This window comes from Trichogramma pretiosum, unplaced genomic scaffold (genome assembly GCF_000599845.2).
Source record: "Trichogramma pretiosum strain Unisexual culture from Peru unplaced genomic scaffold, Tpre_2.0 scaffold21, whole genome shotgun sequence".
In the NCBI taxonomy this organism is placed as follows: domain Eukaryota; kingdom Metazoa; phylum Arthropoda; class Insecta; order Hymenoptera; family Trichogrammatidae; genus Trichogramma; species Trichogramma pretiosum.
Genome location: NW_019640940.1, coordinates 1924080 through 2047842, shown reverse-complemented (window position 1 = coordinate 2047842; position 123763 = coordinate 1924080). Strand labels below are relative to the sequence as shown.

Genomic DNA, 123763 nt, shown 5'->3' with positions numbered 1-123763 from the left:
CGAGGACGGCAAGCCACTGCTGCGTCGCACCACGCCAGTACATCAGATAGATCAATGCGATGACAAGTACTGCACTTCGAGATATGCAGCGTTGCAACGTCTTTTCAACATTTACGACAAATTTGACGTAAATTATATCGACGAGTCGGGCTACTCTCATTTCCACGTGGCCTGTAAATACGGCCTCGAAGACGCGGTGAAGAAATTCCTCGAGGTCGGTCGAGTTGATCCGAATCTCCTCGTGCCGAAAACGGGTGACTCACCGCTACACTTGGCTTTGAAGATAGTGAACATGAAGCTTGCTAAATTGTTGCTGAGAAGTGGCGCCGATCCGAACATTGCCGACAGGTTCGGATCGACTGCTTTGCACGCCATTAGTAACCTAAACTCCGATCGTTGTCACTACGGCGTGAGGGACAGTGAAAAAAAGTGCGCAGATCTATTAGAGATCTGCGACGAAAAATGCATGCCAGTAAATATCGACGCGCGGGACAATATGGGCAACACACCGTTGCACCTGGCTCTGTCGTATGGCAGCAGCGGACTGCTGTTAGCTGAGTTGCTGCTGGAATGTGGCGCCGATCCGAACTCGGTCAACGATAAAGGAGAGACTCCTCTGCACATCATTGCCAAGCAAGGCCTCGGAGTGGAGCGATTTTTCAGTGCAATCGAGGACACGCAGCAGACGGTGCGGATCGACACCCGAGACAATTTGGGCCGAACAGCGCTTGAATGGGCCGTGGCGAGTTGCAGTCCGCCGGTCGTCAAGAGTCTTCTGGAACATGGCGCCGACGTGTCCGGATTCGTTTTTCCGACCGCGGCAGACTTTGACCACTGGTGGAAACATGTACAGCACGATTATTTAAGATCTTTCCCTGTCCAGGGTTGTTCTGTAATTAGACTAGCCGTGGCGACTGGTCTGCTGGCCAACGTCGAACTGCTCGAGACAAAAGTAGGTCAGGAACTGGATCTCGGCGACGCCCTGAAGGTCATGGTATTTTTCGACAAGTACAAATTGTATGAACGTGCGAATGTTTCGACCACTAAGTATGTCGACAGTTTAGCCGATCCAATACTCGAACAGATGGCGGAAAAATCCACGTATATGGATTACTTTAAGTTCGCGAGGTCTTATACGGGAAGCATCGACTACAGTTCTAGGAATGCTTGTGCTCTCCGTTTGTGCGAGAAAGTAACGAGGAAATTTTTTCGCGAATGGGCCCTGGATTGCTTTATGGCATTGATACACTATCGGCTGCCAATTCTCTGTTGTGACATGATTATAGACCAGTTAACGAACGAAGATTTGTATTATATTTGCTTGGCGGCTAAAGGTCAAACTGATGAGCAAGATAAAATAAATGTTACAGAAAATGTATTAAAACGTAATAACGAAAGACCCGTTGGAGATGGAAACGCTCCAAAAAGGCTAAAAATTGAATGTTGATATGATAATATAAAATGTAAAAGGAGTGAAAAAGATGATCGGGCATTAGCTTGGTGACTGCGGGTTAAAACTCGTGATGATGACAATAATTATAATTGGAATAATTTTATTTATGTATGTAAAGAAATCGATATTTCTGTGGTGCGTGAGTGTGCGAGCTTGAAGTGTTGCGTGTATGGAAAGAGAAGAGTGATGTCGGTACTTACTGTTAAACTTAGAAGCGACCTTTTGAACACCTGGACAGAGAGTAAATAGAAGTTTGAGGCATTTGAACTGAATTGTCGTTTCTTTGTTTAACAGGTAATTTTGTAGATATCGTATAATTATTTTAGTTGTAATAATAAATAATCTTTGTTTAACAGAGAAAAATATACGGCATCACACTAATTTGATCGAATCTTCTTATATGTATACGGTGTAATTGCTTCAATGAATTAATAAATACATTTAATAAAACGAGTTTCCGTTTGTCCATTGATAAGCACAAGATCATTATCCTCTTCAAAACGATAAGAATACATATAACACAATTATCGATTGCAGTGCGCCGTGATCATGCGGCGAGAAAAAATATAGAATAGGGAATTAAAGGAAAAGTACGGTAGGTGCACCTATTACTGTGCTTGTCCGTATTGTTGGATTCGAACATGTAATCAAATATTCAGTAATAGGGTCATTAAAGGTTATGTCTTGGGCACAGTAATAGGTGTTTTACCCTATATGATAAATTGTATTTTTTGTTGAAAAATGAAATTTTTTCATGGTAAAAGTCTGAAATTTCATAAGCTTGTGTAGAGTGGATTTTTGGCATTCATACTAAAATTCCATCATTATGGATTAAAAATTCTAGATTTCTTATAAAAAATTAACATTAATACAATAATACAATTAGCTATCAAGGACAACCATCAGAAGTGAAACTTCAATAAATTAAATTCAAACATCAATATATAGAAAATCGTACGAAAAAGAGAAAAAAATCGAAAACTTTAGTAAAGTAAAAAAGTAAAGTAAGTAAATCCAAAAGTAAAAAAAAATTGAAGTTTAATTGAAATAGGTAATTCCCAAAAAAAATCGAAAGAAATCAAATGAATAAAAAAAATTAAAGTTCAAATAAGTCTCAATGTAATTGAAAAAAACAAATATTCAAAATCGAGTTAAATTTAAGAAAATTCAAAAATGAAAATTCAACCGAAGAAAAGGACTCTGAAGTTTCACTAATGGTGCTAATGCATATACAAAGCATTCTAGAGAATCTAACCACCATAAGTGAAACTTCAGAGTCATTTTCTTCGGTTGAATTTTCATTTTTGAATTTTCTTCAATTTAACTCGATTGTGAATATTTCTTTTTTTCAATTACATTGAGACTTATTTGAAGTTTTCGATTTTTTTCTCTTTTTTGTATGATTTTCTATATATCGATGTTTGAATTTAATTTATTGAAGTTTCACTTCTGATGGTTGTCCTTAGACAGCTGATTGTATTATTGTATTAATGTTAATTTTTCCTTTTTTCTCTATTTACACTTTCAAAAGTAAAAAGTAATAAAAGTATTTCTCGAAAAAAATGTTATAGGATTTATTGCTGTAAGCAGATGAGCATTGTACAAATAGGGAACCGGTACAAATGTATATCATCAAAAATAAAAAAATCCAATCGTAGAAGTCCGAGCGCTGTGTATGCTATACTCGTGTAAGAGTACATCGACTGTATTCGGCATAAGATTCCCCACAGCTAATTGCAGTGGGGTCCGAACCAACTTACCCCGGGCGTCGACCTCAACCGTCCGCCAAATTCGGATTGGCGCCACTTTTCAGTAGTGATTAGATCACCTAATCGTGTCCGCCCTATAGAGCCAAGTTTAGCGGCGAATGGCCTTGCCGAGTGTGACGATCGGAATCTTGCCCTAATTCAACATAGCTTACAACTAAGTCCGCGAGTGCGAGAGAGAAAGTATTCAACACTCACTTGGCTGAAGCTAATACAAGTATACTTCCTCGAAGCTCAGCCTCAGCCTCATCATGTGATATATAAAATATCACATGCGCAGTCGTTCGAGCGAGCAGTACTCACGAACACGCACAGAACGACGCAAGAGCGTGTGCGAGAGAGACAGTTACAAGTCGCTGCGTAGACATTACGTAGAGTTGAGCGCCAAGCGCGTAGCAGTATAGATGCGCGCCTAAAACTCGGCAACCGCAGCGGATAGCCAGCAGCTGCTAGCGCGGACGTCGTAGAAGCACCCTGTCTGTATACAGTCTTTTCAGTATACGCGCCCGTTTGAGGCTTATTACGCGCTGGGCATGCTGTGTCGGTAATATACTCGGTTACGGTCGAGCAGCGCCTCGTACTGAAATCATGCCTACTCGACCTGTAATCATGATTATAGGTCGAGGACACGTAGCGCGCTCTGCCGGCGCTCAGACGTTGCGATCGCTGCCTACAACAGCTACGGCCAAAGTTCTATAACCTGTACCAACTATCGTTTGAGACGAACAGACCCAAAACAAGATGAATTTTAATTCGATGTTTGCTGTTTCCACCAGCAATCAAAAAGAAAGCGACAACGAAAGCGACAGTGACAGTGATGAAATACAAAGTGAAGCTGCCCAGGAAATCCAAAGACTAATAGAAAAAGCAAAATCTAATGTCATACCTGAACAATCCAGACCTCTGTATGAAAAGCAGTACATGATCAATAAATTTTTGAGATAATAAAAATATTTTAAATATACATTTTATCACTCCTCCATAAGTGCATTTATGCATAAATTCTTTATTATAGAACTTTTCACAGCTCGCCTTCGGCTCGCGAAAAAATACTTAAAATTAATCACAGCTCGCCTTCGGCTCGCGAAAAAATACTCAAAACTAATCACAGCTCGCCTTCGGCTCGCAAAACCCTCTTCGCATCAAATCTGTATCATTTGCACTGGGCATTATTTTATAGCTCCTCAAAACGTGCGCTTATGCAGAAAAATTTTTTAGACATCAATGGCTGGTGTAGCGGTGTGATTAGGTCTCGTCGTGTTTGCAGCGTTGGGGACGCCGTAGTGCCTCGGCCGCACGCGGCCTCGGCGCCTACAGCGCCCCAAAGCTGCAAACACAACTCGACCGTAATCACACCACTACCAGCCCTTGATGTGTAAATAACTAATATTCCTAAACGATTATCGTGCTGGTATCCGCTCGCCCGTACGTACGCTCGGTTTTTACAGGTTTGTCGTGCCTAACGCGACTAAAGAAGTTTCACTTCAAAAATTCAATAAAAAGGAGTTGCATTTTATGTTTTATAAGTAAAAAACTAATGATATGCCGATGCAATAAAATTATTCTTCTGATATTAATTAATAAAATTGTAATAAAAATGTGAAAAAATTGTTTCTCTACTTTTAATAAAAGTTTTCAATCGATTCATAAATGTTATTCAGTTTTTATCATCATACTCTATTATTCCTTGATAGTTTTCTGCATGCGCGACATGCGACAATAATGTTTTCCAAAAAATTTCCACAAGAAATAGAATAAATAAATTATCAAAAAATGGCTAAGTCCATGAAATATGTTATTTAAAAGCTCCTGTTAAAATTTAAGCTCAATCCACTTAATAGTTCGTCGGCGTCGGAAATGCTGCCCTAATGCTCTTTCATCGTGCGAGCATCAAATTAAAGTTTGTTCGGGGGATGGCACATTATTAATCTTCAATCTCTATCGCTTATCGCTTATTATATGGCGCTGATCATGCAAACTTCGTTTTTCTTACCGCGAGTCAGCTCGACGAGATATTATGGAACCCGCATATATCTAATTGATAAAAGGATCGGTTGAAAATTGAGACGAGTATCTGACTTGATAGTCGTCGAGCGTCTCGAAAAAAGAAAGATTTGAATTGAATGGAGGTATCGCTGTGGTGCTCGTAAAATTTTTTGCTAAGCGCGAATTGACCGAGAAGACGGTGAATATTGATATATGGTTACTCATTGACCCGAGTATTGGAAGAAAGTATACTAATTAGTAGTAGGTGAAATCTGAAAACACCATATTGAAGTTGAACGCAGGTGGAATATGATATTTGATATTAGATAGGACTCAATCATTTTGTATTGTCAATAAGCATCTATATAATATTTACAATTGTCAGTCATCATTTCTTCTTACATTCATCGCGAGCAAAATCTTTCCGATCTTCGCATACACTGTGCTTTGATGTACGAGCGAATTCGATTCTTCTTCGCAATTTTACTCATGCATAATATTTCTAACCTTTGTGGATTGTCTTCAGATGGGCGAGCAAATTCCAATTATGCCCAAATTTCTTCTTGCATTTATCACATTCGTAATCTTTTCGACCCTCGTGGACTGCTTTTCGATGTTTTCTCAAATTGCTTTGATCCCCAAATTTTTTCCCACAAATGTCGCATGCAAAATCTTTGCGGCATTCGTGTACTATCTTTTGATGATAGAGCAAATGTGGTTTTTGTCCGAATTTCTTTTCGCACTTGTCGCATGGATAATCTTTGCGACCTTCGTGTACTATTTTTTGGTGGATAAGCAAAGTCTGCTTGTGTACAAATTTCTTCTCGCACTTGTGGCATGCAAAATCTTTGCGACTTTCGTGCACTGTTTTTTGGTGTTTAATCAAATTACTTTGAATCCCAAATTTTTTCTCGCACTTGTCGCATGGGTAATCTTTGCGACCGTCGTGGACTGCTGTTATGTGCATGAGCAAATTCCATTTATTTCCAAATTTCTTCTTGCATTTATCACAAGCGTAATCTTTTCGACCCTCGTGGACTGTTTTTTGATGTTGTCTCAAATGGCTTTGATCTCCAAATTTCTTCTCACAAAGGTCGCATGCAAAATCTTTGCGACCGTCGTGTACTGTCTTTATGTGAAAGAGCAAATATCGTTTATTTCCAAATCTCTTGGCGCACTTTTCACATAAGTAATCTTTTAAGATATCGTGGAATATTTTTTTATGCTTTAGTAAAGTTGATTTATTTTCAAATTTTTTCTCGCACTTGTTGCATGCGTAGTCTTTGCCACTTTTATGTGTTTTTTGATGCGTAACCAAACTCGATTTTTTCACAAATTTTTTCTTGCACTGGTCGCATGCAAAATCTTTGCGGCTTTTGTGTTCTGATAATTGGTGTCTTCTCAAATGACTTCGAAACTCAAATTTTTTCTCGCACTTGTCGCACGCGTAATTTTTCCGATCATTGTGGGTTGTGTCTCGGTGTGTTATCACGTTTGATTCTAGTGTAAATGCCTCCTGACAAATGTCACCAACGTTTTGTTTGTCGTCTGAAACAACAATGTCGTGTTTGCTCGAATTATTTTCCGAGACAACTTCTTTGATTTTCTCCTCGCTTTTATTCATGTTGGTATCTAAATTAAACGATGTATCTTTCTATACAGTGTTAAGAAAATTTAAATGAGTAAAATATATCTTCTGGTATTATGGCTTGTTTCATTGAGGTATACCAAATTCAAACTAATTTCGTTTCACTTTAAACATGATCAGTGTTTCGAGGAATAATGTAAAAATTGTTTGTAATCATAATGTTTACAATTAAGTTACCGATTTATTTGTTCATTCATTATCTTCGCAACATTTGAAACAATTTAAAGATCAAGCTTAACGAAAATGTTTTTCGAAGAATTTTTAGACCTTCTAAAAACTACGTACTTCTAAAAAATTCCCTCGTGACATGGAGCAACGTTATAAAAAATGTTAAAATTCATTCCGTAATTTGCTGCCTCCCACGGCATGTCGATATTTGCGTGCTGCTTAAACCTTCACCGCGTCTGCGGCGTTGTTAAATGAGGTAGATTTTCCTCGACATTCAAACCAATAAATTCACCGTGTACGTCACCGTGTAGCGATTGCCGAACTTGTTTAGATAAAAAAAAAGAAATCATTTACGAACTCCTATCCCGAAAAACGCTCGCCACGATCGCGAACTTTCAATTTTTGTATACGTATATAATAGCGGCGCATCCCGATCGTTAATTGTTGCAGATCGACAGCGACGCAACTTGCTCTACTGCATTTTGCATTCGGCTCACGCCAGGTGTCTGCTATCTCGTGTATATCGTGCGCGTATTACGTCGCACGAGCTCGAGCTCATAATCATAAAGTTCCTTGAAATTTGCGATATATATGTATTTATTTATTATACGATCGTTGATTCATCGACACGCGCGCGACTATACGTATACGACGACGACGACGACGACGATATTGTAAGACAAATGAGCTGTCACAACAACATATTCTAAAATCGATTCATTTTTCTCTTCGTTTTAGTCGTTAATTCGAAATCGACGCGTCATATACGACACTCAAATTCAATATATCAAAGTCTTTTGCACCAGCTCAAAATTATCAACAAAAAAAAAATACGCACCTCGCGTCTCGCACGCATTACACACGCGTAGCAGCGCGTCGTTGCTTCGAAGCATGTGTCGAGCGCTTCAACTGCCAAAGTAAGGAAACGGAGGGGAGAGGGGGGGTAGAGACGCGCTACTCGCTACACAAGGTGTAGATAAATGTATCAGCTGACTCGTAGCGCCGCGACTAGTCGACTCTGCGCAACGCGACTGCGCGCGGCCTCGCTCTCTGCTCCGTACTCCACACAGTCCAGCGTTGTGGAAAGGTTGCTGCAACATGTCCGCCGCTGGCAGCGTCGTCTGCCACACGGGGGCGCGTTGTAATTTCTTTATCGACCAACTCGCTGCTGCCAACTTATGAGCTACGCGGCAATTCAATTTGATGCCGGGATGTGTAAAAACTGCCTGCTTTCGCTGACAACACAGCGGAAAGAAGAAAATAAAATAATTAAAAATAATTAACAGTGTATTCATTTATTTTCTCATAGAACAACAAAACATAAGCATCTATAGCTATAAATGTAATAAATTCTTCAAAGTCTATGACTTTGAAGACATCGTCTTTAATATGATATCATACCTCTTTTGTTTTACATGGGCTGCATTTACATTTCCCCGTATAAAATACCAATATTTCAAAAAAGTTTTCTGATGAGTATGTGTTTAAAAACCATACGATCTGGCTGACGTGCAAAGTTGTACGGCAGCCCATATATATTTTTCTTAATTTCTCTTGTTCGGACCTGTAACAAAGAACACCGGACCGAGTTTGATTTTGCAAAAGCGAGAAACGTAAACATAGCGAATCATGGTCTCTGCATATGCTAGCGTGTTGGTATTTTTTTTATGACCACCTATGTTATACACACAAGCAGCCCTCATTGCGCTTTGTTAACGTTTTTTCGCTCTTGCAGAATTGAACTCGAAGCAACGAGCTATTTTACGCGCGATTTTTTTATTGCTCATTTGTTTCCTACCAGCCCATAACGAGTAGTGTTTGCGTAGTAGTGAAATTAATACACTGTTATTTATTTTTAGTTACTTAATTTTCCTCTTTCCCACTTTGTTGTCAGCGTAGGAACATGTTTTTACACGTCCCGGCATCAAATTGAATTGTCGCGTAGCTCATAAGTTGGCAGCAGCGAGTTGGTCGATAAAGAAATTACAACGCGCCCCCGTGTGGCAGACGACGCTGCCAGCGGCGGACATGTTGCAGCAACCTTTCCACAACGCTGACACAGTCAGTCTCCCTCTGGACGCGAACGGAGTCGTATACATATACGGTGAAACGTGCATCGGTGTGTATTTCGTCGCTTTTTTGTTTTCGTCGACGCTGCAGTGTGTTGTTGTTGTTGTTGCTGTATAAGTGTGTGTTCTCGCGCGCCGCTGTGTCTTTTGAAGCACTCGTCGTCGTCGTCGTCGTCGTCGTCTTCTCGCGCCCGACGCCGGTAAATAAGTTTTTGTCATAGTAGTAGTAAGTAGTAGTACGTCTTGTGTGCTGCGCGTATTATCATCGTATACATAAACAACGGTGTGAATGAACCGGAGCTTTTGAAGTCTCGTCGTCGTGCTCGGGCGCATACCTTTAGTCGCACTTACATATATAGTGTACGTCATAACAACAGCGCGAGGGTGGCCGAGAGGGAGCAGCGTATATATACGTACAATACGGAAAAGACGACGCTGTGCAAGTGCGAAAGAATAATAATAATAATAATAATAAAAACAAGTGGCTTTGAAATCATCGCGCGCTCCCTTCTCCGCGTCTTTTCCTCGACTCTTACCGCTGCTGGCTGCTACTGCATCTTTGCAGAAGGTATGCAAATATTTCTGCATCTTTGTTGTTGTTGTTTTTTTTTCTTTATCATTCTCTCGCTCGTTCGAGCGAGCTGAATTCGCGGAGAATGAAATTGAAAAAAAAAAAATTGCGTTAACGAGCGGGGACGGACGTTGCAGTACACAAACGATACATGTATATAACATGTATCGCATACCATCGCTCGTGCATGTAAAAATACGATTATATTATGTTGGTGTATATGTGTATTATATATAGATCGAGGGAACCTTGCACGCAGCAGAAAACGCGATGCCGGCAGTTGTACACACACACACACACACGCTCATTTAATACATTTACATAGATGTATACTCGCGCAACGCAGGGCACGAGTACGCGTGTATGTATAGCAGGATGTGGTTCGATGTACTATACACACACACACACACACACACACACATGGATAAGTATATACCGAGGCACGTAGTACGCGTGCTACGCAGCGATTCATCCGTCGCGCGCTTATGATGTATCACATTCAAAGCAGCGTGTATGTAATATAAACAGTGCAGTAATGTGCGCGCGGCTGAGATTTTCACGAAAAGCAGAGTGCGATAATGCGACGACGATAAAAATGATAAGGGATGACCATAGAGCGTAATTTCTTTGCCCGCGCTTCCGCAATAACCGATGTATCTTATATATGAATTTGAACAATTTCGTTATTTACTCGCGTTGCGATTTTGGCATATTTTTCCCCGTTGCGATTTGTGTATGTATCATCGAAGCGGCGATAATTATGCGAAATTTAGCGTCGCACTGAAACACACACACACATACTTTGATATCGATAAGCCGCCTGTTATTTTACTTAACTTATGTTTCTTTTTCCTTCGAAACTTTTATCAAACTTTTTTTTTTAACGGTTACTCCCGAATTTATTACCGGCGCGCGCGTGTGCGTGCTTTGTCGTCGTGCAGGCAACGAACGGTGCCTGTTTCTTTTTTTTTGCTTTTCAACTCCCTTGATTACAACGAACGCCTTATTTATGCGAGTCGTTTCGGAACGACGTACAAGAAAAAAAAATAATGATAAAAGTATTAAGATCGTGAAAGAAAAGAAAAGCTATGTGTCGTTGCCGCTGTTGCTGCTGCTGCTGTTGACGTTTGACGCGTACGTTCACAAAAAAAAGTGCTATCACTTATCGTCGCCGGGAAGCTTAATTGTATATTTATAAAGCCTTTATTGACTCGAGCTCGAGCTGTCCGCATGTGTATGTGTGTTTCTTTTCACTCCATCAATGAAGAGAGACGCGTGTTATACTTTTGCATACACAATTCGTGTATACGATATACGTACTCTTTCTCGCATTGTTTTCTGCTTATGTACGGTGTACGTTTGTGCGCGTGGGTGTCAGGAAACGAGATAATTCATATTATATTTTTTACCTATTACGTTACGTCGGATGCACGTCGCGGAGTTATCTCCGAGAATCGATCGGATCCGAGTCGTCTCTTATCGATACCGGCCCGAGTCAATTTTCGTGAATATTATATATTGTACAGCGACAATATTGACATTTCCTCGTGTCGTCGCCGCCAAGCGTTTTTACGAACGGGAACGTCATTCGGCACGAAATTCGTATATAATGTATAATACTTTAGTACACATAATCCGTTGTGCGCATATATTAGAGTGAATATAGACGCTTTGCTTTGACTTTTTTTCTCTCTCTCTCTCTCTCTCGCTTACAGCGCATTATTTATCGCCCGAAGAGTTTTAAAAACTCGATTCTTTCGAGATCTGTGTGTGTAGTATTGCCGCGAAGCAGTCGTTCTTTTTTTTTCTCGACGATTATACACGATAATGTACAAGTAGTTTTTCAAGGATCATACTTGAGGCATTAGTAAGTCTCGACCGCGCGAAATATGCGAAGCACAATATACGTACATACACACACACACACACACAACGAGAGTTAGTTTAACTGTTATATAGATACTACTCATTGTCGTATTACACACATATAGCGCGCGCTCGTTCCACATTATAGCCGCGGCGTTGAATCATCTCAAACTCGGATTATCGTAGCATATATATTTTGCAGCGGAGCTCGTGTATACATACGATATACAAATATCGTTATTATTATTGTTGTTATTATTACTCGCTAATCGCGAGGAAAAAAAACGAGGAAAAAACGTGCTCGCGCGCGTTATTTCGCCATTTCTGTAATGATTGTTCGAATTAATTTCGACGGAAAAATTGCCTCGGATGCAGCGCGGCATAGACGCGTGTTTTTGTTGTTGTTGCTGTTTCAGTTTTTTTTTTCTTATTCTCCGACAATTGGTGCGTTGAAAAATCTAGTTTACGCGTGATAACGATATGTAGGAGCAACAACAACAACAACAACAAACAATTACATTTAATTTCGTTTCGTTTACAACGGCGTGCACACACGCGGTATGCGTGCGCGCGTTACATTATTATATACCCATGATACACGTATATATACGAAAAATTAGTAGACTGAGAAGATGAAAGGTGTATCATAGACAATATAGCGCACGCAGCAGTGGCGTATTTCCAACAATTAACGGCGCGTCGTTTCTTATTATAAGTTTCTCGGGCGCGAGCGAGCGAGCGATTATAAATTAAAAACATTTATGTAGTTGGGAAAATTAAGCCATGTGCATTATATGTATTACGAAGATTTGAAACGAGCGGTGCGCGCGAGGGTGGTGGGAGGGAAAGCGCGGCCTCCTCTGCACACATGCACGCGCGCAGACACTCAGAAGTGCACTCGTAAATGTAATTCGCGATAAAAGTATAATTTTTCCTCGCGAGAATTAAAACTTTCGTAAATATATAATAAGTATATATGTGATGATCATACGTCTGGCCTGGAGAGCTGTGTACATGTGTGTGTATATGCGTTCCAAGCCGATGCTCGTTGCACGGCGATTTCCTTGTAAAACAGCTCGTGAGCGCGCGCGCGTGATTCACGGTATTAGACTTTTCTGCGTGCCGAACGCATCTTCTGTACTTTATCGAACGACCTCGCGAATTTTCGTTTTGTGAATTCGTAATATTATTAATATATTATATGTACGACTGTTGTAATAAAGCCACGAGAGATAGAGAGAACTCTCCGGTCTGTCCGAAAAACGAGTTTTTCAAGATTTGGGTGAAAAACGTCGCTCGAGAGAGTAACTCTTCTTGCGTGTTCGCCTTCTTCTTCTCCTTTTTTTTTTTTTTTTTGAATGCAAGTGTGTGTGTGTCGGTTAAAAAGTCCCTCTCGCTGTCATCGGCAAAAAACCGCAAACTTGACGCCCAAAAGCGAAGCAAAGCAAAAAAAAAACACGGCGCTTACGTATCATCGTCGGCGCAGCTCGGCCTTATAAATGTTCGCAGTGTATATAAGCGTCAGTAATCGGATGCTGCTGCGCAGAGGGATAGTTTTCTGACCGTGACACAATTGACGGAGTAAAGAGGAAAAATAAACTGCACACACTGACGAAAAAAAAAAGGGAACGCGTGCGTCCGTGTGTACTCGAGAAAATTGTGGGTTTCGGTGACACTGCGCGACACACACACATGGACACACGACTATTAAGGCGATCTTTTGGGTTCACAGTACACATGTGTGTGTAAATGGCATACATAACGCATCGGACAATTTCGTGCATGGATAGAGTAGTAGTAGTAGTTTGACACGCGTCAATTGTTTCGCTAATTAAAATTCACCTCGGTCACATTTTAATGTACACACACGCGTGTCGACTGGTGCTCGTTAAAAGGTCCAAGTTCGATGATTCTTTTTTTTTCGTCTTCTGTAACCAGTTCAACGACCTTAATTTCTATTTCTCGTAGTTAAATGGTGAAATTTAGAAGGATGTTACCATTGCCAAATCTTATACGATGTATAATGTATGTGTATATCTCTAACACATAATTAATAGGTAAATTAAATTAAAATACTCAACGATCAAAGCCGCTGCACTCGTGGCTGCAGCGATTACGTACATCATCGACCTCTCACCAAGATACATAGAGGGCTGAATTATTTTTACGCATTGCGAGTGCGAAAAAAAAAACGAAGCCCACTGCACAGCGGTGAGAAACGAGAAAGACACCCACACGCAGCACACGCTATTGCGATCGCCATATAGGCTCCCCTACTTGTGAGAACAACGTGTCGATGCGTGGGTCCCTGTGTATTAAAACAAAGGCACCACAGCGTATATAAGAGCTTAAAAAGTTAAGGCTCGCACACTGTGTGTTATAGACGCTGATGTACAGACCCACATTATGTAAGCATGTTTTCGATTGTAAGAATAGCTTGACTGGATGTCTCTCTCACTGATTGATTTTCAGTTTTTTTTAATTTTATTATTATAATAAAATTGATTATAAATTTTGTGCATTTCACGGTTTCATCATTGTTTGTTGTTTGTATTTTCTGCGTCTGATCGGTGAAAAATACACAACCACAATCATACACACATACAGTCACTACGCATGTGAAACCGGTACGAAACCGCACGATAACGAGCTCGCTCCTCGCTCTCCAACTCGGGGGAGGCCAAACGTTATAATATTATAGTCTGCATCTCGAGTCAAACTCGCAGCGGCAAACCGAGAGAGCGAAAAAATATATATATCCCGAAGAGATAGAAATATTGAATTCAGAAGCTTCGCCTCTCGTCGTCGTCGTCGTGCCCGAGACATATGCCTCGTATCGGCCTCGGGGCATTTCTCTTCCCCCGATTCTTCTTCCCCGCTGCTTTTGCCACCGACTGCGTTTTTTGGCTTGCATTCGTATTTCGACGCGAAATACAAAATACAAAATATACAAAAAAATTAGAAAAAAAATATCGTAAAAAGTATATACACAGGATATCGCACGCGGTGTTTTATATAGTGCTCGGCCTTTATTTTACGAAATGTCTCGGTCGCGCTATGCACTTTATATACACACACGCACACAGACGGACACAACCGGAAATTCGATGGGATGCGCGCGGTATATACCACGTGTTTCGTTCTTTTCACATTATTATTTCTCTCTCTCTCTCTCTCGCGTTGCATATACATACTCTACACATTGCACATGGTGAATTTGCTACGTGCTCATATACATACGCGTATGATTACGCGCGGCACGGATGATATCGCCCATGTGTGTGTGTGTGTGTGATGTATCCTTATATATACCGCCGCGCACACACACGCAAACGCCAAGGATGTGCATTTTACTATGGGCTCTGCGCTGCAAAAAAAAAGGAGTATCAAGGCGGATGTGTCGTAGCTGCTGCTGTTGCTATATATATACTGCTCGTTGTGTATTATACTTCAACGTTGCAGTATTACTTAGACGCTCGCGATCGATTTTTGTCCCTGGTAGAAACGATCGATATTGGTAATGGCCTACGTCCAAAAAAATACCATTCGAATTCGAATGCTTCAAAATACATAATCATTAATTGGTAAGAACATTTTAAATGTCTCGAAAATGATAATTTAATTGTTTCAAAAAATTTAGACCGGTTTTCAAAACCTCTTCAACTGCGACAATACCGCTTTGAGGCTCCACCACTAGATGGCGAGTATCTTAATTCTGTCAATCTACAAGTGCCAAAGTAAAAATAATTGTATAAGTCCAATCATGGCTCTGAATAATTTTAAATACAAGCCTATGTCATTTTCAACCGTTGACTTTACCAAAAAAATATCAGTTTACACAAGTATAACTACAAGTTGACGAATATTTTACGAATACTTTACGTATACGATTATTTTGGCCAATTACACCGAGTGGCATTATAAATCAATTCGTCTTCGCGGCTCGGCCGCAGCTCTCGAACACAGCGTCACCGATCGTTTCAAAATTCATGCAATATGACATTTTCAGCGTCGACAAACTATATGGTGCGCTGCGGGTATATGTAACGCGGTGCACAGATAAGCTCGATATCTCTGACCAATCCATGCCGTTCGCACTATATATGGCTCGGTGGCGGTCCGAGAGAGGCTATACGCGCACACACAGCACTATATATGTGTGTACGTGCTATCTGCATTTTTACACTTTTCACTTCGTGATTTATCATCGTCCGACTTTGTGCGTGCGTGTGTTTTGTCGCCGCGAGTATTTATATATAAACCCGACGCTCATCGGTGCGCATAAGTACGAAATAGAATGTATTAATTGCCGATATAGAAGTCTAGGAGATGCAACCAAGCACAGGCACGAACCAAACGACAAACGATTCAACCGCAGAAAAGTTTATTCGATAAATAAAGAAGTAATCGGCGCTCGAATATCCGCGCAGATAGCGATTGCGGAATCCCATCCAGTGCTCCACATCATTCACGATTTGTCTCTCTAACGTATTATACAGTGATCTCGCGCGGGGCAGTTGTAATATACAATACGATACATTGAGCCCACAGGACGATCGGGGTCGTCAATAATTTCCCGGTATATAATAACGCTCTCTCTCTATGCGCGCGTGTTCATTATAGGCAACTAGACGATCGTGTCAACATGTCGCGCGTATATAATAATGGCACGAACTATGTGCGATGTGTTGCTTATTATATTTATCGAGAACGAGACATTTTTAGTCAGCCGGTGCTATGATACATAAAATATATATTTCTCATTGCGCCACATGTGCGCGCTCGTATAATCTCGGGCTCATTTGTGAATGGGACGCTTGCATGTGTGTGTAACATGTATACGCGGCCCACGCCCCCTTATATGCAGTAAGTTACACGTATGCGTGTTATTACGCCTTCTTCGAAGTGCATAAATTTTCAACTTTCGTCGTTCGTTCTAATACAGCCCGGGTATGGCGGGACACGTTATAGTCTCGTGTGTAAAATATATAAGCTACACAAGAAATCGGTGTAGGTGCACACACGCACATGAGCACGTGTTACGGGGCACGTTTCACACTCGCGCACCGACCCATGCGGATAATCGATATTTATGCCTGCGTTGCGTGTGCGTCTCATGAGCGAAAGAGAGAAATAGATACCTGTACGTATATAACGACGAATTAGAATGTCGCCGTATACCGTGCCGAGCTCGCGATCGTTTTTATTTCAGGTTCTGTTCGTTCGGTTTTTTCTTTTTTTTTTCTTACCACGCGATGTATTACGCGAACCGATCATACGTGTGTGCAAGCATACGATTATGAAGCTCGTCGCTTTTAATAACGGTTTCAAATGTGGCGTTTCGCGTATAATATATACTCCACATCGAGCTCTGAGATTGGGTAATGCAGATTACATACGCTGGCTCTTTGGCTGTGTGTTGTTTTTTTTTTTTTACTCTCATTACTGCGCTGGCTTTTACCCGGAGCGATAGATAATGTATACGCTACTATATACGCTGTGTGTGTTTTTATTACAAATCGATAACACAACGAGAGAGAGAGAGAGAGAGAGAGAGACTGACATTCCGTTGGCGCATGAACGCGCGATGAGACCTACTTTTTCTTCGTGCAGTGGCACAAACACTAAGTATTATCGTTGTAACCCCGCAACGGATTTGGTTACCAACTTAGATTTCGGTTTTGGAAAAACCGCCGAGAAAGATAACGTATAAGCGACAGGGAGAGGCAGCATGAATTAGAATTAAAAAATAACCGTCGACACCGCGTGGGTACAGCGTGGTATGACGATCTCGCGCAGGCATTTGCATTTTGACAAAGCGCAACTTAGCGTAACGACATTATATTATTATTATTATTGTATATGAAAAGTCGCGTGCCTCGCGCGTTCACCGTGTGGCATTTTATTGTTCGTGTTTAGCGTATCTGTGTATATTTTATTGTATTATATCGAGTTACGCGGGTCGCAGGTACGTCATATATATATGTAGCATAGAGAAACGGTTCTGCGCTATCCGATTACTATCGTGACTTTACGTTCTTTTTGTAATGCGCAGGAGAGAAAGAGAGAGAGAGAGAGAGAGAGAGAGAGAGAGATAGCGGGTGACAGTTAGAAAAATATTAAAAAAACAACAATTGCAGTTCCAGAGAGTAAGACAATTGATGTGTACGTAATGCACATTTTATAACGTGAATTTTTAAAAAAATTTATTTGATTTAAATTGGATTATCGTTTAAATGAAATTTAAGTAACGAGTCGACCGGAAAGTAATTAAAAATTTAGTATATCAACCAATTCGATAGAAACGGCTTGAATTTAATTACAAATAATATAAATTTAATTTAAAAAATATAAGCAACTGTGTAAACATTTATTTAATTTGAATTTATTTAATTTGAATCAACAAATTCAATCGATTCAGGTCTGGTGACTCAATTATCGAGCATCCATAGACTGCAGAAGTGAAATCCTAAAGTTTTTTTTTTGGGTTAACATTTTTTTTTACTTTTTATTCAACTTTTAATTACAATTTATATTATTGTAGAAAAATGTCAGGATTAATGAGGATTAATAACCAGAATTCATTAGGTATTTGTAACTAAAATTTATCGTAATCAAAGGCGTCATATTTCATCACGAGCTTTTTCATTCTGTCAACAGATGGAGCATTGTAAACCCGCAATTGGCAAAAACATTTTTGATTTATATATATATATATTTTTTCTATATGATAGGATAAAGAAGTGCTAATTTTCTTTATCCATATATATTTCTGGCGATATTATGAATTACTTACAATGGGAGGCTTACCCTTCTCTTTTACCTCATCAAGCAATACTACTGCCTACTACTAATATTGTAATAATGTATACATCGAGCTGCGCAAGATTTTATCGTTGACTCTCGGCGTCCCTCATCGATTTTAACTCGCAGCAGCAGCATCTGCATCAGCTCTGCCGAGTAATTCACTGCCGTTTACTATATATACATGTATATTACGAGCTTGGAAGCTCTGGAAGCGCAAAAGTCAACTACCCTCCGGTGTGTCAATGTGTACGTATATGTGTGTGATTGCAATTAGTCTGGCAAATCACTCAGACTCTCATCTCTCTCTCTCTCTCTCTCTCTTGCTCCCCGCCGCTGTCTAGCTGCCGTTGCTCCCTACGTACATATATATACGCAGCACTCGAGAGTTCATATACCTACCTATAAAATAATAGTCGAACACCTCGTGCATGAGTTTATCGCGTATAAGGCATATGTACGCATGCAGCTACTTCTAATACGTCTACGTAGCTGCGAGGCAAATTTCACGCTGCGATGCTCGCTCGATTTTTTTCCTTCTCTCTCTCGAGATACAAATGCAAAAATACACGACTAATACTCGACACTTACTGTACCGACGCTGAAATTCAGCCCGCTAATTGAGCGTGAGCATTTTTTTTTTAACCCCGCACCCTCCTCTTCTCCGTCAGAACAGGGGCTTCTTTGTTTGGGGCGTCGAAGAACATTAACGACTGCTGCTGATGCTGTCACACGCATCGCTAAAAATCGAGGGGGGCGAAGGTGAGATGTATACAGTTAAATACTCTATATATTACGCAGGCCGTTTAAGTAGTGCTTTGTTCCAAGAAATCCTACAGAACAATTTTAAAATATATATGTAGTAAAACTATTGTAAGGTCGCGTGCAGTCACGGCGCAGGACAGCTCGTCGATTGGATTATATACGCGCACAATGCGTACAAATGGGAGACGAGTTCGTGCGCGCCGAGCTTTATGCGTACGGTAATTATATGCATCGTGGGTACTGGATATATACAGTGTTAAGGGGGCCGCCGGGATATATAGGATAAAAAGACTCACGCCGAACGCGGAAGTTGAGCCAAGCGTCGAGGCCCGACGGAGGAAGGAGGGACAATTGACTTTATTTTTCCGCGTTCCATCGGTACGTACACGTATATATATGTAAACACATACAGTACGGTAGAGCATGTATACTGTTTAATGATCAACATAGACGATTGATCGATTTTGCGAGTTTAATACGGATGGCGACCGCGAGATGGCTTGAAGCGTGAACGCGCGATCGAAGTGGTCGAAACATTTCTATTTGAGGTGCACCCAAAAATTATTGAAATGTAAAGAGACATAATTGGCTCGTAGATGGTACATTCTTATCGAAAATTTTATCATCTTTTTCCATTCTCTGCTGTACCTTGGATATAATTCATCAGCATCGCCATTTAGAGTCGACTTTTGACATCACGCAAGTTACATAGATGCTCGCGAGTGACACTCGAGCGACAATCGATCGAAATTAAGCCTGAGCAATTCTTCTCCGTATATTTTGTTTTTGCCTTATTTCGTCTTCGCTCCGTGAGCAACGCGCGGAAGTTGTCGTCGTCGTCGTCGTCCTCTCCTCGGCGCACATGCGTATATACGATACATCGTACACATCGTTTGTATAGTTTAGAGCCTATCGTGCGAAGGTCGTATTAAACGTGCCGCGATGTAGGTCGCTTTATTCTCCCGCGCGCTTTTTCTTTATTAATAGCCGCATTTATGGCTCGCGCGAGAGGGTGTGAAAATTCAAGCCGAAGGCGCAGCGGGTGGCAAAATTTACCGATACTATCTAGGCGCGGGCGCGCACGACAGAAGCACACATAGATACGTAATAATTCATAGTGTCGATCGATGATTGCGTGACTTTATATTTAGATCGCGCTTTATGGACTCGATCGCGATTCGAACAGTTCCCAGCTTCGATATATCATCGAGCGAGCATATGATAAAAAAAAATAATCAAACGCGATTGATTCCTCGTCGTCTTTCGACGAAATAATAATACGTGCTGTATGAAATTATTATCGAGATGCGGGCGCGTGTCGGTTATATGCATACATTAGCATATATGGTATATATCGTCAAGGCGTAATAATTATTGCGCTTCTTCTGAGTCGTCTCAGATGTTGACACATAATCTGCGCACTGCGAGCTTGCGAGAGAGAGAGAAAAAGATCGGCAAACAAAGAGAAAAGAAAGAGAAACATACCACGAGAGACAGGCGATACGCGGGTGGATGTGTGTACACACACACGAACACATATATAATCACAATGCAGCACGTGAACGTATGCGTGTGTGTATATGTGCAATAGACAGTTTATAAGGTCGATTGGATAATGGGTCAACGGAAGCCGTGGGCGCGAATATAATGGCTCGGCCCGAGCCTGCGAGCTGCCTCGGATCTTTTGAGCCGCGTCGACAATTTCGACCAAATCAATTGAGTCAGCTACTACTATACTGCCGTGGCTGCTGCTGCCGTTGGTGATGCCAACTCTTTCCTTTGTGTGTGCACACACACACGTTCGTGTAGCACAGCACCGTACATGGAGCGCGGCCGATTTCGTACCGATCGATTCCTTCTTTTCTTTTCGCTTCGATCGTTATTATCGAGCTTTTTGTATTCCGGGCGCGTGTGCATTGTGTATATAATATATATGACCGCGTTGCGTCCAAAAAAAAAAAAAAATTAAAGTGTGTGGCGTGCGCAACGGTGAACGATAATATAGTGTACGAGAAATTTACATACGTAACGCGCGCACAACTCGATCAATCGTTTCTGTACGTACGTCGCATCGGCTCGATTATCATATGCATTATATATGTATGCAAAGACCTTGAGTGGTCGTTTGCGACCGTGATTGACTCTGCGTGTATGTAGCGACGACGGTGCGAGACCATTACAGGCTGATACGATGCGAGGCTGTTTATGTAAAAAAATTTCAGGCCCATTACCATTGGATAGATTTTGTACCTCGTAAGCGTCAGTACTTACTTCGCGCGTAGCTGCTGGCTATTGATATTTTATAAATTTTAAAAAATTTTATTCACAGTTTTTAAAGAGAAATTCGTTGAAGTTTCACTTCTAACAGCCTATTCTGACCCGAATGTTTATTGGTTTTAAGTAATAAGTTTGTACAAAAGTTTGACTTAAAGACAAAGAAATTTGTTTTGTATCACAATCAAATGTAACTTATATTCTTTAGGAGATTTGTTTTGCCACTTGCGAGTTTACAATGCGCCATCTGTCGCAGGCAATGAAAAAGCTCACAATCGAGTCAAATTCGAACTTCAGACGGCGCATTGTAAACTCGCAAGTGGCAAAGCAAATCTGCTAAAGAATATAAGATGGTTTAGATGATAATTTTCACTAATCTTATTATCTAATCTTTCATCATTATTTTAAGAGAGGACATCCCAATTTCTCGATTATTCATCATCGAGCAGTCCAGAGCTCGTGAAAGAGATGAGATATAATAAAATATGCGCAAGCACAAACTCATCATATAACGTGTGTAACTGGCGGTCGTGTACGCAGCCATACGATACTCTTTACTTCTCGCTATAGCCCTCGCATCACGGGCATTCGCGTGATTGCCGCACATGCCTCGAGGCACGCGCTGATAAGCCATTAAAAGGTCCGTTTCTCTTTCGAGTTAGCCAGAGTCGAATCGAAAGAAATATATAAATATAATAATGAAATAAAAATATTATCGTACTGTATGATAAATGCCATGCGGCGGTCGTCGCGAGATCTTCCACGTGCGACATTTACGCGAGATGGATGACGATAATATACAACGATCGCGGTGCACTTTGCGAAATTGTAATTGGCAATCAACGACGACGACGACGACGCGTGATGCAGTACACGAGATAAAGATATAAATTGAGTCACGAAGCTCGGAAGCGAATTTCGGAAAATTGTATCTAGCTCTGCGTTTGTATATACCGCACGTGTTCTATCTATGTACCTTCCGACACTTCGCATCGAGTGCACACACTTGTGAGCGACGCTGTTTATCGTAATCTACATTCGAAAGAATTATAAAGGCTGTGCTCATCGAGTCTGATTGCGAAGCTTTAAAAAAAAAAATTGTCATAATCCCAATTAGCATGTAGCCGAATTTGCAAAAACATCTCTGCGTCAGGTTGATTTGTTGTTGTCATTGGGTTTTTCGGAATTTAATTTACGCGCGTGTACTTTCTAAATTTGACGTTTACGTCCGGGCGACGCGTCTAAAAGTCACTGCGTTATATCGCAAGAGGATTCCTTCGATTTTTCCCAAATCTTTTTGTCGCTCCGCAGAGAGTCGAGCGCGTAAAGCTCAAGTTCAAAATAAATCGGTATACGCAGCTTTAAGCCAGCAGCAGCAACACGGAATTTCCGCGTGTGCATCGCTTTCGAAATGTCATGCAGTCTCTCTCTCTCTCGGGGCACTGTCAAATAAATAATCCAGTTTCCGTGCATAGTAAATAGGGAACTGCTCTTACGTTTCGGATATACGCATACACGAGTATATAAGTGAAGGAAAAATAGTCGAAGGCACGAGTTATGCGGTTACTTATACTCTCTTGTATTTATATATACTCACGCGCGCGAGCCTCCGCGAGAGTTGAACGAACCCTCTGTAAGCTGGTATAATGCGCCGCGCGTGTATACATAAAAGCTTCGTCTTATGGAGTACGCGTACACATGCACACACACACACGTTTGTACATGTAAAATAGATGAATGCACAGCAGCAGCAGCAGCATCAACGAAGCCGAGAATATTTCGCCTTAATTAGAGCTATACACACGTTTATACACATACGTATGTGTGCGCTGATCTCGCGCTGTAATTTTTTCCTTCCATACCGCATCAATGTACCGACTTAATGAGTGACGATCGACGTACGTATATACGCGCGTGTAATTACGCTCGCGCGCCGAATTGAAAAACCAAACACGAGCGTAAATTAACGCACGCGAACGCCGAGACGTGCGATAAGAAAACACGACGCGAGCTTTTTCTTTTCAAGGGTTATAAAATACACGCAGGAAGCTTTTTGAAGACGATATCGCGTGGATCTTCCTAAACCTCGCAAGCTCGCACAACAGCAGTGGCACGATCTTATCCCGATTCAAAATCTCCCGGGCTTTTCCCTTTCACAATGATAAATAGATATATATCGGCAGCTCTCGGCATGCTGCTGCGCTGCTGTGGAATCGCGCGCGCGCGCGACGTCCTCGTCGTATATACTATATAGTCTTCGCAGGGGGTAGCGCATGTTACCCTCGAGCTATGTATATACGTATTTTTTCGCGCGTTGCCCCGTGTGTCTGCGCGCATTGATTTTCATCCCCACCTTCTCCCTCTGTGTGAGAGAGAGACTCCATGTATATACAGGGGAGCCCGCCATCGGGCGACGCGCGCGCACACGAGAGAGAGCGAGCTTCTCTCTATATACCCTGTCTCACTCTCGCTCGCACTCGACTTTCTCCGCTGCTGCTGCTGCTGCTTGCACACGAATGTAATAATAATAATGATAATACAAGGGGGTAGAGGATAGGATAGGATAGGAAGCAGCAGCTAGAACACGCGCGGACTGCGATCGCATCGGCTGGTGATCTCTCTCTCGCTCTCTGCTTATCATGTGCTGTGTTGGTAGTGGTGGTGCGCGTCGCGGCTGCTCCTCGTTGTTACGCGTTACGTTACATTAGTAGAGTAAAGGCCCGTATGTAATGGTTAGCGTTATCAAGCCGAAGCCGCTTCCTTTGTAATGATATATATATTTCATCGTGGTAGTGATATATAGTATAGTGCGTCGAGTCGAGCGAGAGAAAAATAATAATAGCGATTGTCGTATAGACCGCTGCGAGGATCGAGTGCCTTGACAAAAAACAGAATAACAATAACAGCTCGCAGGAACCCAAAACGTATGTACGTGTTATATTTATATAATATATGTATGATAGCATTGCGAGCTTGACGTAACTCCCAGATAGATGCAGCAGCAGCATCGCCTGTATAAACACACATACGCGCATACACATTCTCCTTGATCGATGACATTTTCCATTTAATTTTCGAGGCTCGATTAATCTTTACGTCACCGAGACTCGCACGATATTCCCAAGCCTCGTGTGCCCAGTAATAATAACGAACGAACGAACATGTAAAAGCGAACGTCGTCGACGCGTCGTCGTTGACTTTTAATAAACTGACCTTGACAATCAGGCCTGATCCATTGTGCGGAGCAGCAGCAGCAGCAGCAGCGCGATATGCGCAAAAGCACACTAGACGTCGACGCATCGCGTGAGGTAATGCGCTGCTGCTGCTGCTTCTACGTATACTGCGCTTTAAGCAGCGCGTCCCATGTTATAATAAACGTGTGTGCGGTACGACGACGCGTGTGTTGTGTATATAATATATTCTATTTGCGAAAGGGCTAGTCTAAATACGAGTGCGACACAACATCGTCGTCGTCTAGAAAATATAACGACCATCGCGTTTAAATCCAAATATTATTATACTGTACTTGTAGTGCGCGTGTGTGTGTAATCGTGGAAAAAGGTGCATTCGCACGTCGACGCACAGCAGCAACAACGACTCGCGTTGACGTGAGTCCCTGTAAGCGTTTTTATATCGCATGCATATGTACGTTTTGGTCTTTACCCAAGTTTTCGTCGTCGTCGTCATCGTCACTCTAACGTTTTAGCTTTTTTTAGTTACTTTTTCATTTTTGATCCCGCAAAAAGCTGCGGAGCACTTATGCGCGCAGCAGCTCGAGCTTGTTTTCACCCCCCTCGACGACGACGACTGTTGCAGCAGCAGCAGCAGCAGCAACGCGTCTCTCATTCGCGCGTTTAGCGCTCTCTCTATTCATCTAGTCCGTGCCTTAAGCACGTATACACGAGCGAGTTTTGCAACGCTACGATGCTCGTACATCATCATACGCGTGCGTTAATGTACATTTCGTAGTAGAAAGAAAAAAAAAGAGTAGAGTAAAGGGGGATTGAAAACGCGAGCGTTTTTTTGTCCGCGGACGCGCGGATGTATAAAGCTCGTTTTCGTCGCTTTATGTCTCCGTGAAATCTCCGAAACAAGCAGCAGCAAGCGAGATTAATCGAGTTCCTCTAACGAATATTCAATTTCCACGTTGCGATTAATTATCGATCCCATCCTAGCGTGTGTCTTATCGCGTATAAATAGCCCCGGACGCGCGCCGTTAGTCCTTTCTGTTTGTACAGTGTATGTAAAGGACCTTCGATGCTTCCGATCTCGCTGTACAACTAGGAGCTTTGCCTGTATACGATATATAGCCAAGCATATCGCGCCTTTCCCCGGCGACTCTCCGCTTAGATATATCTATATGTATAGTATGTATCGAGGAGCATTGTTGTGCACGCTCGCGAGCTTGCGGCGAGCTTTATAACGATGATGCATCGATGCCGCTCTGCAAAGGCGCGAATTAAAATCGAAGGTGATCGTCGATCGAGTCTTGGGAATTAAATTATTTTTGTGTACTCGATTTTGAGAGGATCTTAAGTTTCGATAACTAGCGATTACACTCATGAAACGAGGATTATTATTCAATCTTCTCTCACTCTATTCTACGCTCGAACGAATTCTGATATATTGTATATCGACTTATCGCTTTCTTATCGCACATATATATATCTTTTGTGCCAATGCATCGTTGTACGTCGTTGTGCAACGGAGAAAAATTTCGTAACGTACCCGATATCGCAATGTCCAATTTTTCTTTTTCTCGTGTAAAAGTCATCCAGTATTGCATCGAACGATATCAATGTACAAACATACGTGTACCTATATCGCGGAATCGTTTTCATTTTTCCATTCTAGCAGTAAATGTATATATTGCAATTATAACTCGACGGACTGTGCTGCGTCGCGTTCGATTGCTTCCCGTGTGTCCATACTACTCTATATAGGAAAGTTCGCAAGTACACAGAGGCACGAGTTTATTATATACATCGTATAGTATACAGGCTCGTTTGTCCGTGTCTCCTTTTTATTTTAAAGCCCAGCCGCGTATGACGAGGAAACAGAGAGGAACGAGAGAGAGGACAAAAAGCCCGCGCCAGACGATTGAATTTTTCATCAGGGCTTCGCTCTTTCTTCTCTCTTGTATTACACCGCCTATGGCACTCTATATATACCACTATATTACGGTGTGTGTGTACGGCGATAGAGGGAAAAGCGCGGTGGGAGTGCCATTAAAGACAATTTTATCACAGCGTCGGCATCGGCGTTAAATTTCGTCATGCATCGATCGATCGTTAATTAATTTATTATATATAAACGTCTCTTTTTTTTCTGTCACAGATGACGCAGTATCGCTGAAAAACACACGTATACACGGGAGAGAGGACATCGTCGTCGTCGTTGTCACACGCCGATATATAAGAATCAATCGTCAACACAACACGATCGTAAACAGTATCAAAGTGTGCCGCGCGTACAACGTCGATATATAGTATACCAATTACATATAGTCCACGAGCACGAAAATGGGTAAGCTTCTGAGTCTTCTTGCTCGCGACGAGACGACCTGCTGCACGCCGGCCAAGTACGACGTCTTCTTGGACTTTGAGAGTGAGTTTGATTCTCTTCTGTTTTTTTTTTGTCCGCCTCTATTCTTCAGCACGATCGAAACTCGATTAATCTCTATTTCTCCTTGTTACATATATAGATGCCCAACCATCGGACATCGAGCGCGACACCTTCGAGGCGGTCCAGCGCGTCCTCAAGGACTCCGAGTCCATACTCCAGGAGATACAGTGCTACAAGGGCGCCGGCAAGGAGATACGCGAGGCGATCTCCGCCCCGACCGAAGAGTGCCAACGCCGAGCCTATCTCACCGTGGCGCCGCTCGTCGCCAAGCTCAAACGCTTCTACGAGTTCTCGCTCGAGCTCGAGCGCGTCGTGCCCAAGATACTCGGCCAGCTCTGCTCGGGCAATCTGTCGCCCACCCAGCACTTGGAGACCCAGCAGGCGCTGGTCAAACAGCTGGCCGAGATCCTCGAGTTCGTGCTGAAATTCGACGAGTTCAAGATGAAGACGCCGGCGATACAGAACGATTTTAGCTACTACAGGCGCACCCTGAACCGGGCCTCGCTCATCAGCAGCAATGGCACGAGCAAGGACAACAACGCCGCGTCCGACGAGAAGGATCTCGTGGTGGGCAACGAGCTCGCCAACAGGATGTCGCTGTTCTACGCGCACGCCACGCCGATGCTGCGCGTCTTGAGCAACGCCACCATATCGTTTCTCATGGACGTGAGTTCAGCTCGATTATTATTTTTATTTCGGTTGGATGGTGAATAATATAATTTTGACGTTATCTTTTTTTTCTTTGCGTACAGAATCAAGAGCTTCCACGAGAAAATATCACAGAGACGTTGGGCACGATGGCCAAAGTATGCCTGAGGATGCTCGAAAATCCGTAAGCCAATAAACACAATCCTCGTAAACTAGTTCACCAATGCTATATAGGCTCACTCTTACACGTATATGTATATGTACTTTCGCAGAAATCTTCTGGCGCAGTTCCAGCGCGAGGAGACTCAGCTCTTCGTGCTGAGGGTAATGGTCGGTCTGGTCATACTGTACGATCACGTGCATCCCCAGGGTGCCTTCGTCAAGGGCTCCAACGTCGACGTCAAGGGCTGCGTCAAGCTACTGAAGGATCAGCCGCCGTGCAAGAGCGAGGGTCTGCTCAATGCGCTGCGCTACACGACCAAGCACCTGAACGAGGAGAACACGCCCAAGAACATCAAGAATCTGCTCGCCGCATGATTGCCGAAAGCCCGAGCGGGCTGCTGCATACGCAGCTAAGAGCAGTGATGAGGTCCCTCTCTCGTTTTTTGTGTCTCGCGCGGCGGGTGGAGAATGACGAAAAAAAATCCGTGTATTTTTCTGGGTGTGCGTGCATGTGTGTGTAAAGAATAATAATCGTGTGTGCCAGTGAAAGATCGCGCGAGACCGATGGAGGGACGTTTCGATGTTTTTTTTTCTGTATAAGTGGAGAGATGCTGAAGTAACCATGACAAAACCTAAGTCTTAATTATTGCGTTATATATAAAAATTGTAACGATTACACCCCCTCTCTTTTTCAACGTAGTCAATTTTTAAAAATTAATGATATAATGCACGCTATTATGCATGAACCCCCTCAACCAAGACTTTGCACACGAGTTTATATGTAATATGCGTTGTGTAAAATACCGATTGTACCAATTATAAATTATTCGATATGTCTTTTATCGTTAAAAAAAGAAGAAAAAAAATATGGTATTCTCACGATACGCGAGTAAGTTGCGTGACTCTTGTATTCAATTTTTATATCGTACATTGTAAAATGTTAACTTTAACGATCTTTTTGCAAGTTTCGATGTTAGTGAGCATACGTTTTAAGCGTTTTTTATTGAAAAAAAGATAATGATGAACTTTTCTAAGGACAAGACACACCGTTACGTGCGCATTCCCCTTTTTTAATTTTTTGATTGAAAACCTCAGTGCCGAAAAATTTTTAAAGGTCTACTAATTGGAGCTTTTTCTAAAAAAAAAAAACACTTCGTCGTCTTTAAAAGCACAAATTTGTAATTCAAAATTGTACCGAGTGATTTTTATCCAACTTCGTCGCTTCGACGATTTTTTTAAACCCTTTCAACTGCCTATATATAAAAATATCATAGACTGAAAGTCATAATCAGCATTGTAATTAATTATCATTTGGTCTTCGAGTTTTAAAGCATGTACAGTAGTGATATTTAAGTATAACGTAGATGCGACTCTTAGAGCCGTTTTACATAATCTACCTGTTTTATCATAATACACGTAGTCATATCGAGGAATCGCCGAGTATTACAGTATGAAGTGAATAAAATATTTCTATTATTATTCATCAACGACATCTTGATGTTACTTTTTTTTAATTGTATCTCGAGGTGTCTCGAGAAAAATTGTAATATTTTAAAAGAGTGCAAGGTTTTTAGATACACATTGTTTTTTGTTACTTAGCTCAGTAAGTGATCATATTTAAAATATGTAGTTTTGATAATTATTAACAGTATAGAAAAGAAAATATAACTTCATAAAGTAACACGTCAAATTACATCTTTTGATTTCGTCTAATTAATAGCGTTTAAGTGTAATATTGTGACGTAAAACGACAAAAAATTATAATAATACAACGTACACGATTGCGAGAAAAAAAAATAATGCAGAAAACCAAAGAGCTGCAGTGGGAGAAATTATTTCACAATATATAAATATAATCCTGTACATTTTGTAGAATTCAAAAACAAATTTATCTATAAATTATATTACTGTATCGTGTAATCTAGCTTTAAGGATGTTTTAACGATGATGTATAACTGCATTGTTGCTATACGAATTTGAACAAAAAAATTTTTTTAAACCTTCATACTCGGGTAAAGCACCAGAAATACTCGTATGTTTACATTTTTTAACGTTTGAATAAAATTTTTGTAAGCTTATGAAAGTCGAAGAACGAGAACGTTTTTTATTTCATTTCTCAAATATTAGTTGTTAAAAAAACATAACTTTTCAATCGCAACTTGGTGAATTGTCAGTTAACTGGTGCGTTTACCCCATGTTGTGATACAAAAAAAAAATGAGAAAGATACTGTACAGTGTGAAAAAAGGCATATTTTGAAATCACGAAGGTCTAAGAAGAGATTACCTATTATTACACTTAAAAGTTGCAAAAAAAAGTTCACAAAAACGAAAGAAAGTCTTTCCTGTATGAATTTCAAATGCTCAAAACGATTTCGTATCTATATTGACGTTGATAACTGTAATGTCCATGACACAAATTCTCGTGTTCAATAAAACTAAAGATACTCAAATAAATAGTTCGCAGTAACCGATACACACAAACAAACAAAAAAAAAAGGAAAAGATATTTATGACTTTTAGACTCGTATAGCGAAATGAGAAATATATTATATAAAATCGTTATAACGCGGGAGGAGGACCACATGAGAATCAGACGCGCAATGAAAAAATATTAAAAGAAGTATATTGTAATTGCAATGGTATGAGAAAAATTATTAATACTGTATTAGAGCAAAGTCTGAGATGCAAAACTCATAACAATAATCATTTAATTATTGATAAAAAAAGAATCGTTGTCTGCGTTTTCTTTTCCATTTCCTTAATCCTGGCCTTAATTAATAATAGTAAACCAATGACAGAAAGTGAGTAAGCCTCGGGTGACTCAAATTCTCGGGTACTCGAGAGATTTTCGCGAGAAATATTCGCGATCGCCGATAAGACAGGCAATTCGCGATGATAATGCTGACGTGGGAGTGCTTGTAATTCGCGCAGATGTCGCTCGAGCTCAGTTTGAAAATGTCAAAATAGTGCAGTCGATGCGGTTGTTGCTCCTCACCGTGACGCACCGTAGCCTTTTTACTTAATTAATCGATCGTTGATTGTAATAAAAGAAGATTCAGGATGAATCCTGATCAACAGTTTTTCCAGTTCGAGGACTTCACGAACTCGGGATCGCAGCAACAGCAGCAGCAGCATCAGGCGTCGGCCGTTCACGTCGATCTCGGCACGCCGAACAATCAACAGCAACTGTTCGGCGATCCCAGTCAAATGAATCAGGAGCAAAAAAATGGTAATGTCACCAATGTTGCACGCTTAACTTTGCTCGTTAACGTTCGATCGATCGTCTCGGAATCGATGCTCGTCGTTGCAGAAACTCGATTCAATGCTCGATGAATTTGAGGTTATAACAGCTGATATAATGTTGCTAAATGAAATGTATTACTTTACGTTACAGAAAATCAGCCAAGAAGTTTCTGGACGATAGAGTATTATCAAAAGTTCTTCAATGTAAATACAAATGACGTTTACGAGAGGTTGAAGAGATCAATGATACCTCACGGAGTAGACAACTACTTTGTATCGCATATCAGACCCAAACCAGACTTATACGGACCATTCTGGGTGTGCATTACGCTGATATTCGCTATAGCTATCAGCGGAAACCTTGCCAGTTATTTTGCTTCGGCGAGGAGTGGAAAATATCATTGGAAATATGAATTTCATATCGTTTCTTATGCAGCCACCTGTATATTTTTGTACGCTTTCTTGTTTCCACTCATACTGTGGGGAGCTTTGAAATGGACAAAAGCTCAAACACCAGCTACAGACGATGAGTTGATAGAAGTAAATAAAAAAATTTTCACTCTATAATTCAGACATAGGCACAGTTTTAATTCTAAAATTTTGATTTCAGACGAATACAGATGTTGGTCTTTTGGAACTGGTATGCTTGTACGGTTACTCTCTAACAATATACATTCCTGTAGCATTTTTATGGACCATTCAAATTGCTCTACTGCAATGGACACTTGTGATACTAGCGACAGTTTTGTCTGGTGGTGTTTTATTAAGATCGCTAGCACCAATGATACCAGGTAAATAGCATATGCTTAAAAAGACTTAATAAATAGATGAGACAAACTTTTACACTGATGAACTTCATTAAAACAGGCAAACAAAAGCCAATTTACGTGGCAATCATCTTATTGATGCACTTGGCCATCGCTGCTGGATTCATGCTGTACTTCTTCCACATGCCATCCACCGCTGTTCCTGCCATTAGCACTACAACAGCAGCGACGACCAGTACAACCGTCGCCAGCATCGTGAGCTCGACGAAAGCGGCGTGAAAAATTGAAGACAAAAAAAGAAGAAAAAACAACGTCAATATTCATAAGGAAACAAGTGATTATATTTTGTAAATATGCATTTTTCCAATATTTTCCAGTAAATTTGTTAACTCTTATGTGATCATTATCTACTTCATACATAATAATAATAATAGTAATCATAATGATGATGAATGAAATTCTATATATATTTATAGTTATGGATTTAAGTGACGTGTACGCGTCTTCACGATTTGTAGATAATTTTATTTCCGTTAAAATACAGATATTTGATATATAAAGGCGAAAGTGAAAGAAAGTATTACAAAACGAAAAAAAAGAGTTTTACGAATTTTGTCAAGACCCTTCTCTCCTCTGGTCCACACGGTCCATTTGACGACTATCACTTTCTCACGCAGATACAGCATCGACATCTCCGTATCGAGGAGGAGAAAAAAATCGTGATAACGAGCTATAAGTAGTAATTTTATCGGCGTTCTTACACCCTAAATCCGAGCTCGAGTATCTACATTCGAATCCGGATACTCGCTCGACAGTTTATGAGTCAAAAATCCAAGAAAAAAAGATCTGCTGCTCGCAGAACCCTTCAACACACGACCCGTATTACATTGTTATAGTTTAAACTCGATAGTGTCAAAAGCACAACTAAAGCTACACTTACATCGTGGAAACTGTTTAAAGCTCGGTTGGCCAGAGCTTTAACACAGAGAGAGAGAGACTATAATCTCAAAGCAAAGCAAAGTCGCTCTGCAATTATATATAATACATGTATAATATAGCTCGCGAGGTGTCATTGCCAGGCTCTCGCGGGTACGGAATATGATCGCGCGTGGCAAGCAAGTAAGTAAGCGGCAACTCGCTTAATTAGAACACGCGGGCGTAATTTTATCTTCCATTCGGTGTACGGTACAGCAGCTGCTTTCGCCCTTTATGCCTCGGTGCGCGAATTCGTTGAAGCTCTCCGACCCCCTCCCCCATTTTGCAGTAGAGAATTTCGTGGATCGGATTTAGTTTATCGCACGGTATCGTGTCCAATCGACGGTTCTCTCTCTCTCTCGGTTTTGTGTCGACTTTGTTTTTGTTTCTTTCAACGGTCTTCTAAACTGCAACAGAGCAAGTTGGAGCCTCGCGTTGATTCGGGTGGGCCATGTCAGGCATATAGCGGGGGGTACGATTAAACGAATATAGACGAAAGCTCGCTCGTTGTGTGTATATACCTATCGTATATAGCCCGGCTTCGGCTCTCGAACTCTCGGTCGATGACGCCGAGCGGCGTTGAGCTTTTTGTGTGTGCATTCGACGACGAGAGAACTTTAAACTCTCTCCCGCTGCTGCTGCTGTTGCTGCTGTTGCTACGGGTCGCGCAGAAGTTTATACGCGATTATACGTACAGGTGCAAGAGAAACAAAGCGACGACAAAAAAAAGGGACGAAGCTCGCAGAAAAAAGTACAAAAATCGACATCGGCCTTTGCGTATACACATTGTATCCTCTTTGGCTCGGCGTTCGCGTCCGTATATACTACGCGGGGAGGAATATATAAGCTCGAGTCGTCGTCTCTCTTCGCGGGCACGTGCATGCTTATAATATTATTGTCGCAGCCTCCTCCTCGACTGAGCCACTACGAGACGACTCGAGTTTCTGCGACTTGCGAAATAGCGGTATTAAAAGTTAGCCTCGCAATACGCAAAAGCTCGTACACGCGCACACACACCTCGGGATTTTATTGTACCCACTACCATACCTACGCTCGAGCGCGCGCGCGAGATATTACGACGCATCCGAACGAGAAAAAAAAAAATAAAAAAAGAAGTCGAAGAAGAATCGAAAAAAAGAAGGGAAGAAACTTTCGAATCTCGCGCGCGCGCGCAAAGTTTTTCTTTTGCCGCGCCAACGTGTATAACTTGGGCAAATAGTTGGAGCGAGAGAGAGAGAGAGAAAACGCGAATGTACAGAGTCGCGCGCCGCAACTATATAACGCGTTATATACATAAAAAAGCTCTACAAGAGCCACGGCGAGCAGCGCAGCGCACAACGCGACAATTTCGACCGTATACATAATAAGCTCGTATTCGCCTTCCTCCTCTCTCTGTGCTGTATATGAGCCAGGCATATAATAATGGGCGAACGCACGCAACGTTTCTGTGCAAAAGGCTCCGCGTGCGGAGGAGAGAGAAGCTAGTTCTCTCTCGCGCGCATTGTACACCGAACACCACCACCCGGGCGCACACAATAGCTGCATATATACCCTTTTAATGCATCGGTGAACATTAAATTCTATTTTTTTCGTCGTCGTCGTCGTCGTCGTAGAGCCAACTTTTAATGGAAAACGTTGCTATACGCTCCGGCTGCTTTACCCGGCGGGCCGTTATATATCCATTACTATTATTATTAATTTTTCGTTTATACGTACCCACCAACAAAGCTCGATTATATCTACATTATCCCTCTACCATGCGGTGGTGGTATCTCTCTCTCTCTCTCTCTCTCTCTCTCTCTCATCGTCCGATTAAATCAAATGAAACTTTTTAAATACGATCGCAAGCTCGCGCGCGCGCTTGGCTAAACTTTTTCTCTCTCTTTCTCTCTCTCTCTCATAGCCCTAAGCCCAAGCTTGCATTATTGTATACCTTAATGTTGTGCGCGTATACTACGTTTATTATTATGCACGTGTGCGCACACCAAGAGCGAACGAGCGGCTCATTGGCATAATACGTAAAGCACGCCAGCCTCTGTACCGTATCCATGTATGTGTGTTAAGGTACAGCAGAAACAGCGGTACAGCCTAAAGCGTGTGCGATGCATATAATGAAAAGAGAGAAAGAGAGAGAGAGAGGTGCTATACAGGTATAGGTACCCCTCGTGGTAGTAGTACTGCGAGCGAGACTCGGCGTCGAACAGCAGCAGCGACGACGACGACCTGCGCCGCTTTTCGAGCCGCCGGTACTATACTGCTGCTATACCATACATATATACATGTATATATGCGGCAGCGCGGCAGAGCTGCAGAGAGTCGGAGCCGAGAGCAGTGTCGGCGTTCGCCAGTCGCTTTAGTCGGTCGGTCGCGCTTCGCATCTTCGCATCATCGCGCTGTGGCACATAGCAGCGGCTATATATACGGATACAGAGAGATTATCGTCGGGAGTTATCTGTCTCCTGCTTGCTTGCTTGCTTTATTTTTTGCATTGTTTTTTGAACGTCCGAAGAAAGGACGAGTTGCTCTTGGTGCTGAGCTTGCGATTATTTAAATTTTGTGATGAAGCGCGTTTGTTAAACGAGAAAAAAACTCAACCCCCCCCCCCCCCCNACCCCCCCCCCCCCCACGTAAAAAAGTGTACCATGCCTCGTTGATGGTTCATTTCGATTGACGAGTACTTTATTGTTTTTGTTTCCTGTTTTTTTTTCTGTTACCTCCGAATCAATACGAGTGTAACACCTCTCCACACGCATACATAAATCCATCGAACATACGTAATTCATCGCTGTAACGAAAATGCCACGATCGTCGATCTTCCTCCAACCAACACCGCCGCCGTTGATCGGCCGGTACCTGCTGCTGTTGTGCTTGATAACGTTGGTCATCAACCCTGGCCGGGTCTCGGCGACCGGCAGCTGCGCCGAGTCCAAGCTCTGCTGTCCGGGCCGCGACTCGGCCTGCGTCGTCCAGAAAACGTCGCCCTCCAACGCCATCGTCCAGCAGCATAATCAACAATCGTATCATCAGCAGCAACAGCTGCTCGGCGACAAGCCCTGCTACTGCGATCACGCCTGCCTCAAGCTCGGCGACTGCTGCGGCGACTTCAAGGAGGCTTGCGGTGGTGAGTTTATCATAATAATAATAATAATAATATATAATTAATATATGCGCTTGCTCGTGAGCTTTCGATCGTCAAACATTTTTACGCGCGAAAGATAATTACATAGGGTGCAGGCTTAGTTCTTGAGTCTAGCTTTGATTGTTATTCGCAGTCCTGAATGTATATACCCGGCAAACTTGTCGCGCGGCTTTAATTACGGCAAATACAAAGTCGAGCTTCGTTACATCGACGCGTGTTAAAGCGATCAATCTCGCTACACATACCTGTGTGTGTGTGTGTGTGGACTTTGAGTTTTCCTCCTATATATTACCCCCTGTCATCGCTCTATATAAATCTCTGGATATATACCCACACACGTTCATCATCATCCTACATACGCATTCACACGCATGCACACACACGTGTGTGTGCTGCCTTTATAATACAGAGAATATAATATATATATAACGCGCGGAGCGGTTATCAAAGAACGTCTCTCTCGCATTCGCGATGTGCAGCAGCAGCACGACGACGACGAGCCGTGTTATATATACGCGTGTGTGTACATCACGCTCCAAATACGTTTCTGTGTGATGGTGTTATATAGCTCGATACAGGAAGCTATATATATTATTAAGGCTGTGTGTATGTAGCACCGCGAAGCTGAGCACACAACTGCCATCACCGACGATGACTACGAGCGCCGTCGTGAGGGAAGTTTAGCAGTAGTAAAGCTCGACGTGCAGTTTGTCGTTTATAAATCCCCGCGTCCCGTCACTGCGCGCGCTGACCATAATGCCACTCACACGCGTACACAGAGAAAGCTCGATCCTGTCGCTGTGAGCTGTAAGCACACTACCGAGTGACCTATTTTGGGGCTAAATAATAATGCCCCTCGCGCGCGCGATTATTATTTTCGATCCTTGGCAGATGCTGCTGCTGAATTGCCACATTGTATATAATAATGATATCGACTAATTAAGGGTCGAGAGTGACGAGATTATAATATCGGTAGGAAAAAAAAACGAGAGACAGTATCTCTCACGTATACGTACACGTAGAGGGTGTTTCAATTTCACAATAGGATCGACACCGGACCGGACCGTTTGTCGTGACATCGTGACGACGACGACGATTCTCCAGTTCTCTCTGTGGCAGTATTGCAGCTATGGGCTATATATTTTATATATAGAGAGGTAGAAGCTTTCGTTTCTCTCTCTCTCTCTCTTTTTCATTCAACTTATAATGAGCTTTCTATCTCTAGCGGCAGCGGAAATTCGCGAGTTTGCACTGCGCGCTTGCAAGCTCGCTCAGAGCTTTCAGTCATTATTCCCTCTCTCTCTCTCTCTCTCTCTCTCTACCGCGCGCATATGCTTTATCGCATGATCCAGAGAGCGGCTCCCGCAACACATTTATGAATATGTATATGTGTATAAAATAATTCGCGTTTTCAGCGAACCGAAATCACGAATTCGGATCCCCGAGCGTTGGAAAATACGTTATATATGTATTATATACATATGGTATTGTATGTATGCATGTTTCTCGCGCGAGAGTCAATTAGCTTATACACGTGTATACGAGTTGGTCGAGAAAGAAAATTAAATGTTTTACGTGTGTGCGCGAGATGTATATTATTAGATGCTAAGCCGCGCGAACGTCGATGTACACTTGTCTCGTTTAATATGTATCGGATAATATATTATGTGTATACGCGTACGTTGATATGTTTTACAATCGGAGATTATCACGCTCGGGCTCGTGTGAGCTTTTATCGATAGCGCCTTTACTAGGCTTCCATCATGCGCCGTATATTATACGTATAGGCCGCGTGATATTTTCCCCGTACTTAACCGTTAATATATTACAGTTAGGGGCTGAGAAAAAAAACTAAAATTGTGATTTTATCGTGAATATATAATGGTACGTATCAGCTGCGAACGTTACTGCTATTATTATTATTGTTATGATTATTTTATTTTTTAGCCGGGCTTCTCGGGCATACCACGCACCGGTGCGATGCAGTTCCGCGTGCGCATACGAATCTGTTTCGGAAGATATTGAACTCTTTCCAACGCCCACGTTTTTTTACCTATATTTTTTTTGTTGTCGCTACCGTTGCGCCGTTTTTGCGTATATATGTACGGCAGGTACACGCCTGCGTGTCATACACAGTATCTGTATGTGCGCGCACACGTGTCAGACGCGTATACGGACGAAAAAAAAAATTGAATGCCGTACAGCTAGCTAGCTAGCTGGCAGTGCAGCTAGGTGGTGTACATCGAGCTTTTGTACACGAGAAAAAAAAAGGAAGGAAAAAACTTTTTTCTACGATATAAATGGGAAAAGGCGCACACAGTGCGCCCGGCCGTGGGACATAATTGAAGTTTGGAATATTGTATGTATATATTGCCTGAGCTCTCTCTCTCTCGGACGCGCGGCGTGGTGCTGCTACGCCCGCCCCGGCTTCAATTAAAACTTTTTCATAGGCAGCGTATTAACGGTTTTAATAACAATGTAATGATCCTCGTTTGGACCTGCGTGTCTATATAGCGTAAGATTGTCGACGGAGAACTCGATTATATTTTCGTACGTAATACAATATACAGCGGCTGTATATAGATAATAAATTGCCTCGTATTTCTCGAGGTTCGTGCATCTGCAAATATAGAACTCGGCTCGATTCCCGAAATGGCATTGCTGTATACGGACCCGAGTCCAAGAATCCACTCGGAACCGAAGGAGCTTGCGCAAGACGAATCGATCCGGTTCGGATGTATGTATAATATAGCTCAGAATGCGATCAAAGGACGTCTCACAAATAAAACGTAGATGGATGCTCTGCCTAATGCCCTTCGTTGTGTTATCGGGGGGATAAAACAATTACACTCGCGAAAACTGTTAAAAATCCGCACATCGGCTCAAAGTATTATATCGACGACCTGGGGGAGGGCAATGTGCCGTGCCGCGCGAGGTCCGCTCGGTTTAATCGATATCCTCGCGCAATTTGCTGGACAAATGGCCCGTCGTCACCGAGACTATTAACGCGCGGCGCAGAGTTCGAAAAGCTTGAAAAGCTCCGTGCGTTGAGTGCACGTATCGGTTAAAGAGGGCAGTGGACGATGAGAAAAAATAATTTATACGAATAATTTTTCTTGTATCGTTTGAAGAGTGTATGATTTGAGTATTGACGAGGGCTAGGGCGATAAAAAGATAAGAAAAAAATGTAAGAAAATTAATGAATTGAATTTTTTGTGACGGTCATTTTTCAATAAAGAGACTTTCGAGAGCTTTATTGAAGAGGTGTTGACAAAACAAAATTTCTACATACTAACAATATGTATGTATAAAAGCTCTAGATTTTATATTTACAATTTTTTCGTATGATTGAACATTTTTCTCGATCGATTGACGAAAATGAAAATTAACCAACGCGAGCTTTTTGAAAAAATACAACAAAGTTTCTTAAAAAATTCACGACGATCCTCTTCGATCTCCCAATTGAAATTTTCTCGTAAGCTCTCTAATTTTTTCAGTCTCAAGCGTTCGCCTTCACCATGATGCATATTTTTTTCGCGAAAATCACTCACTGTCGTCGATGCAAGCGGATAACGTTTTGTACTGCCTGTATAATTCTATCATTACAGGATCTACTCAGAGTCCAATATTTTTGTTTACATTCTCGAGACTCGCAAGGCACAATTAGCGACCGCATACGAGACGGAACTATACAATCTTCAAAAATGTTTTATTTCATAAAAAAGATTCTCAAAACGAGACACGTATAAAAGTATACATCATACGCATTTCTGCACTGCGACGGATATGGCCCTTTGAAGCTGCGAGTATATGGTTCGAGAGACGGCCCATAGTTGGAGTCACGTCCGAAGCGTCGATAAGAGCCGAGCAAAAAGGTTTTTCCTTTTCCTCTGCAACACAGTCGCACCCCCTATACATAATAATTCAACGCGACATTTCAATGTTTCGCTTACTTTTGCCGACAGAATAATAAAAGTGAGTTTTCTTGCATAGCAAAAAAAAAGCCGGCAGAGAAATCGAACGCGGCATATTATTTTCTTATTCAGATCCAGTAGCAGCAGAAAGAGAGAGAAATATATATATAGTATACGCAAAACTTTTGCCTCGCGGCGCCTTGATCGATGCGAAAGTGAAATCTTGGGAAAAGGTGTAAAAGTAAGTTTTCCCAACGACGCGAGACCGATTGTAATATCCGCGCGCAACGGGGGAAGATTGAATCGGCGCGCGTGCGATTTATCGAAAAAAGAAAAAGGAAAAAAGAAAAGTGACTCGGTTGTTCGACAGGTCGTAACGCGTAATGGTTACTCGAGTTTGTGCGATATCGTGGAGCGCGACACGCGAGACGGCCAGGCAAGTAGAGTCATAAGTAAAGTTTTTTTACATATCACTATTACCTTTGCATGGTCGAGAGTATCATTTCACTTATCACTGTATATAATTGAATAATAACTACTGTAAATTCTAACAATTATACTTTGCATTGTGGTTATCCTTTGAGAAATAAAAATGTTAGTTTGATTTCAATAATATAATAGCTACATGATTGATTATTCAATTAATGTTAACAATCATATAATTAATTATTAAATTATTTTATGACGAACTTAATATTAATATTTTGAGGGAAAAAAATTTTAGTTTGCTTTAATACTTGTCGGAATGTATTTGATTTCATTACTATCATAGCTAAGTAATTGATCATTGACGATTTGACATTAGAAATATCATAAATGAGAGAGAGAGAGAGAGAGAGAGAGAGAAATCTAAAGGTAGATTATAATTATAAGGATCTGACTGTCATACTTGCCCCTATTTAATCTTTTGAAAAAAGTATTACCACAGTTTAGAATTATTCTATTTTCAATATTTTAGTGAGCTAGCAGTTTGAAATATAAAATTGTAAGATTGCATAAATACTTAAAGGAATTTATTTCATTTCATTAATATCATAGCTGAGTAACTGATAATTGATATTTTGAAATTACCAGATTTAAAAATGATCAAAACAAAGAATTGTGAAGTAAGACTCAATTTATAAGGACCAGACTGTCATACTTGCTGCTACATAATCTTTTGATGAAAGAATTACCACGGTTTTGGATTATTTTATGAGAAATTCAGAATTTTCAATCCATAATGATGAAATGTTAGCATGAATTCCAAAAAAAACAAGCTTATGAAATTTCAGACTCTTACGATAAACACATTTTATTTTTCAATAAAAAGTTCAATTTCTTTTCGTTAAGATAAAAAATCGAAATTTCCGTTTTCTAAGTTTAACCAGAATTGTCTTTGTTACTATTATCTTAGATATACATCGCGTATAATAGTAAAATCGAGTGGATTAACACGTGTGATTTCCTATCGTAATTGTACATAAATAGAAAAATAGATAAACGTCGATGTACTTATCTCGCGAGCTTTCGTCGAGAGCCCCGAAAAAACTTCTGGCGCACAAAATTTGTTTATCGTCCCTCTTTCCATCCTCGACTAATTTTTACGCTTCGAGATAAAGATTAAAATGTTTCAAAGTTGACGAGCTAGTTTCACGTGTTTTATCGTGAACATTATTTTTTCTTCATTTTTTCGTATTATTATTAAACACAGCGCGCACATGTATCCCATTCATTTTACGTATACGTACCTACACGTTTAGCTCGCCGTGTGCATTATCGCGTGCCCGGCGCGAGAGCTTGTTTAAAAAAATATGTCGCGCGAATTTTTTTCATTTTTTTTTCATCATTATTATTATTATTCTCCCTCCATCACGGAGTTCTTGAAAAGGAAGAAGAAAGAGCGAGAGAGAGAGAGGAAAAAAATATATGAAAAATACACGAAAAATCAAGATTGCACACTCACACACCGCGTGCGCAGTCCATGTTTGAAGGAATGGGAAAAAAAAGGTACACACAATTTTTTTCTTTTTTTTTCTTTTTCATGCTCATAAGTTGGGTGACCGTAGGTAGGTGCCTGCCTGACTCAGCCCTGGCTCAGCTGCGGTCGAGCACGAAAATCGCTCGTAAATCATGGCGCGCACTTCTCTCTCTCTCTCTCTCTCTCTCTCACTCAGTCCGCACCGTGTGTGCATATTTTTTTTTCTCTACATATACGTACGAGGCACGCGTGTGCGCGCGCGTCAAAAATTGAATATTTAATTGTGAAATATAGTCGTTTCATATAAAACACACACCCACACAATACACATTTATATATTATATACGATGGAGAGCAGCGAGCGAGGCTCGTTATATAGTTGCACACCTCGCGCGCGCGTTACTTTGGATTTCCGGAAAGGATTAATGACTCCGAGAGTCGCGATAATAAATTATTTTTCATCGCGCTGACCGCCACCGGTGTGTCCACGCGAACGAGAGAAGTACATCGCGGCCCTTCGTTTCTTTCGTTTTTTTGGCGAGCTTTTCTCGCAGCGAACTCGTCTGCACACAAAGACGATTTCTGGATCGTGTTCGGAACTCGGACGAATGAGAAAACAAAAATTCGCGCAAAAAGAGAGAGAGAGAGAGAGGGGGGAGTTGGACGGACACGAAGCAGAGACCGCACGTTGAGAGAAACATCGCAGCGGCAGCAGCCGAGTCTCCTCGGGACCCGATCGATCGATCGATCGATTCGACGACGACGACGACGACGACGACGCGCCTCGGAAGTGACACTTGGCCGCGGTCAAAGCCATACATAGCGCAGAGCAGTGCAGCGCAGCTCCGCAACTTATCTTTGATTGAAACTGCTCATGGTCTCTCTATAAATGTGTGTGTGTGCGTGTGTGTACCTATATATCTATCTACGGTAAGCGGACGAGTGTGTCGGTGCACGACTCCGGCTGCGCGCGGCACGTGACTTGTAACGAGTTTCCATCGAGAGGAGTCGTCGTCGTCGTCGTCGTGCCTGCACCAAAGTATATATAGCTATATACACGTAATATCCTTCGAGGCTCGTAGTAGTACGTGCATCAACTCGCTAAACATCGCTTTGATACGTCGTTAAAAGGCACAAAGTACTTAATGCTAAGGTATGAACGGACAGAAACTTATTCGAGTCGGGGCCTTGATTTCCGCCTCTCGACGCGCTCGCGCGCGGGTGTTATTATATTTAAATTGTATATACGTAAGGTTCTCGATGTATAGATCGATCGGATTGTCATTCGAGTTGATTTTTTTATTATCGTCTTTTAGTTACTGCGTCGAAGGCTAGGTGGCGAGAGACCATCGAATCGTTAACACACCATGAAAATAGATAAGTTTGATGGGTATGAAGTTGAAGAAGAAAAAAAACTTGAGTTTGTTTTTCTCAAATTTATTGTATATAAACACAAATATAAACAGTTGGTTACTCGTTGGAATCAACGTCCAAGCTTTATTTACATGGTATAAAAGTTCTCGATCGGTCGATCCACTTCGAAGTCCAGTAAAATTCCGATATTATATTTTCATCAACATTTTCATGTAAGCCGATAACGTATACTTCGTTGTAGTCCAGTTATTGGGTCGAACGCTAGGTGGCGAGAGGCAATCGAATTGTAAACACACCGTCAAAATATACGAGTTTGATATTGATATATAGATTTTCATTTATGAAATAGACCAAATTTTGCTTACAGATACGATACTTCGCTTTGGACCCGTGCAATTGTGAACCGCACAAACGAGAGCGGGTATTTTCGTCCTATGGAATGTATACAAAATAAAGTCTTAGCAAGAGACAGAGATTCTTTGATACCAATAGACAGAAAATACTTATGTGCGTGTTATGTATATTTAAATAGCCGCGGTCACTCTTTCGAATCTACTCGATTTCTGCCTCGTCCAAGCGTTACTTAATATAAATGGTAGAGATCTCTCAATGTAGATCGATCGGATCGAAATTTATTCAGTGATGTTTTTACGTATACTTTCAATTACGGTTGGATTTACGCGGATAATAATAAACGTCGTCGTCGTCGTCGTCTAGTTATTGTGTCAAACGCTAGGTGGCGAGAGGTACTGAAATTGTAAACACACCATCAAAATAGATAAGTTCGATAGATATAAGGCTGTTTGGTTCTAGTTCAAAACACAATCTTTTATTAAATGAGTCTTCTTTCTCTAAATACTATTATGTAACTCATAATATCCCTGACTTATAGATCCATAATCAATCATCCTACAAACGAGCAAAAACCGAGAAAGAAAGACAGATCGGCCAATTTTCCTCGATATCGTTTCGGGTACCCGTATTTTTTCTCGCGCGTATAAAACGAGTAAAAACGTCGCTTACTAGCGAGACACGCGTTTTCATCATATACGTATATCGGGTAAAACGAAACCTACGGCATATATTCTCGCGCGTTATATATACGCGTACAACCTGACTCTTTGATAAGTTTGCGCTTTTAAGCGCGCAAAAGTGAGCGAGCGAGAGCTTGCAACTTTGATTCGATTGCGTATATAACGCGTGTTTATGTACGCGCCGGGGTTCACTCTCGTTCTCCTTGACTATATTTCTGTGTGTGTGGGTGGGTAGGTGCACACTACGCCACAGCTACACACTTGGAAAGTGCACAGACACACACACACACACACACACACACACGCACACACAAGTATTCTACGTGCTCGTATTTATATGTACGTCTATCACGTATCAGTCATTACAGTATACACCAGCGCAGACGAGTTTGATTTATGCAAGCTCCGAAGCTTTTGCCACGCATGGATATACGCGCGTACGCCCCTGTTTACTCGATTCCACATCGAATTTCTAGAGTATATACACACACGCGCAGACGATGGTGTATGCACGCACAAATGCACGTCGCGAGCGAGCGAAGCAAGGAAATTAGCGATGGCTTATATACAGGTAAGCTCGCGGATTTAATTCAGGTCGAATAGTGTTTGCGAGCGATGACGTTTTTTTTCAACTCCCTTTACTTCTTTTATATTATATATGTGAAATAAAAATTACTCGATAATTTTGTTGCGCCGCGTAAGTGTGACTTAAATTTTGTGTAGGGTAAAAAGCTTTCGGTTGAGTATACACGATATCACGAATCATTCCGTGAATGTATTATTCGGATCTGACCAGCGAGATTTTTGAGAAGAAGATACACACCATCATGTCTGCTTTCAACGCGACGAGTGCAGCTCGAAACGGCGAGAAAAAGCACGTCTCTCGAGCTCGCGATCCACTGCAAGCTCGACCAAGTCGAGCTACATATACACAACGTGCTCGAAACTTTTCGCCGCTTCTGCTGCTGCTGCTGCTGCGCGAGACAGTGTATAATAATGCAACGCGTATACTCTGCAGTCGTACCTACTGCCAAAAAAACAAAATAACGAAAAAAAAAGAGCACGAGCTTGTCTCTATATTACGTAGCCGAAGCGTTGCCACGTGTTTGTGCGTCTGTGCATACGAGTATGTATCTCGTGCAAATAATCGCGCGCGAGCGAAGTGGTTTATTTTTTTGACGGATGAACGCGCGAGCTTCGTCGCGTTCTCTCGGGTAAATCAAGCACACCTCGGTGCTGCTGTTTGTACTCGAGTGCATTTTACGAATTACCAAAAATAAGACGATCCGCCGTGGAGCTGCTGAAACAAAAACATCGATAATAAATTGCGTATCACGATTAATCGGTACGTTTTTAATAAGAGTTTTTTTTTATACCAGTATTGACGCGAACGATTTCTCTCGTCTCTCTCTCGAATCGTGTTATATCGGGAAACGTTTATTCGCTTATATTCCCGTGTTTTTGTCAGAGAGGTAGAGAAAAAAGAAAGGAAATTTTTACCGCAACTCGAACGCGCTGAATTTCAGGTCAAGATGTGCACCGTACACTCTTATCCGTGAATACGCTTCGAGTGATATCCCTCTCGCGCATATTATAGCGTTCGGCGACGTCACATAACACGAGGTATATATTTTCTCGAACGGATTTGAATTCTCGAAAGCTCATATATATAATACGTGTGGAACCAACGTCAAAGTTCGCAAGATTCATTTTTATTGCTCTTTTGCTGGGAAAAGATTAATCCTCGATATAAATCGTCGCAACTATACACACTGTATATCTGTAACGTACGAAATCCGCGGGATAGTACGCCAAGTTTTTACGCGTACGCGCCTATTTTCTTTCAACGTATGCTCGCGCGTACACGCACTTTTGCTATTTCTCATCCCGCGGAAGATAAGCTCTTCTCATCGCCCACGCACACACCTATACGGCGTACGTATGTATACTGTATAATAAAGTTCATAAATCAAAGTGTCCTCTCTCTCTCTCTTTTCCTCGCGCGACATGCGCGCGCGATTTCGCGTATTATATTATACAGTCGCGCGCGAGGAATTTTCTAAAAATCAGGACCAACACAGTTATCGTAAATTTTGCCGCGCGCGCGGGCTTTGCGCAGTATGTGTGACGTTACAGTCTCACTTATTTTTTTTTTTTTTTTTTTTTANTTTTTTTTTTTTTTTTTTTTTTGTAGTAAATTTCTTACCCATCTCCCGGTTAGATCGTTCGTAACGAGAGAGAAAGAGGGAGAGAAAAAAAAAGAAAAATTTTTTTTCGATAGATTTACGCGACTCCCGCGAGTAGTACAGCCGAGTTTCGTACTTTTTCTGTACAGGGTTATATACATTGCGGGGAAACTGTGCATAAATGTTGTACCTCGCGCTGATGTACATTGTGCTGTGCTGTGCTCTGTGTGCACGTGACAGATTATACGACGGCGAGAGTATTTTCTTCTGTCGCTCTTATACATACCGATGCGACTTAATCCCGTTCGATTTTTTTCCCGCGCCATTGAGTACTCAGCCACATCGAAAAAAACGTAATAAAAAAACCGCAATATATTTTTTCCTTCTGTTTACCCTTTTAACGTCGTAAAACTTTTATGCAACAATAATTGCAGCGCAAACACCGATCGCTGTATGGACGCATATTATTATCGTAGTTTGAGTTTTGGCCGAGCTTTTAATATCCTTAAAATCATTTTATACAATATAAAAGCTCTCGTGGACTCTGCGCGCCGCACTTGTGAATTCTCCGCAACGAAATATATATAACACGAAAATTCAATTACCGCGGAAACACACTGCATATATTATATATAATAATATACATGCAACGTTCGCCCACTACTGCCCCGCGAATATAATATTATATATATGCGCTTCTAATTTATTAACCGACCATTATCATATTGCCCATCTATTGTTCGCCGTACATGCAACGACGATATTGTTTGCGCGCGCGCGCACGGACGAAAAAAGAGCATCCACGCGGAACAGAGGCTAAAAATATTTTCATAATTAATGATGAAAGCTCTCTCTCTCTCTCTCGCGTTTTTCCGTCCACCCCCGAAAAGTAACGTCATCGAATATAATAATAATTTTCACATCTCTCTCGGCTCTCGTGTGTCCGTGTCCGCGCGACAAACGAAAATTTCGCGCACCTGATGCACAAGCGTGACGATGCGCAGAATTACACTCGTTGGAGGGAGGTGGGCTGCAGCAGCAGCAGCAGTTTATACGCGCGAGAGGAACTAATGAATTTTTCAGCAGCGCGCGAAAATCTCGCGCGTCGGACGACGACGACTAATGAGGCGCGCGTCGCGTCCGTTATGTGCCTGCTTCCCTTTATCATTTATGTTATTATTATTATTATTATTATTCTTATCATCATTGTTGTTATTATTATTTTTACCAACGTTAGTACACACGTTTAGCCCCCTTTTAGTGTTTCGTCACTGCTGCTCTTTATACACGTAGGTGGAAGCTTTCTTCTTTCTCTCTTTTTTTTTTTGTTGCCTCGTCGAGCACGTCCCTCCTCTCTACTTGCTCTCTCATTCCGTCTGTGTGTCTCTCTGGTGATGCTGGCTGGAGGCTTCCTTTCTTTCGTCCGAGGGATAATGACACGAAGCTCATGCTGCTGCTGCTACTGCGACGTCGGCGGGATTATACATTGCAGATTCACTTTTATCTCGGGCACACATGGCTCGAGCTCTTTTTCCGAGGCCATCCGATTGTTTAGCTTTTAAAAAGCTCCTCCGTGAGTCGGTACTGTAAAGATGATCCGATAGGACCGCACTCGTATATATAAATAAAAAAAAAGTTTTTACGATCCACGATAATTCCGTTTCGATATAATTCCATCGAAGAAACAGAAAACATTATATTGAAACATCCTCCACTGGTACTATCTCATCCTGTGTGGGATAATTAATGGATTACACTTTGCCGTACGTATGTATCCACCGTGCAGTCTATACACAACAAAGTACAAAGTTGTATCGACTTTTTCCGCAACCGTGCAGGATATATACACACAACGATGAGAAACTGTGTAAAAGCCTTGGCGCAGAGAGACAGAGAGAACATGCATTGCTCGTTCGTCAAGAGTGCACACACACACACACACACATATATATGTGCGAGTATGTGGCTTTTATTGCCCTTTACGTACTAACTTTTCATATATCGCGCCGTGTCTGCAGACCGCAGCAGCTTCGCGCAGACCTGTGGATTTCGCCCGAGTTTTCTTTTCCTATCCTTTTTCTTTCTTTCTTTTTTTTTGCCAACTCTCTCTACTTCGTTGTTCTTCTTTTGCGCTCGCGCGCGCGCCAATACCGGGGCCCAGGGCGAAACTTCCTCGAAAAGTTTCCGCTTCGGCTCTCCGTGTGCGAGCAACATGTATGTTGTGCAGGAGGATATATTTTTTTTTACGCTTTTATCGGTGACAAGCTCTTCGTTCGAATGTTTCTTATACACACATTTTTTTCTTCTTCATATTATATAGCGAATTTCGTTTCTAATTGGACAAGTTGTGGCTTCGCGGGAAATTAGTCACACGTATAGCGCGTCGAGTGGAACATAGTTTTCCTAAAGTATTATACGCTGTAGCAGGAAAAGAACAAACTCCAATTAATCTCCATCCCGCGTTTACTCTTGTATACACCGACCGATTCGCGCGCGCAAACAATTTTTCAAATGGGCAGCGCGATGGAGGCAATTGTAAACCGAGACACTCGCTGCAAGGGGAAAATTTGTGACATCGTGAGACATTAAACGCTCGGCGAAGAATAACCGCGACGCTTTGGAGCTTTCGTGCGTTGCGTCGTGCCTTAGGTACAAGAAAAAAAAATCATTCAAAGTTAACCGGCGCTCGAGAGAGCCTTTTGCGAGGTAGTTTGCGCTCTCCGTCTGTCACCTCTTCTTTTTTCTTCTTCTCTTTTGGGGCGCGCGTAATCACATCAAGAAACGAGCTCTCTTTAAACAAGAAAAAAGGGAAAAGTAGAAAAGGACACGCACAAGGAACAAAAAATTTTTAATTTGTCAAAGAACTTTTCCGACGACGCAGTTCTCGCCGTATGAATATAAGTATACATGAGTCGTGACTTGGCCGGCTATATTTCAAATTTTATCATTAGAAAAAGAAAGGAAAAATTTAGTTGAGCAGAGCGGGTCATTTTTCATGGATTCCTTTTATAGATTACATTCAATGGAAATTCATTAAAAATTTAAATTAAATAAAGCAGCAACAAAATTCGCATGAACTCTGTTTTGATATATAGGAACGTACACCATCGTCATCTAGTCATTGCGTCAAACGCTAGATGGCGAACGACAATGAATTCGTAAACACACGATCAAAATAGATAAGTTTGATGTATATCCAACTGCTAAGTTTAAATAAGAGTAAATTCTATTTCAAATATTTATTTCAATTCTCCTTTGTTTACCGTTAATGTAAATGTCAAATTCTGCTCTCCCTACAATTGGAAAAAAACAAAAATAATGTGAACCTTCTTCATTCAATTGTAGTGTCGTATCTATAAACGCTTTTTGTGTATTTTATAAAAGAGGATTTATTAAATGAGCATATACGGAAAAATTGAAAAGACGTTCAATGAGTGTCACAGAATCACAAAATTTCCATAAATTAAAATTTTCATTTTTCATATATGTTGCGACTTTCAGACCTATATACAATTTTGAACTGCACAAACGAAATAGGAACTTTATTAAAAAATAATATAGATCTACTTAACATTTTTGTAGGGCTTGTTTATTGAGTACTTAAATCTTTAAGCACAAAAAATTTCATGTCCTAATATAGAAGTAAGCGATTTTCCACCGACTTCTGGCGTAAGATTTGTCTAAAACCGAGCTTACACATCATTAACTTATAATACAACTGAAATACCACGATATAGCTTTTATTTTCTTGAAAAATTATCCAAAAATAAAACACCACGATGACAGTGAAGAAAAGTAACAAAGGTATAATGATATTTGATATCAGGTACGAATTAATCATTTTGGCACAATTTTTATTAAAATTTCAGAAAACCATATAAATAAGTATTTACATATTTACAATTGTCAATCATCATTTCTTCTCTAAATTATGGCATGAATAATCTTTGCTACCTTCATGGACTGAATTTTTGTGTATACTTCTTTACGCACTTGTCGCATCTGTATCTTTACGACCTTCGTGGACTATCTTTTGGTGCCTGATCAATTTCGATTTTTCTCCAAATTTCCACTTACTCGCCCTTGTCGCATGTGTAATCTTCGCGAGCTTCGTGGATGGTCCACTGGTAGATGAGCAAATACTGATTACATCCAAATTTTTTCGAATTAATCATTTTGGCCCAATATTTATTGAAATTTGAGAAAAGCATATCCATACAAGTATCTATAAATATTTACTGTTGTCAATCATCATTTCTTCTCGAAATTGTTTCTGGCATAATCTTTATTGCCTATATGGACTGTCTTTTTGTGCATGGTGAAATCTGTTTGATCTTTAAATTTGCTCTCTCACTTATCGCAGGCAAAGTCTTTACGACCTTTGTGGACTGTACCTTGATGCCTCAACAAATCTAATTTTCGTCCAAATTTCCTTTCACAATAGTCGCATGCATAATCTTTACGACCTTCATGGATTGTCTTTTGGTGTCTAATTAATTTCGATTTTTCTCCAAATTTCTTCTCGCACTTGTCGCATGCGAAATCTTTGCGACCTTCGTGAACTGTGCTTTGGTGAACGAACAAATGCCTTTTTTGTAAGAATTTCTTTTCGCACTTGTCGCATGCGAAATTTTTTTTACCCTCATGAACAGACTTACGGTGCATTAACAAAGTCGATTTTAATCTAAATTTTCTTTCGCACTTATCACATGCGAAATCTTCGTAGCCTACGTGAACTTCCTTTCGGTGCAAAAGCAAATGCGCTTTTTGTCCAAATTTCTTTTCGCATTCGTCGCATGCGTAATCTTTGCGACCTTCATGGACTGTTTTTTGGTGTTTTTTTAAATTGCCTAGAATCGAAAATTTTCTCTCACATTTGTCACACGTGTAATCTTTCCGACCATCGTGTATTACTTTTTGATGACAGAGCAAATGAGATTTTTGTCCGAATTTTTTATCGCACTTGTCACAAGCGTAATCTTTGCGACCCTCATGTACTATTGTTACGTGCAAGTGCAAACTCTGTTCAAACCCAAATTTTTTCTCGCATTGGTTACATGCGTAATCTTTACCATCTTCATGGATTGTCTTTTGGTGTCTAATCAATCTCGATTTTTCTCCAAATTTCTTCCCGCACTTGTCACAAGCGAAATCTTTGCAACCCTCATGGATTGTCTTTTGGTGTCTAATCAATCTCGATTTTTCTCCAAATTTCTTCCCGCACTTATCACAAGCGAAATCTTTGCAACCCTCATGGGCTATCTTTTGGTGCCTGATCAAATTAAATTTTCGTCCAAACTTCTTTTCGCATTTGTCACATCTGTAGTCTTTGCGACCTTCATGGACTATCTTTTGGTGACTAATCAATTTCGATTGTACTTCACATTTTGTTTCGCACTTGTCACAAGCGAAATCTTTGCAACCCTCATGGATTCTTTTTATGTGCGCGAGTAAATTATGTTTTAGACCAAATTTTTTTTCGCAATTGTCGCATGCATAATCTTTTTGACCCTCGTGTACTGTTTTTTGGTGGTAGAGCAAATGATGTTTATGTCCGAATGTCAGCTCGCAACTGTCGCATGCGAAATCTTTCCGACCTTCATGGACAGTTTTTTGGTGAACAAGCAAAGTTTTTTTATATCCAAATTTTTTCTCACACTTGTCGCATGGGTAATTATTGTGACCCTCATGGACTGTTGTTGTGTGAAAAATCAAAGTCGATTTGTGTCCGAATTTCTTCTCGCACTTGTCGCATGGGTAATTAATGTGACCTTCGTGAACTGTTTTTTGGTGTCTCAATAAATCTGATTTACTACCAAATTTCTTTTCGCACTTGTCGCATGGGTAAACTTTGCGCCCGTCATGGACCGCTCTTATGTGCATGAGCAAATTCTGTTTATTTCCAAATTTCTTTTCGCATTTGTCGCATGCAAAATCTTTGCGACCATCGTGTACTGTCTTTATGTGAAAGAGCAAACTTCGTTTATTTCTAAATTTCTTTGCACACTTTTCACATAAGTAATCTTTCAAGATGTCATGAAATATTTTTTTGTGCTTTAGTAAAGTTGATTTATTTTCAAATTTCCTCTCGCACTTGTTGCATGTGAAATTTTCACTATCTTTGTGTACTAATTTTTGGTGCGTAATCAAACTTGATTTTTTCACAAATTTTTTCTCGCATTGGTCGCACGGAAAATCGTAGCGGCTTTTGTGTTCTGATAATTGGTGCCTACTCAAATGACTTCGGAACTCAAATTTCATTTCGCACTTGTCGCACGCGTAATCTTTTTTTTCATTGTGAATTGTGGCTCGGTTTGTTATCATGCTGGATTCTAGTGTAAAAGCCTCTTGACAAATATCACCAACGTTTTGTTCGTCATCTGAAACAACTATGTCGTGTTTACTTGAATTATTTTCCGAGACAACTTCTCTGATTTTCTCCTCACTTTTATTCATTTTTGTATCTGAATAAAAACGATGTATCTTTTTATATAGTGTAAAGAAAATTAAATGAGTAAAATTTATACTTTGCTATTATGGCTTGTTGACTTGTGAAAAACAAAATTCAAACTAATTTGTTTTTACTACAAACATGATCAGTGTTTCGTGGGGTGATGCGAAAATCGTTTATGTCCATATTGTTTACAATCTAAGTGCCAATTTATCTGTTTATACATCATCATTACAGTATTCAAAAGAATTGAAAAATATAACATGTTGACAATTTCTTCCAGGAATTCTTTGAATTTCTCAAACTAAATATTTTCCAAAAAAAACTCCCGACAGAAAACATCGAGTTAACACAAAAAACATCGAGTAAATAGTTCCTGGTTCACTTATTATGAAAATGTTAATATTCTTTACGGAATTTGCTTTATAACAAGCTTTATAAATTTCAAGACTATAGCTCAGACGATTCCCTTGAAAAGTCACACGATATGTGAGCAAATTTGACAAGTAGTACTCTCAAGTCACTGGCCACGTTTAAAACTTTTTCTCTCTCAAATACAATAAGTTTACACTTGTTTTGAGCGCAATTACCACTCATAACTCACGCATGATCGTATCATAAAGCTAAATAGAATCAACTTATCATAAAAAATAGTTTTATGAATCAAATTTACAGACCTTGTAAATGTTGCATTGTTTTACGTTACATCCACGTTTTTTTGAAACTAATTTCGATCATAGGGTAAAAAAAACGGAATAGAACAGTCGCAGCAAAAATAGGGTCAACCCCCGAGAAACGTACCGCAAGAAAATATTCAACCATCTCGACGTCGACGACGACTTACATCCCGTCGTACTACAGTAGAGATCCGCGCGCATCCTAAGAGAATCCTTCGAGCCACGCGCATATAATCCCGCGGAGGAAGTCGAAGAGATAGAGAAAGGAGACGCTTTTAAAGTTGCGCCCAACTCGTTAAAAGCGTTTAAAGAAACGTCTGCCGCTTCTCTCTCGCGAAACTATACTACCACGCTGAAATTTCGCGCGAGCGAAAGAGAGAAAGCCATTTCGCAACTACGAAATGTACGAATGGCTTTTTAATACGCGCGCGCGCGTCTTCGAGGGAAAAGGGATATATAACTGAGCGCGGGGGAAAATGGTTATAATAATATACATATTTCGCGTAACGAAGAAGATTGTCGAGTATATAATGTACGTACATTCAAAATCGTTTGATATAAGCCGGGATTCTGCAGTACGTTAACTACACGAGGAGAGGGAAATTATTATAATTGCAGAGTGACACGGAGATGCCGCTGACATTGCTTTTCTGCGAGTACGTTAATAATGACAAAAGGACTTCTTTTCTGCGACTCTCTAAGTAATTATTATTATTTTAGCCACTGAGAAATGTGTCCGGCTCGTTATTTAGGATATCAAGCTCATTCTTCAAATTTTACACATATTTCCCTCGTCAACGCGGGACGAAATATTTTTTTCGATTATTTCTCTTTACACTGCACAAACAAGGAATGACAAACCAGTTATACTTCGTGCGTTGTTTAAATATGACACACGCGTGTACCACTCTTTAATCCCCGTACGTGTTATTGCGACGAAAGTTCGAAAGCTCGCCCTTATAAGCCCTCTGCACGCGTGCGAGTGTGACTGCGCATTGAATTCAGCTTATTAATTCGTCGAAAACCGGTTGCGCGACGAAAAGCTCGTAATATCTGGAAACGAGCGGATTGTATATATTGTTCGACATCAACCAGTTTATGTACAGCGAAAAAGCTGCCATTGTAAAAAACTTTCTTACTGCCTCGTCTCTTTTCTAACTTTCTCTCTCTGTCTCTCTATTTTTTTTTTTTTTTTGCTCCCGACGGCAATGGCTATGTATTTTTGCATAGTCGGCATTATGCTCTATTCGTGTTATTGTATTTTCATGAATATTTTTGCGCAATGCTGCCTCCGCGTAACTGTATTTTTTTATCGTTTTTTTTGTCGTATATATTATATATATGTAGTGCACTTTCAACTGGGCTGAAACTTTTTTCTCGACGAAATAAACTCGCTGTATACTGGGGGGAAGGAGGTAGAAACAATGGGGTGCTATGCACAGAAATCTGCAACGGCAATAATGATAACGAGACGATAAATAAACGACACTCTCGAATATTTTATACTTTTATTAAAAAAAGGATGGAAAAAAATCGAAATGCAAAAATCCAGCGAGATCAATTGTGAAAACAAGAACGAAAAGACAAGGGTCGCAAAATAGAGAAAAAAAGTAGAAAACTTTTTAGCCGCATTAAGACGACAATTGGTTGGCTTATTCCCTCGACGAGTTGAGAGACGTAAAAAAAAAAAAAAATAATACTTGCTAAAAAAAAAAAAAAAGAAACAGGATAGAAATCAGCAGTCACGTGCTGCTGGATCTACGGCATGGAAAAAAAGGAGGCAAAGCAGCAGCGCGCAGAAGAAAATCTTTTCTTTCGCCTGGCCCCCCCGTAGAGAAAGAGAGATCCGTCAAAGGTGCACTAGGAGTAGAGGAAGTAAGTGTGTGTGCGCGCGCGCGCATTAAAGAGAGCAAAAATGAGAGAAAGAGCTTTCCTGAGCGAATTCTGTTGAGCGGCTGCAGCAGCAGTAGCGTCGAGTGCTCGATTCCTTTTTTTTTTTTTTTGCTTCTCTCTTTACTTATACTTCTCTACGGCTCGAGTCTCTCGTCTCGCGAGTTTTATTACATTAAAACGACAAGCGACTGATGACCCTGTCAGCAGCAGCACGCGAACTCCTCTTCTTCCGTTATACATAGTGGATCCTATATATTCTTTCTTCGACAAATCGGCGCGCGTGGCATACGCACGCTCGATTGTATTGTTACACTGAACACGACTTGTCAGATAGAGAAAGAAAGAAGGAGAAAAAAAAACGAGCTTTCGATATATACTTTCACGCATCGCTCCGGATCATCCCTTTCGTCGTCAAATTGCCGCGCGCGCGCGACTTCATTTTTCCCGTCATTTTTCAAGTATAAAAGTATCCGCGAACGAGGGAGAAACGACTAGTGCTACTTTTTTATCTTCCTCTTTGCCTATAAAAGTTTACTCTCCTTTTTTTTTCTTCTTTCTTACTTCGTCTCTTCTACCGAGCGCATCGCGTAGACGATGTATGCGCCCGCAAGTCTGCAACGTACACATACGACGACGACGACGACGACGACGAAGTAGGATGTCAAAGGGTAATGATGCGCGCGTCGTCGTCGTCGTCGCACTGGCTATATATATATACGACGCACACATGCACATAGGTGACATTAAGCTCTTTGAGCCTTATGTAGATGTATCCCCGTTCGTGTACAATATATAGCGGGGGTATTTTCGGGATGATGCGGAGCCGAGACATATTGGAAAACGATGATGTATACTTTATGTATACGGCCAGCGCGTTTATAAAAAGGAGGACGAAATACTTACATAAGCCCCGTATTACATAAAACTATATGTACAGCTTATATCATAATACGAGCTTTCGCGAATTGCGAATCAATAAAATAAGGAGCGCGCGTACACGTACGTATCGGAGGTGTGCTCGAGCTTACTCAAGAAAAAAAAGTAAGTCTCGAGTTTGAGTCAGAAAAAAAAAATTCGAATTTTCGAGTGCTTAGCAATACGTGGGCTTTTGTTATCGATATGTGACACGAGTGAAAATAAAAAGGTTCTCGCACGTTTTACCGATGTCTCGCGAAAGACGAGTTAAAAAATTGAAAAATTAAAATGTCAAAAAAGATTGCGCGCAAAGAGAAGTAACAGCGCTTGTGTCAAGTTGATTTTTTCCCATTGAAAAATAAGTGAAAATCCATTATCAACGGCGTGTATCAACAATTTTATATAAATTTTTTGATGAGTACCTAAAAATTACTTATAAGACTCCATAAGTCTCTATATCCCAGGTGAAAATAGTACGTAAGATCTGACTCCAGATCTGGCATCAGATCTAATACCAGATCTTGTATTTGATAATCGACATCAGAATTTATATCAGATCTAATGTCAGATCTGAAGTGACTGTATTGCCTCTAATTAATTAAACAATAAGTTTATTAATAATTAAAATTTTATAACAAATTTAGTTATATTTTAATAATCACATCGATAATATCTTTAAGAAAAATTCCTACAATATTTAGGTTTCTGATAATGTAAATTTAAATTGATTCAACAACTTTTATTATTAAGATTTATTATAAAATTTTAATTATTAATAAACTTCTTAAAGTTCTGATGTCGATTATCGAATACAAGATCTGGTATCAGATCTGATGTCAGATTCGGGGTACATATGCCAGATCTGGAGTCAGATCTTACATACTATTTTGACCTCGGTATATAACTCTTATAAGTCTCTAATTCGTATGACTGTATTAATTTTTGTTCTATTTACTGAATTAATCTCACTCGGCTACGATTAGAAAGTTTAAATCACTCGTTACTCATTCTCATAAGCCTAGTCAGTACAGAGCAGTACGGATTACGACGCCGCGACGCGAGCAACGAAAGAAGCCAACATCGACCGCAACGAGTGATTTTCAAGATACAGCGAAAGTATCGTAATAATACAACGGTAATTGTGTGCTACTGCTGAAAAATGTCTGACTTGTTGGAAACAATTAGAAGCTTACGAGAAAAGGTGAATTAGGAGCTCAAAGAGGACCGTCGCAAATTTCTCAATGAAATCGCGCCTTTTATCATCAGAAACTGGCGAGGCCGAGCTCCCAGCCTTCGAGGCGTTTTGCGCACCGAAGAGATCGAATCGCTTCTCTGGGATTCCGCAGACGTGCCACGCCGGGATGACGAGCAACGAGGAATAGGGGCGTCGTTCATCGAATTCGTGGCCGAAAGCGGCTACAAGGACGAACCCGAGCTCGACGAAAACGACGAGCCAGTGTTGCGTCGCACCACGCCGATACATCGCGCGATCGAACGCAAGTACATGGACCACGTCGTTCGCGATCTTTTTCAAATTTATAACAGATTCGACGCGAACTATACGCGGACGAGTCGGGATTGACGCATTTCCACGCGGCCTGCATGGTCGGCTGCCAAGAGATGGTGGAGAAATTCCTCGAGGCCGGCCACAGTCGGGCTCGTCGCCTCTGCATCTGGCCGTGATGTATCGGAACATAGAAATTGCCAAAATCCTGCTGAGAAGCGGCGCGGATCCCAACTCGACCAACGAGTACGGATCGACACCTCTGCACTATGCCATGATCAGCAGTAACAGCGATCCACCGGCGCGGAAAACGGCGCGGATCCGAATCTGGCCAATGGACAGGGATCGACTCCTCTGCACACTTTTTGCCGGAATTCCACTCATTACGACTTGTTGCTGGCGTTATTCCGTATCTGCGAAGACGAGGGGCTGCCGTTGCCGATCGATGCCAGGGACAATTCGGGCCAGACGCCGATGTACTACGCCGTGAAAAGCGACGGTCCGAGACTCGTGCGACGCGAGAGGATGCACGCCTCTGCACGTCATCTGCCAGAAGAGATGCTACGACGACAACGGCTTGGTGGACGTTTTCTTGGATACCTGCGAAGAGATAAATAAGACGGTGTTGATCGACGCCCAAGACAACGAGGGCCTGACACCGTTGCATTGGGCGGTGGCGAATTACAATCCGGACAACGTCGATCGACTCCTGGATCTTGGCGCCGATCTCGAGAGCTTCGTTTTTCCCACCGCGAGACGCTTCCACGGGTTTGTCGATAGATTGAATACAGACGAAAAGATACAATTCGCGGCCGGCGTTCTGACCGTAGTCGAGTGCCTCGAGAAGAGGAGAGGATACGAGCTGGGTCGATGCGACGCTATGACGATCATGCGACTGTTCGACATCTGCGAATTGTTCGAGGGATCGGCGAATCTCGAAATAACTTGGGGCGACGACGAGACGTTCAAGAGCAGGGCAAAAGAATACCCCTGTTTCATCCGGACCTGTCGCTCTACGATCTGATGGGATCGCGAGCCGAGGAGGCGAAACGACTCAGGTTGGCGGACTACCACAGATTGGCTCGATCGAGAATGTTTACGAGCTTACATTATGAGGGACCCAGCGTGGACGCTTGCGAGCTGCGCCTGTGCGAGATGCTGTCGAGGCGATTTTTCCGGGACTGGGCACTGGAGTCGTTCTTGGTGCTGATACATTACCGACTGCCGATTCTCTGCTGCGACATGATCGTCGAAAATCTAACGAACCGAGACTTGTATAATATTTGCTTGGCGGCTAGCCGTCTTGGTGGCATAAATCACCCTTGGCGACTCGACTGAATACCGATTGACAATGACTTTTCTATCGACGAACACATCTAGAGAACCTTTGGGCACTCGATTTGTTTTCTTTTATCGACTCAAAAATTGAAATATTTATACTATGATTCATCGATGTCTTCCAGAATAAATTTCAATTGCATCTGTTTTCGCTAGCGACCTGATCGCTAAATCGTGCGAATAATTTTTAGTCGCATCTACACATGCAGAATGTTGAACGATTTCAATAAACAGAAAACATTCGCGATCATACTAAATCATTAAATTTTTATAATACCTTTGCAAAAATCCTAATCGAATCATTTTCCAGCGCTTGAACGAAAGTTCACATTTCTAGAATACGCATAACACAAATAGTATATTTTTCAATCGGTGCAGTTATGATTTTAGACCAAAGCGAGAGATCATGTCACGAACCGAATTTGTTTGTAATTAAAAAAAGTTCCCGACAAATGACATCACTTCATTCAAAGCTATATAGGAAAAAATGCATACAAGTGCACATAGCCTCAACACAACTACGCGACATTTTCGTAAGGATCGGTCAGCCCGTTTTTCCAAAACCGTTGACTCAAAAAACGATAAAAAAACACTAAGCCGAAAGAAAAACGACTTCGTTTCGCTCAGCATCGATTAATTATATGTAATGCGTAACGCGAACGCTCGCGGGGGCATTAAAACGACCGATCGTTAGTCATAATATTTGTTACGATATATACGTGTTATACATACGATTCGCTTCGGGCGATCTCTTCTTCTTTTCTTCTACCCGTATACCTACATCTTTTGTACGTAACATATCGTCGTTGTCGTCGTCGTTGTCGCGCGTTGGCGTGCGGTCGTGGCCGCGGCGGCTAACATGTCATGCTCATATATAATATACCTACGAGCGCAACGACAACGACGACGACGACGCGATTAGTGCCAGAGCATATATACGCTCGCGCGCAGTGTTTCTGTCTTACTGTTCGTCCGTGTCTGTCTGTGTACGATGTCCACTCAGGCGTCGTCGACACGATCGTCGTCGAGGCTCCTTATTCTTCTTCTTTTTTTGTGCCTCGTACTCACCTCCTTTTCTTCCAACTTCTTTCTTTTCTTCTCTCTCTGTCTCTGCTCTGCAAAAACATCGGGCAACAGCAGCAGCAGCAGCATCAGCAGCAGGCAAGCAGCTTGCAGTAGCTAAAGTTCAATGACCCGCTCGCGGCTATATAAGGTTCTTTTTTTTTCATTCTCTCTCTCTCTCCCTCAACTAACTCCGGGAGACAAAGCGGAGAGCGAGCTAAAGCGAGAGGTTTGATGCGCTTGTCGATCTGCTGCCGCTTCTGCTTGGATATAGGAGAGCTTCGTCGTTGTCGTCGTAGGAGGCTAGCTCGAGAGAGATAAAAAGTAACGTTTACGGTATATACGAGAGAGGTTAAATCAAAGGAGATAAGATTGCGAGTTTGCTCCTTGAGCGTCGGCTCTTTTTAGAGTATTTTATAGTGTTGCTCATTCGCTGTATACGATTTTCGGGTGGGGGGATCGAGGTGAATTTCTTTTGGAACGAGTGAAAATAAAGGTGAGAGGAGGGGGGGGGGGGCAAAGGGTGCGCGTAAAAGTATAATTTACACTTACAAATCGTACCCGATGCATGTGAATATAACTACGGTCATCGATTCGGATCGTAGTATAACGACGATGATAGAATCAATGGTACACGATGTGGCCGGTACGAGGCGCACGCGTCAAATATTCACAAACGCGTAGGGAAATTTGTGGCACTCGCGCTTTTAGCTCAGCCAAATGAACTGTAGGTATATACACTGTACGAAACATTCACCCGTACAATACGTCAACGGCATAAGGCCACCTCGGCTATATTTCGGTAGATACGACGGTCGTGAGTTTGGGCTAGGCGGGTACGAGACCGAGAGAGATCGAGCGTGTTGAAAGATACAATAATATGGCGCATATGCAGGAGAGAATCGAGAGACTTACATTCGTTGACTATATGCTGGACTACTTCCTTACACCATGAATCTTTAATACGGTTGCACAAGTAAATGTGAGGGCATAAACCTGAAGAAAAAAAGAAAAGGTCTATACTCGCGGAGACGTTGCGGATACGTAGTCTAAACTACGTAACATATAAGCGCAATGTCTAAACAGCTACAAGTGCTCTTGCGAGCCAGTCGAGTGCGTAAAAAATAATGTCCCTCTACGATTCACGCGGCGTTGCGATATATATAGCCGAGACAATAATAATATTATATCAGCCGCGAGGGTCAGCTATATACGTTATACAGAGAGAGAGAGACATAGAAAAGAAGCAGTCCGGAGGGTATAAGCCTCTAGGAGAAAAATAACGATAAGCGCCCCCCCACACTCGCTCGATCCCTCTCGCCCAGAGAGCACCGAGTTCCTTTTTATATTATACCACCGCCACCAGCGAGCGACGACGACTCTCTGGAGGACTATCATTATCAACCTGTACGTGTGCGTGGGACGAGCGCGCGTTTTATTTTATCCCTCGGATGACAGAAAGATATAGGACAAAGCGACCTTTTTTTTTCATGGCGAGACTCTGGGAGTAATTACCAATTGCAGACGGAAATAAAATGAAAAAGAGAGAGAGAAAAGGTATTTTATCGAGCCAGAGTGGAGAGCAATGGCAAAAGTTCGATCATCTGCATGCATACGCTCAAAAATGAATTCGTTTAATTTTTTTCTCAGCGTATACATACAGTTGCGGTTCTACGTCTCGCGTAGGACGTGTGTATCGTCGAAAGCCTGTTTTTGCACGAGGAGAGAGAGATGCGAGCATCGAGGAAATAACAAGACGAGAGACGAACGAGAAGTAAGAAAGGAAAGGAAGGATTCGTGAGTGTGTGGGTTCGTTTCGAGCCATCTGACCGAGGTATAACATATCGCGCTCGAGATATGTATCGCCAAGGCCCCCGCGCGAGTAAGCCAAGCCGAGGATCGAGCTAGCAACATCGCGTTGAATTAGTTTTGGCTTATGTATGTAATACCTGTTTCCTCGACTGTGCCGCGTTGTGTGCTGCGCTGTGCTGCCCAAAGGGCTTTGACCTTTCACGGAAGATCGAGCTCGGTACAAGCTCGATCTCGTACAGGTCCGATCGTTTTTAATTAAAAAATACACGTGCGTAAACTTACAGGACGCAGTTGAATAAATAAGAAAACACGATAAATGTCTTATGTGGTCGTCGTTCTTTAAGAAAAAAAAGGACTTTATGAAAATTTTTCATACAAGAGAGTTTCGTGAGTTACTTCGCGCTGCGGTGACGGCATTAGTACACGCGTCAAAAATTCATCGACCTTACTCCGAAACTCGGAACTTTATTATAATATTATATATTAAAATGAAATCCAATCAATTTTTGCTTGAGCTTTAATCTCTTCGAAAATTTTCGAAGCGAAAATGGCAGGTCCAGTCCGTACGTACCTCTCTCGGCTTACCTTAACTACTACCGATCCTGCTTAAAGAAACATCGCCCGCGCTCAAGTTTCGAAGGAGCCGAATGCTCGCTCGCGCGCGAGTATTATTTTGAAAAGCCCGAGAAGAGTTGCAAAATCAAAAACTTTTAGTAGCAGCAGTAGTGGTAGTAGCTAAGGGAGAAATTTATTGGAAAACTTTTCGTTCGGTAAAGAGCCGACGAGAAGAGCAAATCTCGAGGCCTGTCTCGCTCTCTCTCGACAGCGCCCGGCAGACGCAGGGAGAGTAGTGAGAGAAAGAGAATTTTTCAGAGGGTATAATATACAGAGTTGCGAGCTTGCATCGCAAATAACTCGAGAGCTTCGGTGCGGAGGGGGGGGGGGGNGGGGGGGGGGGGGGGGGGGGGGGGGGGAAGAAATTTCTTTCGAAATCGTTTCCTATGTGCATAATATATAATCGATGGCTTTTAATGTGTAAGCATAAGGGCGCGAATATACACACGCGCGTTATAACATAGCAGCGTCAACGGAGCGTAAATCGCTCGGAAGACAAACTTCGTACTCCGAAACTCGACTACTTCGCGAAAGGTGTTCAGAAGCAAAAAAAAAGAAGAAGAAAGAAAAAGAAAACTTGGTGAGGTATTATAAAAAATACATCGCATTAGGAAGAATAACAAAAGTAAAGCGACTTTGAAACGCATCGGATAGAGAGAGAGAGAGAAAAAAGCTGCCGCCGAAACTGAGTGCTAAGTCGAGTCGCTGAAGTCGCGATCCTTGGGTATTACGCATCTCGCGCGCCCGCGCCGAAATATCCCCCAATGGCTCGCGGCAGGTGTAGATGCGTGTACATTTAGAGGAAGAGGAAAAAAATAAAATAAAAAACTTTGCCTCTGTACAACAAATAAAAAAAAATCTAAACAAACAGAAAGCAACAAAAAAAAAAAAAGGAGAAGATATCGGTAGACGGGAAATCACGAGGTATACGCTACTACACGTATATATAACGTCATTTCGTATCGGCTTACACATACACTACGATTCCCCATTCAAAGTCGATAATGTAATCGATCCAATAATCGTAACAAGTTTATACGCTTCTATATATACTTAATACACATACGTGTGTGCGAGCGCGCAAACTAACACACGTCGAGTCGCTTAGAGAGAAAGTCTAAAAAGCGGATATCCGTCTCTCTCTCTCTACCCGTGTATACGCACACATACGTGCGATACGTGGTGCGCTATATACTTCCGCGCGAAACTTCGTCTACGGCTGGACGTCTCTCTCGCTCTATATGTAGTCGGGCGGAGTGCATTTGCTCGCTCGCACACACACACGAGGCTCCTCTTCTATTTATTTTTTTTTCATTTCTTTTCCCGAGCTACTTTCAACGTCGTTTCGCCCGAAAGTGTATCCTCTGCCCTTTTTTTTCTCGAGATACAGCCAGTTTGCAGATTATATATGGTATAGTCAGTAGACTCGCGCGCGCAGCTTAATACGCAGTCCTTTCATTGGCCTTCTGGGTTTTCGGAGCTACTGCTGCTATACCACTACGTGTACTTTATATAATGTAAACTTCGCCATCGGATAGAGGATTAAAACTCTCGCGCACGAGTTTGAAAATCGTATTATTACGCTCGAAATGGAGAAAAAGAAACGTTGATCTTTTTTTTTTCATCGTAATTTAATCGGAGCCTTCCCGTAGCGACGACACACCACCACCACCACCACCATCGCTTTTATCATCATTATTTTTTGCTCTTGGCCTTGCTGGACGACGACGTGGACGCGGACGATTCTCCACCCGACGAAGCTGCCTTGGCTGCCCTCTCGCCCAGGCCGATCGACGACTCGCTGGCCCAGCGCGTGTGGTAGTGCTCGCAGAGCCGGCGCAGCGCCTGCTCGATCTCGGCCAGCTCGACCCTGGACTTGCCCGCGGACTCGGCCAGTCGGCGCGCGTCCTCCAGCGTCTTCTCGATTATGTCCTCGAGTATGAGGGTCAGGGCGGCCTGGGCCCGAGCCGACAGAACGTAACGCTTGCCCACTAAAATGAATTTAATAATTCAACGGTAGTGAGAGAGAAAAAAAAAGAGATAAAGCGAGCTTTTTACGCGAGAGGATAAATAAGACAAAAGCGTGAAACTTGAAAGAAGAAGAGGCAAATTAAAATTGCAAATCCGCGAAAGAGAGGCGACGACGAGAGAAGGTATAAAGAATTCCGTGGCGCGTGTACGCTTATGCGCTTCTTTCTTTCTCGTGTGCCCCGTATAAAAGTTGTGTGAGACATAAAGCGCGCGGTGTTGTCGTCGTCGTCGTCGTCGTCTCTTACTGCATGCGAGACGCAAATCTCGCGCTCGAAGCAATTTGTGTTTACGTAGCACCGAGAGAGAGAGAGAGAGAAAGAGAAAGAGAAAAATGGTAAGAGAGCGAGATGAGAGAGATGAGGGGGTTACAAAGGTGAGAAAGATAAAAAAGAAAATAAAATGAATAATGATAATGATATACGATCGCGAAGGTACGGAGAGAGATAGAGAGAGAGAGAGAAGAATTTAATGCCTCGTTGCTGTGCGTTACCTTTGGAGCAGTTGCTGCCGGACTTTTGTCCGGATTGATTGGGCGTTTCTCTCGGTGGCATGTTGCTCGATCGACTGAAATTATATCTCACCTCTCCTCCCACCTGTGTGTGTGTGTGTATGTACGAGTGTATTTTTTTACGTTACGGATAATCGGCGCGTAGATAATTTTTTTTTGCTTCTTTTTTCAACTTCGATTACGGCGAGATTTTTACATTGTGCCGGGGCGTAATATAGGGTCAAGACGCTTTTCGCGACGATACAATTTTGAAGGTTGGCGAGAGAGGTTTTGTACTATTATTATTACAATATACGCGCACACGGGAGATAACAACGCGGACTGTTTTTGTTTTCGTCTCGCTTCGCGCGATTGCAGGTTGTGTTCAAGGCGTCGAGGTGTATATTACTTTTAACGAACAAAATCGTCCGAACGTCGCATCCCCAAATTTGTATAATTTTTTAATGCACTCGACGCGCGCAACATCGATCCAAAAAAGGGGGGGGGAGCCCTTTCCGAACTTTGCACTCGGGCCACAGCTAATCAAGCTCTCTCGCCAACTCCGTCCGTCCGTCCGTTCGTCTCCTGTGCATTTAATCGAGTTTTTCGCAGTCTCTAACTCGCCTATACGAGTACACATGTGCGAGTGTGTAAAACTGTGCCGTGTTTCAGCGGCATTACTCGCGCGCCGAGTGATATAAACTTTTTCTTCGCTACTATATATATGCTGTATGAATGTGTGGACGCCAATCCCCTCGCATCCTCTGAATATTTTACCTGGTATAAGAGGTTACGACCGAGGCGTGAACTTTACACGCGGATAATTTTTCGAGTTCTCTTTCTCTCTCTTTCTCACATTAAATAATATTTCTTATACGTAATAAAGTTTTGGTCGCGCTGAGCGTGCGTGTCGTAAAAAAAGGACGCATACGCGTTAAAGCTAAATCTCTCTCTCTCTCTCTCTCGCGCGCGGGCTAAAGGTAATTTGCACCTGTGGGCGCGAGGTACGAAACGACTACTCTTATTGCCCGCCCGCCTTCGTGTATGAGTGTAATATGTGTGAAAAAGAAGCCTTGGCAGTGAAAAGTCTCTCGTCTCGAGATATAGTATATAGAGGGATAAAAATCCAGTTTCTTTTTTAAAAATTTACGCGTCTCGGCCTCGTTCGTCCCGTTATTATTATGTATATCGTATATTATGCCATCCTCCTTGCCTCTGAGAATTGGACGTTTGGAGGAGGTGACGAGAGAATACGTATGAAAAAAAAAAACAGATTGGAGGTCGTCAGTGCCAAGAAAGTTTTCATTTTGAAAAATTGCGAGCATTAGAGAGAGAGAGACTCTGCGCCAGTTGTCTATGCATCTAAATCGGAGCTTTTTTCCCTTCCTTTCTCTCTTTGAATATTCATACTTGTCTTCATAAGGCGTGATAGGCCATAGCTGAATATCGATTGCAATTTTTCCATTAGATATTTCACAATCGACTGGGAATTTCAATGAAAAAAGGATAGATATGGAGAGCGAGAGGAAGATGAAGAATTCATCGCGAGCTGACCCCCGGCTTACATAACGTAATAAAAAATCGCACGTATAACGCATAAACGATCCGACAGTGTTGCTAGAAGCAAACGCGCGAAATATAACGCGCGAATAAAGGGAACGAGCGACGTGTTCGAAGGCCCGACAAACATGCTTAAAAGATCGGTGCGGCCCGGCGCTCGAGTCTCTCGAGTCGTTGTTGCGTGCTTTTTCCAATACTCCGCTGCTGCAATCGTATCGGTAAAAAAAAGGTCCACTACTACTACTGCTGCTACTATTGCGTCGTCGTAAAAGCTGATCGTCCGCGATCGGTCGTTGTTGGCCGACGATGAAAAAAGTCGCACGACAACAACAACGAGAAAAAAGAAAGGACGAAACAAAGCAAACGTCGCTGTATCGTTATATATAAAGAAGGCTAATCTCTTATAACTCTCTTCTGCAGAGGGGCGATCCCATTGGCCGTTCGTTGTTTGCAGCTTTTGCTTTCGCTGTGTGCTGTTGTTGTACACGAGCGAAAAGATCCGAAGACCTCGTTGTCGGTCGTTTTTTCTAATAACACCCCCAGCGCCCCTTTCCCCCGGCCGTACGTCGGGTAATAATCCTTTATTTTTTTCGTCGAATCTTCTTGAAAATCCTGCGCATCGTGTACGATCGTATTGGCGGCATTTAACGCGCGCGAGCCGAGAGTCGCGTGTATGGTGTATCGTTTCGTTCGCGACGATCGGCTTACATATTACGAAAATAATCGTTGCGGAAAATCCCTCGTCTGCTGGTCCTTGTTTTTGTTTCTGACTCGATATGCGAGAAAAAAAAATTTACATGACGTTAGTATACGTTAAGGATTTTTTTACTTAACTTAATTGCTTCGATTGGTCATTTGTACAATATTCCGGATTTTCTACAAATATCTCGAGATCATAATATAATGACTCATGAACGAGCTGTTGGCTATTAATCATCATCCGAACCGCAAAAATGATATCAGCGCGAGATGGATCTTTGTTACTTCAGAGCCGATTTTTTCAAAGTTTCACGCAGGTCGCTAGATGGCTTTATCTTAATTTTCGAGATTAATAATTAATAATTAATAATACAATTATCGAGGCTTAACGCAGCTAAAGAAGTTACACTTAATAAAAATAAGTCCTTTCATCTTAATTAATTCGTTTGTCAATTTTTTACCCAAAAAAGTAAAATTCCAACAAATCAACAATTAGATTGAGAATCGAAGTTCCGATTACGAGAACCAATTCAACGCAGACGAACACGTCCTTTTCACTCAAAATTCGCAAAAGCGATATACCAGCCCAGATGATCTTTGTTACTTCGGAGGCGATTTTTTCAAAGTACCACGACAGGTCGCTAGATCGCCAATTTATAGTTCAAAAAGTATACTCGCTCAGAGCAGGCGATCAAGGTAATTCCTTGATCTGTTAGCATCGACTTTCGAGTTAAAATTGTATTAAGTTGTTCATGAGTGAAGTTACGTTGTTATTATTAAATTGTTGTTACGTTTATTACTTAAAAACTGATTCCAAAGTGATTCATTGATTTGACGGCAGAGAAGAGTAACAGCAAAGCCAGTATCCCTACTTACCCCGCTCCCCGTTCCCTCACGAAATTACAGGTATTCTTACGTCTCAATGCGAAAATGCAAACTTCAACGAAACTTTCGTATACAATATGTATAAGTCAGATGAGGGCAAGAGCGTGGAAATAATTTGATTGTAAAAAATATCAAGATCGTTTTAATAGAAAAATAAGTCCCTTCATCTTAATAAATTCGTTCATACATTCATCCCCAAAAAAATTAAAATTCCAACGAATCAATCAATCGATTAAAAAATTGAAGCTCGAACACGAGAACGAATTCAACGACGACGAACATCTTCTCAACTCCGCATCTGTTATATCTCGTTTTCAGTACTGGACTGCGTGGTGTCGGCCTGGGGCCCCTGGTCGGACTGCGACAGCGAGTGCGGCCCCGGCGCCCAGACGAGGACGCGCCTGGTCGAGCGCGGCCCCGAGAACGGCGGCAAGCACTGCCCCCAGCTGGCCCAGCGACGCGGCTGCCAAGGCGTCAAGTGCCACAGGCGCAATCCCAAGTCGGCCCTCAAAGGTAACGTACATACACATACACCGCGTACGATATAATATATATAATACGTAACGAGTTCGCACCCGAACTTGCTCGTCTCTTACACAACGTTGATTAAATTTTTAACGGCACAATTTCTCGCGCTCGTTTACTTGTACGAGGGATGTAGCTTATGTTTCTTAATAACGTTGAGACGAGCTCGATTTTTCATCGTCGCGCTCATCAAAGCGTTTTGGCAATATCGTACGTTACCCCATACGTGCGCAGGTATAATACGTCTGATATATCGTGTGTAACAATCTTGGCACGAATTCGCGCGTGCATAATTCACGCGGGGGAGGGATCATCGACGCGTCTAGTGGCCCTTCTCGGCCCCGAGTATAATCTCGACGATTCCTCTCTCCGGGCTTGCCTCTGTGCGTGCTGTGCAATATTACTATCCTCGTCGTCTACACGGGTATATAATAGGCCGTATAAGCACACGGCTCGGTGGATTACGCACGCGGCGGCTATACCGTACGGAATCGTAGCTATATATACATTCATCGATGGATTGATCACTTGTGATTTAGAGAATAGGTGTGTTGCCTGTATCGATACCCTGAGAAACGCAATATGTAAATCGATATATCTACCAGAGTATACAACGCGATAATTGCACGATTAATTTTTTTTGTTCTCTCTCTTTCTTTATGTGCGCAGAAGTGGCGCTACTGCTGCCGGCCGAGCTGAGCGACGTGCGGCACGCCAACGACAGCAACGACATCAGGACGAATCTGCGCTATCGCTACGTCGAGGATCCGGAGCACGATCTGACCAGAGAGTGAGTAGATAATTATATAAATTATCCTTAATTAGCTCCAATTTAGAAATCCATATTATTATTTTAATCCTATTGATAATCCTATGATAGAAATGCTCATTTTCGACAATAATTTCAATTTCCAAAAATTTTGACCGGTTTTCGACGACTTTAAATGAAGGATGATATTACTTCTAGTCTCCACCGCTAGATGACGAGTACCTTGATTCGTAAATCTGCAAGTAGCAAAGTGAAAACAATCGTATAACTCGAAGACCTAAGTGGGCTTTTCAATTTGCAATATTGCAGATAATGTGAGTTTTCGTCCGCGACATTATCGCTCACGGCCTATGTAGAAGATTACACGCTCGAGTCTCGACGTTCGCTGCAAGCTCCATATGCACACTACCGTATGACGTATATGAACATTTCGATCCTTCGTTTCCTCTCTTTACCGCTGCCACTACACACCGTAAATACATCTGTACATCTTTACGCAGATCTGGCATCGGTCCAGGCTTTTTATATACGTAAATACCTTTTAGAGCTCGTCGACCGCTCGAGTCTCTGACCTTTCATCTTGCCCTTCGCATACACGTACACGTACTCTTTTTCCTTCTTTCATTCCTTTTTTTGTTTTTTTTTTGTTTTTTATTTCGTATGTACACATATAATGCGCGTATATACACACGAACATCATGTAATATCACCGTGCATACGCTCGCTGACGCTTTTGCAGGCGCACGACGTCAGCATAGCGCATCGCGAGTGCCTCGAGTTCACTCATTATCGTTTATTCGCGTACCCAAACACACACGTGTACTTATAAGAGCATGAATTTTATTTGCGTTTCTCGTGCGCGTTTATACCCGGCGCGTGTATAAACACGCCGGGAAAATCACGTTATTGAAATATTCCGTATACATATCGCGAAAGGCTCTCTCCCTCTCGGAATTTTCTCTGCATTAAAATTTCTGTTGGTATGTGTGTGCGTGTGTACGTACCTGTATATTATACGAGCTTGCAGCATATTATACCGATGACGCTGCCTTTAGTCAGTGCCTCGTGTCTCTCTCCCTCGTGCAAAACATCAAACGGAATAAACGGCAGTACATAACTTCCTTTTTTGGACTTTTTAAAAAGTCGAAATTATAAGTACATCGTGTATACTCGCTGATACGTTTTACCTCTCGTAATCCAATGAGCGAAACGAGTATATATAACTTAAAAACACGCCGACGAAAATTGAGTACGTTTGTACATCACGAGCTTTGTAGTTTATATACGGTGCGAAAAAAAAATCGAGTGCAAATTACGTGCGTTCTAGTGAATCGCTCGTAAGATAAGCGCCTACGACATTCCGAAAACTCGTCTAATTTATTTATCGAATTTTTCGTCTCTCTCTCTCTCTCTCCGTCTCTGGCGTATACAATTACGAAATCGTCTCGGATAACCAAAATCTCGGCAGCACAAACGCGCGCACAATGATATACACGATGAAATTCGCATCAGCACTTTGGGTATACGATTACGTTTTAATATTATACAAGTAGTAGAATAGATATCGCGCGATGAAAAGCGCGGGTAAAAGTCGCGCTCGAGCTTTATATATATACGAGATTCGGTACTCGAAAATACTCGCGTGCGCAGCGATTCTCTCACGACGCATACATAGGGCGATAAATCTTACATCTACTTTGAGAAGCTGACTCTCAGTCCTTATAATCCGTGTGTGCGTGAGCGGCGTCTAAATTAATTGTCGCGCGCCTGAATCCGTCAAATTAAACTCGGGCGATATACGTATATGCGCGTTTATCATCATTGTTGTTGTTATTATTTTCGCATTATCATTATGTTACGTACCACCGAAATATACCCGCGCGAGTTTAGTCGCATGTGCCGCGGGTCGTCGTGTGCTGCTGCTGCTGCAGCGCATGCAGCTCAAAGCGGGCGGTATTAGTAATGAGCATTAGCAGCTGCGGTTTCGGCTTGTCATAATTAATTTCTCTTGCTTCTCGTCGTCGTCGTCGTCGTTCATCCTCTTCTCTATATAATATAATGCGCGCAAAGAGACAAGAGTCTTGCGGAGTGCGCCACAGAATATATGTATAGCGAAGGAGAGGGAGAGAGAGAGAGAGAGAGAGAGTAAGAGAAATGTTTTGAGAGACAGAGCGCAGATCCTTTGCACGAGCTTGTGTATACATTATATACGTATATATGTATATGCACTTTAATACTGCATCGCGACGACACGCGCTTATATATATATATATAGAGTTCGAATGTGCGCTGCAAGCTTCTCGTCGTATCTCTATATATGTATACAATACGCCAGCGACTTTGCGTTTATATATATTTATGCACGCGTACGTTACATCGTCGTGCGTCGGCGTATACGCGGAAATGCGTCTGTGCGTGAGCGAAGCGATATACACAATGACAGTGCGGGTATTTTATACGAAGCTAAGTTACGCGTGGAAAAGTTGCCGGCCGTATAAGTGTTCGGTACATCGTTTGCTTATTTCGAGTTATCGGGCTTCGAGATCGATCCTATTTTTAAGGTGTTAAGGTGTAAGACGGTACAACCTGAGCAGACGCACGAGCTAGCTATATTCCAATGTCCAGCGGCTTTGGGAAGTCTACAAATAATTTTTATAACTCGATTTTCTTTTTGCTTCCTCTCAGAGGAGGCTCTGTGATAGGCTCGAAAACGAGATTTTGAACAAGACCTCGTAGGACAATTTGGTTTATATATTTGAAAACTACATTGAATTACCAACAAATTTCCGCATGTATTTTTTTTGTCGTTAAATATAATTGAGGTGCAAAAATATGAAATTAGCCCGAATTAATATTAAATTATTAATAATATAAAATACGAACGGTGGCGTACTTCGATTACGAACTTTTTGATTCCATCACCAGATGGAGTATTGCAAATCCGCAATTGGTAAAAGAATTTCCGATCGGTATATATGCAAAAATTCGTGTACCGAAAGTATAAGTTTCTTTTGACCATCCGATTATCGTATGAAAGGATCAATGTAGTACAGAAAGTATCAGACAGTAAATCATTATTTTCCTCGTAAAGAGATAAAAGCTTTTTGTGCCATCCGACGCAAGCTTAACGCACGATCGAAAGATTCGTCTTGACAATCACGATCATTACACTGGCTCGGAAGATTACATTATTATTGTATTTTCACTGATACTTTGACTGTATAAGGTTCTCTCGCTCAATCGTACTCATTTTCTATACGTAGACCGTATCTCCGTGATCTCCTTATACAATTATATAAATTTTGATGAAACATTTCACGCCCGTCATCTTGACAAGATTGCATATATAGATAATAGAGACGCCTCTGACTCGTCGATACATAATACAATAAGTCATTTCTCTCTCTCCAAGTCTCTATACACATATCTCGTTGTCAGCCACACTGCAGCCTTCGCTGCTCTGCAGACACGTCGCGTCGTCCCGTATATATATACACTCGGCCCATCCAATTAATAATCGAGCCCATTGCTAAGAGTTTCTCGGAGAGAGCTGCTAGCTGCTAGCTGCCTGCCATACAGCTCCTGATAAATCAGCCCTCCCCCCCCCTCCCCCTTCATCCCTCTTCCCATTAATAAGACTCAAGCTTCATTTACTCACGTTGGGAGCTGCTGCTGTAACGCGCGCCGCGCAAATCCCGTTTGAGAACTTCGTGCGAGCTGCTGCCGCTGGCATACAAGCGGGGGCGGCCAGCCACGATCCGCTAGCTATGTGTGTATTAAAGCCGCCACTACACGGCATTGCGCCGCGCCGCATGCGAAAGCTCGCAACTTCTGCGTACTTCGCTACTATATACCGTACCGCGTACCGATGCCAACGTGCTTTATATATAGTTTATATACACCGTATATAGAGTATTGTGACGCTGGCAGCTGTGCGCCGACTATATGTAGGATTGTGTAATTCACTCGGCGCGTCTGTCAACGTTACTCCATTACGAATGAACTCGACTGTGTGTGCGCCCAACTAGCCTCTGGATAAGTCAGTTTATAAAAGCACATCGGTCGTAATGTATATAAGAGCGGCTAAACCCGAGGCGTTGTTTTTTTTTGACACTTTTCAATCGGATTTCGTTAATTCGAGAGACGAAGCGACTCGTCCATTTGGGAATAAATATTTTTCTGCCGCACATATCTCGCGCGCGTGTGTCTGGGTACAAATGGTGTCGGCAAGGCCCACCTCTCAACCGCGTTTCCGTGGTGTAGTGGTTATCACATCCGCCTAACACGCGGAAGGTCCCCGGTTCGATCCCGGGCGGAAACATTTTTTGTCGTTCTCTCGTATTTTTTTTTTATCCCCACTGCTGGATCGAGAGAAACCATAACGACGATCGAACGGTAACTTTTTAATGAAGATTCTCACTTTTTTTCTTGTAATGAAAAAGGTATCGGTGCAAGTATATATATGTGAGAAAAAAGTGTCTCGACGCTCTGAATACGTATATGTATTTTACATACACACGTGCTAGCCAAGTAGCTGCGCTACTCATGCTTGCTGCTTCTGCTTCTGTCGAGCTTTTACGAATATTACATTTCCCTCTCTCCTACTCCGCGAGCGTTTTTAATTCAATTTGTGCAAGACGTTTCTTTTTTCTTCGACTCTTTTATTTTTCGGCTTATAAGCTGAGAAAGAGAGAGAGACAAGTCGCTTTTTCAGCTATATATAAGACTTTTGCGTGCATAATATATGCCAACGGAATAATTTCGCCTAATGCGTTCGACGCTTAATGAATTAAAAAAAATGAAAAATAGAATAAAAAATACCGAGATGTTGTAATATATAATTGTGCGGGATTTAAGTTTATAGGAAAAAAGCAAGCGTCCACCAATATATATTCCAGTCAAACAGCTCTAAAGTATAATGCTAATTCCATCGGGCCGTTAGATATTCGGGCAAGCTCTTATCAGCGGCTCGCCTTTCTCTCTCCCTCTCTTTTTTCCAGGTCTCCAATCTTCCATTCTTCTTTTAGTCTATTCAACTTCTCTCTTTTTTTGCGTTACCAACTCCCTTGAGGGTATAGCCACTTCGGCTCTTGTATACCCACACACACACACACACACATACGTATGCATAAAAAGAGAGACGCTGAAATTCAACCGATAAAGAGGTACTTCTACATTCATCGTATTCCACGTACGTCCGATGCTATATATACCCTCGTATGTATATGCGTGTCGGCGAAAAGGTCCTCCTCTCTCTTTTTTTTTCGCCGGTCGACGCATACACGCGCGCGGAGTCGAAAAATCCATTCGTTTTTATATCGCTCGTCGAATGAATTTTTCCGCAAATTCAGCAGTGTATATACAATAGCCAAGGCGGTTTTATGTAAACCAATGGCATGCACGCAACACACACACACCGACGCACTCGTCTATATTCAAATGGCCCAACCCCTCCGCGTCTGATGAGACTTTTCTCATTGGGAAGGAGGATCCGAGGCGCGTTTAGGATCCGGCTCGTCTCGCGCGTCTCGTGCCTTTCGATTTTCCGCATCCATCGAGCGAGTCGCTGATGGACGATATAGAGGGAGAGAAAGAAACGGCATCGATCAGCCGATAAATTTATTCAAATGCACGTTGATTGATCTGGATTTGAAAATCGTTCTTCGATGAGAGTAGACAAATAAGCTCGAGCGAGACCGTTTTTATGCCAAGTCGTCGCGAATTCCCTTCGTATATTGTACTGATCATTAACAATGACAAAACTTGAATAAAATTAATGAGCTGCAGCATAAGAACAGCTGCAAAAATTAATGTTACGGAAATGAAACAATTTAACTTTTTTTCAAATTTATTTATTTCGATAGAAATTTTCAAAATTTAACTAAGGTATATGTCCCTATATTCGATCAATAATTAATATTAACAACTTAATTGTACGTAAGAACATTTTTTTTAATAATTGGCTGAATGAATCGAACATCTTCAACAGAAATACATTATTCAATATCAGATATCAAGTTTCAATCCTACATAAAAAATTGATTTAAATTTGATCGAAATTAGGGCCTAACACGAGCTTTGCTCCAGGCCCTCAGCCGCCTCGGCCAAGCAAATGTTGCATACAGATCTTGGTTCTCCAGGTGCTCGAGGACCATCTCGCAGCACTCCAGCGGCAATCTATAGCCGAATCAGTCGCCAGAAATGATGCAGCGCCCAGGACCGGAAAAATCCTCTCGACAGTAGCTCGCACGCAGATGCCAGACGCAAGCGGCGTCGCTGGCATCACGGACGTAGCGATCAATTCGAAACAATCCTGTCGTCGAGCTAGCGCGAGGTAGTCCGCGTACGTGACCCCGCTTTGGCCGCCTCCTCGGGTCGTAACTGCCAACAGATCGTGGAGCGACAGACTCGGCCGCGCGCCCTGACGATGCATCTCTTCGATCGAGCCGCGAACTCGTCGCCGTCGTGTACCAAACCGATCGAAGACCCCTCGACTTGTCGAACACCTCGTGCTTGGCGAACTGTTTCGCGATCGTCAGGGCGTCGCTCTGGTCCAGCTCGTACGATCCTTCCTTCTCGACGATCTCCACGCAGGCCACGAGGCTGGACGCCAGTCTCAATTTAAAACTCCTTCTCGTTGCATAAAGACGCTCTCGGTGGGAAAAACGAAGCTCTCGACAGATCGGCCCCGTGATCCAAGAGCAGCTCGACGTTCCTCGGCGAGACTGTCTACTGGACACTCGCATGAATGGGTGTGCGTGCGCGCGCGCGCGTGTGTGTGAGAGAGAGACAGACAGACAGGCAAACAGACAGAAAGAGAGAATCGACGCTTCATCGGCGTTGCAACCGAGCTAATTTCACCTATATATAATTCAAAAATTCGGTGCGTGACTTCGTTGAGATCCGTTTTACGACCGCGCGACTATACTTATATCAAACTCAATCTCTTCGGGACTTTTGTTAGCTCACATAGGAATACTGTTTTTTTTTGTTTTAAATTTTTTTTTTATTTACGTTTTCGGAGTTGGTCGAGTGGTGGCGCGTCGCATAGGTACAGGTGTAAAGCAGCCGATATAGAAAATTGAGCGCCGAGCCACTCTTCGACGTCTCAAACACCCGAAAAGAAATTTCACTTCGAGCGAAACATTCGGACGTTCGAAGGCAATTACAAAGAAATTTTCGAATCGAATCGGATCGCTGCTTATCGATTCAACATTATTAAACGTACGCTTTGGGACTTCTGTCTCTTATAATATTGCAAGCTCTCGGGGGTCACGCGCGCTGCTCAGCTACTACCCGGCTGACCAACAATGTGATTATGTGTACGTGTGCGGTATGCGTGCACCGGCGCCCGCGACACACATTCTCCACTTCCTCCCGTGATCTCTCTCTCTCTCTCTCTCTCTCTCTCTCTCTCTCGCCGGTGCAGAGGTGGACACACAAACATACAGAACACAGGGCAGGCAGCAGAACTGCTGCTGTTGCTGTGTATATTAAGCTGCAAGCACGTGCAACAATGGCCTGCGCCGGGCTACGCTTTATACCTGTACGAGCTAGTGGTGGTACACACAGCGATAGATACATACATAGATGTAGATATGGGAGGATAAATATACGTACGCGCAGGCTTACACGCTATATGCAGGGAAACTCGATAGTGCGTTTGCCTCGCCGTTATATACAATATACATATAATTCGTAAATTACAAATGTGTATAGGCGAGCTGCTTTGTCGTATTCGTTCTCGCGCGATATTCCACGTGTTGTTTATATATAACATTCGGTGTGGCTATTGTTTCGCCGAAAACTTTAATTTCGCGCTTTCGGATTGCAGCTGTATACATACGTCATACGTGTGTATTATGTGTATGTTTACAGTGTGCGTGTCGTGCGCGAGCTTTTCGATTGATCCGCGTGTAAATTTACTCAAGCTTCAATTATAGAGCGTATGACGACGTGTGACATTGCGCGTCGTGCTTGCAAATATGTGATAGATTGTAATTTCGCGTACCTATATAGAGGGACCCTCGTTAAAATCGTGTTATGTTTCGTAAATATGCGAGTGGGGTTACCTTTTGGAAGAAGCTGCAGCCTCGAAAGCTCGTGCGATTTTATTATTACATAGTTGCGTATCGAATATAGCGGAAGGGATGAGAGAGTTAGATACGATAGAGAGAGAGAGAGAGAGAGAGAGAGAAAGACGAAGAGAACGTTTTGATATCGGAGAATGAATAGAGAGCGTCTGGGAAGGTATGGGGGAGAAGAAGTCGTCCTTTCACGCGAAATAAATACAAAGAAAATACATACGAGTAAAAAAAATAGTCAGAGCGAGAGAAAAGATGTATACGCAGGTCTACGTATACTATCTACAGGGATACCTCTATATACGTATCGTCGATCCTTTTGAAATTCCGCGTTGACTCGCTGCGTGATATATCGCGCACGCACGCATTTTTCACTGCGCTATATTATACACATGCGTGCCCTGCCTCGCTCGACGTTCAATAAGTTTACTTCTTGACTCTTCGAGTCCTGCACGATATATGTACCCTTCTTTCTCACACCCGATTCTCTTTCTTCTATAAATCCTTTTCTTTTTTTATCTCTTTTTTCGTGCGTGTACCGGAAGAAAGGATCTGCGTTGTGGACGAAATCGAGTAAAGTTCTATATATTTGTAGGCGAATATCCGCAGACGCGCGAGCAGCTGGTTATTCATTTTTTGACGGACGCTCGCTCGCGCGCGTGCGATGATACGTCGAGTGAACTTATATATTTTTGTAATATATATAGGAGATCGCGCGGGATCGAAATTGAACTTTTTTGTACTCTATGAAAAAAAAAGCTCGCCGTGATATCTCGAGTGAGCTTTAAAGGGATTCGCGCGGGTATCGATTTCTTACCGGGAGGTTTTTTTTTTGGTGCTACTTCTGCAGCTACGATCGTATTATCACACTTATTGCGACTTACAGAACGTTTCTCATACAGGTCAAGCTGTGCAAGTTTAATAATTTACATATTGAGACAATTTACTCACAATTTCTGTTGTTAAAAAAGCTATAAACATTTAGCAAAGCCGAGCACAGTGATGTATAGTGAAAATCACGTAATTCAAAATTATTTAATAAGATCGAATTGATCGATTGGTCCCAGTCGAGTCCCATTTAAAATCGTGTTTTACAAAGTCACATATTTCGTAGAAAGTGTCACGTGAATAAATTATTTTTTAAAACATTTTACTCCAAACTTAACAATTTATCAAATTATGTCATTAAAAAAACTTTTAAATCTTGATGAATGAAAATTTGAGCCCTATAAAAATCGAATACATCATAAAATGGTACCCGAATTGTCGCTAGGTGGCGCGTACCTAAACTTTTTTGGAAATCACAAGTAAAATGGCAAAGTTGTATGAGTAAGTAAGAGCTTTTGATGACGTAAATTAGTTATCAGCTAATCCAAATATCTTCATTCTCCAAAATCTTTATTAAGGGTGTCGCATCCTGTGAGCGTGTACGGTCGATCCCATCCACGCAGCCATATATACATATAGGTACAGATAAAACTGCGACCACGCTGCTCGTTGCCAATTAATTATTCAAAATATCCGTTTCATCTGCGGCGATCTACCACGGGCGCAGGGACAGTTTTACGAAACAAACTCGTCTTGCCCGTCTATATAATATACATTCTACATATATACATACAAATAAAGCTCGATCGGGGCTAGCGAATGAATTATCGATGTTCAGCAGCACGGTAGTAGTGGCTTAACGATTTTACCCTCTCTCTTTTGTGTGTCGGCAGGTACTGCGTGACGTTCACCGTGACGAAAGCTTCCAAAGCCTGTTACAAGGAGCCGAGTCTTTCGCAATTTATCGAAGGTAAGCTATTTGCGCACGTACACATACATACACTTACACACACACGTAGACCACAGATTTACGACTTGCACAATCGATCGGTCGAGAGAATGTGCATAAAGCCCTTGTAGTAATCTCGACGCGCTTACATGCGGCTACACGACGACAACGACAACGAAGACGACTTTTGCGAGCGCAAGCTCGCAAGCTCGTCGAGTGAAACGAGCTTTATTCAACGTGTACACTTTTTGCTCGATTATCTCTCTCTCTCTCTTCCTGTGTTAAAGTAAACTAGCTTCTGGTGCTGCCACCGAAGGATATGGCCTGTGACAAAATGTCGCTAAATTACGGGAAAATCCTGGGGGCTGGACGCGGGCGCGCGTGCATCATCATCTCTCGACCGTCGTCGGCCCGTCTACTTTATTATCGTTATTACTAGCTGGGCATATAATAATATTGCATATAAAAGCTCTGTCCACGCGGCATATATAATACACAAAACGGTATATACACGGCCATGACTCGTCGTCGTCGTCCGTCTCTCATCGGGGGCTCTGCAGTTCTGTGCTTTGCAGCGGCAGCGGCATTAATTTTGCCGAGCTTTTGCGCGCGCGCGCGTGCATACGAGCGACGTATATAATTATTATCTCATCATCGGGGATGAAAATAATAAAGAAGATGATAAAAAAAAGAGGCATCTTTCATCAACGTCCGTCACTCGAGAGCTTTTCTCTTGATCCTCGAGGTTTGGATAGTAAAATTGATTAAAAATAAAAAAAAGAAGGAAATTATCTTTGTTCGGATCCGATGATTTCGTTTTGGGTACGTACTCGACAATTCTACGATAATCGTGTTTTCGGGGCTATACAATACAAAGTCACTATTCTACAATTATTATAAAAAGCAAAATAAGCGCTCGGTGTTGCGAACCCGAAATTACATTCTATATAAAGCTCGATCGCGCGTGTATACGTAAACTCTTATACGGCTCTCTTTGTCTATATCTCGCTCGCGCGCGGGGTTAAAATTGCTAGAAAATTGCAGTGTACAGCTTCGGTGCTGCGAACCACGCTCTCATGCACTCGCGGACGCGCGCTCATCGTCACGCGCGTTTTCGACAACAGCGGCAGCGGCGGCTATTATACCCATGGCCCGGGAGAAAATTGCAAAACGTTACACGTACGCGCGCGCGAGAACTAAAATTTTAATTGGAAACTCTGTCTCTCTTTCGATACATTGCGCGTTGTTAAGAGGAAGTACCCCTGGCCTATATATATAGAAACATCGCTGCCGTTGTACATTGTTGTGGCCTGGCCCCACAGACAATGACCATTAGCTAGGCTGCTGCTGCACATAGTAGAAGTGAGAATGCGCAGCTCCGTTTCGCGCGCGTGTGTGCATTTCGTTCTCTCGTTTGATTTTGTTTGTTCACGCTCGATCGATTTATATATACACGTACGCACCGCGTGTCTGCCGCGCGTGCATATTCGCGCGGGTGAAAATCAATTTGCCAGGAGGAGCTTGTAATATGGAACAACGCACACCCCCCCGGCCAATTCGCGCGCGACTACGTACAGCAATTTAGCAATTTATAGTTTTATTTAACTCACTGGAAAATTAGTCCTTGGGCGCGACATTACCGCGCTGCGCTAATTAAAAGCTTTTTAAAAGCTGTATACGTTAACCCAGACATTTTTGTTAATTAACACACACACACACACACATACACACACAACAATAATAATAATAATAATAATCGATACATACGCTACATTACTATTCATACTCGCGTCTGCCCTTGTACACGTATATAGGTGCCCGGGTCTGCGTGCACTGCCAGACGCAGGCGCTGCGCCGCGAGCTGGACTGGCGATGCGAGGGAGACGGCGGCACCGAGGCCATGATCACGCGCTGGAGCATGCTGAGCTTTCCCCACTGCCACGGCAAGTGGCTGCGCACGAGGAAAACCGGGCCCGAGTGCTCCAGCGCCGAGCTCTGCCAGCCGAGGCCCCATTACATATTCGTCTGAGACGACGGAGAGCCGCCGCTGCTGCTGCTGCCTGCCATCCGCGAGGACAATGACGAGGACACGATTTTTATCATTGATTAACGCACTTTTATTCGTTGGAGTTCATTTTGTATTTTTTTTTTTGTATTATCGATAAAAGAGGGAACAAACCGTTCGTTGACTTTTTTTTGGGTTTTTGGAAGATGCGAGGGAGAAAATTTAGAATTACTTACGGTCAATTGCAGGCTCTTCTATGATGTAACACGATTGTTGAATATGATTACGATGATATAATATAGATCCTATGAACTGAGAATATTTTGAGTTCGGCGATTCTCCTGTTTCTTTTTATAATCATATTTTTATAAAAAACACTGTACAAAAGTTCGAAAATCTCACCGATGTGTATATGAAGGACAGAAAAAAAAAATTATTTCACTATTCCGCGAGTTATAAACTGTAAATGTGTATAATCGCAACCGGATTTTTCTATCCTACTATTAACTACATTATGATTGTGACTCGATGTTTGTAAAGAAAAATATGAAATATTACTTTGTGCAATTTGATAATTAGGAAAAAAAATTCATCGATGATCTTTACACCTTGTTCGATTTCGAGAACAGAAACAAAATAAAGAGAGAGAGAGAGAGAGAAAAAAAGAAAATACAATATAGATATATAAGCCGAGTTATTTTATAAAAATTGTCGATCCACATATCAAAGATGATATTTTATAGAAGATAAGTAATAAAGTATTAAACAGAATCCAATATCGCTGCGAGTCGAGTTGATTGATTTATTTTTTTTGGAACCCTTTTTGTAAATATATAAACAACGATTTGCAGAGCAGCAGCACACAGCTGTGCAGGCAGAGGAGAGGAGAGCCGGCAACAAAAGCCATGCGAAAATACTCGTACGTATATACACTTGCATATAAACGAATTTAATCAAGCCCGGAGCACAAAAAGCTCTCGAAATGCACTTGGCCGACGCACGCATACATTCGATGTATGGTGTACTGTGCGCGCATAATCATCAAGTGAAATTCTTCAATGCAGCAGCAGCAGCAGCAGCAGCAGCTTTCGGCGGGGGGCCGATAACTCACTCGGAGCTGTCCGACCGATAATCCTTAACAAAGAATGGCCTCGCGAGTCGATGGAGTGTGTGTATATATAGAGCAAGAGGCAGCAGCTATGGCGCGCCATTTGTATATAAGAACGTACACGAGAGCCCCGTGGAGGTCCGATGCAACAACACACAAAAAAAAGCTCGTGCAAACTTTCTGACGTGTATGTATACGTAGCGCCCCGCGTGTGTGATGAATTCAAGGCACGCGAGGACTATACAATGAATTATTGACCTCTTTCCAGTAGCTGCAAGCTGAAGCAGCAGCCCAGGCATTGTTGCGCGTCTAGAGGGTGTATTGTATGTAATACTAAATGTATATAAACTGACAGGCCCGGCGCGAGCTAGCTCTCTTTTGCGCGCGAAAAAAAATATATATATTACAAGGTAAAGATGCTATTTTATGGATTATTATTTTTACTTTTTATTTTTTTTTTTTTTGCGCGCGCGCGACTCGTACCTTGACGTTGAAACGAAGCTTTTATACCGGCGACTGTTAGGAATGACTGATGCGTTGATCCAAAAGTCTCGCAAAAAAAATGCCATGTCTCTCGCGGGCGCATTATATATTGTATATAAAAAATGACTCGTTTCTCGGCTATATAGAATAAAACTATTCTCGTATACACGGACGAGAGTTTTATACTTATATACATTTTAACTTTGCTCCGATAAAATGTGCAGCGTTCGAGTACACGAGACAGATCCGATGCCTGAAATAGAATATATATACCGGTACACGAGATATCTTGTGTGTATACGTTATTTACGTTTCCTCGCGAACTTTACTCTCGAACTCGATTAAATCGAACCGACGCGCGCGCTTTGTTCGGTATGCGATTCTAAAAAGAGACGCGCGCGTGGCAAAATTATTTTGCACCCAAAGTACACTCCAAAAACAGATACCATACATATACTCTCGCGCCCGCCGCCGCAAGCTCGAGCCTGAGAATTCACAATTGCAGCTTTCGGGGATAATGCGATTGGCTTCGCGTGTATGCATTAGATGATCGTGTATGGAGCAGCAGCAGCAGCAGCAGAGTGGGCGCGAAACGATAACTGCGCCTCTGGGTTGTATCAATGCGCTCTGCGCGCGGCGTGGGTAAATTTGCAACACTACTAGTTCAAAGTTTACGAGCGATGCGGTTCGCGGGGTTGATTCAGTTCGTATATTACAACGAATGGTACACGATATTCGGCGTAGTGCCCGGATTAAATTTCGAAAGCTCGATCGGTACGGGGCGTAAATTTTTTTGCGAAAAACAATCTACGCTAGGAATTTTTTTTAGAAAGAAACCGATTCAGAGAGAGAGAGAGCCATATAGCCGAGCAAGTTTGAATAACTTTGGCCAAGATTAACTTCGCCCATTGAGTTCGGTTCGCGCGCCGCCGCGGAGCTTAAATAGAGCTTTAATCACTCTATTTTGAAAGTAATTACCACCATTAAACAGGGACATTTTCTCCTCATTACTCGTTTTATATACATATAATGCATAAAGGGCCACGAGCCGAGTTTTCCGCGTGAAGAATGTCTCTCTCTCTCTGTCTCTGTCTCTCCGGCGCGAATATCGAGCTTAAAAGAAGTAACTCATTACGAGTCGAGGCGCGCGGCGCTCGTGTGTTTACGGATAAATATTTAAAAACGTCCAGAACAGAATTAAAGATGGAAAAAGTAAAAAAAAAAAAATAATAATAAAATAAAAGGGACGGGAGAGCTTTTTTTCTTCTTCTTACTCTGTTGTTGTCAAGTATTTGAAATAATAAAAGGAAGAGAACGGGGGCCTGCGTGGAAAAAAGCACGAAAGAAGAAACCCCCAACCCAAGCCAGTAGTACGCAGTGGCAAAGGCTAGTTGTAAGGTCTGAGGGAAGAGAGAGAGAGAGATAGAGGATAGAGGTTGAAAAAGTGCAACTTTCCGTGCGCGCGAGAGTCTGTTGACAGAGAATATAGCCGTGAGAGAATTATTTTTCTTTTGAATTTATACGGAAAGAAACTTTTTCTTTTCTCGCACTCCGTTTTTTTCGTCATATATACGTTCGCGTGCCTCTTCTCCTTTCTCTCCGTCTTCTTCTTCGTCTTCTTCTGTTTCCACGGCTTTTTTCTTTTCTCTCTCTCTCTCTCTGCTCCTCCTATAGGTCACATCTCGCCCGCGCCACTACGACTATTTTTCGTCCAAATATATATAGAGAGAGAAGGAGTTAGAAGAGAGACTCGAGGGCTATTCAAAAACTTGGCAAGCCTCGTTCAGTCATTTTTTTTCTCTCGTCCAAGACTTTCTCTCGTCCAGCGTACGCGCGTCTTTGCTCTTCTCTCGAATTTCTCTCTCTCTCTCTCTCGCACTTTTTTTACATATTATCGTTATTTTTTTTCTTCTTCTTCTTACCCTCTTTCCGTCCGACTCGTCGACCGTAATTAGTCGCGATAAGAAATATTTTATTTACTCCCCCGGCCAAAGGTAGAGAGAGCGACGAGAGCGGGTCGTTGCGCGCGCGCGGGAAAAATTGCGCGAATTCAAAGAAAGAGAAGCGTCCTTCTCTCTTCCGTCGTAAACTCGCGCGTGGAAAAAGTTTTTCTTTACGTTTATTTTTCGCTCTATTATTTCTTTCTTTCCTTCTTTCTTCTCTCTCTCTTCTTTTTTCTTTACGCGATAAGCCTCGGGCCACAACGAATACATTATTTCGCGCGTCATTACACATGCGTAAAATTCTCAAGCCCGTTATGTAGAGCACTCGTTGCTTCCAAGTGGCCACCAACTACTACTCTGTGTGTGCTTGTCATTTGAATTTTTTGCCAGTCGAGAGTATATCAAGCGAGCTGAGCAAAATTTTCCAAATCATCGTTTCTCGCAGTCCATCTCTCTCTTGGGCTTCGTCAAATAATGTTACAGCGGGCAACGATAAAAAACAAGAGCAGTAAAACGCTTACGGGATTTCTTCGATCCTCTTCCTCCACCTCGGCGGGTCGAGCATTAATTCGAGAAGTCTTTATGAAACTTCAATATCTAATTTTCTCGAGATCTAATTAAACTTTGTCAATTAATGCCGCTGCTGCTGCTGCCGTTGCCGTGAGCGAGCAGCCAGAAACACAACTCGTAATAATCATCGACCCGTCTGAGTGCACGTAACACGTCGAGAGGGGCAGAGATGGAGAGAGAGAGAGAGAGAGAGAAAAATTACACCCCGAATAATCAACGTACTGTGCTCGCCACTTCCGTCGCCATTGTATATAAGTTGATGCAAACAGTCGCGTATCGTGTTTGACAAACAATCAGCGTGCTCCGCGCATATAAAGCAAATAATTATTCGATACAACGATATCAACAATCTAGTTAATAAACTGGTCTATATGTAGATGCGTCGATTTCAATTGTTTATGTACACACATTATTATATATTATATATACATTGCTGTTGCACCTCGATGATCGATCCGGCATTACATATGTATACGTCGTTTCGGTGGAAAATGGACACGGGGTGAAAATCATTTCGGATCTCTATGCCTGCGTATATAAATACGTATAGACATATTGGACGGATCTCGCGAATGGGCTAAACACGCCGTGCGCGTATACATGCGTGAGCAGTGAATATACATGTACGCGCACAAAAGGTGATTAAAAGCAAATCGTGCCGAGCCGGGAGGGCTATACGAGGGATGATCGATGGTGTTGCGCCGCATCAACGGTCTTGGCTTTGTATACGCATTGTAAACTTGAAGCTTCGTGGCGCGGGGATGATTCAATTCAGGAGTCGATCAGGCATGGGTGTACAATTTCTTTTTTGAAAAGTTGATTTGTTTATGATAAGTAAGTAATTACAGAATGGATATAGCGATTTGAGGGGTTCGATTTTTATTAGCTTTACGATTTCAATTAATAATGTACTATTATTTCTTTAAAAATTTGTTGATTGTTCAAAAGCTTTAATATTATTTTTACATAATGGTATAACATTAAAAAAACTCATGATATTATTATTATTACATATAAATTAAATTTTTTAATTAATCTTCCGAACGTTGAAAAATGCATACAATCGTCACATGTACCTCATGTCCGAGTAATATCATTATGTATCGCCTTGATGTGGGCCCTCAAATGAGACTTTAGTGAAAATGACTTTCCGCCCTTATAACATGAGACCATTGTGTATCGTTTCAATGTGGGTTTTGAGATAATTTTTTGACGAAAGTGTCTTTCCACATTTATGACATGTATGTTTAGTATCATTATGCGCCGCAACAATGTGCTTTTTGAGATAAATCTTTGATGAAAATGTCTTTCCACAAATATCACATGTAGATGCGAAACCGTTATGTACCGATTCGATGTGGATTTTTAGATAACCCTTCTGTGCGAATGTCTTTCCACAAATATCACATGTAAGTGTAACACCATTGTGCATCGCATCGATGTGGACTATGAGATTACTTTTCGTCGAGGATCTTTTTCCGCAAATATCACATGTATATGTGATACCATTATGTACCGAATCGATGTGTTTATTGAGATTACCTCTATTTGAGAAGTTCTTTCCGCAAATATCACATGCATGAGTAATGCCATTATGCATCGCATTGATGTGGGCTCTGAGATTAGATTTGGTTGTTATTTTCTTTCCGCAAATGTCACATGTATGTTTATTACCATTATGCATCGCATTGATGTGGACTATGAGATTACTTTTCGTTGAGAATTTCTTTCCACAAATATCACATGCAGATGTGATACCGTTATGTATTGAATCAATGTGGATTCCAAGACCACCTTTCGTTGAGAATTTCTTGCCGCAAATATCACATGTAAATGTGACGGCATTATGCATCGAATTGATGTGGATGTTGAGATTTCCTTTGGTCGAGAATGTCTTTCCACAAATATTACAAATAGGTTTAGTACCATTACGTACCGAATCAACAGTGGAATGAAATGATTTGGCAGGACGATCCAATCTACTCTTATCTGACAATAAATTTCGGGTTTTATCGTTCGGCTCAGTAGCGAAGTGTGTTTGGAGTCTATTTTCATTTTTGAACTTATTAATAATTTTCGTCTTTTTATTTTGTTCGGCGTATTCACAGCTAAAATTCAAATTGGATCCTTCAGTAGCTTCACCAAGCAATTCCTGCTTCACTTCACTCACGGCTTCTATTTCAATTTTGTTCTCAATTTTATAACCATTATCTTGTACATTACGCAAGCGATCTGGATAATAAACGTCAATTTTTTCAACTGCCAATAAATCGAAGTTGGGTTTGACGTCTTCACATTCAACAACTATTTCCACTCCGTCGTCAAGTTCACTTTTATAATTTTTGTCACATTTTCGAAGCCCATGAGTCTGTTGAAAAATTAAAGGTTATGTAACAATTTTCATTCAAAAAATACACATAATGGAAGTTACGTATAGTTATTAACACTTACTGAATTTTCTTGCTGAAATGGTGAGAGTGGAAAGTTTTTAATATCAGGTTTCTCGTCAGTCATTTCATTATTATTATCAATAAGTGACATTTCAGAAGGTTCCTCTTTCACTCTGAAATAACCTCAATCAGATCAAGTATTATGTTATGCATTATTACAATTTCATTTTTAAAAATGAAATTACCTGACAGCACAATTAAGAATATCGCTGGATTCCATGTTTAGCGTTTGGAGTTTTCTTCAACGATTATAAATTTGTGATGGGATAAGTGAGTCGACTACGGGAAAAAACTGTCGTATAGCACTGATCGACCTGAGGACTCGTTCTATTGTTTACGTCGCGTGTGACGTGCATAACCTCTCCGTGCGTTGTATTGCTCGGCAATCGCCAGTAGCGAATCAGAAAATGTGTCGCCCTCGCGCAAACTAAAAAGCATTATATAATATTTTAAATTCATAAAAGCACTAAGAAAAAAAAAGCGTTTACAAATATAGTGGAGGGGTTTCACTAATTTTGGAAAAATGTAAAAAATCTGATTAAAAAATTGAACACCACGACGACAGAAAAGTAAAGGAACAGAGGTGTAACGTAAATTTTTATTGAAATTTTAGAAAAACATATAAGTATCTACATATTTGCAGTTGTCAATCATCATTACTTCTCGAAATTGTGTCATGCATAATCTTTGCTACCTTCATGGACAATCGTTTGGTGTCTGATCAAATTAAATTTTCATCCAAACTTCTTTTCGCATTCGTCATATCTGTTATCTTGGCGACCTTCATGGACTATATTTCGATGACTAATCATTCTCGATTTTGCTTCAAATTTTGTTGCATGCGAAATCTTGGCGATCCTCATGGATTATTTTTATGTGCGCGAGTAAATTATGTTTCAGACCAAATTTTTTTTCGCAATTGTCGCATGCATAATCTTTTTGACCCTCGTGTAATGTTTTTTTATGGTAGAGCAAATGATGTTTATGTCCGAATGTCCGCTCGCATCTGTCGCATGCGAAATCTCTCCGACCTTCATGGACAGTTTTTTGGTGAATAAGCAAAGTTTTTTTGTATCCAAATTTTTTCTCGCACTTGTCGCATGGGTAATTATTGCGCCCCTCATGTACTATTGTTACGTGCATGTTCAAACTCTGTTCAATCCCAAATTTCTTCTCGCATTGGTTGCATGCATAATCTTTACGACCTTCATGGATTGCCTTTTGGTGTCTAATCAATTTCGATTTTTCTCCAAATTTCTTCTCGCACTTGTCGCATGCGTAATTTTTGCGACCTTCGTGAACTGTTTTTTGGTGCCTCAATAAAACTGATTTACTACCAAATTTCTTTTCGCACTTGTCGCATATGTAATCTTTGCGACCCTCATGAACCGTCTTTTGATGTATGAGCAATGTTATTTTTTGTCCAAATTTTGTTTCGCACTTGTCGCATGCGTAATCTTTGCGACCTTCGTGTATTATTTTTTGATGACAGAGCAAATGAGATTTTTGTCCGAATTTCTTATTGCACCTGTTGCACTCGTAATCTTTGTAACCCTCGTGGACTGTATTTAAGTGCCTGATCAAATTCATTTTTTTACCAAATTTCTGCTCGCACTTGTCGCATGCGAAACTTTTGCGACTTTCATGGACTGTTATTTGATGTTTTCTCAAATTGCTTTGATTTCCAAATTTCTTTTCACACTTACCACATGCGTAATCCTTGCGACCATCATGGACTAATGTTATGTGCATAAGCAAATTCCGTTTATTTACAAATTTTTCTCCGCAATTGTCACATAGATATTCTTTTTGAACTTTGTAGCCGAATTTTTTTCGACCTTCGTGGACTGTTTTTATGTGCAAGAGCAAACTGCGTTTAGTACTAAATCTTTTCGCACACACATCACATAAATAATTTTTGAAAACTTCATGGAATATTTTTTTGTGCTTGAGTAAGGTTGATTTATTTTCAAATTTCCTTTCGCACTTGCTGCATGTGAAATCTTCACGATATTTGTGTAATAATTTTTGGTGCGTAATCAAACTTGATTTTTTCACGAATCTTTTCTCACACTGGTCGCATGAAAAATCTTTGCGGTCTTTGTGTACTGATATTTGGTGTCTACTCAAATGACTTCGAAACTCAAATGTTGCTTCGCACTTGTCACATGAGTAACCTTTTTTTTCGTTGTGAATTGTGGCTCGGTGTGTTATCATGTTTAATTCTAGTATAAATACTTCCTGACAAATATCACAAATATATTTTTTGTCGTCTGAAACAACAACGTCATGTTCACTTAAATTATTTTCCGAGATAATATCTTCGAGTTTCTTGCCATTTTTATCCATTTTGGTACCTGAATTAAACGATGTATCTTTGTATTTAGTGTTAAGAAAATTAAATGAATATAAAATTTACCTTTATTTATAATGGCTTGTTTCATGGGGGAAGTCAACATTCAAACTAATTTGATTTTACTATAAACATGATCAAAGTGTCGAATGACTATGTTAAAATCGTTGATTTTTATATTGTTTACAACTTAGACACCGATTTTTCTGTTCATACATTTTCTTGGTAATATTTTTTAAAATTACAATTTAAAGTTATAACTTGGTAATGATTCCTTTGAGAAATTTTCTTGGCCATCTAAATGGTAATCCCAATATTCTCCCGACAGACAACATCGAATCACACAGAAAAAAAGAGTAAATAGATTCTTCTACGCGTGTATAATAAACAATTTTTATATTTGTTCAAAAATTTGCTACCTTCACGCCATGTTGTGATTTGCATACCATACACCTCTACTGACAGTTGTAGTGTATTGCCCTGTGTGCACAGTGCAGGTATGTAAAACCAAGTCATTATGATCATATCACAGTGAAAATAACATGTATATTATGTATCTCGTGTCTAATGAATGGTAAACATTTTTTGATTACCGATATATTATTACAGAAAAATTGAGATATTATTATTTAATTGATACAAACCAATTGCACTTCGTCAAAATTCGTAATTCAATGGATACGTACACCAAATACTACGAATCATGTGTAAATTTCATTAACCGATTTCAAGAGAGCAATATAGGGAAATAGCTCGCAACGTAACCATATCCGTGAATACGCGCGGAACGGAGCAACTCGTAATACTTGCCCGAGATTCGCTCGAACACAAATATATAAGTGTACATTAATGCTATATATATATCTGCTATATAACAGAAGCAGAAGCAGCAGCAGCAGTTCAAGCCTTATGTATACGCCGTTGCAGGTTGCCGCCAGGCAGGCAGGCAGGCAGGCAGTAGCAGTGCTCGCGCGTCTATCTCCATTAGTCGAGGGTCGCAGTGTGGCTTCCGCAATCATCGCTTCCGATAATTGCTCTCAGGCACGTATATATATACCGGAGCGGAGCCGGAGTCTTTGGGGCTGCACAGCAAGTAGCAGCAGACGTATATATGTATTATAACCCACCTAGCCTAGATCTCTCGCTGCAGCAGCTGAGCTGTCGGGAGAATATTATAAAATATTTTTTACTTTACCCTCCCCCCATTGAAACGAAACTATTTCAGGCGCGTCGAACGAGAGAAGTTAAAAGTTGGAGGATCAATCGGGAAAAATAAAAGATCCTTCCGGTCTATAATTTTATTAGGATATCGAATGCACAGAGACGTCGATGTTCACCTAGTTTCGTCGAATTAAAAATTTGCATTCGCAGATTTCGAGCGCCTAGCTTATATACATTCGTATAAATAAAAACGAAAACAAAAACAAAAACAAAAAAAAAACAAACGCGCGAAGCGAGAGATTTTAATTGGAAAGATTGTAGAAACGTTTTTTCCATTTGAAAATCCGTGCTCTCGCGCGCGTTTGCATTTTTGGTCGCGTATAATTCGCATCCGAAAAATATTTTCTCGCAAAAGCTAAAGCCGGTCTTTTGGAAAATTAATGAAGGACCGGCTTGATTTTTTGCAGGTGACTCGAGTTTTATATTATATATACATTATATAAAAAGCAAAAACCGTCTTTGCGATGAGAATCGGAAGTAAGCGTTAAAAATGTCCCCCTTGTATACTAGGGGCACTGCGGACGAAATGACTAAGAGCAGAGAATCTCTAATCCGATCGTCAAATGTCATAACGCTGAAATCTTCCCTACTTAGCTCTTTTTTCTCCTCGAGCGTATCTAACTCTCGACTTCGTAAAAATTTCTCCCCGACCGAGTGAGCCAACGGGAGAGCTGCGCTTTTACTCCCTTTCCTTTTCTCTCTTTTTTTTCATCCTCGTGTGCGGTGTATTAGTCGGCGCGAGCTTTGCTTCTTTACGACCCTTTCCGGCCTTTTTTTCTCCCTCGGTGTCTCGGACACGCCTCAGACACGTGGATTATTCCAGTTTCAGTGTTATAAACACAGTCGCACGGACGACGCGTTTCCCATCATTCAAGTCGGAAAAAAACTCTTTTTTAAATTGGCCCAAAAATAGCCAACCAATTTTATTTACTTTTTTTCCTCCCTTGCAAGGGATATTTATCGCGTCGCAAAGTCGATCGCTCGAGTAAAAGTACATTATTATGTATACAAGGCAAAAGGAGGCGACTCGATTTTATTTCGCGGCGCTAATAAAATCGATCACACTCAGCTGCAGAGTGAGCTCCGCTGGCAAGATACGCGCAGCCATCGCTCAGCCTTTATCCCTTACTGTACCCTCTTGCTGCCGCTGCTGCTGCCTGTCGAGCTTTCAATTTCACTCGCCATGGTCTATTTTTTTCTCTCTCTCTCTCTTTTTTTTCTCGTTGCTCTCGCTGTTCTGCGCTGCGCGTCCTATAATGCAAACTGCATCGCGACTGTATATTGACTGTTTCTATAACAGCCTATATGTATTCGACCGTTCTCGTGTATACACACGGATATCGACCGATCGAGAGAGAGCTGCTAGAGCTGTCGCTGCGTATATAGTATATAGCACGGGCTGCACAGCAGTGCACGGCTCTGTCCTCAATTTGTCGGACGCGCCCGCTGCTGCGCACGTCAAATCTCCGAAGGAGAGAATCCCCAATTGAGTCTCTCGGCCGGTAGTTCCCACCGGCGCGTTGTAGGGCTTAAAAAAAAAAAAAAAAAACGAAAGGATAGACAGAAAGAGAGAAATAAAATGCAGATTTTCTTTCGCCGAGATTACGCGCGCAACGATTACCTACAATAAGCTTGGTCGAGAGTGTCCCCATTGTTGCACCGATAGATAAACGACGCGTTCGATGTGTAAAACAATACACGCGTTACGCTTGGGGTATTAATTTGCATTTTATTACCCACCCCTCGCGTCGTTGTATATCTGTTTTTCGACATCTCGATCGGCGCAATATAATACATTATATTCGATAAATTCGATCGACGATATACATATAATACGCAGCGCGAGGACAAAAGCGTCGTCGTCGTCGTTCGCTAATGAACGACAACGACGACAAAAAAAAGGGCACCCGCGCGCAGAAAAACATATACATTACTATAAATGCCCGCGCGTCTGTAAACACGGCCCAAAATTTATCGCTGCGAAATAAGAGTCCGCGCGCGAACGAATGTGTTTACACTCGACGAGATATACAACAACAACAACAACGTGTGAGCGAGCGAGCGAGCTAACTCCGCGTGTCCAGAGAGAGCCGCGAGAAAGATTCACGAGGTCATTTATACGGCGGCGGTGCCGCGAACTTTTTTCGCAGCAATTTCCCGAGGTTATTTGCTTCGTTTCGTTGCTATTTTTTTTTTTTTTATATTTATTTATTTATTTAACGCGAGCGTAAATATATAGGTGAGATACAAAATTTACGCTGATCCGAGCGAGCGAGTCGACGAGTAGAACGAGTCGACGTTCAGCAAGACACCTTCCCGGCTTGAAACGTATAATAGCGCTCGTTTCTCGACGTCGTTCGATTCGTTTTCTTTTATCCCTTGTATGCTTCTTATGCGAAGAATGAATTTCTTGTTTTCCAATTAGATTTTATTGCCGCAAAAGTGGTATAATTGTTTTATTTGTCTTGTACACCGTATTTAAATTTTTCAACAAGAGTATATACCGTGTGCAGGTGCACGCGCGCTGTGTCCAACTCGACGGTAAAAAGCAATTTTGATTGCCCCGACATACATATACGTTTTCACCTTTAGTCTTGAATTAATCAGACGGACCGTCGGCGCGCGGCATGTGGTGCCGCATGCACGGCAAAACGAGATTTAACGAGGTTTTCCGCTCGATGTGACTCGTCGACGAGGATGCAAAATTTTTCAGTTTCTCGTGTATACAAAATAGATTCGCCGAGTTGCATAATGATAGCTAGGCGCTGATGCAAAAGCGGCGTGCGCGTGCGTGTACGTTAAATAATAAGGTAAACATTGCAATTAAAAAAATTTAATTCGGTACAATGCGCGATTAAAATTAATGAGCACGAACGGCGCGTAACACGCACAGCCCTCCTCCTACCTGGTGGAGCTTCGACGTTTTTTTTTTTTTTTTTGGCGCGTATAATGCATAAATAGGACGCGCAGCGCGGCGCGATATATACGAATTTTCGTGCGTGTACCCGAACAACGTAATAAGCAGTAACAACGCAGGGAAACGATGCTTCGTGAACATAGATGTGAATGTATTTTTTTACGTGTACAGAAGAAAAAAATTACAACGACAAAGAAGCATTCGACATTGCTTTAACGAAGTGAACATTTATGTAAGCTTCATGTAGTTTTATTCTTAATAATTCAATTTTACAGAGTTTACATGCCGAGGTTTGATAATGATAATTGTAATAATTTTATTATTAAATAGTAAACTTTTGATTGAATACATATTTGGAAGTGATTTTTCTTAATTTATTCATTAAGATTTAAATTTTGAAACTCTTGGACCTCCTCGTCTAAAAAATAATAAAATAAAAACTTGAAAAAAATTGTGAAAAATTGAAAAAAATATTGTTTTGAGTCAAGAAAATTTTAAATACCTTGATTAACCGATCGATATGATAATTGTTGGCTCTGTGCATTTGCAATGATTTCCGCTGCCTGGCATATTCTCAACAAATCCTCGTTTATAAGGTTCTCGATGATTTTTTCGCAGCAGAGTATCGGCAGCTGATAGCGCGTCAGCTCCAAGAATGAATCTAGCGCCCATCGCCAAAAAAAAGCTCTCCACATTTTTTCATACAAATGTGAGGCACAAACTCGGCGAGATTCTTCGGGAAGGTACCATAATCTATCCCTCACCTTCAAGTAATCCTCGTGTATGAGTAGATACCTCGCGGTATCGGGTTGCAACCGAATCAAGTCGTAGAGCGACAGACTCAGATTCATCATTATCTCTTTTGCCTTGGTCACGAATTCTTCGTTGCTGAGCCACGAATCAAGATGTTCTGACTCGTCAATCAATTTGTACACACCGAATGTTTTCATGATTGTCAGGGCGTCGCTCAGGTCCAGTTGGTATCCTCCTTTTTCGAGACGCTCGACGACCTTCAACGCCTCAGATGCCACTTTCAATTCAAAATCACCCCATTTGCTATAAATCGTTTCAAGGAACTCGGCGAAAATACTCTCAGTTGGAAAAACGAAGGCAGACAGATCGGCGCCACGATCTAACAGCAGATCGACAATTAACGGCAAGCAATTCACCACAGCTAATTGCAACGGCGTCCGGCCCAACTTGTCCCGAACATCGACCTGTACCAGCTGATGTCTTTCGTCGCTGACCTCGAATATCAACTCGGCGAAGTTATCATTAAAAGCACTTACGCTAAGGTGCAGAGCAGTCGATCCTTCTGCATCGGTCAAATTCGGGTCGGCGCCCTTTTCTAGCAGCAACTCGGCTAGGTTGCATTCGTTGCGGTGCAGAGCTACATGCAACGGCGTGTTACCCAAGTTATCTCGGGCATCGATCTGCAGTGGCTGATCGATTTCCTCGCTAATCTCAAATAACCTCCTCGCCTCGTCAAAATCGAAGCCTCTCTGGCTTAAAATGTGCAGACAAGTCAAGCCCTGTGCATTGGCTGTATTCGGATTTGCGCCGTGTCTCAGCAGATATTCAACGACGTCGAACGCGTTTGTGATCTTGAGAGCCAATTGCAGCGGCGAATCACCGGTTTTTTCCACGAGAAGATTGGGATCCTGGCCGACCTCGAGAAATTTCTCGACGAGGTCACGATGTCTTGACTCGCAAGCCGCATGAAAATGCGTGTATCCAAATTCGTCGATGTAATTCACATCGAACCTATTGTATATTTTAAAGAGCTGACGGACAATGTCATGGTACTCGCGTCTAGCTGCGTGATGAATCGGTGTGGTGCGACGCAGCAGTGGCTTACCGTCGTCATCAACTTCGGGCTCGTCTCTATAACCGGTGCGAGTGACGAACCAAATTAGTCGATTGTCTATATCATTATAATCTAATCCTCCATCATAACAATTGATGGAATCGGCGAGAAGTCGCTCGATTTGATCGGGCTGAAAAACGTCTCGGAGGTTAGGTAGTCGACCCGACCAATCTCTGATCAAAGTGTCAAGTTCATAGACAAATTCAAATCCCTGTTCTTCGATCAGACAATCCATCTTGTCTCGTAAGTTCTTCAATTTTTCCAAGTTTACTTGGCTATAGTAATCCATGTCTTCTGGATCAAGATACTGGTTTCTGCCATTGTCAAAAAATTTATCTAATTCGTCGTCGGACATTTTTCTGCTCACATACACAACGCACAGTCGCTAGTATAATATATAATTTACTCTTTTCACAAGAAACACTGCACGATATTTTTTTGTTTACACTGCTGCGTCGTGACGAGTATACTGAACTGAGCGACACGCGGGCAAGCGGCGAGATAGTGGCAAGTGGCGATGCAGCGCCGTTCCATTGTCGAATCTCGAGACGAGTGTAGTCGCGCGACAAAGAAACTCGCCTTGAGTATGTATTGTAGCCAGTGCTCAAAGTCAATTGGCTGATACGGAACTTCGCGGGGTCCACCACTAAATCATCGGTTCTGTATCGCGTGGATACATTTTGCTATAAATGCTATAGTAAGATGCTCATGCGAATGTCTGTGAGTATTGAAGTTCGACCGCAAAAGTCATCTTTGATGCTCGCGTAACAGTCCCATACATATTTTTCCGACTCGGATGAGAGTGAGTTTTAACTCCTTTTTTCAGTAACCGACGCGTGTTAATCATTCTAATTAGCGAGAGGCTCGATATTATCACGATTTAGCGACGCCCAGAGTGCGTTGATGCACGAACGCAATGATACTCACATATTTTCCTCGGGCCGGGCGCGAATGTTTTTTTTCATTTATACAAAAGCAAAAAATTACAACGACAAAGAAGCATTCGACATTGCTTCAACGAAGCAAAACACATGAACGTTTATGTAAGATTTATGTAGTTTTATTTTTAATAATTCAATTTTGAAGGGTTTACAGGGCAAGGTTTGATAATAATAGTTGCAATATCTTTATTATTAAATAATATACGTTTGATTGAGTACACTTTTGAATATGATTATTCTCAACTTATTCTTCAAGATTTAAATTTTCAAAATCCTGGATCTCGTCTAAAAAATAATAAAATAAAAAACTTAAAAGTAGAACTATAATAAGGCTAAATCTTGTCACATATTTCAGTGTAATATTTTTCTTGCAATTTTTTTGACTCAAAACAATATTTTTTTCACAATTTTTTTGACTCAAAACAATATTTTTCTCACAATTTTTTTGATTCGAAACAATATTTTTCTCCCAATTTTTTTTCAAGTCTTGGCTCTGTTCATTTACAATGATATCCGCTGTCTGGCATAATCTCAACAAATCCTCATTTATAAGATTCTCGATGATTTTTTCGCAGCACAGTATCGGCAGCTGATGGCGCGTCAGCTCCAAGAAAGAATCCAAGCCCCATCGATAGCAAAAACTTCGCCACATTTTCTCATTCAGATGTGTGGCACAGACTCGGTGAAATTCTTCGGGCAGTTTATACGATTTATCCAAGCTCGCGAACTCGTGGTAATCCTCGCGTCTTACATTTTTCGCTGCGTCTGGCCGTAACTGGATGAGGTCGTAGAGCGACAGACTCGGATTTATCGTTATCTTCTTCGCCTGGCTCACGAAGTCTGCGTTGCTGAGCCACGAATCAAGATGTTCTGACTCGTCAATCAATTTGTACACACCGAATGTTTTCATGATCGTCAGGGCATCGCTGCGGACCAACTCGTATCCTCTTTTTTCTAGACGTTCGATGACGTCCAACATTTTAGAGGACAATTTTAATTCATAATCGCCCGAAATGCTGTAAATCTCTTCAAAGAAGTCAGAAAACTCACTGGGAAAAACAAAGTCAGACAGATCCGCACCACGATCCAAGAGCAGATCGACCGTTTCCGGCATAAAATTTTTCACAGCCAATTCCAGCGGTGTCCGGCCCAACTTGTCCCGAACATCGACCTGTACCAGCTGATGTCTTTCGTCGCTGACCTCGAATATCAACTCGGCGAAGTTATCATTAAAAGCACTTACGCAAATGTGCAGAGCAGTCGATCCTTCTGCATCGGTCAAATTCGGGTCGGCGCCCTTTTCCAGCAGCAACTCGGCTAGGTTGTATTCGCAGCGGTGCATAGCCACATGTAACGGCGTGTTACCCAATTTATTTCGGGCATCGATCTGCAATGGCTGCTTTTTTTTCTCGCTGATCTTGAACAACATCTCCGCCGCTACAATAAGATTGTCGTACTCGACGACAAGTAAGGTTCCCTCGCTTATAACGTGCAAAAAAGTCAATCCCTCTGCGTTGGCTGCATTCGGATTTGCGCCGTGTTTCAGCAGCAATTCCAAGATTTTCTCGTTCGCGCTCTTAAAAGCCAAGCTGAGCGGCGAATCACCGGTTTTTTCCACGAGGAGATTGGGATCCTGGCCGACCTCGAGAAATTTCTCGACAAGATCACCATGTCCTGACTCGCAAGCCGCATGAAAATGCGTGTATCCAAATTCGTCGATGTAATTCACATCGAACCTATTGTATATTTTGAAGAGCTGACGGACAACGTCGTGGTACTCGCGTCTAGCTGCGTGATGAATCGGTGTGGTGCGACGCAGCAGTGGCTTGCCATCGTCATCGAGGTCGGGCTCGTTCCTGTAACCGGTGCGAGTGACGAACCAAATTAGTCGTTTATCGACATTGTCATGATTCCATCCACCGTCATGGCAATTTATGGAATCCGTGAGAAGACGCTCGATTTCGTCGGTCCGAAAAACGTCCTGAAGGTTAGGAAGTCGACCCGACCAATCTCTGATTAAGTTGTTAAGTTGCCGGACAAATTTATAACGGTCTTTTTCCACCTGCCAATCGACATTTTTCCGTAAGCTCTTTAATTTTTTCAAGTTGATTCGGCCATGGTACTCCATGTCGTGCGGATCCATATACTGGTTTTTGCCATTGTCAAAATATTCATCTGCTTCGTCGTCGGACATTTTTCTCACACATACACAAGACACAGACTTTAATGATCAACTTTAAGAGAGGATTTTCACTTTTTTCGTGAGAATCACTGGCTGCACGATGCTTCTTTGTTTGCACTGCGGCGTCGTAACTGAGCGACACGCGGCGAGACACTGGCAAGTGGCAATGCAGAGCCGTTCGATTGTCGAATCTCGAGACGAGTTCGGTCGCGCGACAAAGAAATTCGCTTCGAGCATGTATGTACATTGATAGTCAGCGCTCAAAGTCAAGTGGCTGATTCGGAACTTCACAGCGTCCACCACTAAATCGTCCGTTGTGATATTCCATTGTTTTGAACAGTATAGTATTGGCTCGAGGCCAAATGATAAATACACGGCGTGAATAGGGTTTATTTTCATGTTCTCTTCTTGAGAAAGTGCGTGCGCGGTGCGAGTGACTGTGAGTATAAAAGTTCGAACGGCATGTATAGGTCATCTTTGTAGCGCGCGTCCCATGAATTACTATTTCTTTCCTACATATTTTTTTCTAACCTCGAATGGGAGTGAGTTTTATCTTCCTTTTATTTTTCAGTAATCGATGCGCGCTAATCATTCTAATTAGCGAGAGGCTTGGATATTATCACGATTAATACCGACGTCCCGAGTACGTTGATGCACGAACGCAATGATACTCGCACATTTTTCTCTTGTCCGCCGCGAACCGTCGAGCGTACCTATAATAATAAAACATTCATAATAGGCCACGAGGCCTTTATCACGCACGAACGTATGTACGCTCGAATAGAAATCGAAATGTATGGACGGCTAATTGGGCGCGCGTTTCCCCTCTTTAACGTCCGTCGCTTCGCAACTGTGCGTACGCGGATGATTGTGTGTGAGCAAGTGGATAATGTCCGTGCACGTGTCAGCGAAATAAAGTCCATCTTTATGATAATTTCTCTCGTTTGCAGTGCATTATGTGCCATCTGAATATATACCGTATACGTTAGGTGGAATTCGAGATATGCGAAATCAGAACATGAAAAAAATGTTTTCGAGCGAATTAGAAATTTAATAGCAAAAATAAACATTCGACATAGAGAAAAGTTGAAATTTCAGAAATAAAATTCAAGCTGCTTATATGTAGTTAAATGAATTTCAGGTAAATAATTTACAAATAAGGACAGCTGCAAGATATGAAGCTTTTCATTTTTTCTTTGCAAATAAAAACGCGCGTATATAGAAGTTTCACTTCGTAAATAATGTTTTTAAAGTATAAGAATGGCACAGGCCATAAATGATAAAATTGAGGATTATCCGGAATTGCGAAAAATCAACTCTTATCCGGTAAAAGGTTAAAGTATAAAAAGTTAAAGTGTTAAAGTGCTTAATTGTTGATTTGTTCAATAGCAACTCATTCAAATTGTAGCTCCGATCTTCGTCAACTAAGGTAAGATACTTAATAAACATTTGCTACTTACCTATTGTTACGCTCTGACACACTTATCGTCAATTCATTGCCAACACCCTCTCAGTATTATTTGGCGTTTATATGGCATATTTAAATGATACATGTATACGTGTGATTGACTCAGTATTTCGAGACAATAGCATCAGTATGCACTTTGCCAATGTTCGCATAAGAATGATAATTCGCGGCATCGATGTGTGTCAAGGGACGATGAGGAATTATGTATTAAAACATGAATTTTCCACGAAATTAGTTATGAAAAGCAGAAAATGCCATTACTTTTTATTTCTTAATCGTGTTAATTTAATTATCTTTTTACTTTTTAATTTAATTTTAATAACTTTTAGCATAATCGAGTGTTTTTTTGTCTGGTACTTTTTGTTTTCGAAAAGGACACAGTTTTTTATATGCCTCGATCACCTTTCGTTCGTCGAGACGATATAACTTATCATGTTCCTCGTAATCTGGCTCGGGGTACCGAACATATTCGATGTAAGCGACTAGTAATATAGCTGGATTTACATCATACAGGTTCATTCTGTTCCAATAATAGATTGAATAACAACGAATCGCCTCTTTAAACTGAGCTAATAATTCAGGTGTAATAGGATCTATGTTCACTGACGCAAGTAGCATATTTCTTGAAATTTCTTCGTCATCCAACTCTTGATCCGTAATTATGTACTGTTGAAGTTTTATAAGTGCATCTGCATTATCTTTACTCTTAAAATAATGTATATCGATTGGAATCGCCATTTTTTCGAAATGCTGTGATACCGATGAAACTATATATTTAAAATTGTTTGGTGTCTTATGAATAATATTACTATTTTATATAGAATATATTAATTTAAATTAAAATCTGACGTCTAAGATGTCCGAGTAAAATCACGGTTCTATCAATACCAACGGTTAAACAAATTGACTCGTGGCCTCATGTCAACATCGTATTCCCGCGTTTGTATACATGTGCATGTAAGATTGTATACATTGTATACATGTAATGGTTTTACTCGTAAAATTTCTTTACTAAGAGAGTAATTAAAAATGTTGAATAATATCTTTACAGATGAAAAAATGTCCGCCTAAGCAACTCGATTCATTTTTATGATTATATATAGATACAATAATAAAGTTGAATCAAATGAAATTATCAGGTAATTTAGAATAAGCTATTTGTTAAATACATTTGAAATGCATCAATTTTAGTAAAATTAATTTAATGTCAGATTTCGGGCTAGTTCCTTAAAGGCTATCCAAATCACAATCACAAAATTACTTGAATTCTTATACGCACATCCGTACTCTGGAAAGTCAGGCGTAAAGAACCAAGTCGGATTTAATTTATCTGAAATAAAAAAATTGATGAATTAAAATACAAAAGCTTTTTTCTATGTTTGAAAAATATCTTTATGATAAAGTCCAGAAAATTAAAAAATCTGTCTAAGAATGAAATGACGTATCGCAATCGCATACATAAATCGATTAAAATTTTATCAAGACTATATATATATTATTTATTCATTGGATATAATATTTGCATATAATTCAAGCTCATAGAGTTTTGAAAAGTTCTAGCTTTCGTAAGCATGCGTCGACACGCGCATTTCTATGCCCGAAACAACAATAATAACATATTACGGCTCCATTAGAAATGATTCACCAAAATCACCCTCGTTTCACGAATGCACATGATATTTTTCACCATATAGAATAATATGTCTCTCTCTTTCTCCCAGATGTGTATGTAACGCACGCACCCACCCACACACATGCACACACAAACTGGGAAACAAACACAATGGCATTGTGTACCTGGCTCATTATGCGCGTACACACACACACACGCTCGCTCGCTCTAGCGCAACGCGGCCCGGTGCATATATGTATACGTACGCAGCCGGTTTTAATGCATTCGACGTCGTCGACGTCGTCGCAGTCGGATTGTGTGCGCTGCTGCAGCCCCTCGGACCGTCGTCCGCATTATAGCCGGAGTTCCGTCCGTGCAGGGTGAGTTTGTGTTGATGTTCCGCAGACACACACACGCGCACGTAATAATACGTATTGCATATATAACATTTACGCGTATGTTAATTCGACGAGTTCAATTCGCGACGATGTGTATATATTATTGTTGTTGTATACGGTGTATCGTTGTAAATTTTAACCATTATAATCCCGAGGAACGTGATTGCTGCCGTTATGTATGTACGCGCGCGGAATATGTGCGCGCGAATTTGCATCTCTCTCTTTCTCTCTCTCGCTGCCGGCCCTGCAGTTATATTACCGAGCGAATTATCAAGCATCATTTTCTTTTATTACTGGATGTATGCTTTTATTTACCTTTTTTTTATTCGATCTTCGAGGAGAGATTTTTAAATTTATAAAAGACAGACAACAGATGGGAGTATATGATCCGATGAGCTTTTTTTTCGATTCAATTTGTAGGGGTACTTGTGCTTTTTTCGAGTATTTGAACTTTTTTAATTGGATTAAAGTAAAAATATTTTTCTTTATATTTTTGCATAAGATACCTTGGTAATGAATCAACAAAACGATAATAATTGTTATTTTTTAAATGTGTTTATTTCAATTATACGTAAAATATATAACATATGAGACATGGAAAAATACTAATTATCGTCATCACGAGCTCTGGCCCGCAGCAGCCAAACAGATGTGCCACAAATCTCCATTGGCTGACTGCTCGACGATCATATCGCAGCAGAGAATCGGCAGCCGACATCGTATCAGCTCCATAAAAGGTTCCAATGCCCATCCGCTGTAAAATCGTCTCAATACTTTCTCGCACAGACGCGAGACGCAAACCTCCTTGCCCCCTTCGGGCAGCTCCATAAATTCATCGTTCGCATAGGCGACACGGCGGTAGACCGGGGCCAGTTGCGCCGCTTCTTTGGGTCGTAACTGCATCAGATCGTAGAGAGACAGACCAGAATCGATCGTTATTTTCTCCGCCTTGGCCCGGAACTCATCGTCGTCGTACCACCTATTTTCGAGATTCGCCGCCGACTCGTCGAACATCCCGTTCTTGGAGAAAAATTTCATCAAGTTGTAGGCGTCGCTTCGGTCCAGCTCGTATCCCATGCTCTCCAGGAGCTCGACGACCAGCGCAGCACTCGAGGCCGGATCCAGCTTGAAATTTCGCCAGGCACCGGCGTCCCATCCTTCGAAGGCCTCGTCGAAGCGACTCGGGGCGGGGAAAACGAAGTCGGCCGGATCCGCTCCCCGCGCCAAGAGAGCCTCGACGTTCCTCGGCTGGAGACTCGCCACGGCCCATTGCAGCGGTGTCAGGCCCTCCTTATCTTTGGCGTCGACCGACAACGTCTCACCTAACTCGTCGCAGATCTCGAATATCAGCTGCACCGAGCCGTCGTCGTCTAGCTCGCGTCCCCCGGGGGCGGCCCTCCTGCAAGCCGCGTGCAGAGCCGTCGATCCTCCTCTGGTGTCGGTCAGGCGCGGATCGGCGCCTCTCCGCAGCAGAGACTCGGCCAGCTTCTTCCTGCCGTGGGTCAGAGCCAAGTGAAGCGGTGTCCTACCCCGATTGTCCCGGGCGTCGATCAGCTCCGGCCAACCTAGTTGGAACAAGTGCCTCGCCGTCCTGTCGGCTTGGTCGTCGCTGCTGCTGCACCGAGCAGCCAAGTGCAGAAGTGTCGAGCCCTCGGCATCGGCCTTATTAGGATCGGCGCCTCCGGTTATCAGCAGCTCGGCGACCAATGCCCTGTTGTAATTGTCCTTGCTCAGAGCCAAGTACAGCGGCGACCTGCCCAACTTGTCCCGGGCGTCGACCAGCACCTCCCGCGGTGTCTCCAGCCGATCCTCGTAGTAGGCACAGTACAGCATATACAGCCAGTGATCGCTCGGGGCGCCTGGAATTTCCGGCCTCTGACAGATGACGTGCAGCGACGTCGAGCCCTCGTCGTTGGCCAGATTCGGATCGGAGCCGTGCCTCAGCAGCTCTCTGGCCCAGACCATCCGGCCCAGTCTCAGCGCCGAGTGCAGCGGCGTATCGCCCGACTTGTCTCGCGCGTCGAGTTTACCGCTGCATCCGTCGATCAGCTCCTGGAACGGCTTTGGCAAGTGGGAGAAAAAGTCGTCCTCGCGGCGCACGGCGCAGTGCAGAGGAGTCTCTCCGTTGGCCAGGCTCGGGTCGGCGCCTCTGCTCAGCAGCAAAGAAATCACTCGGGGCTGATAATATTCCACGGCCAGATGAAGCGGCGAGTCGCCCGTCTCTCGCCAAACGACGTTCGGATCCTGACCGGCCTCGAGGAATTTCTCCACCATCTCTTGGCAGCCGTACTTGCAGGCCACATGGAAATGCGTCAATCCAGTTTCGTCGCGGTAATTCACGTCGCAGCTGTCGTACAAGCGGAACAGATCGGCCACGAGGTAATCGAGGCTACTCTTGGCCGCGCATAGCAGCGCCGTGGAGCGCAGAGCCAGTGGCTTGGCTGCGTCGTCAAGCCGATCGGGCTCATCTTTGTAGCCGGTCGAGATCACGAACCTCACGAGGGTCCCGAGGTCGATCTCGTCGTTGCCGCAATTCACGTACTCGATGGACTCGCGAACGAGCTGATCGATTTCCGCGCCGCGAAACACGTCCCGCAGATTCGGCAGTCGGCCCTTCCAATCACGAATCAAGGAATAAAAGTCACGGAGATAATTGCGTCGCTCCGCTAGCATCTCCCAATTAACCTTTTCTCGCAATTCCCTGAGTTTTTCCTCGTTGACTTGGCCGTAGTATTCTTCGGAATCATAGTCGTCGAATGTCGATTCTTCGTCGAGCGACATCGCGTCCATTGTTTAGCTTAATTGCACTTGCACACACAGTCCGTAATTTGAGATATCTTTTCGAGTTTTTAATATAACTTGAGGCGCACTTTTTCTTGTTTTCGCTGCGGTTGATGCGATCTTGACGCTGTGGCGACGTAATGTGTACTGATGATCAATGTAACGATCTACCTACTGCGCGTAGTGTATAAAACACGTGTAGGCCGATGCAATGGGAGATGGAAGTAACGCGAGTCATGTTCAGTAGAGAAGGTGAAAGTGTAGCATAGAGATGTGGTGGAGGCCACATGTACACGCCTACTTCACTTGACTTACATCTTTCTAATCGTTTGATTGAACGACTCCATCTGTTCGTGCATAGGCGAAGTTTGACTGAGAAACTCGTACGGATATGTGTAGCGCGTGAAAGAGACAGATAGAGCCGTTACAATATTAGGCTGCGTTCACCTGAAATTGGATTCGGTGCGTGAAATTCTATCAAAAGTGAGCGAATTTTGAGCATAATACATGATGATCGACATTGAAATCGATGAAATGGCTGAAATTATTTGATTTCTGAATAGTTCAATCATCCGTACATGGATTTGATTTTACGATCGGTTCAATACATTGAAAACCAAGTAACTTTTACAAACCAACCTTACTTAGATTTTAAACCCACTTTGATATAGTATAAAAGTTCCTGACTCACGGTAAAAATCTGATAATTAGTCACGCAGGTAAGTTTAAAAAAGCTCGAATCTGACCTATATATTAAAAATGATTGTCTAAGTATAAATGTAAGGATTTATTTGTATATTACTGGGTACTTTTTTTAAGTCCTTGCTTAGTGAGAGTAAAAAAATGTCTTCAATCATCGTCAAGCTTGAATTTTGAGATAATTCAAAGATATGTGGACTGTGCACAAATAAATACACACATAAAGATAATTGTAAACAAAACAGTTGTAAATAGTCATGACAACGCCTCTTGAACACTCAGCATGTTACTAGCTGAACGAATCATAGTACGAGTTTTATCTTTAACGTCGAAACCAGACATAATACAGACATAATCAAAAGATAAATTTAACTTAATCATACTTCGTTACATTAGCTGATAGAGTTTACTGATTAACTTAGGAACCGACATGGATATTAGTAAGGAAAAATTCAAAGTAGTTTTTGATATTTGTCAGGAGCAAGTTACACAGGAAGGAAGCAAGATAAAACATCGAAATGCAGTTCACAATGAACAAAAGAATTACGCGTGCGACAAGTGCGAGAAAAAATTTACACAAAAACTGAGTTTGCTATGCCATCAAACAACAGTACATGAAGGTCACATTAATTACACATGTGACAAATGTGAGAAGAAATTTGGATACAAATGTAGTTTGCTTTCCCATCAAAAGACGGTCCATGACGGTCGCAAAGATTACCGATGCGACAAGTGCGAGAAAAAATTTGGGATTCAAAGTAATTTGATTAAACACCAAAAAACAGTGCACGAAGGTCGCAAAGATTACTCATGCGACGCGTGTGAACAGAAATTTGGAGAAAAATCAAAATTGAGTAGACACCAAAGGACAGTCCACGAAGGACGCAAAGATTTTGCATGCGACCAGTGCGAGACGACATTTACTCGAAAATCGAGTTTGGACACCCACCTGAAGACGGTACACGAAGTTCGTAAAGATTACACGTGTGACATGTGCGAGAAGAAATTTGGAGAACGATGTAATTTGATCAGACACCAAAGGACAGTCCACGAAGGTGGCAAAGATTTCCCATGCGACAAGTGCAAAAAGAAATTCGGAGAACGAGGTAATTTGATCAGACACCAAAAAACAGTACACGAGGGTCAAAAAAATTATGCATGCGACAATTGCGAAAAAAAATTTGGTCTAAAACATAATTTACTCGCGCACATAAAAATAATCCATGAGGATCGCAAAGATTTCGCATGCGACAAGTGTGAAATGAAGTTTGGGCATAAATCGAATTTGATCGCTCATCAAAGGACTGTACATGAAGGTCGCAAAGATTTCGCATGCGACAAGTGCGAGAAGAAATTTGGATATAAACAGCATTTGCTTGTCCACCAAAAAACAGTTCACGATGGTCGCAAAGATTACCCACGCGACAAGTGCGAAAAGAAATTTGGACTAAAAATGAATTTAATCAGACATCTAAAGACAGTGCACGAAGATCACAAAGTTTATCAATGCGACAAATGCGAAAAGAAATTCGGACGCAAATCTAGCTTGATCTCACACCTGAAGATACACGAAACTGTCAAGGAAGGTCACAAAGATTATTCACGCGACAAGTGCGAGCAGACATTCAGGACTCAAAGCGATTTGATGAGGCATCGAGAAATAGTCCACGAATGCCACAGAAATGACGTGAGCAACGAGAGCAAAAAAAAGAAATCCAGACCTCGATCGAATTTGAGCAGACCCCGAAAAACAGTCCAGAAAATTTCCAGAGACAAGCATTTGGATCGGTGCTATAACTGTTTAGTTTGCCGGTATAACCGAACATTGTCCAAAAAAAAAGCTGAACGAATGGCGAAAAAAAAGCTTGTGACTCGCAACGATTGAAGGTGAAGAAATTTACCTCTCCTTTTCTTCGCTCAATTGCAATATCATAGAAAACGTTTATCAATTTTTCATTGTAATAGTTTTTATTGTTAAGCATGACTTCAAATTTTTTCAATTATAATTACTGAATAATTTTTAAATAAATAATGTGTATTTTATCAATGAAATGTGTAAAAATGATACTGCGTGATTCTAAAATAAAAATTTTGTCAATACGACGGTGTCTTACCACAAACTGTGTGCAACCTATTAATATAAATCATTGTTTCCTGTATTGTGTTGGCGTTATATTTGTACACCAGACTAAAATTTTACAAAGAAACGAAATCATTGGTTTTGGCTAACTTTAGTTCTAACTGCAATCGATGTGACCACGTGGCGCGCAACTACCGAAAAAAACTAGCGGCCAAGACAAAGTCATCTCTTTTTAAGGCTTAGGCCCTTTTACGATTTTTCATATGTACACGGAGACCGAAAAATATCATTTCACGCTTTGAGCAGAGACTGATATAGTCGTTTCGAGTACGAATCTTCACTTGAATAGTTTATCCCGTTATATGGCTGTTTTATTCGATCATGTCTCACGAAACAAAGTTCAAAATTCGAGATCATGATCGATGGGGTATTCGCAAAATAAATCTCGAGTATTAGACTCGATCCAATCGATTTGTTTCGGATACTCGCGTAGTCACAACGCAAGCTAGCCTCGATTTATATTAAGAACTGCAACAGGTCTTAAAAAAAAGGTCTAAATCTAAAGTCTAAGGTCTGAATCTTTTCCTTCAAAATACCCCCAGTTGCACACAACAATAGATCCCGAAGCTGCGCAACGAGCTATGAGAACGTTACAATAACCTCGGCCCGTGGCTGTGCAGCATTAAAGCAAATACTGCAGTGACTTAAAATAAACACAGTAGTGCATCGTGAACTAGTATATTATAATTGTAGATGAGGAGGGATGCATCATCGTACAGTAAAAGAGATAACGACATCGCGTTCGGCTGTTATTATAATGCACGCGGCGTGGGTTAAACATAGCCGGAAGTATACAAAGATTTTAGGCTCGCATTACCGACGCGTAAATAAATGAAATGATAATTCACTATCTCTGTCTTTCTTGAGCATAAATGTACAGGTCACATATTTGTAAAATGTAGTGGGCCTAAATTTCGAGTGTCCTGTACATCATTGGGTATTCAAGGAGTGCATGCAAGACGTCCTTGTACTTCTTCTTCTGTCTTGGAAAAAAATTAAAGTCTAATTAAATTAATGAATTCGGGTTTTTTTATTTATTTCAATGACAAAATTCAGAGTTTAATTACACCGTGCACATAAAAAATAAATACTTCTGACATAAGTCGGAATCTACATCAAGAGCTTCGGCCCGCAGCCGCCAAGCAAATATTATATAAATCTTGGTTCTTTAGATTCTTGACGATCAAGTCGCAGCAGAGAATCGGCAGCCGACAGTGAATCAGTTCCATAAAAGAATCCAGTGCCCAACGTTCGAAAAATGTTCTCGACATTCTCTCGCACAGTTGCAGAGCGCAAGCCTCGCGTTCCCACTCGCCGAGCTTGTCCCAACATCTTTTAAACGCGTGCGAAAACTCGCAGTTGTTACTGTAAATGAGATGTTTCGCCGTCTCTTTTGTTTGCAACTGGATGAAGTCGTACAGCGACAGGCCCTTTGTCAGCATTAACTCTTTCAATTTGCTCGAGTAGTCTTCGATGCTGAGCCAAATGCCTAAACATATACGACTTCTCGAAAAATCCGTCCTTGATGAACAATTTCATGATCGTCAGGACGTCGCTTCGCTCCAGCTCGTATCCTCTTCTTACCAAACATTCGACGATGAGCATAATGCGCGGTACATATTGTAATTTTAATGTACTAGTGATCAAATAATGCGCTTTAAACGACTTGTCAATGCTCTTAAAGAAAAGACTCTCGTCGGGAAAAACGAAGCTCGACAGATCGGCGCCACGATCCAAGAGTCGATCGACGGTATTCGGCCAGAGATTCGCCACGGCCAACTGCAGAGGTGTTTGGCCCAACTTGTCCTCGACGTCGACTCGCACCAACTTATTTATCTTGTCGCAGATATCGAAGAATCTGTTCACCGTGTCCTCGTCCGAGAATTTCTTGAAAATAACGTGCAGAGGCGTCGATCCCTTCGCATTGACTGCATTCGGATCGGCGCCTTTCCGCAGCAGCAGTTTGGCTAACGCGAAGTGCACGCCGTTGTCCAGAGCCAAGTGCAGTGGCGAATCACCCGTTTCTGTCACGAGGAGATTGGGATCGACCCGGCCGAGCTCAAGAAATTTCTTCACCACGTCTTTGAGGCCATACTGGCAGGCCACGTGGAAATGCGTCATTCCAAATTCGTCGACGTAATTGTTCTCGTCGTAGATTCTAAATAAATCAGGGATTATAGCTAATCTCAACTGATTGTCCTTGTAGCGGTTCTTGTACTCGACCCTGGCCAAGTGATGCAGCACTGTGGTGCGGCGCAACAGTGGCTCGCCGTCTTCGTCGACCTCGGGATTGCTTTTGTAGCCATTATCGATTAGAAAAACGAGGAATTCAGACCTACGATAATTAACCCGATCTTTACTGCCGTAACTTAGGGAATCTAATAGAAGCAAGTCGATTTCTGAGGGACAAAAAGCGCTTCGGAGATCGGATAGTTGGCCCTTCCAATCGGTTATGAAGTTTACCAAGACATCGGTCACGGTCTTCTTTGATTTTCCAATTGACACCGTTTCGCAGGCTCCTCAATATAAATGTTTTAAAGGGGTTTGAAGTGGGCATGGTTCTGCGCATTCACAAATACACAACACACTTGGTACAACTTTAATGTAATATGAAATATTTTTTGCTTTTATCAATCGCTTGCTGCAGTAGATTCGAGATATTATTAACGTTGCTCGCGCTGAGACGTCGTAACCTACACTGGACTATATTCGTACGCTAAGTTCTGTATTCTGTATTCTGTGTTCTAACTGCTGGCACCGCGGTGTGGCAGAAAAAAGCATTTTTCGGAGTGAGCAGTCGTACCTCGTACGTAGATAAAAACACTTTTTCCCTCATATCTTGGTTAATATGCAAGATACTGAAAAAATAACTGAACCAATCGATTCCCCGTAAAATTTTACATCCGAATGAACTATCAATTTAAAAAGTGTCAGTGTAAAATTGTTCAAGATAACGCGAAACAAATGCAAAATTTGTGTCCAGCTGACTTGTTTCACGAAAATCACTCGCTGCGGTCGATGCGATCACATGCGGACTTGACCAGAATTTCAAACTCATAAGTAAAAATTGTAACATTTAAGATAAATAAATTATTATTTCAGAATTTTATGTTTTTTTACACTTTTTTACTTCTTATTACAGTTCACAACATTGATATGTATACTTTATCATTAAAAAAATTTCCGTTGAGAACATTACGTATTTACCGAAATAATTGCGAAAAATGTGTGATGTAACAAACATGCAAAATTTCGGAAAAATAATTGCATCATTAGATTCCTCGTCAAATTTTACATTGATAATAATAATGATTGTCAACTCGAAAAGTATGAGTATAAAATTATTCACGAATTCAAGTGGAACAGTAGTGCAGCGACTGTAAAACAGGACTCGCTTCACCGCGACATGATTTTTCAATAATTGTCAATAATTGTACACTCCTACTTTTTGAGTTGACAATCATTATCAATGTAAAATTTGACGAAGAATCTTATGGTGTCATTATTTTTCCGGAATTTTGCAAAAAAATCTGGAAAATTTTTATTTTTTTTTTCTTCATAAAAATACATAATTTCAACTTTTTTCAGATTTTTTAATTGAAGGCGAATAGCGTCTAGAGCCAAAAAAACGCTATGTATAACAAAAAAGGTTCCTGGAACCCGAAGGTTCCAACAGACAGTTAGTACTTGAGTAACCTCAAAACACGAACGAAAAAACTTACTCGCATGAAGCGCGTTTAAAACTTACTATAAATCTATATAGATCGAATTGAACCCTCTTAGAGCCAACTTCATGTAAGTACATGAAATATTTTAGTTTTAGTGTCATCATCTATCTATAGTGTCTTCTATCTATGTCATCTATAGTGTCATCTATATCTATAATCTATATATACATACGCCCTCTGTAGTTAATAATGTTCATTTCTTTTGTTTGACGATTATGATGATGGTCTTTGATTGATATTGGAAAGTTGTCAGTTGTCTGTGTGGTCTGTGTGGTCCCCCCATAAAGAAGAAACAAAGACAGAAAGAAAGAAAGAAGGAGAAGAAGAAGAAGAAGAAAGTCAGTTGTCTCTGTCTGTGTTGTCGTCCATTAACAAAACGGAGTGAAACAAAACGGAGTGATGAGTTTCAGTGAGAGCGACTTTAGTTCTAATGAAGAACTTGATAATATTCAAGTGGGAGATGCCACAGTGTGAGTTTTTTTCATTTTTTAATTTAATTATGAAAAACATTAAAAAAAACATTTATAACCTATTTATAAAAGAGGTTTAATTTGAAGTTTTATTAATAAAATTGTTTTTTATTTCAGTGATGTTGTGGGAAGAGTATGCAGAGTATCTGACAATTTCGACTGTAAAGGAACAAAAAATAAGTACATAAAAATTGTTGTAAATAACAATACAGGACGTCAGATTCAGGTTACCGCCTGGAATAATTTAACACACCTACTCGAAGAGATTAAAGAGATAGACGAGGTATGTAATTTTGATATTAATTCTCTGTAATTTTGTATAATTTTTTATTTATTATGATAATGAAAATTATATAACGTACCTCCTTATATTTTAATTAACCAAATAACTTACTTATTTGTGACTTACAGATTGTTTACGTTGGTAATGTCAAAGCGCAAAAAGTATCGAAACCAATAACCATGGAAATATGGATATTGAGCTAATAGTGAAAGAAAATTCCTGTATTGAAGTATGTGGATCACTAAATAAATCATCAACATCGTCTCAAGTTGTAAGCTGCTCAATTATTGATGCGTACTCACGCATTGGAGCAAAAGTTGGTAAGTTGTACAAAATTTCAAAGTTTTCTTTTAAACCAATATCATTTTTTTAAAAAAATTATTTTTCAGAAATGGACGCCTACATAAAAAATTCATTGAGATTTTTCAAAAATCAAGAATTTGTATTTTATGTAGGATCAATAACAGATGGAGAGCACAAACTTTGAAATAAAAATAAATACTGATCATGTTGAGATACCACTCGATAAGGAAGATTCAGTCCATGTTGTAGGAGTGATGGAAAGATATCCACCAGGACCACCTGTTTTAAAACTTGAATCTGAAAATGGTATTACAATAATAGAAAAAAAGGTGTTAGATTTTGATTCCGTTTATAACGGTTACAGAAACAAATTATAATCATCTGATGAAGTATAATATTAATGATTCAATTATTATAAATTTTCAAATGTGAATTACTATGTATAAAATATAAGTAAAATTATTAGTAATTATTCAAATCAAATTTTATTCATTTGTATTAAATGAATGTTCGTTGCATCATTTTATTAAAAATCACTTGATGTTGTTGATGAGTTTACATAAATAATTGAACATTTTTAGCATGCATATACACATTGAATTTTGAAATTATTTAAGATTATTTCTAGGAAAATTATTTTAATAGTTTCAAGTAATACAATGAGAAATTAAAATCATCATAAATTAGCAAAGTATAAGAAAAAAAATCTTTAATGACGGTTTAAAGAATATAAGAAATTGCTTTCTGAGTAATTAGAAATGATTTAAGCATGAAAAATGAGTCAAATCAGTGTTCTGATACAATGAGACATTCAAGATTTGTATCATATGTCTTTTCTACAATACCAAGTAATTTATTCATCAATAATTACGATCTAATATATAAAAGAGCCATTGCGATTATAGATCGAATTGAACCCTCTTAAAGCCAACTTCATATAAGTACAAGAAATATTTTAGTGTCATCTATATACGCCCTCTGTAGTTAATAATATCTTAATTGATTATTATTTTCAAAATATTTCCATATATTAAATTACATACTCATAAGAGTTCCTGGCGTGCGTAGCGCGCAGATAGATTTCTAGTTAAATTAAAAAATGAAAAAAACTTACACAGTGGGCATCTCCTACTTGAATGTTATTTAGTTCCTCTGTCGAACTAAAATCACTTTCGCTGAAACTCATCGCGCTTCGTTATGATAATGGACGACAGCACTGAAAACTGACTTTCTTCTTCAATTATCTATCAAACATCAAACACCATCATCATCATCATCATCTCATCAATCATCAATCAAATCAAACAAATGAAATGAACATTATTAACTACAGAGGGCGTATGTATATAGATTATATTATAGATATAGACGACGCTAAAACTAAAATATTTCTTGTACTTACATGAAGTGGCTCTAAGAGGTTCAATTCCATCTATAATCGCAATGGCTCTTATATTAATTAGATTAGATTATTTCTGAATCTCAAACTAACCTTTAAAACACGAATAAAAAAATTGACACGCTCGGAGCGTGTTTTAAACGTCCAGTTTCTCAAAATTTAAATCTTCTGTACATAGATTTGCTTTTACGATTGGATCAGTAGATTGAAAACCTAGACGGGTTTCCTGCAACTTTTCTAAAGCAACCTTACTAAGATTTTATACCCACTTTGATACTTTACTCGAGTCTCTGACACACGATAAAAATCTGATAATCGATCACGCAGATTAGTTCAAAAAATTTCGAATCCAACCTTTACATACATTAAATACGATTTTATAATTATAAATGTAAGAATTTACTTGCGTACTAAGAACTTTTTTTGAGAACTTCGTTTTATGAGACTAAACCCATTTCTCCAATCATCCCCAAGCTAGAATTTCGAAATAGTGTAGTTTCAAATGTACGATGCTAAAAAGTAATGACAGTGCCTCTTTAATATACTGAGCATGTTTTCAGCAAAATAAATCGTATAGTATGATTGTTGTCTTTAACGTGGAAATGTGAAATAATATCATAAGATAAATTTTACTTGTTCATAGTTCGTGACATTAACTGGAAGAATCTATTGTTAATTTAGACACTGGCATGGATATTAGTTGGAAAAAAAAATCCAGAGTATTTTTTGATATTTGTCTAGAGCCACTTACATGGGAAAGGAAGCATGATAAGACATCGAAATATAGTTCACTATAAACAAAAAAAATATGCGTGTGATAAGTGTGACAAGAAATTTGAGTTTCAAAGTCACTTGAGTAGATCACCAAACATCAATGTCTCTCTGAGCATAAATTTGTAGGTCACCCAAATTGCAGTGCACCCAAATCTCGAATGTCCTGTACATCATGGGTATTCAAGGAGCGAATGCAAGGGACCTTGTACTTCTTTCTCTGTTTAGGAAAAAAAATTAAAGTCAAACCAAATGAATGAATTCTTTTTTTTTTTAAATTTATTTATTTCAATGACAAAATTCAGCATTCAATTACACCGTGCACACAAAAAATAAATACTTCAGACATAATGCGGAATCTACATCAAGAGCTTCGGCCCGCAGCCGCCAAGCAAATATTATATAAATCTTGGTTCTTTAGATTATCGACGATCAAGTCGCAGCAGAGAATCGGCAGCCGACAGTGAGTCAGTTCCATAAAAGAATCCAGCGCCCAACGTTCGAAAAATTTTCTCGACATTTTCTCGCACAGATGAAGAGCGCAAGCTTCAAGTTGCCTCGCGTTGAGCGCGCACCAACGCTTATCTTGCGTGCGCCGAAACTCGTAGTAGTCCTTGTAATTGAGATGTTTCGCCGTCTCTTTGGGTTGCAACTGGATCAAGTCGTAGAGCGACAGGCCCTCTGTCAGCATTATCTCTTTCGTCTTGCTCGAGTAGTCCTCGAAGCTGAGCCAAGAGTCGAGCAGATCCGAATTCTCGAAAAATTCGTACTTGGCGAACAATTTCATGATCGTCAGGACGTCGCTTAGGTCCAGCTCGTATCCTCCTTTTACCAAACGTTCGACGACGGCCAGAGCGTTTGATACATATTGTAATTTTAATTTACTTTTGTTCAAATGATAAACCGCTTTAAACGACTTGTCAAGACTCTTAAAGAAAAGACTCTCGTCGGGAAAAACGAAGCTCGACAGATCGGCGCCACGATCCAAGAGTCGATCGACGGTTTTAGGCCAGAGATTCGCCACGGCCAACTGCAGAGGTGTTTGGCCCAACTTGTCCTCGACGTCGACTCGCACCAACTTATTTATCTTGTCGCAGATATCGAAGAATCCGTTCACCGTGTCCTCGTCCGAGAATTTCCGAAGAATAGCGTGCAGAGGCGTCGATCCCTTCGCGTCGACTGCATTCGGATCGGCGCCTTTCCGCAGCAGCAGTTTGGCTAACGCGAAGTGCACGCCGTTGTCCAGAGCCAAGTGCAGCGGCGAATCGCCCGTTTCCGGCACGAGGTGATTGGGATCGACCTGGCCGAGCTCGAGAAATTTCTCGACGACTTTGAAACAGTTGAATTTGCAGGCCACGTGGAAGTGCGTCAATCCCAATTCGTCGGCGTAATTGTTCTCGTCGTAGATTTTAAATACATCGGGGATTATGTTGACTCTCACGCAATCGTCACTGTAGCAGTTCTTGTACTCGCCCCTGGCCAAGCGATGCAGCGTCGTGGTGCGGCGCAACAGCGGCTCGCCGTCTTCGTCGACCTCGGGCTTGTCTTTGTAGTCGATCTCCATTAGATTGAAGAGGAATTTAAACCTACAATAGTAAACCCGATCTTTAGTGCCGTAACTTAGGGAATCCGATAGAAGCAAGTCGATTTCTGCGGGCCGAAAAGCGTCTCGGGGATCGGGAATTTGGTCCGTCCATTTGCTGACCAAGCGATGAAGTTTATTGAGACATTGGCGACGGTCCTCTTTGAGATCCCAATTGACACCGTTTCGCAGCCTCCTCAATTTTTCCAAGCGGTCTGAAGTGGGCATGGTTCTGCGCAGTCACAAATACACAACGCACTTGTTACACAATTTTCACGTAATATGTAATAAGTATTACTTTTATCAATCACTTGCTGCCGTATAGACGAGATATTATTTCGTTGTTCACGTTGCGGCGTCGTAACCTACACTGAACTGTGTTCACACGCTACGATCTATAATACCGAGAATACAGAGAATAAAAAACACATGGCCATCTGCCGTCTGCGTGTAACTATATCCCACATGCCCGCCGAAGTCACGTAAAATGCTTTTCGGCTTTCACTTTCATATTGGAACTGTGGACTGCGCGCTCAACGACGAGACAGCACGTTGCGCGCATGCGCCGTATCGAAGTCCGAAAACCTAAAAATTCAAACGTACTCGCTTGCAAGCTATTATACAGAGAGAAAAAATTCATTGATTTAAGAAATATTTATTTAAATACAATCTATGAAATAATTTCATTGATATAATTTTTTTTTATTTCATCCAACAAAATATTTAATTGTTTTTACCAAAATTTCATTGCTTCAATCAATCATTTGATTAAATTAATAGTGAATAAAATATTAAATTAGATTTCATTGAATCAATGAATTTTTTTTCTCAGTGTACGAGAGCAAGGCTATAATATTTACTGGTTTACGTTTTCAGTAGTAGGTAAAAGTTTATCATCTAATAGTCTGGTTTAGAATATATTTTTTAAATACGAGATTCATATTTTTTTATCGGCATCATATTACATACAAAATAGGAGCAATATCTTTATCAATGAAATAGCCTGCGTTTTTTCTAATCAATTGATTTTTACTTTTAATAATTCAATCGTTTGAATCTTTTTGATCCATCTTTAATAGTTTACAATACACTTGTTTACAACTCTTATCGATCACGAAAAATCGCGTATTCAGCGCATCCAAAAGCGCCGTATCCTCGCGGATCTTATTTATCGTTCCGCGCTTCAAGCTTACGGCTTATTTTTTTTTAACACTCCCTCGTCGTCTTCCCAATATTATCGAGTCCCCCAGCTCGAGGTCAGACATAATAGTAACGACGTATAAAGTCGCAAAAATAGTTATAGGCAGCTGAGATTATACGGGGCAGAGATCGCTCTATAAGGCCGGTTTCGTTTATGCCGCGCTGCTGTCTTGTGCAAATATGCAGCACTACTACTACTATACGCAACGGCCGAGAAACAAAAAGCTATCGCTCCGAGGAGAGAGAGAGATAAGAACGACGCGCAATATGCAGCAGTATAGAAGCAGCGGCAGCGGCGAGAAGTACCTTTTACGCTCCGCATTACCTTTTACAACCCTCTCTCTCCCTCCCCTTGAACATGCTGCCGCTTGTGCATATACCTGGCAATGATCCAGACGCGTGTATACATACTTATATATGTACGAAGCGAGAGAGGACTTTATGTATAAGAAAATCTCCTCTCTCTCTCTGGGTGGCATCTTTTCGCAAATGCTATGTGTCCTTTGAGCCATGCAGTAGCAGCAGTACCAGGAAAAAGAAGCAAAAAAAAAAAAAAAAAACCAGTGGGGAGGGAAAGAGAGTAAAGCGCGGTGTATACGTTAGTAGTAGTAGCAGTAGTATAGCTAACGCGCGGCGCATGGATTTTCTTCAGTGGCTTGGAAAATTACGATAATAGAAGTTCCTCTTTAATATACGCGCGCGTGTGTGTGTATAGGCGCGCTCACCAGCGGGGGCGCATGTAAAAGAAAAGCCGGGTGTGCAGCGGCGGCAGCGGCGGCAGCAACGAGTTAGGAAAAGCCTTTTGTATAGTAGCTCGAGAGTATACACCGTACACAGTGGTCGTAATAGGGGGTTGGGGTGGTAGGGATAAGAAAACTCGAAGGTCGCGACGCTGCTGTTCCTTCCTTTTTTTTTACGCTATATAGATTTTGTGCAGGTGTATTATACTGCTCTCTCTCGCGCGCGCGCGGGAGCAGATAAGAGAAACGATATCTGCGTTATGCCGTGAAGATGCTGCCGCCGACGCCGTCGCTGCTCGTTCGATTCAATTTCTCAAGCTTGTGCTTCGTTTCTATTACTCGACTGTTATAAGTATGGGTGTGGGTGTGTGTGCGTGTGAGTGTGCGAGAAAACACGAGCCAACAGCAGCAGCAGCCGCAGCGGTCTGATAGATGAAACTTTTCGATTTCCTTCGTGTAAATACTTTGTAATTTTTCTTTTCTTTTTTACTTCTTCTTCTTCTATTGTTTCGATATCAAAACGATAAAATGAATTATATCGCGATGCGGAGTAAGAGCAAAGATCGAATTGTTCAGTATTATTATTTTTAATCGTTTTTTCGGAGTATACACAACGAAACATTTTTGAGTGTCATCCTGTCAACGTGATACAATCGTTAAAAGTATATGGTAGTAATAGTAGCAGTGCTCGAGCGTGATTTTAATGATCGCGAGTGCGCATGGATTACGATTACAGCCAGCTGCATGCAGCACGTAATTTGTCGAAAACGCGTATCATCGCGTACGCGCGTAAGCCACTATTCGATTTTATAGGTACAAACGCGTACATATATATAAAGGAGGTATATAATACGAAGCCCCTCGATCCCAGGGATAAAATCTCTTTCTCTCTCTCGCGTGTGGAAGTGGCATCGTAAAATTCCTTAGGATAGAGATAAACTCCGATGCACCTATGTGTGTGCGCGCGCGATGTATGTTGCTCGCTGCGCTCTTTCTCTCTTACGTGTGTGGTTTTACTGGTGAAAATGCCATTCCACGAGTCGGGGGCACTACTCTCTCTCGGCCTGTCCAAACGTTAAAGCCGAAGAAAGAGCCTTTTGCCAATGCCGTATAATACACTACGTAGCGATAGCACAGGACTCGCAGACTCTGATTGACAATTAAATCTCTCTTTTGTGTTTCTACTACTACTACTACAGAGCCCGCAACTACGCGACTCCTATATTTCGCGCGGGTAGATCTCTCTGTCTCTCTTTCGGGACTTTGACCGGACGATTTCAAAGTCATGCCGCTGCTGCTGTATATAGAGCAGAGAGTACAAGGGATATGTTCGTTCGTTTGACACGTGTGCCAGCCGGGGATCTAGCCTTATTCTCTTCTATATAGGGGGGAAAAAAGCTGGCGAATGAAATTCGGTCGAAAAAGCTCGTGCGCTCCTCTTTTGTTCGCTTTTCTGTTGGTGCACGGCAACCTAATTCACGGCGCGCGCGCACGTCAACGATTTTTGAAACATTTTGAATTGCGCGCTCCGCGCGCGTTTTGAATTATGTGTAGCTATATATATAGGACAATGCTCTATACAAGCTCAAAAACACGACGACGACGACGACTTTCGGGGGGATGGTTGACAGTCAATGGTGATAAACTTGCATAAAGCCGCGGTACACAGCTAGCAGCAGCTCTCTCTCTCTCTCTCTCTCTCTCTCTCTCTCGTATATAATTCCGGCTTGATAAATCACAATGAACGTCGAGCACCGCGAGGGAATTCACTGAGACGTACACACGTATATAATGTATTATTATATATTATATACGTATATATGCGAAATTTTAACCCAAGGAAAATTAGCTTTCGGCATTTAATTGCAGAATTTCACTGTACGCGTCACGTGTGTATGGACGCGCGGCGGCGGTAGTAAGCGCATTTCGTGCAGCGCGCGTATATACGTACGAATAATTCTTAATTGTACTTTTAAAGCCATTAAGGTGCGTTACTTCTTGCGGATACGCGCAGAGGACTCGACAATAAAAGAATCCGCGATGAAAGCTCGTTCGCGTCTTTCATTTCGACTCGCAGCGCATAATCGCTCGCGGATAAAAATTATTTCAACGATTAAAAAGTAAGCTTACATGTTTTTAGTTAAAATGAAATGTTTACATCCGTTGTGTTCGCTCTGATATAAACATTAAATAAAAATTAATTTCAAGCTGCTACGAAAAATTCCTTTGTATGTAAAATAGAAAACAATAAAGCAGCAGCAGCGCGGGGCAATTAAAATATGTTTATAACTGACACTCGGGCGTGCATCAATAACATACACCCTCCTAAGAAAATGAGTTTTTTCTAATTAGCCGTGCGCGTCCGAGTTGCCGCGTTTCCCCCGAAGCAGAGAAGAAGCAGCGGAAGAAAATAAAAGAAAAAATTTTCCCGAGGAAAAATGCCTCATGGCGTCTAAACAATATACACGTCACGGAAAAGACGTATCGTCTGCCTTTAGCACCCAGACAAAATGCCTTTCCTTTACTCGGCAAGTTGTGCAGCAGTAGTAGTACTACTACTAGCCGGAATAAATTAACGAAGTTACAAATACACGCATCTACACAAATAGAAAGAGAGACCGATGCTGCTGCTGCTGCTGCTTTTCGAAGGTACAACAGTGGAAGGCAGCTACTCCTGGGGCATGTACATACATACATACATACATACGTACGTACACGCATAGAAGTAGCGCTGCACCGGATGCCTCATTAATCTTTACTCGACGACGTGCGATTTCGCGAAAGCGAGACCAGCAGCAGCAGCAGTAGCAGCAGCAGTAGCAGCACAGCAGAGCAAGAGCTCGAAAGAGGGAGAGAGAGAGAGAAACTCTGAGCACTACTGTCGAGGTTGATTAAATTTCCGATTGCCACCTGCGCGATCTTTTCATTTTGCCCTCTCTTTCTCTGCTTCTCCATGTCTATACAGATATATAACTGTACGGCGGCAGCGGCAGCAGTCAGAGAGAACTTTTTTATGCTCGGGCTTTTTTTTTCATCCCTTGACTTTTTTTTTTATTTTCTTTTTTTTCATTCACCGCCGCTGCCACCACCCGAAGGGAAGTGTATCTGGTTTCGATAATGAGAGGAAAGAGGAAAACTTGTCCGTGATTTTTTTTCCTTTTTTTTTTTTTTTTTTATATCTTTTAACCGAAGATGTAATTCTGAGTTTTTTATAATGTATAAACCCCCTCTTCGTTCGTTCGTTCGCTTCTTTTTTTCTTCCCTATTCAATCAGAGAGGCAGTCGATCTCTCAATGTAAAGATTTTTATTTCCCAAGGATACACGAAGCAAAAAAAAAAAAGAAAGAAGCGCCAACTGCTGCTTACGGACGGGAAAGTGCATGATGTATTTTCGTTTGCCTTTTGCCGCCGCTGCTACTTCTGCTACCTGTATACGCAAAGGGGGTTTAAATAATTTAAGAGAATTTCGATTCCAGCGGTGGTAGTTGTGTGTGTGTGGGGGCAGAGGTGCGGCCGCCGCACAAACGGAAGCGAGAGAAAAAAGAGAAAGAAAGAAAGAAAGAAAGTAACGCATTCTCGAGAGAAGAAAGGGAGTATATATGGTATATGGGGTAAAAAATTACGAAGCTGAACGAGCTGATGCTGCAGGAATAAAACATTTAGAAGCCGAGCGAGAGCAATTTTGGGGGTAGGGGGGTGCCTCGCGCATTGAGCTACTACTGCCACATAAGTACGTGTGGCGCACATATGTATGTATGTGTGTTTGCGGGTGTTCCATTAACCTGAAAGCTTTTCTTTTAAGGACTTTTTTTGCCCCGGTGGTGTGGTGCGCAGCTCAAAATCAAAAGCTCCGCTGCACCACCCCCGCCTACACGACGATGAATAAGTTAAACTGCGAATCAAGCTCGGCTTTATAGCGTAGGGGTGTGGGTTGGTTCTGTTTTTTTTTTTTTTTTTTTTTGATGATTTATTTATGCGCGACTCGCAGCTTTGCTACGTACACGCGCGTAAGACGTCGTCGTCGTATGAACTATAAATCGACGCGTATACTCTTTTGCAGCCAATAATAATGACGCTGTACGATCCAATCAATCAACGGCAGCGGCAGTAGCTTCCTTCGTCATTGGCCGTGAGAGTATAAAAAGTGCGGTACCCGACGTGTATAACGTAATCCGCAGAACTGGTGCAGAATGAAATTTCAAGTCCTGCAGTAGTGCCGCATAGAGGCAGCAGGGTGAGTGTGCGAGAAAAAGGGGGAAAAAAAAGCAGCCTACTCGTCCACTGAACTTGCAAGCTCACAGCAGCCACTGCCGCTTTTATATATTTCAAGGCAGTCAGAAAGGCAAGTCGCGTCGAGTGGTGTCGGCGGCAGCGTGTTAAGCCCGTGCTGCTGCCCAACCAACCTAGAGTCCTCCCTAGGTGTACACATACACACACACAGACTCTTGGTCGCTTCTAATGAGACTTTACATTTTAACGACGACGACGACGACGACGACGTCGACGCCTGGAACTCATTAGTTTATCATGCGCTACTGGTTTTCCACTTTCGCTGCTGCTAGCCTAGCTGTAGGCCGCACGCTGTACACGCACGCGTGTACGTACGTAGTATATACGTGCTGCATCATGCGCGGAGAGAGAGAGAGAGAGAGAGAGAGGAGGACCTCG

The 123763-nt window shown here is 41.6% G+C and overlaps 6 protein-coding genes and 1 non-coding gene across 10 annotated transcripts; 5 read left to right on the top strand and 2 right to left on the bottom strand.

Annotated features, from left to right (window-relative positions):
• Nucleotides 1-9107: 9107 nt before the first annotated feature.
• On the top strand, nucleotides 9108-29897 carry LOC106659955 (protein FAM49B). Of its 4 annotated transcripts, none has more exons than XM_014382745.2 (5): nucleotides 9108-9290; nucleotides 26708-26977; nucleotides 27075-27661; nucleotides 27748-27827; nucleotides 27916-29897. In XM_014382745.2, exons 2-5 carry the CDS (start codon nucleotides 26893-26895, stop codon nucleotides 28178-28180), a joined length of 1017 nt encoding a protein of 338 aa, XP_014238231.1. In that variant the 5' UTR covers nucleotides 9108-9290; nucleotides 26708-26892; the 3' UTR covers nucleotides 28181-29897. The 4 variants fall into 4 exon arrangements, with proteins under 4 accessions (XP_014238231.1, XP_014238233.1, XP_014238230.1 ...); XM_014382747.2 differs by lacking the exon at nucleotides 9108-9290 and adding an exon at nucleotides 9321-9658; XM_014382744.2 differs by lacking the exon at nucleotides 9108-9290 and adding an exon at nucleotides 23965-24294.
• An 849-nt stretch (nucleotides 29898-30746) lies between these two features.
• On the top strand, nucleotides 30747-32505 carry LOC106659956 (protein YIPF1). The gene is made up of 4 exons (XM_014382751.2): nucleotides 30747-31034; nucleotides 31200-31588; nucleotides 31659-31839; nucleotides 31916-32505. Exons 1-4 carry the CDS (start codon nucleotides 30866-30868, stop codon nucleotides 32092-32094), a joined length of 918 nt encoding a protein of 305 aa, XP_014238237.1. The 5' UTR covers nucleotides 30747-30865; the 3' UTR covers nucleotides 32095-32505.
• A 3081-nt stretch (nucleotides 32506-35586) lies between these two features.
• On the top strand, nucleotides 35587-82169 carry LOC106659736 (somatomedin-B and thrombospondin type-1 domain-containing protein-like). Its single transcript, XM_014382415.1, has 5 exons — nucleotides 35587-35911; nucleotides 68645-68839; nucleotides 69521-69641; nucleotides 79426-79502; nucleotides 81296-82169. The coding sequence occupies exons 1-5, from the start codon at nucleotides 35587-35589 to the stop codon at nucleotides 81508-81510; spliced, it is 933 nt and encodes a 310-aa protein (XP_014237901.1). The 3' UTR covers nucleotides 81511-82169.
• On the top strand, nucleotides 73869-73941 carry Trnav-aac. Its single transcript has one exon. It is a non-coding gene; the product is annotated as a tRNA-Val (tRNA).
• A 4498-nt stretch (nucleotides 82170-86667) lies between the features above and the next one.
• Nucleotides 86668-88325, bottom strand: LOC106659737 (gastrula zinc finger protein xFG20-1-like). Its single transcript, XM_014382416.2, has 4 exons — nucleotides 88226-88325; nucleotides 88042-88153; nucleotides 87107-87958; nucleotides 86668-86745 (listed from the first exon to the last, which is right to left on the bottom strand). The coding sequence occupies exons 1-4, from the start codon at nucleotides 88258-88260 to the stop codon at nucleotides 86668-86670; spliced, it is 1077 nt and encodes a 358-aa protein (XP_014237902.1). The 5' UTR covers nucleotides 88261-88325.
• Nucleotides 88326-112639: 24314 nt separating this feature from the next.
• On the top strand, nucleotides 112640-113666 carry LOC106659864. The gene is made up of 4 exons (XM_014382580.2): nucleotides 112640-112817; nucleotides 112935-113100; nucleotides 113229-113420; nucleotides 113490-113666. The coding sequence occupies exons 1-3, from the start codon at nucleotides 112747-112749 to the stop codon at nucleotides 113301-113303; spliced, it is 312 nt and encodes a 103-aa protein (XP_014238066.1). The 5' UTR covers nucleotides 112640-112746; the 3' UTR covers nucleotides 113304-113420; nucleotides 113490-113666.
• Nucleotides 113667-115854: 2188 nt separating this feature from the next.
• LOC106659739 lies at nucleotides 115855-117646 on the bottom strand. The gene is made up of 2 exons (XM_023457892.1): nucleotides 117454-117646; nucleotides 115855-117387 (listed from the first exon to the last, which is right to left on the bottom strand). Exon 2 carries the CDS (start codon nucleotides 117381-117383, stop codon nucleotides 115938-115940), a length of 1446 nt encoding a protein of 481 aa, XP_023313660.1. The 5' UTR covers nucleotides 117384-117387; nucleotides 117454-117646; the 3' UTR covers nucleotides 115855-115937.
• Between the last annotated feature and the right edge of the window lie 6117 nt (nucleotides 117647-123763).

Excerpts from the sequence above, each read along its gene's own strand:
- LOC106659736 (XM_014382415.1), top strand. The coding sequence starts at position 35,587 with ATGCCACGATCGTCGATCTTCCTCCAACCAACACCGCCGCCGTTGATC. Across the intron at positions 35,912-68,644 it reads CTTCAAGGAGGCTTGCGGTG|TACTGGACTGCGTGGTGTCG; the intron begins GTGAGTTTATCA and ends TCTCGTTTTCAG. Across the intron at positions 79,503-81,295 it reads TCTTTCGCAATTTATCGAAG|GTGCCCGGGTCTGCGTGCAC; the intron begins GTAAGCTATTTG and ends ACACGTATATAG.
- LOC106659737 (XM_014382416.2), bottom strand. The coding sequence starts at position 88,260 with ATGGAATCCAGCGATATTCTTAATTGTGCTGTCAG. Across the intron at positions 87,959-88,041 it reads CATTTCAGCAAGAAAATTCA|ACTCATGGGCTTCGAAAATG; the intron begins GTAAGTGTTAAT and ends ATTTTTCAACAG. Across the intron at positions 86,746-87,106 it reads TCAATAAACACATCGATTCG|GGCGGAAAGTCATTTTCACT; the intron begins GTACATAATGGT and ends TCATGTTATAAG.
- LOC106659955 (XM_014382745.2), top strand. The coding sequence starts at position 26,893 with ATGGGTAAGCTTCTGAGTCTTCTTGCTCGCGACGAGACGACCTGCTGC. Across the intron at positions 26,978-27,074 it reads CGTCTTCTTGGACTTTGAGA|ATGCCCAACCATCGGACATC; the intron begins GTGAGTTTGATT and ends TTACATATATAG. Across the intron at positions 27,662-27,747 it reads CCATATCGTTTCTCATGGAC|AATCAAGAGCTTCCACGAGA; the intron begins GTGAGTTCAGCT and ends CTTTGCGTACAG.
- LOC106659739 (XM_023457892.1), bottom strand. The coding sequence starts at position 117,383 with ATGCCCACTTCAGACCGCTTGGAAAAATTGAGGAGGCTGCGAAACGGT.
- LOC106659956 (XM_014382751.2), top strand. The coding sequence starts at position 30,866 with ATGAATCCTGATCAACAGTTTTTCCAGTTCGAGGACTTCACGAACTCG. Across the intron at positions 31,035-31,199 it reads GAATCAGGAGCAAAAAAATG|AAAATCAGCCAAGAAGTTTC; the intron begins GTAATGTCACCA and ends TTTACGTTACAG. Across the intron at positions 31,840-31,915 it reads GCTAGCACCAATGATACCAG|GCAAACAAAAGCCAATTTAC; the intron begins GTAAATAGCATA and ends TCATTAAAACAG.
- LOC106659864 (XM_014382580.2), top strand. The coding sequence starts at position 112,747 with ATGAGTTTCAGTGAGAGCGACTTTAGTTCTAATGAAGAACTTGATAAT. Across the intron at positions 112,818-112,934 it reads CAAGTGGGAGATGCCACAGT|TGATGTTGTGGGAAGAGTAT; the intron begins GTGAGTTTTTTT and ends TTTTTATTTCAG. Across the intron at positions 113,101-113,228 it reads AGATTAAAGAGATAGACGAG|ATTGTTTACGTTGGTAATGT; the intron begins GTATGTAATTTT and ends TGTGACTTACAG.